General features: G+C 53.9%; 1 long non-coding RNA gene across 1 annotated transcript; it reads left to right on the plus strand.

Moving 5' to 3' along the window:
• The first annotated feature begins 16,857 nt into the window (after nt 1-16,857).
• LOC119101448 (uncharacterized) lies at nt 16,858-99,901 on the plus strand. Its single transcript, XR_005094563.1, has 3 exons — nt 16,858-17,259; nt 72,515-72,791; nt 99,538-99,901. It is a non-coding gene; the product is annotated as an uncharacterized LOC119101448 (long non-coding RNA).
• Nucleotides 99,902-124,540: the final 24,639 nt, after the last annotated feature.

Genomic DNA, 124,540 nt, shown 5'->3' on the forward strand with positions numbered 1-124,540 from the left:
GGGCATGGTTCGGTGGCACTTTGAACAGAACCACTTTTGCGGCTTGAGAAGGCAATAACTGGCCACACTGTGAGAGGTTTTTGAATTGTGTTATGTACAACTAACCAATGGAGGTTTGTAGACTGCTGTTTGGCGTTGAAGTCACCATACAAACGAAGTGAGATCACGTACGTGATAACGGATTCCCGACAACAGCGCTAATCGCATCGCGATGCTCTCATCGCGGGCCGGCTCACACCTGTCCGGTCGGCTCCCCGTTCCGGATCTCCCGAAACCGGGTGCAAGGCGGTCAGCGGTCCGGGACGCTCCACTTAAACATGGCCGGACCGCTCTTCCCACAAACCGATCTCTCGCGTCTGAGAGTCGGCGCGCCTCGAGCGCCTCCAAAGAGTCCGCGCGCCGTGAGCGCCGTTTGAGAGTACGCGCGCTGTGAACGCCGTTTGAAAGTCGGCGCGCCGTGAATGCCGTTTGGGAGCACGCGCGCTGTGAACGCCGTTTGAGAGTCGGCGCGCCGTGAACGCTGTTTGCGAGTACGCGCGCTGTGAACGCCGTTTGAGAATAGGCGCGCCATGAACGCCGTTTAACGCTTGATAGTGCGCACTCTTTCCCGCTTGATCCTGACAGGCAAGGAGGGCAGGGCCAGGCCCGGTCTCTGGCCCGATGCAGAGGTCCCAGTCCTGTGTCCGGCCCACTGCAGAGGTTCAGGTCCGAGTCTGGCTCGCTGCAGAGGTCCCGGTCCGGTTTCCGGGCCGCTGCAGGGGTCTCGGTCCGGTGTCTGGCACACTGCAGTGGCCCCCGCCCCACCACGATGAAAGCCAGCGGGCCGACAGCCGGGTGTGGTGTAACACTAAGTGGCGGGTATTCGGCGTCGACGGGGGTGTTGCGGGTGTTGGCCGGCAGACAGAGGTCAGGTGCTCCAGTCTCACCTCCATCAGCCTACCCGGTCACTCGGAAATAGCCCACGGGGATGGGCTCGTTCTGACCGGCCCTGGTTTGGAGATCGCGTAGGCCAACCGAGCGCCAGCAAGGAAGAAGCGAAACAACAGCTGCAAAGAAAATATGCAAAGGTATCATAGAGGAAAGTCATGGTTTCCTAATTCGGGCTTGCGTGGACAAAATTGGTGGCAGCGGGTGGTTTAGTGTACGGGTGGCAGCGGGTGGTTTAGTGTACGGGTGGCAGCGGGTGGTTTAGTGTACGGGTGGCAGCGGGTGGTTTAGTGTACGGGTGGCAGCGGGTGGTTTAGTGTACGGGTGGCAGCGGGTGGTTTAGTGTACGTGCAAATTAACGGGGACGCCGCAAGTCCACGCTATTTGAATGCATGTACATCATTCTAGGCAGACGGCGATGAAGGAAATGCACAGCAAATTTTAAGTGGACGGCATTGGACGACCCCATTGTTCGACTTCGTTTCCACTTCGACTTCGTTTCCATTGGACTTCGTTTGGCGTATATTTTGCGTCGCGCTGACTTTCGAGCCGGAGGCTTTGCCGGGGGAAGATTCCTTATCCACGCGCTCTATTGTAACGTCATTGAAATTTCTTGCTCTCACTTACGGCGTGACCGAGGAAGAAATGATTTAAAAGCATTGCTACACATTCTATCAGATTTTATGGACCCACATGTGGTCTAAGTAATCTTCTTTGATGGCGATGCGATAGTGGAGAGCATATGGGTTGGTCAAGTTCTCTCGGCTTGTGAGGAATATGACAAAGGTGAGATAGTGCAGCAACCATTAGCATTGGATAGAGTATGGTTTACGTTAGTTATTACGCTGCATTATTAACTTGTTCATCAACTGACGTCTGTAAGACATCAGACACCACAAATTATCACAAAACAGGAAAGATAAGAGGGGCCTTCAAAATATAATTATTACGATAACGACAGCAGATGTCAATCAAACGTCGGTCTGTCAGACTGATGGCATCGAACTAAGGCAGCAAGGACATCCTGACAGATCAAACAGCGATTGCTTTTTCAAGGTAGAACCTTGCGCACTGTTTGCCGGTTGGCCGATATGGAGGCTAAATATGACGTCTTAATATGGTAGGTACAGGACATGAAATGTGATATTGACCCCTAACAGGGTGATGGGGCACATTGTCCCGTTGCATGGGATTCGGCGAGGAATGAGAAGCAGGATGGCGGCTACATATAACATATCAATGAGGTAGATTAGGTTCGGTTAGGTTAGGTTAGGTTACCGACTGAGGGGAGCTGGCCGGCAACGCAATAGCTAGCATATGGCGGCCCAGGAGAATGCTTAAAAGCGAACGCAAAGACAGCCAATGTGTATATTCGCTAGTATTGCTCTACGCTTTCGGCTGTCTGCGCGAGAGCGTTCTTTAATGACGTTATCGATTTGTTTTCCGTCGGTGCCCCAACGCCGTATCATTCATTGCTTGCGAAGCGGCCACCGTGGGCATTTCTAGAGTTACTGGTGGCGATAAGAAATATTTGAGTAATTGACCGCTCCTCAGATGTTATTGACTGCTCACTAAAAATGTAAACCCATTATATGAACCTTGTATGACGTCATGTAACAGTGAACCTGATATGGTGAATCAGATTTGTATTGGAAGACTTAAATAAGTAATTCAGGCGTAAGCACAATTCTCAAGACATTTCTTGTAAAAAAACTGTATGGTGCAGCAATGGTGATTTAAATACTAATGTCGTCATTGTTATATTTGTGCATAACTTCGTTCTTGTCAGAGAGGCGCGGTTTGTCTTTAAAATGTGTTATTACAGAATTTATTACGTTAGCAGCTGGTAGGAGTAGGCAAATTTGAGTGTAACATTCGGTGGGTGAGAAGTACGACTAGAAGCTAGCTACCTACATATCTCGGTAGAGGCATGTAGATAGGGCATATCTAACTTTGCATAAGTGCCTGTCCAATAAAATGTGTAGGGTGTATGACCGTGAATGGGACATAGTATCGAAAATCTAGAGTGCGAACACTCATTTGAGACAGAAAACAAACAAGACAAGACAACACAGACAGACAACACAGACACTCATAACCGTTTCATTAGTATGTGAAAATGTTCATTTCACTGCATTTCACTGCTGATAAAAGGCTTTCAACATAAGGCCTCAGCATGGAAAGAGCATTACTGAGAACTTCATTTGACTCATTTTTGAAGAAGAAAAAAACACTGGAAATTGGTCAGATTTGATAACATCTTGTTGGGACTGCATTTGAGCCAAATTACATTATGGTACTGGCTCATGCAATTTTTGGGATAAAAGAGTACATTTGCTGACAGGTAGTGCCACTTATAAAGCAAAAGAGTGGTGCTTTGCGGGCAAGATCCAGGCTGGCTGGTACATCCCATTAACACCTTTGACTCTTTCTCCCCATGACGACGACCGTTGACATGCCATAATGGGCCCAATCATTGAACTAACCGCAAGGAAGCTAGTGCCGATCGTGAGATCTCGTTTAGACCAATCCGCTGGTGTTCTCTGCTAGGCTGCATCTTTAGTACTTTGGAAGCACCGGGAGGCGGATTTTACATCACCCCCCGCCAGTCATTACATCAGTCCGCGTCATGAAAAACGGCGAACCAGGGCGAGGGTTAGGGAGACAGATCAGACCATTTGTAGTTTGCGGGCTGTAAGCGTAAGCTTTTTTTACCTCCGTTTATACACTGCAAACAACTTAACTGGCACTTTGTCCTATGAGTGCACTTCCTTTTCACTTGGCGGAGGAAGGGCGGAGACTGGAGCTTTACCCCAGTCCATCCACTCTGAGACCACAGTGTGTCGAATCCGGGGATAGCCCCGTTTTGTAGCGTGTATTAGGGATAGCTCCAGCCTTTTCACACAAATTACTTGTGAGAGGCTACAAAACTCAAGGTCTGCTTGGTTCATAGCCTTCTAAGTTATGCTGTGAGGCATAAATGCTCCACAGCAATTTATGTTTGCAAACTGGTGGACATTTTCAAAACCTCATTTAAATAGCTTTTCTCGTCCGAAGCAGAAAAGGAGACGGGTTTCGGGAAGACTTGGGGGGGGGGGGGGAGGGGGGAATCTGAATTGGATGAATGGGAAAGCGTCTGAGCTTTAAAATGGGGCCATATGGAGACATCTTGACCACATGAGCTGGCTGACAAACCTGGCACGGATGCCAACGAAATGCTTGGGAACGGGGGAATCACATCCCAACTATCCCTGCCCCTTATCGTGTCTTTGCCCTAACAACCCAATAACTTAGGGAGGTACCCCTAATCAGAGTCTCGAAAATCAAGGGAGCCAGAACAGGCAGCGCCGTCCGCAGCTATCCGAAAATTTATCAATAGCCTTATAGGCATGAACTGGAAAGAAACATCACAACGGGTTCGGCGCTGACGCTGACCCCCTCCCCCGTCCCGTTTGGAATGACCTACAGCGGTGTCGCTAACCCTAAACATCGTTTTCACTGGACCTAGATTCATTTATTTCACAAGGTAGCTTGTGGTGCCCTTAGGTAGCACTTAGCCATTTCTGCCCTAAGCTTTTGCAGATGCTACGCCATGTTTGATCGTACGCTGCAATGCTGCCCCAACGCTATCTCGTCAAGGTCTGCCATATTTTACGTATCGGCATATTGGCAGGGACTGATCTGTATTAAAATCACTGCTAGACTTGAGTACTCACTTTAACCAACTGCAATGTTTTGAGGCCATTATTTCTTTGCACTACCATAGATATAGTGTTGAAGCTCCCAGCCAGTGAAATGCGCGAATCAGCTGTTTACATTCGAGTTGCATTGTCATTCTCCATGGCTCTAAGATTTGATTAGGCCGAAAACTGGTTTTATAAGAAGTACATGTTTAGCCTTGTTTGAAAATAAAATCCTTTTGCCCTGGAAAAGCCTTTAAGTGTTGCTTAGTGTTCAAGATGAAGCACATACAGAACATGGTTATCTCACTTTTCAATATCTAATACGACCATCAATCCTGTCAACCATCTCCTTGAGACCATGCACTGCAGAGCAACGCCGTGGCCAAGCGAACCCTTGTTGTCAAGGTATGCTGATGTTTGTTTATCTTAGTATACAGCTGTAAGTTTTTCCTTCTCATTATCTTATGTTCTCTCTTTCCTTCTCATTATCTTATGTTTTCCTTCCTATTATATTATGTTCTTCTACTCTTCGGAAGGCCATCATGTCTATCCAGCACGAAAACGGAATGACCAAGTCCATGGTCAATGTCGACACCACGTAGACAATACAATTCAGATTTTACATGACGTTTGATCAGGTGACGTGCGGTTGCCATGACGTTGATCAGATGACGGATGGTTTTTACCAGAAATATCATCTCTGTAGTAAGTAAGTAAAATTGTCGGGAACATAATTTGTAAATTTCTTTAATTTGTCAGCCTTTAAAACATGAAACATGGGGAGGACGACAAAAGTAATGAACGTGAAGAATTGCTGTGTCTGGCTACGGTTAAGTCTCCCGACGACAGGGGCGGGCGGCCCCTCTTCGAAGCTATTGACCACCCTTATTTCCCCACGTCCAAACACATCTTACCTTAGTGTTACAAAGTAAGTGTTAGGTGAAAAAACGTCTGATAAGCCTTGATATCACTGGCCTTTAGCCACTGGTTAAATTCCCCTGGTAAGGATATGTCTAAGGCATGCTTATTTGATCATAACACTTGTAACTGTGCCTTTATTCATGCAGACTGCTATTATTCCTGGTGTTTTGCCACGTGAAAGTAAATTGAAAGTGACTGAACATGAGCTTGATTTGTTTTTCAGAGCCGACTTTTGACGCACACCAAGCATTGAGAGATGACCTTCTAAAAGTATCTGGCGACCGGTAAACTGGCTTGGCAAAAATCTGGCCCTGTGGTGCAAGTTATGAACCGAAAAGAAAACAAACTTGGCCACATTTTGTCTAATATGGGTGCAGGTACTTCGGTGCACCGAGAGTACTACGGGCTCCAGGACGTTTTCGTACTATCAGTGTCGAGCTCGCGACAATATCACGCTTTTTATCAGCACAGAGGATCGGCTGCTGCGGTGATGTTGAACGGCGAGCTGGATGAAGATGTGGAAATGAGGCTGTTAGATGACACCTGATAATCTGCGCGAGGGACGTGTGACATGGCCGTGAGCTGTGGTGCGTGCACTGGTCAAAACACCTCACTCTTTACTTCACTACTGGAACTACCTGCCACGGAAAGAAGAAACCACTAAAAATGAGCAGGCTTATCGCGGTGTGAATCCCAAAGTTTTGTTCCCCAGGTAAGGGCACCGGGACAGGATTGCCAAGCAGAGCGTGATAGGTATACCGACGTCAGCGGCCCCACGTGCTCACTTGTTGCGGTGAGATGTGGTGGGTTTCCTTTGGAGATGCACCAGAGGGAAACAGGTCCGGCAGAAACCTTCACCTGTCATTACCTGCGTGATTCGCCAGCCAGAGTATTTAGCCTAACACTTGGCCCACTACTGCATTACCCACAGCTCCGATTGAAGCCCGATATTTGCATATGCATCCCCGTAAGAAAGAGATATGTAACACTTATAAATGAGGCCTTTGACAAACCTACAACCTAACGTTACAGGTCCACTCTTATGACTTTATGCACCCTTTAATATCCACCAAGTGTATTTTGCTACCTGTTTTCTGAACAAGGATGAGGTCGATCAACTGGCTCTGGACAAGAGGCCGACGGATATGTCATAGATGGCGTCCTCGTCTACCACCATGTCACGTTTCAACCCTGTAACGCTACTGGTTAGGGTGTTCATGTAAATCTAGAAAAGCAACCATGTCCACGTAAGTCGGAGTTTGGCGAATAAGTGATCTGTCCGTGGGTTTTCATCAATTAGAGCTCGTAAATTTTCCGGATCATATTAACCTACAAGTGAAACTTGCAAGGCCATTCTTGTAAGACCCACAAAAATATCATGTTCCCAATATTAGCGGCCGATCCGTCTTCATTGTCCCGCTCCCACAGCGGTGGCGGCACTATCCGATTTCATCCGGTGCCACCTCGAGGGCCGCACTTCATTACGGCGGCCGCTGGGGTCGATCGGACCGCGATCCATCAGACCGGGGCTGGAGGCTGCCCAGGCACCGTCGCCCGTGCTGGCGTCGGCCCTGCCGCCGGCGCCCACCGGCGTCCGCGCCACCGCCGCTCATCAAAGCTTATGTTCAGCTCCTCAGGCCCGGCAGCCTCGGTGGTAGAGCCTGAGGTTGCCGGCCAGCTCTATCAGCGCCTGGTCGCACGAGCGCTGGTCCTCCTGAGCACCCTCAGACGTGTCTACCACGGGGCAATCTGGTCAGGTCTTTCCTGAAGCGCTAACGTGCTCCTAACCTGGTGCGCCATGCCACGAAGTCTTGACCCATACTGTTAAGACTTCAGGTGACTGCGTGCAGAGGTCCACACCTCACGCCGCGTGCAGAGGTCCACACCTCACGCCGCGTGCAGAGGTCCACACCTCACGCCGCGTGCAGAGGTCCACACCTCACTCCGCGTGCAGAGGTCCACACCTCACGCCGCGTGCAGAGGTCCATACCTCACGCCGCGTGCAGAGGTCCATACCTCACGCCGCGTGCAGAGGTCCACACCCCACGCCGCGTGCAGAGGTCCACACCTCACGCCGCGTGCAGAGGTCCACACCTCACGCCGCGTGCAGAGGTCCATACCTCACGCCGCGTGCAGAGGTCCATACCTCACGCCGCGTGCAGAGGTCCACACCTCACGCCGCGTGCAGAGGTCCACACCTCACGCCGCGTGCAGAGGTCCACACCTCACGCCGCGTGCAGAGGTCCACACCTCACTCCGCGTGCAGAGGTCCACACCTCACGCCGCGTGCAGAGGTCCATACCTCACGCCGCGTGCAGAGGTCCACACCTCACGCCGTGTGCGGAGGTCCACACCTCACGCCGCGTGCAGAGGTCCACACCTCACGCCGCGTGCAGAGGTCCATAGCGTGCAGAGGTCCATACCTCACGCCGCGTGCAGAGGTCCATACCTCAGGCCAACATATTCGTGAGTACTTCGCGCGTCCATTCCTGCACACAGCACGTATATGTTCCTGTAGGTAAAACAACACCACTCGGGAAGAAAATATGCTTCAAATCTACCAAGTCAGAGAAGTTTTCTCGGTGGATTGCTCGGTCCGTGAAATACCCAACGTGAACAATATACGCCGCTGCGGATGCGACGAGGTGGCGGCGTGGGCGTGAGAGTTCCCAACGTCAGCTTGTAGATCAGAAGGCAACGATGCTGGGCCAGGTGAGCGATTTGCATCTAGTCAACCTTCACGCGCTTTCAAATGTGCGACTCTGGTCAGTTTATCAGTACAGGATCTCCGCAAACTTATTTTGTCTACACCGTTACCTAAAAACAGGAAACCAGGAGTATCCCGCCCTCTATCCCAGCGGTGCAATCAACCGTACGTTGACACCAGAAAACATAACATCAAGTCGTGGCACTCCTAGCTAAGAAGAGGAAACAAACGTAAAGAAGCAGGCGAAGAGGTGGTGCAGACCCGGCAGGAGTCGTGAAGCAGGCGAAGAGGTGGTGCAGACCCGGCAGGAGTCGTGAAGCAGCCGAAGAGGTGGTGCAGACCCGGCAGGAGTCGTGAAGCAGGCGAAGAGGTGGTGCAGATCCGGCAGGAGTCGTGAAGCAGGCGAAGAGGCGGTGCAGACCCGGCAGGAGTCGTGTCATGCAATCGGCAGGGACAAGTCATACGTGAGAGGGCCTGAAGAAGTCACAACCCAAAGTCAGCTAATGATAGCACGTGAGAACCACACCATAAATTACTACCACACATTCAAAACCCCAGCTAGGCGGAGCTTGTTGCTAAAAGCACTCCTGGGTACAAGTATACGAATATGGCTATATAGGAACGTGATTATGGAGCATAAAGGAGGTTATGCATTGTGTGAGTTACATACCTACAAGGCAAAGAATTGCAGTATCCTCAAATGTGTTTTGGTTACGATAACATGTGTTCACAAAATGTTTGGAGTTTGACGTAAAAGGCGTTTTCTCTGGACTATGAAGTCAACCATAGTGAGGGACGTTCTTGGCGATGGAGACAAAATAGCACGCATAGTGACTCCTAAATGACTCATTAAAAACAAAACTTGCACAGACTAGGGGTGTAGTTCACAAAATTAGTTGGGGAGAAGGGCTTAGCAGACAAAATAACCCCACTTATCCCAAAGTTATCTTAGCTCAGCTCCAGACTGCAGCCACCTGTGGCTGAGCAGGAAGGCGAGGTCGTGAGAAGTCCGTTGCGTTTGACGACTTCAGGCATGGTTTTCCGCGCGTTGTGTCTCACATGGCGAAGAACGGACGGGGGAGAGATGCCAGTGTATCCACCAGGGGGCTATATTTGCCCCTTGGTAAATACAAAGGGTTGGTTCCCTCTTACCCTCTGGTGGCGCTACCTATGGGCGCCTTCGTGGGGTTGGTATACGCATCTTCTTCACGACCCGGAATAAGAATTTTGCGAGCTCCAAAATGAGGAAGAAGTGAATCAAAACGGGCCCTTTCGGGTTAAATGAGTAATACGTTGCAATAGAATGAATTTAAAACAGAGCACTCTCCAGGTTCTATGTTTTCGTGTGGTGCGGCTTAAAAACCCGTGCCCGACTGCTTGGAGACATTTGTGACCTCTTAAAGATCTTACAGCGTTCCGCGAAAATGGAACGACACAACCCCCGCCAAATCTTCAGGACCTTTTCTTCAGAATTTCTTCCAAAAACCTGCGAATTTGGACCTAATTCCTGCGAAATCGCCCGGTGCCGAATGCAAACTTCCAAGCTCAGGGGATGTGCTCTCCTTTGTCCCATCCTTGGCTAGGTTTCAAAATTTCCTTGAATGGTTTTTCACGCAAATCTCACATCCAATGAGTCTGAGCGCCCTTTCAGCGCTTCGTTACGATCTCCCGCCTCCGCGCGGGGTGGCGCCGTCTGCGTCTGCCCGCTGGACAGGCGGGGTGGCGTCTGTCTGCGTTTGCCCGCTGGACAGGCGGGGTGGCGTCTGTCTGCGTGTGCTCGGTGGACAAGCGGGGTGGCGCCGTCTGCGTTTGCCCGCTGGACAGGCGGGGTGGCGTCTGTCTGCGTGTGCTCGGTGGACAAGCGGGGTGGCGTCTGTCTGCGTGTGCCCGCTGGACAGGCGGGGTGGCGTCTGTCTGCGTGTGCTCGGTGGACAAGCGGGGTGGCGTCTGTCTGCGTGTACCCGGTGGACAAACGGGGTGACTCCGTCTGCGTGTGCCCGGTGGGCAAGCGGGGTGGCGTCTGCCTCCGTTTGTTCAGTGAACAGGCGGGGTGGCCTCGGTCCGCTTACGTCCAGAAGGCAGAGGGGTGGCGGCGCCCGTCTGCGTGTCCAGTGAGCAGGCGGGGTGGCGGCAGTCGACGCTGCAGCCCCGGCGGCCAATTCCAGCGGTACATTCACTTTCGTTCGCGGCGGGCGGCCGCGCCGCCGGCGGCGTTCGGTGCGGCGGAGCTGCGCCACATTCCTCCCCACCGCCTGTGACGAATGCTGTGGCCGCGACGAACCGCGCCGATGGGTTTATTCGGCGCTCGGAGCGGTTTCCGCGGCGTGGCAGACGAGTTCGTCATCCGGCATAATCTTGAACACCTGCCTCTCAGCCTGCGGTGTCTGGGCGAGTCAGCGCCCGCTCGCCCTCACCCAACCGGTTTGGTGTCAGCCGGGGTGGACTTCTGTGTGTGCCCCATTCGTGGAGTGGGCTTCAGCCTGTATCTCTACTCTCCTGGTTTTTCTTCTCCGAGGAATAAGGCTAGTACTACTGCCTCATCAGTTTGCAATTACACTGGTGGCTGTACCTGCGTGTTACGGTGACCTGCGAGCGTCGCATGACGCGGGTGGCCATGCAGCGGTGGCCGCGGCTGGTAAGCGCCTTCGCGACTGCGCGTAGCTTAGCGTTTGCTGCGTATCTGACGCGGGCTGTATTGTAGGCATTGGCGTGCTTTGTGATTGCGTTTTGCACGCATGCATACGTATGTAGTTATACGAAAAATTCCCTATATAAAAGCTAAATAAAGAATTCCCTATATAAAAGCTAAATTTAGATCAAACATCGAAGCATTACACGCTGCTGGTGTTCGCGACAGCAGCCTCCAAACATGAACGAAGTGAAAAGCTGGCAATGACAGCTAATCACGGACAAATACCGAATGAAGCACATGGATAGATCGCAACCATCTCTAAAATCACAATGTTAAAATGGGAAGCTGAGTGTATAAATGAGTGAGGGTGCAAAACCCGGACCAAAAAAAACAAACATGCTGAATGCTCCTGGGTGCTGGGACGCTCATGAAAACGTCTTTAAGTGGTGAAAAGGACACCATGCGTCTGCAGATCTGATCATCGACTTCAAGGATCGGCGCCGCACATGGCCGCCGGTGAGCAGGGTGGCGCCCGCCCTGTCGTCAGCCGGCCCCCTGGCGCCGCTGCGCAGGGTGGCAGCCCGCCCTGTCGTCAGCCGGCCCCCTGGCGCCGCTGCGCAGGGTGGCAGCCCGCCCTGCCGTCAGCCGGCCCCCTGGCGCCGCTGCGCAGGGTGGCGCCCGCCCTGTCTTCAGCCGGCCCCCTGGCGCCGCTGCGCAGGGTGGCAGCCCGCCCTGTCATCAGCCCGCCCCCTGGCGCCGCTGCGCAGGGTGGCAGCCCGCCCTGTCGTCAGCCGGCCCGCTGGTGCCGACCACGACCGCGCCCCTTTCTGCTGCGTGAGAACGTGCACACGTCGCCTGAGGTGTGTGACGGGCCGCCGCGGCCGTCCCGACCCACTCCCGCACCCGCCCCCTTCCGAGTGACCAGTCGCCGACACCGCTGCGTCTCTCCCTGCCCCGACTCGGGTCACCGTGCCCTGGCCCCGGACAGAACAGTCCGTTCTGCACACCCATCGCTCAGCTGGAATCCGTCGCACGCCGTGCTGAGCGGTACCGTGCCGTAACAGGTAGTAAGAAACTGGGCAGCACCATGCGCAAGGAGGTAACAAGAGACTGGGCACTACCGTGTCGTAAGAGGACAGGTGGTAAGAGGCAGGGCAACACCGCGCCGTAGGAGATAGTAAGAGGCTGGGCAGCACCGTGCTTCAAGAGATAACACGAGGCTGGGCAGTACCGTGCCTCAAGGGATAACACGAGGCTGGGCAGCACCGTGCCTCAAGAGATAACACGAGGCTGGGCAGTACCGTGTCTCATGAGATAACACGAGGCTGGGCAGTACCGTGTCTCAAGAGATAACACGAGGCTGGGCAGTACCGTGCCTCAAGAGATAACACGAGGCTGGGCAGTACCGTGCCTCAAGAAATAACACGAGGCTGAGCAGTACCGTGTCGTAAGAGGACAGGTGGTAAGAGGCAGGGCAACACCGCGCCGTAGGAGATAGCAAGAGGCTGGGCAGCACCGTGCCTCAAGAGATAACACGAGGCTGGGCAGCACCGTGCCTCAAGAGATAACACGAGGCTGGGCAGTACCGTGTCTCAAGAGATAACACGAGGCTGGGCAGTACCGTGTCTCAAGAGATAACACGAGGCTGGGCAGTACCGTGCCTCAAGAGATAACACGAGGCTGGGCAGTACCGTGCCTCAAGAAATAACACGAGGCTGAGCAGTACCGTGTCGTAAGAGGACAGGTGGTAAGAGGCAGGGCAACACCGTTCCGTAGGAGATAGTAAGAGGCTGGGCAGCACCGTGCCTCAAGAGATAGCACGAGGCTGGGCAGCACCGTGCCTCAAGAGATAACACGAGGCTGAGCAGTACCGTGTCTCAAGAGATAACACGAGGCTGGGCAGTACCGTGCCTCAAGAGATAACACGAGGCTGAGCAGTACCGTGTCTCAAGAGATAACACGAGGCTGGGCAGTACCGTACCTCAAGAGATAACACGAGGCTGAGCAGTACCGTGCCTCAAGAGATAACACGAGGCTGAGCAGTACCGTGCCTCAAGAGATAACACGAGGCTGAGCAGTACCGTGCCTCAAGAGATAACACGAGGCTGAGCAGTACCGTGCCTCAAGAGATAACACGAGGCTGAGCAGTACCGTGCCTCAAGAGATAACACGAGGCTGAGCAGTACCGTGCCTCAAGAGATAACACGAGGCTGAGCAGTACCGTGCCTCAAGAGATAACACGAGGCTGAGCAGTACCGTGCGACGGCGGCCACGTACGTCAGCCGCGGGCGTCGCAGAATGGTTCGCTGAGGCCGGCGCTCTGCACCTGTGGTGGGATTGAACACCCGGCGCCCAGCTTATGGCCGATTCTCGCTGCCGTTCGCCGCATTGGCAAGGTGAGACATGAGCCACACGCCTATTACAGTCTCTGCTGCCCGACTGTGCTGATATGGTGGTTATTTTGTGTGCAAATTATGATCTTGTTATCGGAGTAGTAAATTTAAATCGCAGTGACTCCCGACGTGGTTCAGCGCGGGCCTATCCCAGCTCGCACAGGAAAAATGTAGGGCAGGCATGTCTGGAGGCAGCGGGACCTTGCTCTTATAATGACGGGTGCATTACGCAAGGAAACTCTATGCACAGCTCAAGTTTGCACAGCTTCGAGGGTCTACTCATTATGCGTGATTGGATTGCTTTGATAATAAGTGATAAGAAGCCTGAAAATTGCACGCAGCAAAGAGTAGGTGATTTGCACCGTATGACTAAGCTGAAAATATGACCAGTTATCGACGTCATCTGGTGAATACAAAGTAAGATCCCGGTAGGAGCAGAATGCCGGTTGGAACAGTACTGGTAAAGCAAACTAACATGGTCCTTACCTGAAACAGTACGGCATTTGGAACTGATCCATTCCGCCTGTATAAGGAAACAAAACCATGGGACAAACCTTTGTGATAACACTATCTATGCAAGATTCCACCTGTAAAGATTTCTGTTGGCGTCTTGTGGCTTCTAGCTGTCCTGCAAATTGGCCGAAGAAAAAATAAATTTGGAAGCAGTGTAGGATTGTGCAGCAGATGCATTAGTGGTTAAGGTGGAATTTAGGAAGGATCTCAGTTCAGACTACCTTTGAGGTTTTCACATTATATGTCCCGTGGATCCCGGCGGCCTTACCGCAGGTTGGCATCAATCCATCAAGCTGTCCCTGCTGCTGCAATGCACAACCGTGGTACTCTCGTGGATCCCTCGCGGCTGCTTCATGGCGAAATAGGAGCAGCTCAAAGGTTTGAGTTTAGCAAGGTTTGACCTTCCTGCAGGAACTGCTGCCGAACTTTACCGAAGCCCTCAGGTTCTGTACCGATGAACTGGGGCCGCCTGAGCGCAGTCGCCCATGTAACTGGCTCACACTCCTTTGGCTCAGAGTTCAAGGGTGGTATGCAGCTGGCTGAAGCGACCCCACAATCCAGCCGTCACGGGGACCTGTCTGCCGTTACCGCCGAGCTGCCTGCGCTGAGCCGACGGCGGCGTCTGCCCACATGTTGCCTGCAGTCTGCCCACACATTGACGGCGGCAAGGTCGCCCCGCCCTGCGCCCGGTGCGTGTGTCCCCACGCGCTGCCAGCGGACCGGGGTCTCGGCTCGAAGTGGGGATGGGGCTGACGGTGGACCGGGGTCCCGGTTCGGAGCCCGGAGGGGGACTGGAGACGGACTGGGGTCCCGGCTCAAGGCGGAGATGGGGCTGACATTGGATCGGGTCCCGGCTCAGAGCGGGAGGGACTGCCAGCGGACAGGGTTCCAGGCTCGGAGATGAGAGGGGACTGGCAACGGACCAGGGTCCTGGCTTGCAGCGTTGGGGGGGGGGGGGCTGACTGAGGACTGGCGGTGAGGGCTGCGGGAGCAGGAACGAAGGCGTCATTACTGATGCCCTTCAGCGCTATTGGTAGGAATCGGTACTTCCAGGACCTATGAAAAAACATATCGGCACGCGCCAATGCCGAATTGTTTGCGCCATGAAATTTTCTTTAAGTAAAACTGCAAGCTCTGCTTTCCTGCTATCGTGGCTTGAGACGCGGATGCAGAAATACGTATATATATATATATATATATATATATATATATATAATGATTCAGTGATAACTGAATATCCTTTGACATTCAGTTATCCGTTGCCGGTTATCTGGTTATCTGTGGTGGGATTGAACACCACATGTTGCCTGCAGCCTGCCCACACATTGACGGCGGCGAGGTCGCCCCGCCCTGCGCCCGGTGCGTGTGAGTTTGACTAACATGGTCCTGGGATTGATGCCAACTCTGCGTGTGAGTCGGGAGCCAAAACCAGCAAGTTTTGAGTAACACCAGACAAAATGCATATATATATATATATATATATATATATATATATATATATATATATCACATCAGTAAAATGCTAGAATTGTTTAAATTTATGCGTCATTAAAGGGAAAGTTCTGCATTTGAACGGGTTTTGAACCCCGCTAGCCATTTTGAAGATGACTCATTGCAGTTCACAGCTCTGCTCTTTTAGAGAATTAACACCCTCTGGGTTTTGAGGCTGCTACCCGCGAACTTGTGTTGATTATTTCGTGCTGACTATTTCATGGTCACCGAGGTATGCATAACGCTAAAGAAATGTGACCCAAGTACTGCATTGGCTATGTAGTGCCCAAGGCCGAAAAGAATGTTACCATCGAGTTTTTTTGTGTCTGGCGCACGTCAGCATGATTTCTGGTATCAAAAGACTTCATTTGACGCTCAATTAATTTCATACGTTCAGGGCAAGTTTTGAACACAATTTGCTATTTGTGCTACAGTAATTTGGCAGTGGTACGAGTTACGACGGAGATAAGGCCGAGAATCGAATAACTTAGAGAAGCACCGTAAACGAGTATGTAAATGCAAGAAAACAACAAAAATCAAAAGCAGTTATGCAAGAACATTACCAGAAAGAGCCAAAACACTTGCGCGTAACTGCATTCAGTTTCGCAAACACGCTCCAGCAAAGCGCCGCTTCCTTTCGGCATGCTGAAATACTACAAATGGGTCAGCTCGTCCGCTACGGCATGGCAATTCTGACACGGCCAGTGTGGTGGCGACTCTGACGCTGTAAAGACGTTCCATGACGTAATTAGACGATAACGTATTGAGCGGCATATTTGCGAAGTAGTGAAATGTTCTCTCGAGCAGTGTTGGAAACTTCAATGCAGACCAATAGTTACGTGAGTTTATTTCATCATATCTGATGCTTGCCTTAATATTTTCAAATGTGGAACATTCGTCTTAAGCGCTAGGGTGAGCCAAACTATCCTTTATAATCCATTGGTTTACGCCCCGCCAAAAAGTGGCGCCGCTGTTGTATAATCATTATGAAAAACTGAATGCTGCTGCATATGGCAGTGATGCACAAACGTTACACCGAAGCGAGGTGGTAAAATGCACGTGTACACTGCTCTACACTTACTCCGTATGCCGTCTCCAAACTAAAATCAGGCGCAACGTGCTACATATGTAAATTTGTGACTAAATTGCGGCCAAAATCTGCTTGTATGTGGTTAATTTCAACCATGCCTTTCAACTGTGCTTCCTTTATGGGTCGCCCTCTGCTGCGTTCCGCCCACCCACGGACGCACGAACCATTGAGACAGACAATGACAACTCGGCCAAGGGTTTGACCTCCTGTCGCAATCCCCACGCCCCGTGTGAGCAAATATGCATGTGTGCAAACAGGTGTGCAAATATCGATATCTCGTGTTGATGCTGCCGACCATTGCGCGCAGAGGAACGTCACGGACAATAGACGGACAGCCCGCGCGTGGCGAGCTCTAGGCTGCCTTGCCGGCGGCGCCCAGTAGTTTCTGAGCTGGCCGCCAGAGGTGGGCTAGCCGGCCACCGCTCCCCGTACGTGATGGGGCGCCACGGCCTGGGGATCAGTATGGCGGGAGTCAAGCGGCGTCTTTGATCGGAGGCTGGTGTAAACTGCGGGTCGGCTTTGATCGGAGGCTGGTGTAAACTGCGGGTCGGCTTAGCGCAAGTGCAGCGGCTGAATGGACCTTGCGTGACGCGCGCTGTCGTGGGATGGCGGCTCTGACGGAGAACGTCCATGGGCTGAGGCGCGTACGATAGTCGTCCCACACGACTGAACCGGTGAACGACGGACACCTGCTGCCACCGAGGACAGACCACAGGCCTCCGGCCGGTTCAGAGGAGTGACCACATGCCTCCGGCCGGTTCAGAGGACTGACCACAGGCCTGTAGACAGCTCAGAGAACTGACCACAGGTGCACCGGAGTTCTCGGTGGTGTGGGTCACTCGGCCGGGGGTGACCAGGTCTGGCCTCAGGACGCCCGTGTCGGGACCGACAGCTGACGTCAGGTAAGCCCCACTGGAGTGCCGTGACCAGCGACAGGTTAGGCCGGGAGCAGATTTGCTTTTGACTCTAGGTGCTGGCTCCTGGACTCCACTAAGCCTCCGTTGTCACTTCAATGCAAGCTTTTTAGGGCAACACATGACACCAATAGCGCAGCCAGGGCTTTCTGGCTGCACAGGACGGTGAGGGGGGGGGGGGGAGGGGCGAGCGGCGGGCGGAGCTCAGGAGAAATCATGACGCCTTTTTCAACGTTTTGCTAGAGACTGTTGTGAAAAGGGAGGATTGCGACCCTAAGTGCGGCCCCAAGTGACCCCGACCAAGCCGCGCCTGTGTAACAAATGCTACGGAAAAGATGCAAACCTAATCTTCCGTAGTGACAACCCCGTGCTTTTTCAACCAAAGGTGTAGGAACAGGCAGGGTGGCAGAGGGGCAGCTGCTCCCCCAAACGCTTAGGCTGAGAGAGCACGCCTTCGGACCAAAGAAGAGTAGGCATGTTTTACTATGTTACGAAGACCGCTGATGCTGTTATGCATTACCTGCACCGATGGGTGTGCCTTGCCATTTGCGCGAACGATGTTCTAAGCGAGAAATGGAAGCAGTCCACACAGTGAATCTCAAAATGAAAAAGGTTCTTTGCGGAGCATATCACAGTTCTTGCATAGTTTTGACTAAGTTTGGCGGACAAGATTTTGAACGAAAGGCCGATTGCTACCAGATTATTTGTATGATGTGGAGCATATCTCAGTGTTTTTTCCAAACGTTTGCGGTTATGTTAACTCATGACAATCGGTTTGTTCCTATGAATCAGATGCTGTGACAGGTGATGGCAGGGTTCTGGTTCGGTGTAAGGCATATGCACAAGGTTGTTTTCCAGCTAGACCGGCCGACCCCTGCGACCGCACGACAGGGCAGCACAGCGAGGGATGGGAGCTATGGAAGGATACATGGGTCCCAACTGCGGGCCACAAAGCTAATACATCTATGAACAAGCGCTCGGTGGGAGGCTCACATTGCCCCCCCCCCCCCCCGCCCCGAAGGTTCTTTTCGGAATTATTAGTGAAAGAAGAAGCCTGGCCTCGCCAACCTTTGCGCAGCCGTAGGCCATTAAATGTAGGATTTTTTGCATGCAAATTAAATGTATCTTGTAAGGAAGCTAACCTATGGCAGGTCAAAGTCAGGCCGTGCCATCAACAAAGGCATTGTCTAGGAAGTCCATAGGCAGATCCCGAGGGGGGGGCACGGGGCCATGGGCCCCCCCCCCCAAAAAAAAACTCTGAGAGTATGTTTTGGCCCCCAAACATTCCCAGAACTTCATAAAAGTTTTGTCCACTTACCGTCTGTTTTGACTTTGATAGTGCGGTATCAAACATTTTTTTCCGTTTCGGAAAAAAACTTCATGAAGAAAAGTTGGCAGCGATTTGAATATAAAAGCGCATGTTGACGCGGCTTAGTCATACTCGGCGCAAACATCGTGTTTGGTAAGTGCACTGGACCTCGGATCCCACACCAGCCAGCTGGCGACGAACGGCTGCCCCCCCCCTCCCCCTCCCCAATCTCCAGGCTAGATCTGCCCCTGAGGGAGTCGTTTAATCTGATGCGACGGCGGAGGGCTAGACGAAACCAGCATCTCTGTGATAGTTTGTTAAACAAAGCAATAGCCGAATTTAGGGTTACAAGTTCCACTCATCTTGGGTCAGGTATGAAGGTATGACTGAGGCTAAAACCAACCTGCGTTTACTGGAGAACTTGCTCTACAGGATTGTTATGATACCCATTTTGAGCTTCTTGATAACATGGACCGCAAATAATCTCCTATGGACTTCTTAACTCGCGCCCGGGTGCCGGTTGAACACCATTCGCTCGGGTGGGGGTCAATTTGAACCCTCTAAGATTTCAGAAACTAGGAAAGCTAGAAACACCAAGTTCACCGGGTGTATTGGCCTGTGCGTAAACTCACTTGTGTCAAAATTTGAGGTTCCTAGATTATGATCTTTGCGTCAAATGGGGTCAAACAAGGTCAAACTCCGGATTGGTGCCCGAAGTGCCTCCAGACCTTCTCGTGCAACCATCATGAACCTAGATAACTGTTCTAGGCAAAAGATCCTGGTGCTCATTTTACGTCAGCGATCTTATTTGAACTTCAGAAGATCGTGGTGACCAATATCATAAGGACTGTTGAGAATTTTGCATTTGAATAAGTGTCAAGGATTACGCTAGGCGGTATGATACTAGAAAAGAAATATCGACCTGGGTTATTTTAGATCACTGACCTATTCTGACCTTTAAGAAGTCCATGGAATATGTGTCATGCAGTTTCTATTATCAATAAATTCAAAATGAGCACCAAAAGCTTCTCCAAACAGCAAACTCTAAAGTAAACACAGGTTCAATTTGACCTTGGTTTGACCCACAAACCTGATCCTAGGCCAAAATAACTTGTTCATTGAAGTGTCGTGTTGACCAAGAAACTATCTCAAAGATGCATGGCTTTGTCTAACACTCCGTTGTTGCATCCGGTTGTACGACTCTCTAGAAACTGTCCTCACTAAATTAATGGCCTGATTTCGATCTGCTGTAGGTCAGGAACCTTACAGGTTCACCTCAGCTATTCATATCAAAACATTTGCTGTTCAATCGTTTACAACTATGAAAAATTCGGCGCTGCTGCGCCGCGCTGTTTGGAAATCATTCCGGAAAACCTTCGGGGGTTAAATTCATCCCCACCCCCACCCGAACGCGTGCTTCAGGTCAGAACAGGTCACTGACCTGAAATGACATATGTCAACATTTTGTTTTAGGAACATGCCGTCTAGCGTAATTCTTAACGCTTATGCAAATTCAAAAATTAAAACAATCTCGTGGCTTCTTGGTCACCATGACATTTTAAAGGTCAAACAAGGCCGCCGACCTAAAGAGAATATCAGTGACCTTTTGCCTAAAACAGGTATATACAGGTTCGAGGCGGTTGGATGAGGAGATTTGGAGGCACTTGGTTCATCACCGGACGCGTGTTAGCATGCTCCCTTGTTCTAGAAATGATTAGGTTGGAAAGTAGTTTTGTTGGGTTCCACCGTTTCACGACAGCTACAACACTAGTTTGACAGGACGGTAATAGGCCCTTCGTGTAGCAAATATGCACATAGTTTTAGGGAAGGAATGAGGCAAGTTACCAGTATCACGGATGGAGCATTGGTTCGGACTATCGTGCATGTCTGCTGTGTAATGTGGCAGGTACTCACGTTAAATTAATAATGGTTCGGACTATCGTGCGTATCTGCTGTGTAACGTGGCAGGTATCCGCGTTAAATTAATAACACACCAGGCGAGGACATAAGTATACGAACAGGTATTCCCTTCGTGAAATATGCATATCTCCCTTCATAGCACATATTCACATGGATATGCATACATAGCTATATGTCGCATGGTGCACATGTGGTATATATGTTGAACTATAGTACGCCATTTCCGGACGTCATTCCGAAAAAGTAACGCAGTAATGCTTGGTCTTAGGTAGTGCTGGTGTGTGACGCAGGAAGAGATGAACCCATGAACTGATGGCGAGGCATTGCAAATGCTACGGCCTTTCGGCTAGGGTAATGCACTTGGGTGAGTGATGTGTGTCTTCAGCTGTTGATGCACATTATGTAGTACCAGTTAGCTTGAAAGCTTTCAGCGTTATATGGGTACTTACATCGCCTTTCAGTCTATCAGAAGTACAAGGTTAGCATAAGATAATTGGTTTTACCGTCTTTCAGACTAATAAACCTACCCATTCCAAATATCTGTGTTATTTGACAACTTGCACGCATCGACACAAGCATTTGGAAAAATACAACTGAACACAATTATTGCCTCTTCCCAGATTTGCGTCCATCCGCCGTGTTCTTTGAAAAAGGCCCGCCGCTCAGGAGATTACATTTTCACTGACAAGTGGCCATACATTGGTGCTCCCCCCCCCCCCCCCCCCTCCTCCGACAGCAGCGTCAGCCCTCACTCGCACGGTCCCGCAGCACGCCGTATTCGTCACGGGTCGCCCATCGCCTTGGATCATCGATGTTCAGCCCAGAAATTTCGTCCTCATCCTTAGACAGCGTTTTTACCAGCCTAGCTAGTCTGCAGACGTTGACGTAGCATTCGGACGGCGTTGTGCCCGCCCAACTGGCCGTAGCGTGTTCAGTCCAGGCAGTGGCTTCACCGGCGGCCCCGGCAGCCGACATCTCGGCCTCCGCAGCGGCTTCACCAGCGGCTCCGGCAGCCGACATCTCGGCCTCCGCAGCGGCTTCACCGACGGCCCCGACAGCCGACATCTCGGCCTCCGCAGCGGCTTCACCGGCGGCCCCGGCAGCCGACATCTCGGCCTCCGCAGCGGCTTCACCGGCGGCCCCGGCAGCCGACATCTCGGCCTCCACACCGTCCCACGCTCGGCCCGTGTCATTACCGGCGGTTATTTCTCGGCCGGTAAACAGCCGCTCCCAGCCCCTCGGGCAACGGCGCCCGGGCTCTGCGGCGCTCCGTTCTGATCCCGCGCGACCACATCGTACCATGAAAAAACGCGAGACCGCGCCCGGCGCCGCACCCAACAAACTGGGTTGGGGGGGGGGGGGGGGGGGGGGGGCGGGCAGCAGAGCTGGCTATGACGTCAGCCGGCCGGTGATGACAGACAACTGGGGTCGCCTTGGGGCAAGACCGCGCTAGCTGACGAAGGCTGGGCCTGATCGATGGGCTAATTTGAATTGATATAAGACGAAGCGCCCTTCCCCTGAATATTTCGACGAGCTGAAGGTCACTCGAGTTTGGGGGCTTCCGTCCAGCCATGCTCTGGGGCGTGTTCGTGTTGCTTGTCATGAGCGTGGGAGCGCGCTGGAAGCGAGGATCAATATTGGAGATGTGTCAGAAGTGAACGTGATTTGCTGAGTAGTTTCTAACCATAACCAGAATATGCATGAAAGGGAAAGAATGTTCTGAATCGTGACTCTTCCGTGAACAAGCTTGTTTGGCCCGAACCACCCAGCACCACCTGCCACGTTCCCATTGGCGCTGACATCCGACTGGCATATTGAAGTATGACTATGTATGCTTATTAAGCTATAAGGTTGCTCGAAAATTCTATCCCTGCCCATTGTCTATGTCAAAATTGTAACGAACTCCTTTTCGTGGAGTCATGGGCGTAACCACAGGTGGGGGTTGCTCAGGACGGGGCTCCAGTAACTCTAAGGGAAAATTCGGCACTTTTGATGCTTGAACTGTGTTAAACAACGACAAAGCTGACTGAGCTCTAACAACCTTTACACGTTTGCTAAATTCAGGATTCAGGGGCTCCAAATAGCTCCTGAACTGTGGCTACGTTGCGCAACGCTGGTATCAGGATGGGAAATTTAGTCCTTTTTACCGGCGACAGAGTATGCAATTGCTCAGTGATCAGAGAGCAAAATCGTCTGCAAACATATGTCTGTATTTTTTGGAATGAATGTCTACACAGTGGATCTTGGGTGAAGTACAACATTCTCCATTGCCTTTTATGGCTCCACATTCCATTAGTGCTTTTTCTGCCAGGTAATTTGTACATCAGCCTGTTATTTTATATTTGAGTGGCAAAAAAAACGCTTACTGTATTTGGGACGCCATGCAGACTCTATCGGTATCTCAAAATAAGTGCTGTAAGTTTGGCTGTACATGCGGTGTTTGAAAAAAAGTGGCATAAGACTTATGAACTGAGCATGCAAATATGTCCGCGCGGTGCGCCTGCTCGGTTCACAAGCCCGTTCCCTACCTGCCAATATCATCCACCCCGAGCAAGCCAGGATAGGTAAAGAATGACACAGCCTTCACCTGATGTATTACACCACAGCACACCTGTCAGTGCTAACGGAGTGCCTTGAGTGAAGCAGGCACCGCACTTGCCGCAGCGTAGCGCGCATGCTATAGAATATTAAATTTGCATTCGTTCTAGTGAAGAGCCTGGCGTACAAATGCTCTAGGTGCGACATCTGCCATAAAACGGAGGTTGTCCCACACTGGTTGGCATCCTTCAGGAGCACTAGCAAGCTCTGAGGAACGAACCGAAGGAAGAACACACATCCAACACAGTCCCGTGTGGTTCTCGTTAAAAATTAAGGCACTTCGCTTTGTCCAACCTTGCATGGATGAAAACTCATGCTTTTTATAAGCAAAGGGGATCCCGAGGTGCTGTTTTTTTCGGCGTTATGAGATTGGGTTTTCAACACCGGCAATAATTGCTCCTCAGTATACCCGAAGGCAGGCACGTAGCCAAAATTGTTCTCAGAAGCAGGGAGGTAATGTCAAATGCTCTCCGAAACCCTGTGAACTTAGATCAGATTCCAGTGACGTCCATAATCAGAATCACATAGTGTAAGCCTCTTAGCTCTAGGAGGGGAGGGAGGCATGGCCCCCTGGCCCTTCCCCTTGCTACGTCCCTGCCAGGAGGTAACGTTTAGCCGACGTTGTCAAGCAAGCACTGATCGTTGCCTGTACCTAAGTGATCTTGTATGGTAGCTTGAGCATTGCACCACATGAATTCGCGCCGCTAGATGTGATCTTCCCTGATTCGTGGTTTTGTTACTTTGCGTATTATTGCATTTCTACCACACTGCGTTTTGCGATTCTACCATTGTAATCCCCCCCTCTATTTCTATGGAATGATTCGTAAGCATATCGCTAAAGGTACCGGTGCTGGTACTGAAAGGTAACTCGACAGCATCTTTTAACCCTGGTATATCCTACAACATTGTAAGTCGGCTGTTGTCATCGTAAGAACTCATGATGCTGAAATGCCATGTGCGCCATGCTGTCTTACGTTAGTAAAGTACTTATGCTATTATGACCCTTGTCAACGGCATCAATGTTTTCACCACGTTTCAGACCGTTTTATGTCGTATCCACGATCGCAGTATGGCTGTAATAGCTTCCCGATAGTGAGATGCTAGTGCAGTAAGTCGGTGTTAACGTGGCGTGTAAAACCTTTCGTAAACATAGGTCCTAATGACTTGCCCTTGTCACGTGCAGCATGACTAACGATAGCCGCGCGGGCCTCTTCGTTGCCCTTGAGGCGCTAATTTTGATCTTGTAAACACTATCAGAGCCCGAAAAAACCAGGGAGTCTAGGGTTCACAGTAATGGAGTGCGATGCTGACGCCTTGTCCGAGGCGACTCCACACGACCGACCTGTTGTTATGGAGAGGAAAGGGTGGAGATGAGATGCAATGGATCTCATCAGATGGATGATCATCTGATGATGATCATCAGGGATGGATGGATCAGAACTGGATCAGAAAACATTGGAGATGGCCTGACCTCGTGGTCGTGCGCCCACGCGCTAACACTATTCGGGCGATTCGGTACGAATTGTGCGTATTTTTTACAGACAGTTTACTTCGTCTTGCTGTGTATTTTGGGGCAGACGGGCAGAGCTGAAGACTATTGTAGTTACCACGGCAGCTTTCGGGAGAAGCCTGGCCCGGCGCACACAGCCGGGCGCGGCCGGCAGCGGGGTTGTTTGTCGGTGTGCGGTTGCATGGTATTAAACATGATTTGTTGGTGTGCGTTAGCATGCCTGTACACATGATATTAACGCTGCAGGCGGCGGCCTTTTCGGCCCAGCCAGCTGACTCAGCGTCAACGTATGGCACCACAACCTATTAGATGTAAAAGCCCAGCTCATATCTGGGCGTTTCACTTGCATCCGCTGAGTCGTTCAGTCTCCTTTTATAACAGAGGCGTCTCCCACTGACTAAACGCAGTGTGCGAAGCATGGTCACCGGTCGTGGTGGGTCCTTATTAATCATTGTCCTTTACCATCAAAACAGCTTTCACTTTTTGGTAGGGAAATAAGAGCATCAATCTTGGGATCAGCGGGACATTTGTGTAGAAAGCCACCACGGCCTCGGTCCTGGGAATGATGACATGCGTTCGGCAGGGCCCGCTGTACGGTCCCAGTTTGCGCGGCCGCCTATTGTTCCCAGGCATGCTGAGATTGTGACGTTCGTGATGTATTGAGACCTTCCTCTAAAGCTTATCAACGCGTTCTAATTAATAACTTGCTCAGTAATTTGAGCCGTTGGCCTTTTGGCAATGCAGTTATTCCCTCATGACATCTGGACGTAGACCATATTCTGAATCAATAGAATGATGCTTTTGATGACCGGAAATCGGTGACCGGTTTTCGATGACCGGATGTTTTTGTGTGTGCTGTTGTGCGTGAAGTTTATCATGGCATCTGTTCGTGCTACTTGGCACGTGTTTTAAGGTAAAGAAATGCTTTTAGCAGTGACATTACATCGATAGAACTCTTCGTTGTTCAACTTTTGTTGGGGCTGTTGCACTGAAACGCTGTGATTGTTTTCGTCCTGATTGCTTCAAGAATGTGGAATTTACACGATGTATGTCCAAAATATGAATTATATTATCAAGCCCTTATCGGCAAACAATCGAAACATTTCTTCTATATTTGCAAACACTGCTGCCGAAGCGCCATTTCATCTTTGTAAGGTACGGAATAAAAGGGAAGGTGAGACGCTCTTGTCATGCTTCACAAATCCCCCAGCACAAAGCCCGCATATCAGCACTGGCGCCGTCAGCAGGCGCCGGCGCGGCAGCGAGCCGTCCCAAGGTCGCGTCCGCGCGTAGCGGCAGGGCCGGGCCGGGACGCCAGCGGGCCCTCCCCATCTCCCCCATCCCCCGGGGGCAGCGCGTCGCCGGCCACGCCGCAGCCCGCCGGTTCGGGTCGCCACCGATGATATCTGTATCGTGGCCTCGCCCCGGCCCGGCAGGGCCCGCAGTCACAGCCGACGGCTCGAGTCGCCACCGACGATATTTGTATTGTGGCCTCGCCCCGGCCCGACAGGGCCCCGCAGCCGCAGCCGACGGTTCGGGTCGCCACTGATGATATCTTTCTCATGGCCTCGCCCGGCAGGGCCCGCAGCCGCAGCCGCCGGCTCGAGTCGCCACCGATGATATTTGCATTGTGGCCTCGCCTCGGCCCGGCAGGGCCCGCAGCCGCAGCTGACGGCTCGAGTCGCCACCGATGATATTTGTATTGTGGCCTCGCCTCGGCCGGCAGCGCCACGCAGTCACAGCCGACGGCTCGAGTCGCCACCGATGATATTTGTATTGTGGCCTCGCCTCGGCCTGGCAGGGCCCGCAGTCACAGCCGACGGCCGGACATACGATTAATTCATTCAAAGCCTGGGTGAGGCGGAATGGGGCTATTATGATCCTCAGCGACGCGAAGTGGGTTTTCATATCCTCCAGCAACTGACGCCAGTTGTATGGACGCTTCAAAGGAACAGAATGGCACTGGTGCGCCTGATGTTGTATAGATGCAAAGCTATCGCTGGTGGACGTGTATGCAGCTAAGCGCCTTTGATGATGTCTGATATCTAAGCAATCGCGTATGGTGTGTTGAGCTTCCTGTGAACGCCGTGAGCCAATTTCAGAGACTGGCTACCAAAAACTCAGTGTGAAACTTTGTACGGCATCAATCATGCAAGGTTTGCTGCTACCCTTAGTTGTTTGGGAGGACATTGGTCCTGTCAAATGTGGCAAAATCCTCTGGCCCTCGGAATTGGGATGTCACTCAGGTCCATAAAACGGCAGCGAGATCGGCTGAAGAAAATCTACGAAAAAAGCATCAAATTGTTAAAAGTAAGTAAAAAAGTACAGTATCACCATTTCATCGTCCTGCATCTGTGGCGCTGTAACGTACCTGTCAGAATCACATTTTATGTTGTCAAATATAAATTTAGTTGGGAAACGTTTTGTTGGGGCCGAACCCGTGAAGTACAGCGCCAAATTTGTGCACCGAAGTCCACGATATTGGTTGTTAACAATCGCAATAGCACACCACCGGCCGCCTCTGAAATTTGGGTGCGTGGTCCTTAAGGCCTCGACTTGCTTCCAAGATAGCGAATAACGGATCGCAACAGGTCGCCTTAAAAAAACGCTGCGATCTACGTCGGCGCCATTTGCCGGCTACGGATTCAGTGAAACAATGTCGGGAACACGATTGTCGTACGCTCAGACCTTGGCTCTATCATTCTTGTCACAGATTACAACGCACTACCTCGTGAACCGTAGAATGTCCCGGACATTCCCGCCCCCCCCCCCCCCCCCCTCCTCTCCCCTCCGGCTAGCGAGAATGCCTGCTAATGAACACTGGCGGCGTAGCTTTTACTAATGAACACTGGCGGCGTAGCTCTTACTTTCATTGTGCACCGGGGAGAGCGCGGCTGGTTCCCAAGGATTCCCGGGACGCACAGGCATCCCAGGAGCGGCGCGAGCGGTGATGCAACGCCAGCTGAATACTCCTCGGCGTGGCGGTGCAACCCCAGCTGTGTCGACCATCTGGACGTGGTGACGGTGCAACCCCAGCTGTGTCGACCATCTGGACGTGGTGACGGTGCAACCCCAGCTGTGTCGACCATCTGGACGTGGTGACGGTGCAACCCCAGCTGTGTCGACCATCTGGACGTGGTGACGGTGCAACCCCAGCTGTGTCGACCATCTGGACGTGGTGACGGTGCAACCCCAGCTGTGTCGACCATCTGGACGTGGTGACGGTGCAACCCCAGCTGTGTCGACCATCTGGACGTGGTGACGGTGCAACCCCAGCTGTGTCGACCATCTGGACGTGCTGATGGTGCAGCCATAGCCGTGCTGACGATCTGGATGTACTGACTGTGCAGCCCCAGCCGTGTCGACCATCTGGACGTGGTGACGGTGCAACCCCAGCTGTGTCGACCATCTGGACGTGCTGATGGTGCAGCCATAGCCGTGCTGACGATCTGGATGTACTGACTGTGCAGCCCCAGCCGTGTCGACCATTTGGACGTGCTGATGGTGCAACCCCAGCTGTGTCGACCATCTGGACGTGCTGATGGTGCAGCCATAGCCGTGCTGACGATCTGGATGTGCTGACTGTGCAGCCCCAGCCGTGTCGACGATCTTGATGTGCTGACTGTACAGCCCCAGTCGTGTCGACGATCTGGACGTGCTGATTGTGCAGCCCCAGCCGTGCTGATGATCTGGACGTGCTGACGGCGCAGCCCCAGCCGTTCTGAGGATCTGGACGTGCTGACGGTGCAGCCCAGCCGTGCTGACGCTCGGGACGCATCACTGGGGACAGTCGACGGTCGCGAGGCGTACGTCGTTGGGGCGCGCCCTGATACGCAACAAAACGGCTGATGGGAGGAAGGCTACTAGAAACGAGATGGCTTGAAGATCAGTCCCGGCGCTTGTCATAGTTTTTTACGTCGTATTTTCTTCGGACCAGTTTCAGACTTCTAACACTGGTCAGGTAAGGCAAAACTCGGATCCAGGATTCCCACCCACTCGGGATTCCCCCATACTCGTGGAATCGGATATGCTCTAGGTTGAAACAGCTGTATTGAAAAGTTAACCAGCATTCTATGTTGCGCCCATTATCCTGCAGTAAACAGGGCAGATGTATCGGACGAGCACCTGCCCCGTTGAGTTAGCCAGTAGCGTCAATGTTATGCTTTTCGTTCCCAAAAAAAGAATAACAACGTTGGTTTTGTGCCTGTTTGGGCCCTATGGTGCAGCCCTATGGCTCTTTCACATGCAGGGGCAAAGCTAAGACCTGCAAATACCAATCAGAAGGCTTCTTGCATTGGTACAGGCCCCGGGAATATTACACGGCCCCTGTGCTGCTCAGGGGCCCACAGTGCCAAACAGGGGACCCTGTGCCGGCAACGAGCACAAGTTGGCCATGGGCACATTTGCTGAACACAGGCGGGGACTGGAGCCCGAATGTTTCAGGGCCAGACCCACTGTTGAGTTGGTCTGGACTCACTCGACAATGCAAGGAGATGAGAAATGCCGATGTAAGGGTTAACATCCAATGTGAGACTGTGGAAATGTTCTGGGTTCATCGAAGGCCCCATTTTCGAAAGAGAGGCCCTCTGCACCATTTTAAGCAGGGGCCGACAAGCTGAATAGGTCTCGATGTCAATTAAGGCACCCCATGCGCTTGTAAGAGATTTTTTGCATCACTGAGGGACTCTGCCTTTTTCCCGCGCCAGATATTTCTGTCAGAGTGGCAGCGGCATCAGAAAGGTGACCGGTGCATAATACATATTCCTCTGAGGGCCTCCGCATCGACCAGGGGGTCCCTGCCCGCGTATCGCCGACGTGGCAGTTGCTGGGGCCTTCGGGCTGGGATGGTAGGTTACTCGGCTTCTGACCAGAACATTTACCTGTGCAGTTTTGAGGTTGATTTTCTGGGTGTCTGGGGTACGGTGTTGCTCTGCCGGTGTTTGGAGTACCGTGTTGCGCTTCTGGTGTTTGGGTTACGGCGTTGCTCTGCTGACGTGGCAGCGCTACCTGTGCCGCATTTCTGCACCCGTTGTGCTGTGCGTATCTGTCCGGCTACTATCGGTGAAAGTTACATGACATTGCACCGATGTTTGGCGCCAGAAGCCTTGTATACCCTGCTTGCAACGTCCGTCCCAGCAGCATTTGTTCGTTTGCATGGTTGCACGTTTTTTCTTCTCCTTTTGCACGTTCTCACGGTTGACACGCTTGTTATATATATGTATATATATATATATATATATATATATATGCATGTATGTATGTATTGCCATCTATTTGCCTGCCAAAAGACCTTGATTGACCTCGGCCGGTGTTCGTCACACGCCGTCCGATGCCGCATCACGTGACGGCCGCCCGATGACTGGGCAGTCAGCTGAAGCAAACAAGCCATTATGCCGTGGGATTTGTTAGACACGCGCACGTCCTGGCAGACCATGACCTTATCTGCTGTCGATCTGACGACCGAAGGGTCGAGCCGAACCGAATTCCCGAAAAGATGGTGCAGACGTTCGCAAGGCTATCTGGCGATCGGGCCGGACGGCGCTGGCGTGTCGGGGGAGGGGACTGACGAGCGTCTCGCATGGCGTCGTGTTTGTCTCGCACATCGAGCCGCGCGACCAGCACCGCCGGCCTGAAGCCGGCCACGTCGAGTGCAGGCCACGCGCCCGCCGGCAGCCGTGTGCGCCGGCGGTCGAGAGCAGAGATGGGCTGCCGTGAGCCGCGGCAGAGACCATCCGTGAGGGATGGAAGACTCATGTCAGTGTGCCGAGCGTGCTGACCGGTCTGTGAGGCCCGCCAACGAGTGTGACGGCACGAACCACGCGGCGCTGGGCGGCCTGACCTTTCTGCTCTTGACGGAATTGAAAAAGATGGCCTTACGCTTACCAACGGCGTGTTTTCCTGAGATCACGTCTTTGTTATCAGAGGCGAATCTTGCGAATCGATGATTTGAGCATTGGACGCTATTTAAGCATTTGAAATTAGATTGGCATTTCCCGAACAGTTATTTTCATTGTGTTTTCTGTGTGGCTGCCCAACAAAACCAATATGTACTTCGGGGTTGGACGTACCAATGTTTTATGTACCAAGTTGGACCAAAATAAAAACGCCACTATTATAACCTCCGTAATGTCTTGCACCATCTCCCAGAAATAAAGTGAAAAATGTATTTCTTTACAGGTTCCTTCGCTGGTCAGGCCACATCACACTTATAGACATTCAGGTTGCGACGAAGTCGCTTTACATGGCCTATATCTCCCTACCAGAGTCGCCATAAACGTGAAACATGTGCTCGAGAACAAAACAGGGACAGGCGATTGACGAAAACCCCCAACTTTAAAGGAAGTTCACGTTACGCCGATAGCATAGCATGGATCGAAACGTCTCAGACAGCCGTCTCGATGTCCTCGCCTTTGGACCGCGGCTGAGACTCATGAGCAACGTTACAGCGCCGACTACATGGGAACCTCTGGCTCTGTGCCAAGGCTGCTGAGCAGGTGTACGTAGTTCATCAACTCTTGGCGCGATTTGCAATGAAAACTTTCGGCACGCGTTCTGACATCGCTGATTGGAGGCTTACTCTGTTGCCTGGGTTCTGGTGGTTGACAAGCAAAGGAAACACGTTGTGGCTGGGGGTGCTGATAACTGACACACTGAATGAGAACTCCCTGTCGTTCGAGGAACTGGTGACTGACGCCGAGGTGGGGAGTTCACCATTGCTAAAACCACTGGCGGCTGTCACACTGCTTGGGAGCCCTGTGTCTTTTTAGTTCGCCAGGGCTCTAACACGCTGTTGGGGAGCTTTCTGTCGATGGGGGTGCCGATGTTAAACTCAATACCGAAAGCGTTTTTTCGCTGGTCGCACTGTTGACCGACTCACTGCCTGGAAGATCTTTGTTGCTGGGGTTAACGGTGACAGACTCACTGCTGGCGAGCTCTCTGTCGCTGGGTGTGCTGGTAACAGACTCACTCATGGGGAGCTTTTTGTCGCTGGGTGCGCTGGCGACACACTCACTGCTGGGAGCTCTCCGTCGCTGGGTGTGCTGGTGACAGACTCACTTCTGGGGAGCTCTCTGTCACTGGATGCGCTGGTGACAGACTCATCGCTGGGGAGCTCTATGTCACTGGATGCGCTGGTGACAGACTCACTGCTGGGGAGCTCTCTGTCACTGGATGCGTTGGTGACAGACTCACCGCTGGGGAGCTCTATGTCGCTGGGTGCGCTGGTGACAGACTCACCGCTGGGGAGCTCTATGTCGCTGGGTGCGCTGGTGACATACTCACTGCTGGGGAGCTCTCTGTCACTGGGTGTGCTGGTGACACACTCACTGCTGGGGAGCTCTCTGTCGCTGGGTGTGCTGGTGACAGACTCACTGCTGGGGAGTTCTCTGTCGCTGGGTGTGCTGGCGACAGACTCACTGGCGGCGATCTCAACAGTGCTGGACTTGAGGCTGGCCAACACATCGCTGTTATCGGAGACCAACACACCCAGGACGGTATCGGCGCTGCGAGCATCAGGAGACCCGTCCGCCAAGCCGCAGGCCGCCGAGCCCTCCGTCGGCTCTCCGCGAGGTCCCGGAGCTGGGGCCACCTCACCGCAGCGAGCCGGCTGAGCGGCGCTTCCGCGCCTCGTCGGTGGCGCTTCGCGCGAGGTGTCGGTCGCGCGCGGCGGGCGGTACCAGCGGCGCGCGACCGACCCCAGGTCGTGCCGGTACCGATGTGCAGAGCGAACCTCACCATACTGCACCATGTGATCAACCAGCGACGCGATGAATGCGTCGGCCCGAACAGTGGTGGTGTCGCAGACGACGACCAGCTGGCGGCGCGCGCGCGTCACCGCCACGTTAATGCGGCGCCGGTCGGCCAGGAAGCCGACCTCGCCGCGGCGGTTGGAGCGCACCAGCGACAGCAGCACGGCCTCCCTCTCGCGACCCTGGAATCCGTCCACCGAGCTGACCTCGACGGGAAGCCGGAGGTGGCGCAGGCGAGTGCCGATCAGCTCCACCTGGCGTGCGTACGGCGTGATGACGCCGATCCTGCCGGCCGACAGCCCGTCCCTCAGCAGGGCGACCACGCGCGCTGCCAAGATGCCCGCCTCGCCGTCGTTGCCGCGTGAGCCGGTCTTGGCATGTCGCGTCTCCTGCGGCCGGCAGCCGGCGGTGTCGATCAGCAGCAGGACGGGGCCGTCTCCACCGTGTCTCGAACACCCGACAGCTGCGACAGTCGGTGCCGGCGCACGGCCGGCGCCGCCTCCAGCAGGCCACCGTACATCGCTTCCGACGGCCAGCGCTGGATCAGCTCGTGCATGCGGTACTGGGTGTGCAGCATGCGCACGGCCGCGTCGCCGTGCAGCGCCACCTGGCGCTCCATCAGCGATAGTGCCAGGCCCTGGTGGGCAGCCTCCTTGCTCAGGATGGTTGCTGGCAGCTGGTGGTGGTCGCCGGTCAGCAGCAGCTTCGCCGCGTACGGTGCCACCACCCAGCAGGCTGCCTCCAGCGCCTGCGAGCACTCGTCTATCACTGTCAGGTCGAATGGATTGTTGCCGACCTCCCGCAGAAGATCGTTGTAGACGCCGGTAAGGGTGCCGAGCACTACAGTGGCGCTTCGCAATATGGTTTGCGATGTAACTTTTGGTTGGGAAGTCATGCAAACCCGTCTATCCAAGCAGAATCGGTGCAGAGACGGCCTGATACGTCCTGGGTGGCCCAGACGCAACAGGTCTGCAGAGGCACCGGCCTTCCACAGTCGCTCCAGCAGGTTGTCGACGGCCGTGTTGGACGGCGCGCAAACCAGCACGCGATGGCCCAACCGTCGATGCTGCAGGATGATCTCGACCAGGAAGGTGGTCTTGCCGGTGCCGGGCGGGCCGTGGATGACGGCCAGCCGCCGCTGGCGCAGCGCGAACTCCACCGTGTCCCGCTGGCCGTCGCCCAGCCGCCGGTCGATCAGCCGCAGCCGGCTGTCAGCGTCCGTCAGCTGCGGGGGCAGGCGTGGCGCCCGCTTCTCCAGCGGCTCCTCGGCGAACAGGGCGGCCCGCATGCGGCCGACATGACCGTCCGTCGTCGATGCCAGCCTCATCAGAGCCTTCTGCATCCAGTCGATGGTTGGATCACCGATCTTGGGCGTCACGGCTAGCACCTCTCCCGGGGCGATCCCTGGGTGACCCCTGATGACCAGCGTCAGCAGGTGGGAGGTGACGTCCGACACGACGGCGGGATATGTCGCGCCACCCGAGAGGCGTGCCACGTCGACCCGACCCCCCTTGTCGACGCAGAGCGCGGCCAGCGTGCGTCGGCTCCGTCGTCGGACCCGCTCTGGTACCTTCAGCGTCACCGTCACGCTGCACGGAGTCCTGCCGGTGTTGACGACCCTCGGCTCGGTCGGGCTGGCGTTCTTCAACCTCCGCTGCCGCTCGCGTCCCCGCTGCTCCTGGGCCTCCAGCTCCAGCAGGCGGAGGTGAAGCGTTACCAGCGTGGCGCAGGTCACCGGTTCTGGTGCGCCTCCCTGCCGTGACGCACCGTCCGTCATCCACTGTCATACCAGCAGCAGTCGTTTGACACTGTTGGAAACTAGCTACTGAATGAGTCAGATCAAAAGCCTGCATTCTAGGGTGATCCACAGCTTGCAATCTTAAATGTGGAACATTTTAAACTAATTGCAGATTGTGTGCATCATTTTCGTATGCCTAGTTGATACAAATACGTTTGTGTGGCATTAATGTATTGACTTACCGGTTCCTACCATTCATCTACCAATTTCACTTGTTTGTACTTCAAAGATGGTGGCGGAAATCGCCCGCAGATCTGCACAGAAATAAGTAAAATAAAGTCGTGCGCTGTGGTAGGATATTTTGAAGATAAACATCCATGGACTTTTGAAGCCGAGCAATGAAATTGGGCGTGTCCGTGGCCAGGCGGCTGCAATGGGTGCCTATGCATCCCCTAGAATCTGCTATGTAATCCTCCGCCCCCCCCCCCCTCCCCCAGCCTCGTTCCGTGCAACCCCTGTACTTAAGGTAAAGGGTGTCTTACAAAGATTGGATGGAGCCCTTCCTTTTGTTAGAGCCCTCAGTAACCGTGTCGAGAAGTGTTGTTGTCAGCGCTTGGCTCATGCCAGACTCTCCACCAATCTCAAACCCCGTGTTATTTGTCGAAAGTGTGTTTCGAGGGATACTTAACCTCTTGTGTTCATAGATTTCTTTTCATCTTAGATTTCCAAGTTTTCCAGCAACCAAGGGACATTCGATCGATTGCAGCAATCGCTTTCTAAGCGTTTTTTCATGCGCGTTCAATGACGACTGACTTTCACAAGCGCTTTTGAGTGTTTGTGGGTGCATGGTTGTGGTGCGAGCAGAAATGGCGACAAAGCCAGCCTTGACCTCGGCCTTGCGAAGCTGCAGCTTTTCTTTAACGATTTCGCTCTCGGCTTTGGGTCGTTTTTATGACTGGCCTTGATCTTGTGTCATTTTTATTGTTCGGTTAACCTTCGGCTTCAATTTTTTTGTTTCAAAATAACGCTTTTGATTTGATGCGAAAATGAATGCTTTGTCATGGTGACTTTTTCATCAGTGGTGACCTTATTATAAAGAAGCATACGCACCCGTCCTGTCACCCCAATAAGTAATGCATTACGTAACACTACGTGGTTGCGGCGCATGCATGGCTCAAAGACGTAAAACATCATCCCATCATTCTAATAAGTCCTGAACAGGCGTCAGGTGTCAATTACTTCAGAGTTTACATTCGGTTGGGGCTTCGACCTCGTGTTACTGATGACGGGTTGAACTTTGGCCTCGAGTTTGCTAAGTTGGGGGCTGCCGACTTCGGCTGCCGCCTGGGGGGTAGAAAGTTTGAATCCACTGGCTTCGAATTTGGCTCCCAGGGTTAAAATATGAAGCCACCGACTGAAATGATTGTGCATGAATCAGCTAAGGGCAAAATACATTCCAGCATAGAAGTGCACTGTTTGCCATTATGCGGAAAGGCAGTCGCGAAAGTTAATATTTACGTACTTTATTGCCCATCATCATTTGGTTTGTTGTTTTAGCGTGTCGTTCCTTTAATATGTCGACATCGGCGTGCACCATGCAGTTTTCGTAAGCCAAGAATGGACGCGCGTATCGGTCGGCCAGCGGATGTTGGCAGATAAATACCTTCTGAAGGAAGATTTCTCGAAAGATGTAATTGTACATAATGTATAGTTTCGTTTAGTCAGTCTTTCGCTCTTATTTAAATGGTGTTAGAGTGTCAGTCTGATTCGCCCCGAGCCTCTTCGTCGCATGACTGCCCCACAGAGCATAATAATTTGCAACGTTCGTAAATTCATTACAGGTTTTTAAACCCGGATAATATTTATAAAAAAACGGTCACTCGGACCGGAATAAAATGACAATGCATGCGTGCAAACCAAGATAACGAATCGTAGGCAGCGCGACAAACGGAACTAAGCTGGGATACAAAGGGGGCGGCGCGACGAAGGCGACAAGCAAATCTCATGTGGTGTTATCTTATCTCATATAGAGCACCGCCGTTTAGCGGTAAAGCCCCATATATTCATTCTTAGCCATTTTGAGTGCCTCATGCCATTTGACTTGTCTTCTCAAACTGAATTCAGTTATTTAAACCACTCGTCAAAATTTTCATTACCTTAAGCCCTTTCTTTAGCTAAAAACTTGCAAAAATTTCAACTACTGGTTTAAATAACCAAATTCAGTTTGAGAAGATCGATCAACTGACATCAAAAACGCAAAATGGCCAAACATAAGCATATGGGGTTTTGCCTTTAAACGGCAGAACAGGGGAAACCTTGCCATTGAATAATTCGAAAATTATCGATGGTAGACCCCAAAAATGTATATAACCTGAGCCAGTATGATGAGAGGACGGTTAATGTTGGTCCAGATGGGACCACCGTGCGAGGTGCGGCGGTGGCAAACTCTTCCCAATGTATTAGCATTGATTGGCTTAGCGTCATTTGAAACTTACGAAAGCAGCAAAGAATATCAGCCGCCGCGTGTTAATCAGTTCCACGTCTGCCGGTTGCGAACAGACGGATAAGATGAAAATCAGAATGTGACGATCAGTGAAACGCACAAAATGCAAATTGAGTGATAACTCCAAAAAGAGATCCCCATGTCACGGTTTCTCCATGATATCGCATAAATCACAACGTGACGAGCGCTTGCGCGCGTCTCACCATCCACGCATGCGCACTCAGCGGCGACAGCGCAGCAGGACAGCTGACCGACCAGCTCCTACACGATGGTAGCGGCCAAATCCAGAGCCAAGAGAGCCAAGTCAATATTCCCGCCGACAACAGCACATAATTTGTCGACAGCCTTTTGGCCAAGGACTTCCCGACCTGGAAGAACGATACCAAGACCGGACCTGGCTCAGTGAGCAGGTCATCCTGGCATTAAAAAAACTTCGCTGCTGATGACAAAAACCGTAAACGTATGGAGGACCAGCATGGAGAAACCAAGACCTGTAGGTCCGTGGACATTGACCCAGGCCCAGAGGAGGAGGCTATGGACATCCCATTGGGGCTTCTCAGCAACCTGGAGCCGCCATAACTACCATCACAAAACTTGGTGTTTAAGCAGGGCGCGCCCATCATGTTCCTACGAAACCTGGATACCCCAAGCTCTGCAATGGTCACCATTATGACAAACAAGGGCAGGGGAGCAAACGACTTCACCCCAAGAACCACCTCCATCCCATCTGACATGCTCTTCGAGTTCAAGCGGACACAGTTCAGTGCTAAGCAGACATTCACTGTGACTACGAACAGGGGCCACGGCTGTCGTCTGGACGTAATGGGCCTTAACCCGACCGGGTTAGTGTTTTCTCTCCAGAGTGAACGGCCGACCTGCTCGTCCTGTCGCTGGAAAGCATGGCCCATAATGTGGTGCACAGGAAACCTCTTCAACCGTACAATGCGTTGGTGCACGAAGTCAGCTGCAGCAGTATGGCTACGTCCACCGGTCTCCAGCCTGCCATCTGAGCTCTGCATAGTGCAGAGCTGTCATTTGAGTAGCCACTTTACTATTCCAGCCTGTCATTTGAGTTGCCACTTACACATTGACAAGCGTTTACCCACACTTACCCAACATGGCTTCGCGACCAGGTCGTCCTGGAACCGACAAACTTTGCTACTTGTAATATGAACTCCGAACTCCTGGATAGGCAGTGGGGAGAGACAAGATTCTGCCATTGGGTGGACATTACCCCAGGCCCAGGGGAGGCTGTGAACTACCCATTGGATTACTGGTACTGGTAGTGCACGTACAAGTACAAGGGTATCGCTAGTGTAGCTGCACATCTAGTAAACCAGAGGTACGGGGTTCGATTCCACGCGGTGCCAGCTCTTCCTGCTAAGGTGAGAGGCGAGCGACGTCAGATATCCTTAGCAGCTACATGACGTCTCGGCCGCCGGGCCGCGCGCGCCACACCCTCTCCGGGCGAGGCTTGACCCTTGGCTTGATGGTTCAACAACGATCCGGTGAAAAGGGGCAACCCGCTTCGTGTCAGAGAAATGGGTCGCCCCTTGCTGTATCTGTATTGCTCCGGCAAAAGATTTCCGACCGGCAATTTCATTGGCGCACATCTCACCACCAAACGCAAACGCAAATATGGGTTCCCACCACAAGCAAACTTATCGGACCAATTTTATGACAAAACCGAAAGCAATCATCTACAATGGTTTCTTCGAGGCATCTCTATATTAACCACCAAGACATCGCCAATCATCTCTGGGAGTCAATCAGATTTATCAAGTTTTTAATTAATGTTACTTGTCCTACCCCCGCAGCTTGTGAATCCTAACAGGCTAACGCACAGCCGAGCTTGGCATTTCCACCTTACCAGCTTCTGGTCGCATATCCTTTTCCTTAACCCTACCTTTCTCGCTTCCTTATCCTCGCCCTTGTCTTACCATCCCTTTCATCTTCCCACAAATGTACCCCACCGCGCCGGGTGCGTGACTCACAACCGAAATGTATGAAGGGACGGACTTGACAACCCGTTGCAAGCAATACAAGTTGAAATGGCGTTCAACACCATGCTGTTACGGTGCCTTTTGTAATGACTAAGTATCTTTCCTGTCGTGCCCTCTCAGCCAGCCCAGTATGCCTTACGCCCTAGAAAATATTTTAAAACGGCGCTGGACAAGCCTGAAATAAAGTTCCCACAGCTCGAAAAAAAGGATAGTATTTACAGCAAACGTGCGTTTTGGTTGGTTCGCCGGTACACACTACAGAAATTTAGGCTGGCTATAGGCATGATATTATGCATGTTCCATTCTCGTAAATGATGTAACACAAAGTCAGTCAACACAAAAATTAAGCACTTTCATTTCGTACCAGATCGTTTTCTGGCCGCCATGTACATCCAACAGCTTTAAGCACAGTCAGGGCCGAAAAAACATTTACATAGGCTTTCCCACTTCGTCTGAATAAAACATACGACGCACCCTGCGCACAAAATAGCATTTGGCCGCCGTGACGGTCCGCGCACACAAATTGGCCAATGTCTGGTGGGCGTATCACCTGTTGTTGCTCCTTAGCAGCCGTCGGAGTCACTGGTGGGCGCATCACCTGTTGTTGCTCCTTAGCAGCCGTCGGAGTCACTGGTGGGCGCATCACCTGTTGTTGCTCCTTAGCAGCCGTCGGAGTCACTGGTGGGCGCATCACCTGTTGTTGCTCCTTAGCAGCCGTCGGAGCCACTGGCGGCGACTGCTCGGCTGGAGCTGACCGTAGGCCACCAACTTGCTCCTGAGCGCCTGCTGACGTGGCCATTTTGGGTGGTGAACGCCGGCGCCGATTGCAGTCCTTCTGCCGATCGTGTTTCACATTGGTGACCCGCAGAGCAGCTTCCGGCGTCTGAGCACGCCGCCCCGCACGTCACTTGCGTCGCACTGTTCCAACTGGCCGATGCCCGCTGGCTGCGATTGGAGCCTGCAAAGTCGACACCCGGTCTCCAGGGGACAGGGAACACAACCGCCACGCGATACGCCGCGCCAGGGCAGAGCGTGCGCGCAATCGGATCTTCGCGAGGGGGCAGCGGCGGTCGGGGGCACGAACCATGCTAAAGCCATCAGAACCTCATCTGCTTCTTGCAAAACAGAGAAAAACACCCTGGCATGTGCTGTGGATGTTAAAACTAAGGATTATTATCAAACGGCAGGTATATATTAAAAGGGAAATAAAAAAGCATGTGGGTTAGTTTACGACACATTGCCGGCGGGAAGGTGCATTTCAACACGATACCCCCTTCAACTTTGGCAAGGATTTGTTGATGAGGCCATTTTACGACCATGACGTAATTCCGCATTTGTAGTTGCTCTGCTGAAAACCATTGGTGGAGTACAATGTTTGGGGAAAAGTGCATCAGGAACCTAGGTATCAATTTTTTTTCGGAAGCATTGGTTAATATAGCATGACGGTGAGGCGCATAGTGATCTCATTTTACATTTGGTGTCATTATCTGAGAACTTGGTACTTCGGTTTTGTTTTTTAACCTATGTTTATTTGTGCAATTGATGACCAATGTAATTGTCGTTCAGATTTGAAAAAAGTCAGTTGAACACTTTAATTAGTCAATAGTTCAAAAGCAACTGAAGTCCATCATAATGACTGATATAAATGCGCTCCAAATTAACTGAATTATGATGTGCTGTGGGGAAGGGAAAAGCTCTTGGGGTATGCCGAGCACTTATCCACTGACATGTAACAACTACTTAGTGGAGGATAAAACCGCTCCAAAACTTGTCATTTGCAATGCTATCTTAGTGTTCAATACACCCATTCGAAAGCTACTTTTGGTGTTTGTTTTCGTATTTAGTTGGGGTATTTGCCCATGTCTGTGTGCCACTTTTTATAATGTCCCACCCAACTTCTTGGCAAATGACGTTCTCGTCCGCCAACAAATACTGCAAATATGTCAGGACGATACTTTAAGAGTAGTTTAGATTGGCACCAAGCTGGAAAGGTATTTTTGGGACGTTTGCTGTGGCTTCTTCGTGCAGACTATTTCAAGGTCACCTAAGCATTTTTCAAGCATGACGTAGAAGCGTCAAGCGGATGCTGCCTTGTGACTGGTCATGTGTTCAAAACCAGTAAAAATATTACCACCGAGCTATTCGTGTCGGGCGTACGTCAGCACGATTTCTGGCAACATCAGACTTTAGCTGGCACTCGACCAATGTCATGCGTTCAGTGCGAGCTACTAACAAGAATTACGTGCTGTGCTATACCAGTCAGAAATTTGAGCGGGGTTTCGAGCCATCACGGAAACAAGACTGGGAATCGCTCAGCTTAGGAAAAGCGCGATTGTCGTTTACGTGGATCCAAGTAAACAATATGAAATCACAGACAAGTATGTTAGAACACCACGAGAAATGGGTAAAATACGTGCACATAACGATACTTGGGTCCTGCGAACAACGCACCGATGAGCACGACACCTCTAGACAAGCTGAAATACTACAGGTGAGTCAGCCCATCCGCTAAGGTTGCAATTTTGCACGGTCAGTTTGACAGCCACTCTGGCATCATAAGTCGTTTTATGACGCAATGGAACGATGATATATTGAGGTGCACTTTTCTAGAATAATATATTTTGATGTCCAGAGCAGTCCTATGTGTTTAAAAACATACCGGTAGTTACAAGTGAGCTTATTCCATCCTATCTAATGCATGCCTCAATATATTAAAATATGGCACATTCCTTAAATATAATATCACACTCAGGCCCAGAAATAATTATTACAAGAACGCTTTTGAAAGGCTGACCATGTTTATCCAATAACATGTAACTACTCTCTCAACACTTGAGGGGTTAACCGCTTTAAAAGGAATGAGCAAATAATGTTTTGCCACTAGTTAGGTTCATTTGAAAGTTTTTTGTTAGCTTTGTGCTCATTTCATTGGGAATTTTTTGTGTCTGTTGTCCTTGTCTCGAAATTTTTCGACATCTCAGGAATCGAGTCAACTTTTTGTCATTCCAGCATTTTTTGCAAGTTGGCTAATTTGCATGTAAATTTGGACAGGATAGTGTAGTGGGCTATGACCTTCGTGACTTAACAGTGCCCAGCCATTTTAAAAACTAATCCGTTCAAGTTGTATTCAATTAAAACACCTAGCTGTGTAGTCAGTTTATTTTTTTGCTTTCTTATCATGCTGCTTTAGTGTTAAGCAGAGATATAGTCACGGACGTTCTCTATTGAACAACGTAAAAGAAGAAATTGTTTAGTCCTTTCAGCTATGATGATCACAGGTCAATAATCATATGTTTGCATTGTAAGTGTACCAGTCATTCAGGTAACACCGGTTCTGCCGTTCATGTTATGGATCTCAGTGTTTTTTTAGCATGATGTACTCTCAGACCTTTAGCTCTTAAAGACCCTTAGAAGACGACACCAAACCGGTCCAATTGCGACGTGAAGTCGGCTGGCTCTCGCCATGCTTCCACCTGAACGCGCCTCTGCACAGCTAGCCGCAGTGTCATCGGGCGTGAGCACAGCGGCTAGGATGATGCATTGTTGGCGTGCTGATCTTTGCATGCGGCCGTTTGAAATGGAGACGCATCCTCAGATGTGGCTGGATGATCGATGGAGCGTTTGCTGGTGTGAGATTGAGCTTACAGGACTGTGTGTGTTCGTTGTTGCAACGCATAATCATATCATAATGCATAATGCAATCTGTTGGATGCTGATGGTGAATGATGTCAAAATGGTCATGGTTATATAAAACAGGGCACCAAGTGCGTGGCATTGGAAGGTTAGCATGCATATGGGGCAGGGGCGGGGGCGAGCTGACGCCTCATCCAGAGCTCGCGCTATTGTTGCCTCCCGCTCGGCTCTGACTGGCAGCGTTGCGTGACGGGGGCATGATGGGTAACCCGCAGGCTAGGAACTGGAATGTGTTTGGGCATTTAGGAAAAGTGTAGCGTGCTCACTATGCATGATGTTGTTTCTATGCCGGAACACTGGCAAGGGAACACGTCTCGATCTCTTTTAAGGACGAAAGTGTTTTAAACATCTCGGAGACTGGACGGCGCGTCTCTAGGGGACGGGGAAGGGGCTCGCAGTTTGTTGTAGCCGCGGGCACGATCAGGCCGTTAGGGGCGACGCTACCCTCCGAAGGACTGCCCCTCCCCCCGCGCCGTGTGCGCCATTTGGGGTGAAGGTCTCGAGACCAGCGCGAGCCGCAGCAGCTGAGGCTCCCCACAAGGACTGTGAGGTGAGCCCAATTAATACTGAGCGCCATCAGGGGACGCTAACGGCTAATGATTGTAAGTGGATTGGCCGAGTAATCGTTCTATTATGCGCGCCAGCATTGTTTGTCCAAATGGACTGTGGCACTACCTCCATTCTCTGGCTAATGAGCGTTTGTGCCACTGTCAGCAACGGCACGTCTCTGGTTCCTTCCGTGGAGTGACAAGGAAGCCAGAAGAACAAGTGACCGCTTCAGTTAACATCGTGGAAGTCGTAGTCCGTGGATAGAAGCGGAAGGAGACACTGTTGGAGCACGTGAAGAATGCTTTTAACCCCCGCCCTGACAGAGGGAGGGGGCGATTCGGCTCACCTCAGGTTTTTTTTAGGTGATCTATACGGTGTGCTGTGCAAACTCCGGGAATTCTCAGAAGCCTATGGGGCATCTATTGCGCGTGCTTTGACTCCAAAACGTGTTTCTGACTTTGGGTTTAAGAACAGAGGTGGCAGTTGACCCCCCCCTGCCGGAAGGTAGGGGGACAGAATACAGGAAAGAAAAAGTATGCTTTTGCCCCCCCCCCCATTTTTGGCGAGAACTTTTTCCCCAAACTAAAGACATTGAAGCTACCCGTACAGTAGCAAACTTTAGATCAAGAAGGCCCTCACAACTGAGCTAAAGCGGTGTAAATCGGACCCAGAAGACGTCAGAAGCCACGTCAAGAGACCTGTTTTTTGGATCATGAGGTCACCTTAATAAATAAGGTAGCCAATGCCCTAGATCATGAGGCTCAATGCTGTGAAGGAGGCCCTGTTCTGCATCAACAGGCACCCCTATATTCCGGAGGCCACATTTTTGAAAGGGGAGGCTTATTTTATGCATCAGATGACCCCGATTCCGGATCAGGGTGCCCTGTTTTTGGAAAAAGAGGCCCCTTTTGTAGATTCGGAGAACCCTTTGTGAAAAGGAACCATCCTGTTCTGAATTAGGGGGCCCCTCTAGGCATAGAGAGATTCTTTTCTTGAACAGGAGGCGATGTTCTAGGTTATCGAGACCCTGTTCTGGGTAATAAGAAGGCCTACGTTCTTGAATTTTTAATTGCTGACATTTATTTTCTTGGATATGATGCATGTAATGGTTTTATAAGGGGATACATTGTCTGTGTCCATCTCTTTGAATGCGACACTGCTCAGGAGGTCTCCCGTGAGGAGGCCCCATTTTTCAGAAGGCTCCTGGAAAATTCTGCTCTCCCCCCCCCCCCCGCGCCCACCGCGCCACCAATTCAAAGTCTATGACGCCGTCCCAGTGACAGAATGGCAATGTTTAGTAACGTAGATCGACATAAATAATGGGATCAGCGGGGCATGAAATGTGACACCCAGCCCAGCGAATGGAGGCTAGGAAACTGCGGCATGGTGAGAGACGTCTGAAATCAATCTGCACAGACGTAACCACCCGAGCAACCGCCTCCGAGCGTGGTAACCCGGCCTATTCCACGCCAGGTTGCATGAGGTCGCGTAGTTCTCGATTTGTCCGCTAGGCGGCTGGTCGCTCCCGCGCCCTCCTAAGTCACCAGCCGGCGGCCGGCGTGCGTACGCTGGACCGGGACGCTGGCGAGGTGCGCTGCTGACCGGCGAGTGCGAACCGCACGTCATGGACGTACTGACATGCGGAGTGCGATAAAACACGTGCCCCGACGGTAGTAAGAACAGGTTCCGGCCGGCTGGCTTGCCACGACCAAAGGTAGGCAGGCGGGACTGAAACGCTGCTCTGGACGGCACGCCGCATCATGGTGGTCAGGCCGGAGGTGTCGTGAGTGCCGTGCGAGCGTCGTTCCGTAAGATCCAGTGGCATTTTCCGTCTCCGTTATCCGGCCATTTCACGGCTCACCGGTGATCATCATTGGAGCTGTCAGCAGGCTTGTTCGCGGCAACGGAGTCAGCCCAAATTTGGCGAAGCCAGGTTGAGCCCAACTTGGTCAAAACTTTGTGAGGTCAGAGTAAGAGATAAGTGGATTATCACACTCAAAATCAGTATGACGATAACTTTAACTAGTGTAAAATACACACACACACACACACACACACACACACACACACACACACACACACACACACACACACACACACACACACACACACACACACACACACACACACACACACACACACACACACACACACACACACACACACACACACGCACGCACGCACACATACACACACATATATGTATATATATATATATATATATATATATATATATATATATATATATATATATACATATATATATATATATATCAGAAAAGTTAACCTCAAGCGGAGACTAACATCTTATTGTGCCTGATAAACAGCCAATGTAAGTTGTTCACTGCTTGCCTCCATTGAACTCGCTGGGACGTTTTGAAACGCTCGCCAAGCATGCTGTTGTAGCTCACTTAGGTGTATACCGGTTGGTTACTGGTGCCTAGCTGTAAGTAGTAACAAGTAACTCTCTTCACTTGTGTTCTGCAAAAGGTGAAAAGTTGCATATGCAAACAATTCCTATATATCACTCAGTCGTGAAATCGACTCCCGCTTGCAAAAGCCAGCTGATGATAGAGTCAGGGTCAACTCTGTGTACTATGGGTCAGAGTCGGGATCGACTCGACTCAACTGGAGTGGAGCACAGACTATGGCCGTTAGCGCTCTGGCCGGGCCACGGTGGCCGTGCGGCCCCACCCGGTCTGCGGCTCTATTGCTGAGAGCGAGTACCCGGCGCACTCTGCTCCCCCACCCCGTCCCTGCACGTGCAGCCTCATCGTGCAGTCGTAGCACGCGCTGCCTGCGCCTCGGGCCGACACACGGCGGCCGGCCGGCCGCGCGGGAGGGTGCAGTCGCCGCCGGCCGGTCTCGCGTGCGCCGGGCCGTATTTGGGCGGCGGAAGGGAACTGGTCGGGGTGCGGCAGGGGGGGGGGGGGAGGTGGACAGCTGAGCACGTCCATCGGCGGTCCGTCTATGGCGGGGAGGTGGTGCGGCGGGTTGGAGGTGGGCAGTTGAGCACGAGCATCGGCGGTCCGTCTGTGGCGGGGAGGTGGTGCAGCGGTGAGAGATGGGCAGTTGAGCACGACCATCGGCGGTCCGTCTGTGGCGGGGAGGTGATGTGGCGAAGAGGTGGGCAGTTGAGCGCGGCCATCGGCGGTCCGTCTGAGGCAGGGAGGTGGCGCAGGCGCCGTGCTGGCTGCCCGTGGCAGCTGCCAGGACGGAGGCGGTTCAGGCACCGGAGACGGGACACCGTTACCGAATGCCAATAGCTTCATGCAACAGTGCACGGGACGAGCAAAGATGCCCGCGATCCTCCCCGGCACCGTTGACGGTTACGGTTACACGGTTACGGTTACACGGTTACGGTTACACGGTGATGGCTGCATGGCTACAGTTACGCGGTTGCGGTTGCGTGGTTATGGTTACACGGTTACGGGTACGCGGTGACGGTTACGCGGTTACGGTTACACGATTATGGCTACACGGTTACACGAATATGGCTACACGGTTACGGCTAAGCGGTTCCGGTTACAGGGTTACGGTGTTCGTGATTACATGCTGTGCCAACAAAAAAGGCGGGATAAGGGAGGGGGGGGGGGGCGATAACTCAGATCGCATTCCTCCGCTGCAGAAGGTTCAAGCAAGTCTCTGCAATGCCGGCAACCGTGACTGCTCCGCGTGGTCCTTCCCCTTTCATCTAGACAGTTTACTGTGGCAATTCTGTCATTTCCCACAACCTTTGTCGGGATATCTCCTTCGTTTTTCCGTTATCCTTCCTCCCGAAGTGGACTCTTCGCACCACTGTTGACTCCTGTCCGTTGTCTGGTTTTGGTGTCCGCTGTATCACGGAGCCTGTAGGCATCTGCAACATGAATATTTGGACAAGAAACATCTGTTGTGAGCGTCTTTGCGATGCGGAGTGTGGGTCATGAATGGGCTTTTGATTTCACGACATGGTGCCAACTGTGGTGAGAGCATGAGTACATGCGAACATTTGCTCATTTAAACGTTTGAGACCGACTGTTTCGCCTAAGATGTGTATGACTCAGGCTTCCAGGCTTGTGCATTTTCCTCGGTTAATCTGTCCCCCCCCCCCCCTCTCGACTAGGAAGTTCATCCTGATCTTTCATCCGTTTCACTCGCAGGTTTTGTAGTTGACAGGTTATGGCGACGTGGCAACTATTGTGCAAAGTCGTCAACGCCCGCAAGCTCATAGTAGACGTGCCTAGCTGCACGAGTGTTGTCCTACACGGGCTGCGTGCACCTTTCTCAGCTTGAAAACTGCACAACGGCTTGCGCATCAGTTTACGCACTACCTCGCTTACGCACTACCTCACACACTACCCCACTCACGCACTACCTCACTCACGCGCTACCTCACTCATACACTATCTCACTCACGCACTACCTCATTCATGCACTACCTTCTCACGCACTACCTCACTCATGCACTACCTCACTCACGCACTACCTCACTCATACACTATCTCACTCACGCACTACCTCACTCATGCACTACCTCACTCACGCACTGCCTCACTCATACACTATCTCACTCACGCACTACCTCACACGCTACCCCACTCACGCACTACCTCACTCATGCACTACCTCACTCACGCAATACCTCACTCATACACAATCTCACTCACGCACTACCTCACTCATGCACTACCTTCTCACGCACTACCTCAATCATGCACTACCTCACTCATGCACTCCCTTCTCACGCACTACCTCAATCATGCACTACCTTCTCACGCACTGCCTCAATCATGCACTTCCTCACTCATGCACTACCTCCTCACGCACTACCTCAATCATGCACTACCTCACTCACGCGCAGTTGACTCCATCTAGTCCCGGATTTGGGATGCAAGTGTATTTGAGTCCTGTCGAGCGAAGCTTTCGCCGCTCCTCGTGCGATTTTCAGATTGGGGTGATTGGGAGAGACCCGTGGGTTGTGTTCACGACACTTCAGCTCTCCCAGAATGACCTATGTGTTGTGTCCACGACAGGCGAGCTCTCCCAGAATGGCCTATGTGTTGTATCCACGGCACGTGGGCTCTCCCAGAATGGCCTATGTGTTGCGTCCACGACACGCGAGCTCTCCTAGAATGACCTATGTGTTGTGTCCACGGCACGTGAGGTCTCCTAGAACGGCCTATGTGTTGTGTCCACGACACGTGAGCTCTCCCAGAATGGCTTATGTGTTGTGTCCACGACACGTGAGGTCTCCCAGAATGGCTTACGTGTTGTGTCCACGACACGTGAGCTCTCCCAGAATGGCTTGCGTTGTGTCCACGACACGTGGGGTCTCCCATAATGGCTTATGTGTTGTGTCCACGACACGTGAGCTCTCCCAGAATGGCTTATGTGTTGTGTCCACGGCATGTGAGCTCTCCCAAAATGGCCTATGTGTTGTGTCCACGGCACGTAGGGTCTCCCAGAATAGCCTATGTGTTGTGTCCACGGCACGTGAGGTCTCCCAGGATGAGAAAGCGGCAGCTGGCACCGTAGCTCGTACAACACTTGTTATGGGCCAGTTCCCCGCATGTAAAGCATTAAATGTTCTGCACTGACACAAAGAGTTTTGCATGCAGTGGCTTAGAGTGGTATTATGCACACTCCTCAATGGTACGCATCCGAAATATGAACGTGGCAAGCGATTGGTGAAAATGAAACAGAGACGTTAACGGTAAAACGAATGATTCCTGAACTAAAAGCAGATAGCACGTTTTTTTGCAACGGTTGGATACAACGTTGTCATAAAAAGACCCTAAACAAAGGGTTTCGATAGTACAGTGATCAAGCTGCGCGTTTGGGAAACGAGAGGTACGGGGTTCGATTCTCCGCGACTCCCGCCTTTCCAGCCGGGGCGAGAGGCAGGCGACGCTGTGTAGCCCGAGCAACTAAGTCTGTCGTAAAGCTCCAACGACAACAGGTTTTGAACAACACTGATTAGTGTTGTGACTATTCCCTCCCCACATAATGACCTTGTATTATAGGCTTTGGAAACCGCCTGCGCAGACGCTTTAACTACAGATCGACCATACCATGCTATCGACGTATGCACAGTTATTTTGTACGATCATTATTTACCCAGCTAAGAGGGATGAGGAAATTGCCTCATATCGTTGTAAGAAATTCATGGTTGCGATTCCCGGATCTCTGGATTTCCTGGTCATGCGAGAATAAAGCGAGTATCGTGTTAATGAACGGCTTAATGGGTTCTGCTTGCTGGCATTACCTCCCACCAATAATCACCAAAACGATCAGCTACATTCCACCCCGACAACTACCACCTACACACGACGCGTATATTTGAGCTCATGCATGTCGAGTAGTCTGTGTTGCGTCGGGCCGTCAGAGCGCCACACCTCCTGCGCCGCCAGACGGGCCGGGCGCGCCAAGCGTGCGTGCTCGCACTGTGCCGCTGACCCAGTACACGACCGTCGGCCGGACGATCGCCGCACCAGATCTCATGACGCCCTGACAGCCGGAACCCAAACATGGCAACACGACAGGCTCTCGTGATTACCTGCCGTCCCGCGGTCTCGGCCGCGACAGTGGGCGCCCATCGGCGGCGCGGGGCGCGCGCTCGGCCGCTCCCCGCAGCGGCGGCGGCGGCGCCGGCGCCTGTCGGCGCGCCATTAGCGCCCGGTGTCCCGCTCCGATGGCCTGTTTATGCTGATGCGCGGCGCGCCGCCGCCGCCCCGACCCGGCCGGCCAGTGTTACACAATCGGGCGGCCCACGCGCGCAGAACGGTCGCCGCTGCAAGCAGTGGTCACGGTATGAGGCGCTGGCGCCGAGCGTCGAGGAGCGCTTCGGCGAGTGAGTGTAAGCGGTCGGCGAAGGCAGCTGACACGGCGCCAGTGTTGGTGGGATGTGCTGCTAATACCAGGAGTGGCGTGCAATGTAACGAGCTGAATTGTCGGGTTAAGTGTTATGAGCCAAGCCAGGGATAGTTTGCATACGGTGTTGCCTCACCCAACGTCTATCCACGTTGCGCACGATCCAACAAGAAAAACTATTTGACACGCCTGCAATGGACGGCTAGTCCGGTTAGTTTTAGAAGAACTGCTCGAATTTAGGTATTTGCATGTGGATGCGGTTCAAGTTATGCATTGCATGATGTCAATACCAAGGCCTCCTATTTATATGAAGTTGGTTCTTAGCCTTCGAAGTGATAAATATTTTATGCTGTGCCCGCCAGTTCGTCTCACGTTTTATATGCTTTCCGTTTCATTCGTGGCTACCACCATAAACAGCCCCACTCTGACGCTGCAGCTTTTGCAGCCTAACATCTACCCGGCCCGGGGGGAGAACGTGCGTAGCGGTACACCGACGCATCTGGCCTAATTCTGGGATCGCTCTCCCCCACGTCACACGGCCGTGCATCGGCCGCCCACAGCCGTGTGAGGTCGTGGTCAGGCCTCCGGCGCGGCAGACGCTGGGGCCAGCACGTGTTGGACGAACGACGTAAGGCGCTGACCACAGCCGTGTGAGGTCGTGGTCAGGCCTCCGGCGCGGCAGACGCTGGGGCAGCACGTGTTGGACGAACGACGTGAGGCGCTGACCACTGCCGCCGCTGGCCCCGGGGCTTCAGCCACGTGAGGGCACGTGGCGCGCCAAGCAGATCTGGCGCGGTGATTGGGCTGCGCGTGCTCCGTCGCCGCCCCGGATCGGGAGGATCGGAGCGGGCGAGCTCGTGCCCGCCGCTCGAGCTCGTGCCTGGACGCCCGCGTGCCGGACGGCCAATGTAGCCGGCGCTGGCCGGCCGGCCAGCGGGTCTGGCCGTGTCGCCACCCGCCGAGGCTTGATACAGGATAGGACTGACGCGGAAGGAGAAGACGTGGACGACAGCTTTGCGAATTGTTATTCGTGAGTTCCTGGAGTGATCGTGCAGTGCTGGGACGGTGCGCAGCAAAGGTGGGCATGATGTTGTAGGATGACAACGACACGTTTGTCACCAGACGTGTACCTATGCAATGTGAATGCATATGTGTACTTTGCAAGTTTTGACCGGATCCGAAGACACCTGATATGAGAAGCAGTTGCGCTGAATTTACCAAATATATGTCATGCAGCCGTCCTGTTATGTTCAAACGAGGAGGATAGCTCGAGCGAACATCGACGTTATGCTTGTTCCTAACCTGTATTTCGCCCATGTTTAATGCGTTTCATATTTTGAAATTTCCATCCCAAGAATCGCCTGTGTCCGTTACTACCCGCGGTGGCCGCCAGCAAAGCGTACACGGACCTTCCCCCAATCCACTTATGTAAATGATATGCAGATTGTCCCGGGTCGCGATTCATGGTAAGCAGATCACGATCTTCTCGTTTACCGACCAAAGCTGAAGTGAACGCTGGAAAACTGTTCAGCTGACGCACGGCAAAGTGCTCCAGTAACCAGCAGCAAAGCCTAATTGCGGCGATTGGGCCTTATTCTGTGGATACGGGCGCCGCCGCCGCTGGGTCTGCTGCGAGCCTGACCCTGGCCGAGCTGACGCCGGCGACGGCCTGATTACCCGACCCGACCGTCCACGATCGGTATGCCCCGGCCAGGCGGCGCCCTGGGCCACGCGCTCCCGCAGAACACACGCTAATTGATACATAGCTGCTTTAACTGAGGATGGGGAGCAGGCGCCCTGGGCCACGCTCCCCCGCAGAACACACGCTAATTGATACATAGCCGCTTTAACTGAGGATGGGGAGCAGGCGCCCTGGGCCACGCTCCCCCGCAGAACACACGCTAATTGATACATAGCCGCTTTAACTGAGGATGGGGAGCAGGCGCCCTGGGCCACGCTCTCCCGCAGAACACACGCTAATTGATACATAGCCGCTTTAACTGAGGATGGGGAGCAGGCGCCCTGGGCCACGCTCCCCCGCAGAACACACGCTAATTGATGCATAGCCGCTTTAACTGAGGACGGGGAGCAGGAGATGGGCCCGTGAGCCATCGGTAGCCTAGTCCCAGCGTTCTCGACGCGCTGGTGTAGTGATGAGGTGCCGTCTAAAACAAAAGCTGGATGTGACATGATTGTAAAGCTCGTTTGAAACGTCCCCGAGAGGGATACGACTTTGCAGGAGTCAATTGGTGGTGTATAGGAGGCGGCAACTGTCAGCAGTCAGTTGCTCATCCTCCAGCAAACTCTAAACACGCGAAACATTACGGTCTTCACAATGTCTCCGGCTGTAACGCTGTTCACCATAACGTTGCCTAAAGAGAGCATTACCACGTGGTACTCGCCCTCCATCATGTTTGGTCCGCATTAAGCGGAATCTGGGATGTAAGCAGCTTACTGCCGGGTCCCAGCTGCTTTCTGCATCTTTTCTTCATTCATTCAACATTTTCTGAACTTCTCAACTGCATTCAATTTTCAACGACTCAGCACACCATTCAAACCAAAGCGGTTGGGAGCAACTACTGGGTGGAAAGTTGAGCACCGGTTAAATCTGGCGAATGGCTGAGGAGCAGAGCTGACTAGATGAACTTACGGGACTCATAGAGTATGGGTAAAGGTTTGGACCCGGGATAGGCTTTGGAGAAATCGTGGGTGCAGGTATGGGAATTTGTGAGATGCTTTGAAAAATATGGGGTACACGCTTCAACAAACAGTATAGGATGTTACTACCAAAAATATTGCCAGTGTTACAATGTTGCTGTTACTACTTGCGCTTATATTAGTCACAATTAGCTCCGTTCACCATACTTTTGCGATATGGAATGCAAAATGAATTCGCGTGTAAACTTCCTGCGATGCGAACGGCCGAGTAACAGATGTATGGATATGACTAAATTTAGACAGGTAGTTTGGGGGTTTTGCGTTGGGGGGGGGGGGCACGGGCCTAGCCCCATAGATAGTAGGTGGTTTGGGTGAGGGCAATTTACCCGTGAAGTCCTGTACCCACAGTTTCATCTCAGACCGGGCACGCCTCATTTTTTTGGTAGAAGGGACAGAACCGCTGCAGGTGCAGCGTGCCGTAAGCGTTGGGCGAGTAAATATCTCCGATCTCATTTAAGCTCTGTCTTGAAACACTTGGTATCAAGAACATGCCGCAGGGAAAGTATAACATTAGATGCTTGCCACCGACTCACTGCTACCAACTTCCTGTCCCCTGAACGGCGAGGATGCGCTTTCCCCGAACATTTGATATTTATCTCTGGACGCTGTTGTGATAGATCTAATACCGTGCGTACCAACAAACTATACGACGCTGCACGACTTCACCTGGGGGAATATCTACCTTTAAAAGTACATTTTAATCACCGAATTGCATCCTTTATTTCGATCAAATAGCACGCGTCCACGTATGCCGTCACACACAAACACACACACAAACACACACACACACACACACACACACACACACACACACACACACACACACACACACACACACACACACACACACACACACACACACACACCACACACACACACACACACACACACACACACACACACACACACACACACACACACACACACACACACACACACACACACACACACACACACACACACACACACACACACACACACACGCACACAAATACCCACGTACATCTTCGCAAACACGCACGACCAACACTCGCTGTCATTGGACCTTTCCAACTGCAAGGTCAAAGCAACTAGAATGTAATGCTTTTTCCTTGTTATACATTGCATTTGCAAGACACGTGCATTTGCGTTGTAAGACTTTGACACCAACAAGGGTAGAGAAGTTTTTGAGGCTCTCTATGGTTCATGGATTGCATGCATACCGGCCTAAAATCTTCACCATCGTTTATAAGATAACCAGGGAGCAGGAGTAACCCTTTGCTGGCGATTCCATACGCAAGATGTTTTTGAATTTCTGATGCACAAGAATTACGAACAAAGGCGTCATCCTCGTTGGCTTTAGAAATTAATGCAATTTCCTTATGACGTATGGCAAACATGTCAGCGTTGCTTACACCACGCGTCCCTCTCCACTCGTCCCAGTTATCTCTCCATGTGATTAACGAAGCTCGAACCCGTGCTGTATGCGTATACCATGCGATATCTAGAGCATGGTTTTAGTAACGATTTGATTTCTCGACAGTTTTAGTGCTCGGTTTGTTGGAAAAAGCGTACGATGCGGCTATCTTATTCTCTGCGCGATTTGTTCATCCTTCTCACCGGGTGATTTGTGTAGACGATAAACCCTTTCTTTGGCTATCTCTTCGACGGTCTCGCACGAATCGTCGTCATAATCATATACCATTGTGATGACCCACTTCACAAAATGCTCCTGTCGGAATGTGTCAGGCTATCAACATCCAAATCACCATTACACACGACAGCTGCGTTGTGTGCCACTCTCATATTCCGTGCACGCTAACAAGGCGAAGGTGAGGGCGTCTGACAAGGCGGAGGTTCGGTGTCTGATAAAGTGGGGTCTCTGACAAGGTGGGGTGTCTGACAAGGCGAGTGCCTGACAAGGTGGGTGTCTGAAAAGGTGAGGTGTCTGACAAGGTGAGGTGTCTGACAAGGTGAGTGCTTGACAAGATGCCATGTCTGACAAGGTGGGGTGTCTGACAAGGAGGGGTGTCTGACAAGGTGGGGTGTCTGAAAAAGTGGATATCTGACAAGGTGAGATGTCTGACAAGGTGGGGTGTCTGACAAGGTGGGGTGTCTGACAACGTGCGATGTCTGACAAGGTGCGATGTCTGACAAGGTGGGGTGTCTCACATGACCCCTCAGCTGGTCAGCCGAGGCGCATGGATTGTGAGCGAGCTCGAGATCGATGTAGATACCGGCCCACTGGCCTCTGCAAGGATGCATAGGTCTGATATATGTGGATGGAAAAGACAATCCTGAATCGTGATGGATCGTTCAAAAACATTGACTGATGTGCGTTAGATCCTAAAAGGTCCTTTACAAAATATGTGCAATCGATCTTGAAGGATCCTAAGACCTCCCTCGGTTGATATTTTGTATTTTGACCACATACGAGTCGGCAGTAACTTGAGTCATTTGTGGCAGTTCGCTGGAGCCTAATGTGATAAGATGATAAGAGGATAACGGGTGCCTTTAGTCAACCACTAGGTAGGGGATGCTCGTGACGTCGTTGCCAGAGAGGAGGCGCGGGAGAACCGCAGCCAGGTGTCATCATTGTTTAGCTTTGGCTTAGTCTCTGGCCCCAGCTTTATCTCGGTTGCACGGCAATTCAATAAACAGCCTATCACAGTAAATCCTGAAAGATTATGCCACCAGTTTGAAAACTTCGTACTGGATCCTGAGGATTTTTTATGTTCACAGTCGTCTTGGAACCTGAGTATCTCTCGCGCAAGAGTTGATATGCCGAATGTTATGAGGATTGGGATACAGGATGGAGATTCTGGAATTGGGCGCAGGCGTGTGAAGCACGTACAATACCACTCTATATTTGGAGCTTCACCACTCAATTGGTGTTAATCCAACACAAAATTTCTTTTCTGCATGCAACAGCGAACAACACCAACACCACCAACACCAACACCAACACCAACACCAACACCAACACCAACACCTTCACAGCGAACTGTGAGGACCGACCATGTTAAGCAGCGTGAGTAAATGCACTCTTTGGTGTCAAATGATACCCTGGTCGAGTTTTTTTGTTAGCGCTCATTTATTATTTGCGCTCATCATTTATTTTTATTACAGCGCTATTATTATAGCGCTCATCATTTATTGTTTTATTGTTCGCTGCAAACTCTGGACTTCTTCCTTGAGGGTGAAGGGCGTTATTTTTATCTATGTGTGTGTTTCTCCACCTTAAAGCTCTCGCTTAGATGTCATAAAATCACTATCGCGTATTCAGTGCTGGCAATGGGAACGTATGCAGCCACTGTTGCACCCACTCTAACGGGTCATACATGCGTTAGTCATAACTGTTGTCGGACGACAAAGTGAGCTACATGCAATGATCGGTCAGCCATCACCAAAGTGTCACTTATCAGGGAATGAGCGCTGGACTTACGTGCGCGGAGAAGCTGGAAACTAAGCATTTATTTTGCCCCGAAAGCCAATAAGGCGCCATTTCTTACCTTTCGCAGCCTTCTGGCCATCCTGCAGTAACTCTCCTTGTCATATATTTTACAGGCGTGAGCTCCAGCACGCCTTAGGCGAGGGCCTTGCTTTCAGAGGCATCAGTTGTATTGCCCCATGCGTGCCGGGAGTGGCGGGTTGTGTTCCTCGCCCCCCCCCCCCGCCCCTACCTGTCACGAGCGATGGCCCGTGCTCCCCTTGCCTGCCAAGAGGTCATGAGTCAAGAGTCAAAGCTCAAGAGCCAAGTCAAAACTTTTGAGTCAATGGTTCAAAAGAGCAGGTTGTGTTCCCGCCTCTTGTAGTCGGGCAAGGCACGGCAGCGCGGCTAGCTTCAGCTCCTCCCTCGCCCCGCCGCCCCAGGGCCGGGCCGTTGCGTGCGCCGGCGTCGTGTTATCCTCCAACGTCATAATGCAGTCACCACGTGACCGCCGCCCGGCGCGCCCGTCCGGGCCACACCGACCGGCGGGAGCACTGTCGAGAGGTCGCGCCCGTCCAGGCCACACCGACCGGCGGGAGCACTGTCGAGAGGTCGCGCCCGCCCAGGCCACACCGACCGGCGGGAGCACTGTCGAGAGGTCGCGCCCGTCCAGGCTACACCGACCGGCGGGAGCACTGTCGAGAGGTCGCGCCCGTCCAGGCCACACCGACCGGCGGGAGCACTGTCGAGAGGTCGCGCCCGTCCAGGCCACACCGACCGGCGGGAGCACTGTCGAGAGGTCGCGCCCGTCCAGGCCACACCGACCGGCGGGAGCACTGTCGAGAGGTCGCGCCCGCCCAGGCCACACCGACCGGCGGGAGCACTGTCGAGAGGTCGCGCCCGTCCAGGCCACACCGACCGGCGGGAGCACTGTCGAGAGGTCGCGCCCGTCCAGGCCACACCGACCGGCGGGAGCACTGTCGAGAGGTCGCGCCCGCCCAGGCCACACCGACCGGCGGGAGCACTGTCGAGAGGTCGCGCCCGTCCAGGCCACACCGACCGGCGGGAGCACTGTCGAGAGGTCAGGTCAGGGTACGGCTGTGGCCATTCTAACACGTGTTTGGTTCGGGACCCTGCTGCATGTCGTCGTCTGAACAATATCCCGGTTTAGTTTCCAGGCTAAACAGGCTCTAATGTTGGAATCGTGTTGAACTTTTCAGGCTAGTGTGGCTGTGTTCGCATTTATTTATCTCCAGTCAGTGAACGATAAGTACTTCCTGGGTGGTAACCGCTCCTTATTGACTGGTTCCGGGCTGTTATCATACTTGTCTTCATTTGTATCGACTTGTTAAGCACGTATCGCACAATCCCTTTGAACCAGAAGGTTTTTGTATAGTTTCTGACCTGGTTACGTGACAGTGAGAATAAAACCCCAGAATTGTGTTTCGGAATATGGGTGCCAATTTTAAGTATAGGTATGAACATGCGCGGAAAGGCCACTTGAGTGAAACTGACCTTTCGTAAACATCCTTATCGTTATTTCCAAGCATTGCACCAACAGTTAACAGGCATTAAACCTTGAAATTGGGTCAGACAAACTGAGACTGATCATATGTCTTGTTTTACACCCGCCGCTACGATGCGTACACACATCGTTGCCGCACAGCCAGCACTTTTTGTAGGTGCCGGGCCTTTCATTTCGAATGCGGCACGGAGCGGCGCTGACTCCAGTGACGACCTCCCGCCATCGCCGTTCAAGCTGCGCTGTTTTGCAGACCCCAGCCTCGTTCGCTCCGCGGTCGGGCCGGGGCAGAGCACACGGCGGCGGCCGGGCGGCGTCTGAGCGCTGGCTCCAGTGACGACCTCCCGCCATCGCCGTTCAGGCTGCGCTGTTTTGCAGACCCCAGCCTCGTTCGCTCCACGGTCGGGCGGGGCAGAGCACACGGCGGCGGCCGGGCGCCGTCTGAGCGCCGGCCAGCGGCGGCCCACCCTGTAATCAGCTGATCGGGCGGCCAGATCCATCAGCGCCGACTGTCGGCCGGTAGGCGCCGAGGGCCACTGTCCGGCGCAGGAGTGAGCTGGTCCATCTCACCGGCCGGGACAGCAGGTGGAGTCGCCGCAGCCCCGGCGAAGCAGCGAGCTTCTGTAGGCGAGAGACCGTCAGCTCGACACGAGCCGGCGGCCATGTTTCCGGCTTTTCTCTCGCACTCGGTGCGGCACGTGAGATGGCGGTGTTAATGACCGCAGTCACTCAGCGGGTCGTAAAGTGAGAAACACAAAAATAAAGACGGCAGATACAGCGACACGCCATCCTGTCGCACATCACCTGGTCCGCTGACGCATCAGTGCCATTTGGCGCTCGTGCCCGCCCGCTGGGCGCCCGGCCGTGTGTCTTTGGTGCCGTGTTGGCGGCGGCGCCGCGGCGGTCAAGGACCCAACGACGGAGACATATGGTGCAGCTGAGAGCCGCCGCACCGGCCAGCCGGTCCCGTTAGCCCGATGAGGCCTCGGGCACCGGCTCTGCCGCCGTGCCGCCACCGCCGGCGGTCCTGCGCCGCTGTGCCGTCGTAGCGGAGTGTCAGGGCGCCAGGCGTGGCCGGGAAGGCCGTCTCCGATGGCGTGTGCTCCCCGAGCGGTGGGCAACGCCACCGGGCCGGATCGGTGACGACATCACAGCTGCGTGTCGTGCCACTATGCGGCTTGAGAACGGTTTCATCCTCCAAATACGTGTTTTGCCTGGTGCCCCCCCCCCCCCCCCCACTCTTAACGCACCATGGTTTTGTTTTGTTTTCTGTTCCCTGCTGGTCCTCGTTCCGCTGTCCGTGTACTTGCCACTTCCTCCCCTCACCCCTACGTTCCGTGGTGCCCGATTGGACAACGGCTCTAATTAGAAATAGTCGCGTCCTCCCCACACCCACACCCCGTCTTTGTACGCGTCTCCCCGTCTCAGACGCCCACCCCTCCACCTCGCCATGCGGTCCCTCGTCGGGTGCCGCAGTGTTTGCTCAGTCGCTGGTCCCGGCTGTAATGCGCTTTTGACATGGCCGCGACCGTCGGAAACCGCCCCGGCCCAATCGGCCTTCGGGCGACGAGTGGTGCGGCCGGTGTGCGGGCAGTGATGACACGCTTTTGTGTCGGGCTCGCTGGGCGTCACAGTATCGGTACCACCCGCTTTACCTGACTAACCGCTTAAACAGTTCTCTGCACTGGCGGCCTAGCCAGGGATTCGCCCAGGAGGGAGCAAACCGGGTCATAGGGGGCCTTTCATCCAGGAGGCCCCTCGTTATCGCTTAGTGGCCATTTTTTACTTGAGGCATCCTGTTAGGTTCTGGATCACAGACGCAGCTTTTTACCAGATATCAGCGCGCAGCCCGGCCCGCCCCGGCCAGCTAGCGATCTGGTCCGCAAAAGCCCGCTGTGGCGCGATGCGGCCCCGGCCTGAGACCACAAGTACTTAGTTAATTGCAATCCGTATTTTGTCATTTCTCCTTAATTTGAGACTCAGACGTGAGGTGTGCATAACATTTCATGCCAATATCATTGGTGCACAACATTGCTTGGCTGTCACTAGTTGTGTTTCCTAGAGAGCAATGTCCAAAGTACCAAGACTATGGCATTTATATTGAAACAAGGTGGATCTCAAGCACTGTGGTTCCAGTTATCAACTACAAATGTGAAGAAAGGAGGCGAAAATGAAAATGGCCTGCTACCAACATATACTGGAGATGTAATCCCTCTACCTCAACTCCACAGACGACATTTCATGTGTTCTAAAATTGCATGAATCAAAAATTACTGCATTGGCAGAGTAAAACATGCTGGATGTTTCTAGTCATGGGAAACCTTCGTTCATTACACTGTATATAAAGACAAACACCTATCGTATGCGTCACAATCACTGCAATGTCATACCTCGTACTTTAAATCAGACGCAGGCTCTGATATGGTGTTCGCTATCGTCAGGTAGATACATCATGTAACAACACGGAATGGATACCACATGGCAGCTTTGAAGTTATCCACATTTCCCACCTACCGCTATCCATGCTCCATCCAACAGCCATTGCCGCGCCGTGCCTGTGATGCTGCGTGCAAGCAAGGTGAGCGATAGCATTTTGTCCAGGAATATTTGCTACTCTAGAGACATTATTGACATTCATCAACGCCGCAAAAACCGTACAATATTCTTCAATGCTGCATAAAAAAATGTATGCAAGGAAGAAATCTGAAATTCAGGGATAGGGCATACTTTCACATTTCAAAACGTGTTCGGCAGCTCACTCTGGTTTTTGAATAGCTTTACAAGTTCAGATAAAGCAAACAATGCATGATTTCACTTGTTAAATGTTTAGCCCGCAAAAGCCGGCCAGGCCTGGTTCACAGCCCAGCTCAAAGCACGCGGGTTCTTGCCGTTGGCAGCTGTTGGCGGGCCGAAACGTTATGTCTCTGCTGCGGGTGTCTTGAGCTGGCAAAACATATCGAGGATTTGGCCCCAGGTGGCTTCCAACACCAGAGGTCATGTTTCAGAACACCCTTTTTCCTTGGCTTCACCACTGGCTCTCTGCACCCAGCAGTATAATTTTCGGATGGGAATTTTGCTGGGGAATTATCCCCACGTATAGTAAGCAATGAATACTTAAAGGAGGTACTGACGGGAAAGACTTCATACTTTCCGGCAACGCCCAGCGCGACACATTACGAACCGAGCAGCCCCGAGCCATGACGTGGGAGCGGTGGGATGAGCAGCCCCGAGCCATGACGTGGGAGCGGTGGGATGAGCAGCTCCGAGCCATGACGTGGGAGCGGTGGAATGAGCAGCCCCGAGCCATGACGTGGGAGCGGTGGGATGAGCAGCCCCGAGCCATGACGTGGGAGCGGTGGGATGAGCAGCCCCGAGCCATGACGTGGGAGCGGTGGGATGAGCAGCCCCGAGCCATGACGTGGGAGCGGCGGGATGAACAGCCCCGAGCCATGACGTAGGAGCAGTGGGATGAGCAGTCCCGAGCCATGACGTGGGAGAGGTGGGATGAGCTGCCCCGAGCCGAGCAGCCGTGGATGCTGAGCTCCACCGTCGCTGATCTGCCCTCATCGGCAGCCTCTGTAGACCTCGCTGGCCTAGTGTCATTAGCTATCCTAATGTCAGCTGTCACCAGCGTCACCCACAGCCACGACCTTCACGTGGCCGCCATCAGCGCTCTGGCGAGGCCGACTGGGACACCATCCAATGGCTGGCCCGCAGGACACCGAACAATGACGGATGCGGTTGGCGCTGTCGACCTGTGACGTCACCTGGTCGGTCGGACCCGGGCAACAGTGACGGATTCCGTCTGCGGCGTGTCGGGGACGGAGAACGGCGCAGTGTGAGCTGTGCGCGCGGCTGTGTGGGCGCGGTGATGGAGCACCAAGGCTGATTGGCGAGATGGCTGTTTGTTTTGTCGTGCGGCGCTGGGAAGTGAGAAGCCTTGCGAGAAGATTTCTCGATCCGAGCCGGGACAAATTGAGCGTAATTTGCCGTTAAACCCCAAATCACGTGGGTCGTGATTACACGGCGCCGCGGCGGTGGTCTCTTTGTGAGACTTCAGTTCTGACTCCGGCGCGGAAGCGGCCGGCCAGTGCCGGTCCGCCAGCGTATGACTAATGGCGCGAGGTCCCCAGAGCGCCGGAACAGGGACCGTTCTGACCACTCGATTGGCGTTGGTCAGAAGCCAACAGACGTTGAACGCGGACGTGGTGGAGATGTGTCGGAGTCCGGTCGCGAGCCAGCGATGCTATTCTTAGTAGAGCCCGTGATCACGTACGTACTTCCGTGGGCCTGATGATGGGCCACGCAGTGGACCGCTGCCGTGCCGAGACTGTGAACCGGTCAGGTTCTGGCCGCTCCCGATACGATCAGGATATGGCAGCCGGGCTGAGTCAGCTGGCGGCGGCGGCGGCCACCGCTGCCACCGCCGCCAGCTGCTGCTCGCCAGCCGGTGGCACAGCATCGGTCAGTGGCCGGGCACCGGATGACCAGGCCGGCGGACAGGAGGGGTATGGGCGGCGGTCAGTGGCAGGTCGCCGGATGACCAGGCCGGTGCGGCGATCTGGATGGAACTGCAGCGAATAGACTTGCACTTCGCGGTTTGGCAATTACTCGCTCTGTGTTGGCTTGAATGAGGGGTGAGAGATGGTTTAGCAGGGATGTCGTCTGAAATGAATCGGACGCCACTGAGGTCTCAGCGTTAGGACACGGGTGTACAGAAGGTGCATTTGATCTCGGCATAACTGCTGCACGATACATGAATTCTTGGAACGATGTGATGGCTCGTTTCGCTTTACATCTCTCAGATACCCCGGGCTACGCACCTCGTTTCGTTTTACATCTCTCAGACACCCCGGGCCACGCACCTCCTTTCGTTTTACATTTCTCAGATGCCCCGGGCCACGCACCTCGTTTCGTTTTACATCTCTCAGATACCCCGGCCTACGCACCTCGCTTCGTTTTACATCTCTCAGACACCCCGGGCCACGCACCTCGTTTCGTTTTACGTCTCTCAGATGCCCCGGGTCGCGCACATCGTTTCGTTTTACAACTCTCAGATGCCCCGGGCCCGGCTAAGTGTGGCGTACATGCTGCATGCTACTCCTGTTTATATTTACTTAAACATAACGCATTGTGCGGCCGTGGAAGGCTAATGGGTTATCGCAATGACATGCGTCGGTTGTTACGCTATTGTGACATAGTGGTTTCGAGCGCACATGTCGCTGGCGTGGTCAGGCAGCCATCTAAAAGCCGGGTTTAAGACTGACCAGAGTTTTCATCGCTGACGACGCAACTCATGTTGTAAACCACGCCTGAACGGCGTTAAAGAATGCGCGTTCCTTCAGTTCCCTGACAGGCGTTAACATTTTTCGTTTTCGAAAAGCAGCTAAACACCGCTTAGAGCTTCGTCCAACTGAAGCTAACGACCATAGATCATTCAAAACGACGGCGATTTTCGGCTGTTCGGCCCAGCTGGGCGTACACCACGAAGAATAACGAGTGACTCGCGCATGGCACGGCCGGAAGTCGGCGCCGGCCTGCGCAGCCAGCGTCCCGCTATTCATCGCCCTCGACTATCTGCCGCTTCAAATGAGTGACACATGCTCAGAAAGTCTTATCCTCCAGTACGGGCAGGAGATTGTTTGCAAGTGATCTGTTCTTGTGTTAGGTATTTTGCGGTTGGTCGTTGATTGCTCTGTGATGCGAATAAGGCCCAGTTTGTCTGCCTCGCTGCTGGTCGCGTCGTGACGTCACATCTCACGACGTCCTTCAGTAAAGGAGCAAGTCATTCAAACGTCGCCCACGAACCGGTATTATTTATGGACCACACAAGAACGCGTCTTCAGATGGTCTTTGTCAAATGGTCAATCCGGCATATTCGCATCTGACAAGGTTATGCTAGCCATATAGAGCAATCTCTTTAGCGTGCTAGCAATATCTTTGGCATGTTAGAAATATCTTTGCCGTGACGTGTTACTTCATAGAATGATTTGTCCTATGTTGAAATGTGTAAATTCTTGTTAGCAATGCAGTCTTTTAACTAAATGCTGAGCCGGTGCATATTCAGCCTGAGTTTAAGCACGTCCAGTGGAGCACATCTGAGAATAAAGCGCAGTGGCGAGAGGGCGGTGGACCTGAATGGGCCTGAGTTAAAGCACGTCCAGTGGAGCACATCTGAGAATAAAGCGCAGTGGCGGCAGGGCGGTGGACCTGAACAGGCCTGAGTTTAAGCACGTCCAGCGGAGCACATCTGAGAATAAAGCGTAGTGGCGGCAGGGCGGTGGACCTGAACAGGCCTGAGTTTAAGCACGTCCAGTGGAGCACATCTGAGAATGAAGCGCAGTGGCGCCGGGGCGGTGGACCTGAACAGGCCTGAGTTTAAGCACGTCCAGTGGAGCACATCTGAGAATAAAGCGCAGTGGCGGCAGGGCGGTGGACCTGAACAGGCCTGAGTTTAAGCACGTCCAGTGGAGCACATCTGAGAATAAAGCGCAGTGGCGGCGGGGCGGTGGACCTGAACAGGCCTGAGTCAAAGCACGTCCAGTGGAGCACATCTGAGAATAAAGCGCAGTGGCGGCGGGGCGGTGGACCTGAACAGGCCTGAGTTAAAGCACGTCCAGTGGAGCACATCTGAGAATAAAGCGCAGTGGCGGCAGGGTGGTGGACCTGAACAGGCCTGAGTTTAAGCACGTCCAGTGGAGCACATCTGAGAATAAAGCGCAGTGGCGGCGGGGCGGTGGACCTGAACAGGCCTGAGTTTAAGCACGTCCAGTGGAGCACATCTGAGAATAAAGCGCAGTGGCGGCGGGGCGGTGGACCTGAACAGGCCTGAGTTTAAACACGTCCAGTGGAGCACATCTGAGAATAAAGCGCAGTGGCGGCGGGGCGGTGGACCTGAACAGGCCTGAGTTTAAGCACGTCCAGTGGAGCACAGCTGAGAATAAAGCGCAGTGGCGGCAGGGCGGTGGATCTGAATAGGCTCCCTACCATCACGAGAACCATTACTGAGTACAGTAACGAACCTTGCAGTGATTGTGGCCGGTGGGTATCACTGATATCTATGTTACGTAGCGAATTTGTTACGTTCGCCCACTATCTTCAAAGTCAAGTGAGGTCAACCGCACGAGGTTGCCAGCCTTGCTGCTGCTCGGCCTGCCATAGTATTTACGCGCTGCGAATATTTTGAGTGCAATGCAAGTAACTAAACTGCCACAAATTTTACTACAAGGTGCTGGCTATTCTGGACTAACATTGGCGTATGATAACTCGATCTGACCTGGCCCCATTGATCCAGTGCACTCTTGGAATTATAGCGTACAGCAATACGCATAAACGATCCCCATTGTTGTTTGGATGATATTCGTGCTGCAGATAAACTGGAAGCGCACTAGCACCATTTCTCACGCTATTATTCATATTACTTTGTTCAATTTGCTCTTCTGTAATTTTATAATTTTCCGACCGATTTGCCCTGAGTGCACTCACACAACACACTTTGGTTTTATTTGCAAGTAGACTCAGTTGTATGGGTTTGATCATGCGCTCTGGAGATATTCATGGCAGCCTGAGTTCCGATGCTGGGCCTTCCATAATAAGCCGCTGAAAGATCGCAGTCTGCTGCTCGCAAAGGCATCACACTCTAAGAAGTTGGATGTTAATGTTTTCTGTTTCCAGGCAGATTGATTTTGCACGAAATGTGCTACCTAGTGAAAGCAAATCAGAGTCCACCCATTGGACTGGGCGCTCGTGAAGTTCAAGCACTTACCGCACCTTCGGGCCCAGTGCTGGCCGCCACGTTTTCATTTGCGGTAATGATTGTCCTTGGCGCGGCCCTGGGCTTTACCCTCCGACCTGCCCCTATTTGCAGAAGCTCAACAGAAACTCTGCGGAAAACACCTGGTCACGACGTTGCGGCTTTAAGGCGAGAAACGCGACCATTGTGCCGCGGGGTTCGGGATAGGTGCGCTTTGGATGGTGCGATGCCAAGCGATGCAATGAGATAATCAAACATTGCCGGGCACAAACGTTGTTAAAATCGTTCAAGGAATCCCAATTTGTTACGTATAGTGATTGATTTCTAGTGGTGTCCCATTCGTATCCTGCTTGCATATGAGATCAAAGATTAAGATGATCCCAAATTGAGCTATCTGCGTGCGGTTGTAAGACAATCTCGTCCACTCGCTCATTTCCGGAGTGTGTGTGACGTGAGGTGACGGTATCTCTTGCGCATCGCATGCCTCCGCTAACGAGCATTAGTCTATGTTCTCATTGCATACTAAGACGGGTTGCCTGTTGACAACGCACGCGTCATTAGGAAGACGACCCTGCCTGGGACAGCTCAGCATGTCAGCGCCCAGCCAAGACAATGGGAGGAAGCTTGGGAAACCCCTTGAATTGCTGCTTAGTATGATTGCATCCACCGCGCGAAGAAGACCTGACTTGATGCACGCGCATTGTACCACGTAGGTTTCTCTCATAGTGGTCGAGAAATGACAAAATAGTCTCCATCGCCTGTTTAGATGGAGGAGGATCGCGTCGTAACCAAAGAGCACGCATCATGCGTGCAGAGCCAGCGCGTGCCGGTAAGACACCGAGAGGAGTCCGGAATCACAATGCCTCTGTGGTATTCGGTTCACGTATGGTTGAGGTTCAAATGTCGGGGTAAGGCTGACGCTGAGCTTTATCGAACGCTCCATAAGTGCGGCTCGTCTCTGCCGAGCCGAATTTTTCGGCGATGACCGACCGCGCTAAGCCGGGCGTACGCAGCGGGCGCTCTCCCAAACTGGCCAAACGTTGTGTCGCGCTTTGTAACTTTGGTATTGCATACTGTGTGTTGATAGAATTGTCATCGTATCTAAGCTGTTGAATACTGCTGGCGAGTTTTGACATCGTCGTACAGGCGGTTTAGATAAAACACTCGGCTAGGTAAAAGTTTAACATAGGATTTTGTGCGTCGGTTCGCCTGCGACGGTCGTCTGAATTCGCGTATATCACTAGCAAAGCATAGCACCCCTGTTGATATTAAACAAGCTGTTTACAGGCTTGCAACATTGTTTTGCACCCGCGCATGACTTGCCTGACATTTCTAGCTAGCGCAACTTTAGAGCAGCCAATCCCCGATGCGTTCCAGATGCCGGCCTTGTCCTCGCATGCGGCATGCGGATGTACATGCGTTCGCAGGCTGCTGAGAAGATGGCTCCCGTTTGCCACATGGTTATTTCTCTCCGTTCCCAAATGGATTTTGCATGTCACTGTGAAAAGATAGCCTTGTGTCTCTCACGAACTACGAATCTGATAGCCTGAGGTGTGGAGAACGTTTTACGCACTCGACATCAGGGGTGCCGTCAAGAGAGGAAGGATCCGGATGTCCGCCTTCGCCTCGAGGGCCGCCTTCGTTTCGCTTTCACCAAACAGGGATCCTGACAGAAAGCTACAAATCAGCGTGGATCTCACCCCTGGCTTTGCCCCTGTTTGGCATTAAAGAACCAGCCAACTGCATCACTGTCAGCATCACTATTTGTTTCCTCCGGCATATCTCTTCCTTTCAAGAACATTAAAAAATCGGCGTAGTATATCTATGAACAGAAATGAATCGCGCTTAACCAGTTGTTATAAAAGCTGACCAACATATACGGAACTCGTCTTTTCAGAGCGGTTTTAAAATTTCTGGAGTTGAAGATTCCCGGAAATAAATGCGGAAAATGTGGCTCAGAGTTTGGGCCACGTGGAACCTACGCTTTCTTAAACGTTATTTGGTGTAACATGTATGGCTAATTTTAATGGCGCTTTGATTGGCACAGGCAACTGTATTTTATGGCACAGGACGACTTTTACCCGCGTCAGACGCATGTGCATAGCGCCAGGCTATAAGAGCACGCATCTGCGCACGACTTACTTTTGCTAAATGTGTCATACTGACGTCAGCTATCGCTGGTGCACACCGGGTATGCCGGTATGCTGGGTATGCGGTATCCGGTGCGCGGTATGCCTTTTAGAGGCGAGAAGCCCGAGGAATGGCGCCTACATGCAAACTGCCCAGCACGCAACTTGGTGCAGACATATATGCCGACGATTAGTTGCGTCTCATCATGTGCTGCTTTTGTGCATGCCTGTACATTTAAGATAATTTAAACAAACGTTTGGGCTTTAGGCATCACTTACATTGTGACGATCGAGCCCCGCTGTGTCACAATTTGAGCACCGCCCGGTATGTATTACACGTCACACTTCTCGTGACTTCAGCTGCTTTTGACGTGCGTCCGACAAGCGTAAAAAGCGTCCACGTGAACGAACCACTGGGCTCCATACCGTGAAACCCACTCTAAAAAGCCGCTTACGGCAGCCGTGGGCTGTGGAGCGTCTATGGCAACTGTATGTGCTGCCATGGCTGAGGGGGCGTGTCAATGTATTGCGGCACCGCGGCGTACGGTTTTCCGCGAACCTCTGTTTATGGACACTAGGCAACTGTGCGTTGGTAGCGCGAATCTTTTACGGGTGTCTGGACTGTCTGGATACTCTCAAACCCCCACGTCATGAAAGATCGAGCGGCTGACAGGAGGTGTGGCTCGCCGGTCGCGAGCCGCCGACCGGGCCTCTCACGCTGCATATGTGGCCGCAGTCCAGCCGTCCTGCGAATGGGCGAGTCGCAAGTCGACCCGAGCCCGTCCCGTGACCTCGCGCCCGTTGACTGGACCCCGCAGCGCACTGCGTGGCCTCGGCACAAGAGTTACGACTTTATCTGTCACGCCTATAGAATGGCACTTTAAATCGTTATCTACGACTCGAACGATGAAGTCATGCCGGGCCGCGGCCAAGTTAAGATGCATGGCCGATTTGCATGTGGTATGGCGAGCTCCCGACCTCACGGATGGCCGCCGGAGGGCGGCTGACCCTATCAGCGGGGTGGATGGAACGTACCGATCCAATTAGGTGAGCCTCTGCGACCTCTGACCTAATGAGCGTGTTACTCCGCCGCTGATGAATAGCAGTATGGAGATGTGGTGCGGGCCTTTTTAAAATGAGGCGCGATCTGAGCACGGGGAAAAGCGCGTCCACGCGCTCCTATTATGGGCGCGTGAGATGTGGAGCAGCGCCGTTGATGGGCGCATTGTTCGCCGCTGGTCTGTCCGTCCGGCCGTCAGCGAGGCGATGGAGCACGCGCCGGCGGCCCCAATGCATCCCAAAGGCAGACGCGGACACCGAGCTGACACCGGGCTGACACCGGGCCGAAATCGAGACCGGGTCGAACCCGGACCGATACTGGGCTGACACTGGACCGACATCGCACTGACACCGGAATAAGGCTTGACGAACATTCGCTTGCCACAGGACTGACACAGGGCCGAGACCGAAAACGGGTCGGGAGCCGCCCAACACCGGACTGGCACGTGGCCGACATCGGGGCGACAACGAGCCAGCCAACACGGGACTGATGACCGCCGAACGGACACCAGAGTACCCTCAGACCGGTGGCACGGACCAGCTCCTGCTGTACCGAGCTGCGCCGCTGAACGGGCGCCAGAGTGACCTCAGACCGATGGCACGGACCAGCTCCTGCTGTATCGAACCGCGTCTCTGAACGGGCGCCAGAGAAACCCCAGACCGATGGCACGGACCAGCTCCTGCTGGACCGAGCTGCGTCGCTGAACGGGCGCCAGAGTGACCCCAGACCGGCGGCACGGACCAGCTCCTGCTGGACCGAGCTGCGTCGCTGAACGGGCGCCAGAGTGACCCCAGACCGGTGGCAAGGACCAGCTCCTGCTGCCCCGAGCCGTGCGACCGCCTCATCGGGCTGACACCAGACGATGGTGGACGACACTACGGGATTGTGACACTACGGCTGGTACGGGACTGACAGCGAACCGACACCGGACCCACACGGAGTCATGGACGACACTACGGGATTGTGACACTACGGCTGGTACGGGATTGACAGCGAGCCGACACCGGACCCACACGGAGTCCGGTGTCCACCGCATGACTGACAACTGGATACTGGCCTCAGACCAGATCATCACCGCGGCTGTTCATGGTTTTCCGTCTGGTCAGCGGTGTCAGCGCGATGGCCGCGTTCACACACGCACATGCACACACACACACACGTGCCGCAAGTCGGTTGCTTATGCCCCAGATGAATGGGGCCGCCGATCTGCCCGCATCAGTCGGAAGCGTTCGTTGCGGGCTGGTCTGACCTTTGCTGTTACGAACGGCGTGTTGGCTATTTCTTCCTATTGGAAGACATCTGACTGATAAACAGTGGTCGTCGACGTGAGCCAACCCGCCTCGTTAAATGAATTGGTGACGACATCGCTTTTTATCCATCGTCTGAAAGCCTCCGTGAGCCCATCGATTAACCATGTGTTGCAATGTTCTCCAAACATCCTTCAGCGTTGTTTACGAGATGCGTGTTTGTTAACCCATTCAGGAGAGAGCTGTGCGGAGCGCGACGGTTGGTGTTGACGGATCCTCTCTTCACAACACCGCCTCAGTCACAATGTGCTTGAAATCTGCATACGAATGTGCTTACCGCGGGATGCCCTACATGCGACCAGCATATAACAGATGGTTAGGTCTTATGACCGTGGAGCAAATTAACCGGGTGTGTGAACGACCCAGTGCAACTAACCAGAATTTGGTATGTTGGTCATATAGTTGTAATTTCCGCCGGACTGGGACTACATGCCCAGCGTGCTCGGAACACCCACGTCTTCTCCTCTGTGTGCTTTAATGTGCACTGACTGATAATATGATACACTGTCGAGATTGTCGTAGATCGATAACGATTGTCGTAGATCGATAACTACGTGATTACAGTGCGTTTAGCTCTCCCGCCAGGCCCATGAGACCCAGATGCGGGACAGTGAGAGGCGGCTGTGGCGTCCACCATAGCTACGGAACACGTGGAGCAGTCACGTGACGCCCTCTGAGCCGTCCACCACAGCCGTGGAACACATGGACCAGTCACGTGACGCCCTCTGAGCCGTCCACCACAGCTGTGGAACACATGGACCAGTCACGTGATGCTCGTCAGGCTCTGAAATAGTCTAGATCTGTCCACTACTGGGTCTGGTTAGGTCTGACCTGCATACTCCTGACATGCTCCGTTAAACGGATGCTGGCTGACGTTCAACAGAGAACACTGCACCACGCATCAGCGCAAGCGTGATGACATTACGGCCATCTGCGTCACGTTCACGTGGCGGTCGGCGGTCGTCTTGTATATTCGTCATGGCTTGGGTATTCAGATGTCCATCCCAGCCGCCTCAGAGCGTTATTATTCATTTGGAAACGACATATGTTGAGCGGGTTTAATGGCATATGTGTTCGCGTCGCTGGTATGTGAGTTTTTGGACGTGCGGACGGACCTGCGCAAAAAATCGGTATGCAGCACATTTTAGAGCTCTTCACGAAAAATCATGCATGGATTTGGATCCATTTCGCTCAGCATGATGGTTGCATGATCAACACGGCTATTCGGCGCGCGTCCGTCATCTCATGCATGAAAAGCTCGCGAGAGATTTCACGGAGCATCTGTCGGAACTGGCAGATCAGAACTCACACATTTTCCTTGTGCCCACCCGGCTCCGTCGCTGCAGGCATCACAAGCACGCAACCGCCATTCACGACGGCCCCAATTTCGCTTTCCTATTGTCCACGTGGGCAGAGAGGCGCGCCTCTGTTTAATCGTGACGCTCCGCCTGAGAGTCCGCGCTTTTCACTCCTGTCACGCGACCCCGGGCGTGTGAACGGGCCGGGATAAATCAGCCGGCCGTCATGTCTCGGCCGCCGGGCGTGGGTGCCTCGCGCCGCCGCGTCCGCCGCCGCCGGCTCATGCAGATTTCATGGGCGCACTTGTTCCCAGCGGGCGGCGATGTTCCGCCAACGAAAGCTCTGCGTCAGAGGACGCTGCGTGACCCTCAGAATCTGAAGCGCCTGTTCGGCGACTGTTTTCACAGGCGGCGCGGCGCGGCGGTGTGCCCGGTGTCGGTAGCTGTCGGCCGGCGGTGTGCCTGGTGTGGGCAGCTGTCGACCGGCGGTGTGCCTGGTGTGGGCAGCTGTCGACCGGTGGTGTGCCTGGTGTAGGTAGCTGTCGGCCGGCGGTGTGCCTGGTGTGGGCAGCTGTCGGCCGGCGGTGTGCCTGGTGTCGGTAGCTGTCGGCCGGCGGTGTGCCTGGTGTCGGTAGCTGTCGGCCGGCGGTGTGCCTGGTGTCGGTAGCTGTCGGCCGGCGGTGTGCCTGGTGTCGGTAGCTGTCGACCGGCGGTGTGCCTGGTGTCGGTAGCTGTCGACCGGCGGTGTGCCTGGTGTCGGTAGCTGTCGACCGGTGGTGTGCATGGTGTCGGTAGCTGTCGACGGACGGTGTGCCTGGTGTCGGTAGCTGTCGACGGACGGTGTGCCTGGTACGGGCAGCTGTCGGTCGGTGGTGTGCCTGGTGTCGGTAGCTGTCGACCAGTGGTGTGCATGGTGTCGGTAGCTGTCGACGGACGGTGTGCCCGGTGTCGGCCGCCGCTCCCCGTCGCACCGTTTTCAGTACTCCGCACCGCGGGCCGGCCGGCCGCCGCGCTGGTGGGTGCCGCCGGTGCCAGATAAGGTGTACCGGCGCGCCTCTGGTTACGGGGCGGCGGCATCTGCGGTTGCGCCACGCCGCCGCCCCCGCCATGCGGCGACCGCCGCGGCCTGACGGGTCAGACAGCTCGACCCGAACGGCCCTCCGCCGCGCTACTCTCACCCCGGAGCGGCAGTGGCGGTCTCGGCCGGGCGGGTCGACCCGGCGCTGACTGCCGCGCCGCCTGCGCTCGGTCGGCGTGCCACAGTCTGAACGGTGCTCAGCGGGATGCCAGGCCTCCCTCAGGCTATTCTGGAATGCAATTACTCAGTATGTGCCGCTGCAGCGCAGAGCTGTGCCTTACACCTTGAGTGCGCGTAATCGGCCACGGCGGGGCTGCGGCAAAGGCCTACGCCTTAGTGCAATGCTGCTATGCTATGTTGATGTGTTGCAAAATGCTAAGCATGCAGATTTTGTATCTCTCCTTCCACTTTCACGCCTTTGAGGATGATAATGTTTAAAAGCGACGTTAAGGGATCGAATTATTGATTCTGATGTCTGGCGGTAACTTGATGACGACTTTTGGTAGACGAACTACGATTTCTATTATACCGACTTTTTTGTTTCAGGTGCCAGGCATCTAGAATCCCGACGAAGACAGGAAGTTTGAAGAGTGTGCTGCCTTCAGCGCTTGCAATGTATGGACGGGCTTAATCTGTGATGCGCACAGACTGAGCTTATGAAAGAGCTCAAACTCCAAAATCCAGGCTCTCAAATGCAGACGTGAAGACCTCGGACTTTTTTCAGTGCTCTAGTGAATAAACGTGTTCGAACAGCTGGATCCAGTCTTGCAGAAAACAACAAGATTAGCCCACCTATCGCATACAGACGAATCTTCAAACAGAGGTAAGCAAGTACGGTGCGTTGCATCCTATTCTCGCATTTATTGAGGCTCGAGTCGACGCTGAAAACATTTCAAGAACTATTTAGTATGCAGCGATGATGTAATGGGATACACTATGTACTGTTACGGTGGGTTATGTACTGTTCAGTGTACTGTGTACTGTTCAGTTTGAGTTATGGTGGGAGTTATGTTAGAGTTTGAGTTATGGTCGAATAGCTTAAACCCGGATACCATTAGACTCATACTCCATTAAAAGTTTGAAAGAGCTTGTAGCGTATCACTTTTCATGATGAGACTTGATGTTGAGTTTGCTCAGCGAGATGCGGAAAAAATGGTCATATTGATATTGGATTATCATTACAGGGTACATCCCCTGTCCGTGTAGTCCTGTGCAAATGCAAACCTTACTACCTTCGTGTGTGTTGCTTGGGTTGGATATTATGTGAGATTATTTCCGTGCCCAATATTCGCCGATTACTGTTTGTTGAAATGCCGGGGCTCAAACGCTGACCCGGGATCGTCCCATCCCAGCGAGCTAATGATCGCTACAATCGAATACATCGAGCGCCTCTGTAAGAGTTGGGCCGGGCAGATAGTCTGTCCAGCTGATGACTATGTTACGTGGCCCCTTGCGATTGGAACAATCCATTACTGCCGGTGAGTCGCTGAATCAATTACTGGTGGCCGGTGATGGCTGGCGGCGCCCCAGCCCCGGCCTCGGCTCGGTGACAGTGCGGATGACGGGCCGGCCGAGTCGGAACAGCATTCTGCGACCCCTGACGACCCGGGGCGCGGAGGAATGGTACCCGTCGGCATGTAGGTCGAAGGGTCGGTCCTTCGGAACCGTCTGTTATCCCTTCAGCTTGTCCCGAAAACAGCAGATATCGCCCTTCTGTGGAATGGTCATCATCGATCACACATCTAAACCGCGGGGTTCCAGCTGGCTTTCTTGACACGCTACGCCCGCACGCAGCCGAATCACGCACGTTTGTCGGTCTCTGCTAGAGTTGGGCATTTGGGTTGGTTAGATTCGAATAGGCTCAGATGGGTTCAAATCTTGCAAATACTCAAACCCCAAAAAGGATATTTCGAACTCTGAAAATCTGCATTGGAATTCTAAAATCGCACTGAATCCTGGAAGCCATCATCGACATATACCATTAAAAGCATTCAGTAATACCTAGTTTTATATCTCCTTCAGATGAACTAAATTACAGCACGCGCACATCTGTCGGCTCTACACTGAACGGACTCATCTGTTCTCTTTTCGTAAGCTGTAACATTTCGAGATTTTGATCCAAAAATTATCCAAACATATTCAACTTTTGGCTCCAGAACCGACTCGAAATCCGAGTTTCCTTTCCTCGAGATTATAACCGGAAAACGTTGCGTGTCGTCAGGTCCAATTAAGACCCTCGCCTCGCAGGTCACCTGTGCCGGGCCATTCCATGCAGTGCAGCGCTCGAATCGCCTTCATCACGCAGATCCCGGGCGCCGAGGCTGGTGTCAGTGGTAGTCGCTGCAACCAATTCGAAGGGTACGCTGGCCATGCTGAGGCGACATTGACCTTGCCGCCAGGTCAGGGGGAAACGAGACTCCGGCCACCGCGGCGTCTCGACCCCTGAACTCCTGGGATGCTTCGCGGGGCTATTTACGCGACTGCGGAGCGACTCACGCGCAGTTTTGTTCCGCCGGTTATAGGTGCTAATTACAGTGCTACTGATGGTCCCGCCTGTTTGATGCCGGGTGCAATCGAAACCCGGGTTCCTCAGATGAGCGTATGGACGTTGGCGGCGGATATTGGGACCTGTAGCGTATCGCCCCTCCAAAGGTTATCTAATGAGTCAATGTTCTAGAAAATCCGTGTTCTGCTATACAGCGCCAAAAGCTTCAGGGCTGATATAAGCTCGGGTTGCATTGCTAGGCAAGCATTTGAGCAGCAATAGCTCTGGTTCAACGAACGTATTGCTACGTCAACAGTTTTGTCTTTGCTTTGACGCGTCATTACTTGACATACCACAATGGCTTGGGCAGGGTCGGATGGGCCATGTTCTCCCATTTGTCTGCCCGATTGCTGGAAGAACGGGCCGAAGGCTCTCAGGTAATCGAGCGTCCGGTACCCGTAATGACTAGTCTGCTCCACCCTCTGTTTGTCGGGGATAATTGGTTATCCGGTTAGCAAATTTGGCAGGCACGCTGTGTGCGCCAGTACCTCTCAAACGACAGTGAAAACGTCAAACCTCGGTATTAGTAACCAAACTTGGGGTCACGTTAGAATTCGGTTAGGCCTCGAGCAATGAGTTTTGTGCGAGGCTTTCGTGCGAACTTACTCACACGCTAACATGCGCTGAAAGCTCGGCTCAAGAAGATAAGACTCGCAATAGCTCTTTATGCCTGTATTTTAATCCAAGTGAGGCTGGAGGGAATAGCTCGACTCACTAATGGTACGATTCTGTTGTTGTGTCGCCCACAGGCGCCTTGATGGCCCAGGGTCGGATATGAATGATGCGTCCTTTTGCGAAATGAACGCCTGATTGCGACTGATTTAATGACGAATTCATTACCTCGTATCGGCCTGCGCGGTTACCAACGGAGCAAAGGCCATTGATCGGGTAATCGAAGGCATTCCGGACCTGGAAGCACTCCTTCACACAAACGTTCGTGCTCGTCCTCAGAACGACAAACCATTCATTATCAGCTCAGAGCTGAGTTTGATGTGGGGGGCCTCACACAGAGCCCGTGCATGGGCTCACCCATGGGGCATTATCTGCGGCATTGGGCGTCGGGCTCGGCTGGAACGCTGCGGCTGTCTGTACGGGTGACATCTCGCTCTGGGGAGGGGAGGCGCTCCACGCTGATTGGCCGTCACGCGGGACATGTCACGCGACACCGGGACCGGGCGTGTGTCGCACCACCCCGGTCCGGAGGACGGGAGGGGCTCGCCGGACACTTGAGCCCGCCCCTCTGGACGCTGCACCCTGACCGGTCCGCTGATCGATGTGCTGTCCATCCGGCTGGACAGTGTTTGCTGGCATCGGGTCACCCCAGCCCGGCGTCTGCCGGACGTCGGACCAGCACAGCCCCCGTCTCTCACGCGTCGGGCCAACAGACGCCACAGTCAGTACGGCCGTGTCAGGGCAACCTGGCCTGGTGGCTGGTGGGGAGTCCGCATGGTGGCTGGTTAGTCACTAGACGTTGTTCCGGCTGGTCTGTCGTATGGCTAGCTCAGGTTGGCCCATTCGTGCACAGCAACCTTTTAGATGTAGGTGCATACCTCGCAGTCACAGCGCTCAGTAAACGTCTCAGTCACAGCGCTATGCATACTCGGCAGTCGCAGCGCTCTGCATGTTCAGCAGCCACAGCGCTCTGCATACTCAGCAGTCACAGCGCTATGCATGCTCAGTAGTCACAGCGCTCTATATAGCAGCCACAACGTTCTGCATACTCAGCACTCACAGCGCTATGCATACTCAGCAGTCACAGCGCTATGCATACTCAGCAGTCACAGCGCTATGCATACTCAGCAGTCACAGCGCTCCACATGGCAGCCACAGCATTCTGTGTGCTCAGCAAGCAGCCACGGCGCTCTGCATACTCAGCAGTCACTGCGCTCTGTATACTCAGCAGCCACAGCGTTCTGTTTATGCCGACCAGCCACTGCAGGAGGTCTGGCCGGCTCCGGCGTAGTCCAGATAGTCAGACCAGGGGCCCCGACCTGAGCCGATGTGTCAAGATAATGTCGTAGGTGCGTGCGGTAACACCGCTAACGAGACTGAGTCGTGCGTCGCGGTATCATCTTAAACCGACATCCCACCTGACACATGTCAACCGGGTGTAAAGGTCATCGTCTGTTGGACAAATCGGACGTCTTCCGTCAGACACACCGGCATCGTCTGTCAGAAGTGACACGCCGCGCACGTGTGGCGACGTTCGGTCAGATGGCTGGGCCGGTGGACGGCGGCGTGCACTGTTCCACATCGTCGATGAACGGCGGCGTGCACTGTTCCACATCGTCGGTGGACAGCGGCGTGCACTGTTCCACATCGTCGGTGGACAGCGGCGTGCACTGTTCCAAATCGTCGGTTGACAGCGGCGTGCCTTGTTCCAAATCGTCGGTGGACAGCGTCGTGCCTTGTTCCAAATTGTCGGTGGACGGCGGCGTGCACTGTTCCACATCGTCGGTGGACGGCGGCGTGCACTGTTTCACATCGTTGATGGACGGCGGCGTGCACTGTTCCACATCGTTGATGGACGGCGGCGTGCACTGTTCCATATCGTTGATGGACGGCGGCGTGCACTGTTCCACATCGTCGGTGGACGGCGGCGTGCACTGTTTCACATCGCCGTACCCGCCACTCAGCATTGCTACGTCTGACCAGCGCAGCCGGCTTCACTCACGTGGGTCTCGAATAACGCAGTGCGAACTAACGAGAACTGAGCTGCTAGAGGCTGGGCAGACAAGGTGGACGCTCCATTGATGGCGTCTTTTTCGCAGAGACGGTATTGGGAGTTCAGTTGAGAGAAGTCGACACTGATACACTGAATTTCCTCTGTTTAATTCATGCATGCTCGCTCTCGGGATGATCTAGAAACCACTGATCACACCAAGGGCAGGAAAACAGATTTTAAACAATTCGTAGAACGGTTACTAACGACACTGATGTTCAGTGAACCGGTACGACGATCTAAATATGATCTAAATCACTCTTCGCTCTGTTATCTGGGCTTAGCGGCCGGTGGCTTTGAACATTTTAATGAGGTTGAAGATACGTGCCATTATGGTTAAAACTTGCTGTGTATTTAGAGGAGCCGCTCCCCTCCCCCTCCCCCCCCCCCAACCATAGTGTTCCCTGGCCTTAGCACTGGATCTTTAAAAGCTGGGTAGAAGTGCTTCACATGACATGACAAAGTGCTCTTCTCCAGACCCTGTTTAACAGTTCCACTGGTGGCTGCTGCTCATCGTACCATGGCTTAGCTGGACGACCTACTGCTGCCTTATGACAGGGCTGACTACTGTTATGTTGTTTGAGGGCGTCATTTGGCTCACTCTCAAATTTTCACTTTCAAGGGTTGGCGAGACTCGAGCTCACTGTTATTTGTTCTGCCCTGGTCCTTTTGGGTGGCGAAGATTTGTTACGCGCTGCATGTGATACCCACTCAAAATTTTGCATAGCCAGTGCTTTGTTTTGAGCTTCACTCAAACCGCACTGGCCTCCGCACCAGCTGCTTACAACCCTGTGCGTGTGTGGTTTGTTTGTGCGCCAGAGGTGGCGGCGACGGGACCGGATGGCCGGAGGGCCGGCGACGCCGCCCGACCGTGACCCTCACCAGGCTATCTCCATAAGCGTCCCTCCTCCTCATCTATCACAGGATGATCACGTTCGCGGAAATCACCGAATCGGAGGGTGGGGCCCGGCATCTCCGTTAACTACCGTGACATGCGTGTCGAGCGGCGGAGCTCCTCGGTCCTGTCCGGGAGCGACGCCCGAGGCCGACGCCGGGGACATTGTCCGCCCGGTCCTGTCCGGGGGCGACGCCCGAGGCCGACGCCGGGGACACTGTCCGCCCGGTCCTGTCCGGGAGCGACGCCCAGGGCCGACGCCGGGAACACTGTCCGCCCGGTCCTGTCCGGGAGCGACGCCCGAGGCCGACGCCGGGGACATTGTCCGCCCGGTCCTGTCCGGGGGCGACGCCCGAGGCCGACGCCGGGGACACTGTCCGCCCGGTCCTGTCCGGGGGCGATGCCCGAGGCCGACGCCGGGGACACTGTCCGCCCGGTCCTGTCCGGGGGCGACGCCCGAGGCCGACGCCGGGGACACTGTCCACCCGGTCCTGTCCGGGGGCGACGCCCGAGGCCGACGCCGGGGACACTGTCCGTCCGGTCCTGTCCGGGGGCGACGCCCGGGACTGACGCCGGGGACACTGTCCGCCCGGTCCTGTCCGGGGGCGACGCCCGAGGCCGACGCCGGGGACACTGTCCGCCCGGTCCTGTCCGGGGGCGACGCCCGGGACTGACGCCGGGGACACTGTCCGCCCGGTCCTGTCCGGGGGCGACGCCCGAGGCCGACGCCGGGGACACTGTCCACCCGGTCCTGTCCGGGGGCGACGCCCGAGGCCGACGCCGGGGACACTGTCCGCCCGGTCCTGTCCGGGGGCGACGTCCGGGACTGACGCCGGGGACACTGTCCGCCCGGTCCTGTCCGGGGGCGACGCCCGAGGCCGACGCCGGGGACACTGTCCGCCCGGTCCTGTCCGGGGGCGACGCCCGGGACTGACGCCGGGGACACTGTCCGTCCGGTCCTGTCCGGGGGCGACGCCCGAGGCCGACGCCGCGGGACACTGTCCGCCCGGTCCTGTCCGGGGGCGACGCCCGAGGCCGACGCCGGGGACACTGTCCGCCCGGTCCTGTCCGGGGGCGACGCCCGGGACTGACGCCGGGGACACTGTCCGTCCGGTCCTGTCCGGGGGCGACGCTCGGGACCAACGCTGAGGGACAATGTCTGCCGATGGAGGTGACCGTCGACGAAGCGGAAGGGGCCGCTGACAACAGACGGAGGGATTACGGGTGGAACAAAGAGGACTACTGACGATGCGGAGAGGACTAGTGACGGGACGGTGGGTCTGTGGTTGAACAAAGAGGACTAGTGACGGGACGGAGGGTCTGGTGACCGGACGGAGGGTCTGCGGGTGGAACAAAGAGGACCAGTGACGGGACCGACGGAGCTGGTGACCGTACGATGGGTTGGTGACGTGATGGTGAGGGATGCTGATGGCTTGGTGGGGATGGCTGCCTATTGCACGGCGGAGGCTGTTTCTAATTAAATGGCCAACATCATTAGCGCCATGACGGTGACACCGGACGGGGATGTGCGAACCACAAACGAGGCTGTGGGAACCGCTGACAGGGCATATTTGATGGTAACTGGATTGAATGCTGATGGCACATAACTTTGCACACATCGGTAAGTGAAACGTTGAGGAAACATTATGTCATTCTTGTAGGCAATTAAATAATCGGTGAGTGGTTAATTACCATATCGCACTCAGTTCCTTGCGATGTAAACAAGTTGTGCGTGACTGTGTTTAATCCCTCTGAGTGCGTTTCTGGAAAATGCCATTGGCGATGTTCTCGCTACGTTAATGGAAAATGTCGCTACTCGTCGTTCTTAGACAGTTTTCCGCATTCACCTTACTATATCAGCCTGTCAATATCAAGGCCTCCATGCTCCACTTTGAATCCATGTACCACTCTGAACAGGACAGAATCCATCACGATAGCGCCGCCGTGACGGCGCTCTGACGCCCTCATCCCCAAACCTTTCATCTCCGTGTCGCAAGCGAGGCGCGCGCCCGCCGTCGCCGCCCCCTGCCCCTCCCCTTTGTGCCGGCTCTGGCAGCCAGCTGCCTTGCCGCAGGCGACGCCGGTTCCCGCCGCCGTCCGCAGATGGCGTTGCACTCGCCGTCACAGACCTGCCAGTCTGGTGTGAGGCCCGCCGTGGACAGGGCGGGAGGGTCCCGCCGACGCGGTGCTGATCGGTGTTGGGGCCGGACGTGGGTCCAGCGGCTCTCAGGCGGGTGATCAGGTGATCCCGGAACTGGTGTTCGCATGTGAGCGGGTATAGCGGTCTGGGGCGTCACGTGACCCATCCGAACATTGCTGGATCAACGATCACGACACGAAAGGTAAGCATTACAAGGCTTCAAAGGCGCAGGCGTCGTCACAACAGCACTTAGCATTTTAGGCTTGAAGCCGAACTCTGGCGGGAATGTGCTGCAAGGTGCCGCAGACGTCACCGGACGGCGGCGCACCGGACACCGGACGGCGGCGCACTCCTCCATCTGAACGCCGTCTTGTTTCCGCGCGTCTGCCTGCGATGGTGCGGCCCCTCACCCGTGCCGTTCACTGGAGCTCTTGGACAGGATGCCTGCGGCTCTCTGCGCGGGGGAATCTGACATGCGACTTTGAGTCGTCGTGTTCGCGCATCCCTGGCCCGTGGGACACGCCCCAGAGCACGCGCTGGGCTACTCTGGAACACGCCCGGACGGTGGGGACGCACCGTTGCCTGCCGCATATGTGTGAGATCGACCTGTGACAAGACCGGAATCAAGCATACGCGTCGCGGGTCGGGTGGGATTGACTCCGAGCAACGGGGTGGGGGGGGGGGGGGGGAGGGTTGGCTGCTCATTCAGGCAGGATATCCTACGAGGAACTGAAGGCCGCTGCTTGGCCATCGAGACGACCGGACGGCGCCTCGTAAAATAATTTGCAACTATGTCATGCATCACGTACGACTGAACAATATCCGTTCTTTTTTCCCAACGCTGCTGTGGGGCTTCAGCCACGGGGAGCCTGTACCTCAGAACTGTTACGGAGAGCTCCCTTAGTTTGGTCTTCATATATCTCATCGTTAACGGTTCTTACTTGATTTCGTGGAAGAGCTTGCTGATTTTAAGTTAACCACTTGGCGTTCACCATTGACGCTAGCCTCTTTTAAGACCACACAGCTTTTCATTGAAGGGAGTGATCCACATTCGAAGATATTGAAGCACGCTTCGTGTATGATGCGATCATTTCACCTTTAACTATTGGTGTATTTTTAAGTGGAAAAGACTGTCCTAGACAACAAAATATCTGCATTGTAAATGTGCCCCGCAACGCGTCATTGTTTGATGACGTCATGAAACCTTTGTGTGACGTTAAGGACGCCAAACTAGCTGTGTGAAATTGTCATTTACCTGTAGAACTTCGAACTCGTCGAGTGGTGGCAGCACTGGCTGGAAGTATTCGCTGAGTCAATATCGCTATGTGCTCGTATTTGGCTTTCTCGTGATGTTCTTACACATTTTTTCCGTTAGTTTAGGGTGTTTACTTGTATTTACATAATCGGCTATGACATTATTTTTAAGCTTTTCAGCTATATGTCTTATTTCCGTAATGATTAGCAAGTGGAGAAAATATGTACAACGTCTTATATTGAGTAGAACCAAGCGTGTTTCGTGACTGAAGCTCGCACAGCTTGCTCAACGCTCAGAGCCAATGGACGTCATCCGTAATGAACGCGCTCACGGACGCCAGATCTGAACGGCTGGACGATAATATTCTTTCTGGTCTGGAACGCCGCCTGGCCTGTTGTAGGGTGACAGGATTTGAATTGCGCTGTTATGGCGTCGTGCATGCCAGAGTATTATTGAAATAGCCTGCATGACATAGTCTGCACATCTTAGCGGACGTGTAGTTCAGAAACTAGATAGCTTAAAGTCTAGGGAGGAAAGTGCTGTGAACTGCACCGAATGATCCTCCAAATGGTTATTTGAGTTGAAAACCCCATGTCGTAGTGAACATTCCGTCTAGTATTTGATTATCGTTTGGCGACCAGGCCATGGCATTGTCATGTTTCTAAGCTCAGCTACATGCATCCTGGCGGGAAGCTTGAAAGCAGAATGAGTTAACACAGTGTCCGTTTACACGAATACTGGAGCGGGCATCAGTGGCAGCTTACGGTCTATTCCGCAGACAAGTCTTTCTTTGGGGAGTTGTCAGTTGTTTTATGCGTGTGAATAGTGTCAAAGTGGCGATGGCGGATCCAGAGATATGTGGGTCTGGCCATTGCTCGGTGACTGAAATCTGTTGGCAATGCTGGTAAGGCTGCAAGCAAAGTGCATTGTCATATTCTGATCGAACCTTTTTTTCAAAAATGCATGCGTGTCGTAATCATCGCGCTTGAGGGCTAATTAGATAACTTCGCGCGTGAAGCTATGGACCTTAACTTTGGAATATATAGGTATATATATATATATATATATATATATATATATGCATGTGTGTGTATACAGAAGTTCACTATCGTACCATCATATCATCGTGTCTGTACCACTATCATATTTCAGACAACAAATCTGTGTTTTGTCCAACAGCATCTCAAACAGGTTTGTTTTCCATGTTTGAAGATATGTTCTTGCGAGTGGTAATGATGTTGACTGTTACTTGCCTTGTTTTGGGGCATTCTGACATCGCCGCTCGCCGTGATTTTGGAAGGTGTCGCTTCATTTCCGTAGTTGGGCCAAGGTGCCTGTTTGTTCGCGCTCGCTTGCATGGTACTCAACTGGTGATACCTTTAAGACACCAATGAAATGGGAGACGCGTCAACACATATACGTGGCACCTAAAGTTAGAGGCCAAATTATGGGCTAAAAATTAGAGGCAAAATGGTTTAAAGGAAATGTTTTCACAATGACATCAGATTTTCAATTACGATAGCTGTCTTGTAGTTTGGTTTGGTCCTGAACCCGCGGCACTGGCGTTCGCTGGCTGTGGGCGACACCTCAGGTTGATACTGTCCCAGCCCCGTGCGGGCCCACGCTTCTGAGGTCGGAGCCTGGTGATGGTGATCGCGACCACACGACATCGCCCCCCCCCCCCCCCCGTCCTCTGTCCGTTACCGACGTGCCAAGACTGGGCAGATGGCCTGGTGACCCGGCTGGCAGCTGGACACGCCGCAGCCGGTCAGCGGCCGCCGGTCAGCCGTGTGCCAGCCGGGTCATCCGGCACCGTTACCGCCCGCGTCATGCAACACTGCCTCTCCGGTCAGCGACGGCCTGTCGGGTCGCGGAATAAACACCCGCTGCCGATGATGACACGCCTGACCGACGCTCGCCGGATCGCCCTGGCCCGGAGCCGACACGGGGCCTGCCCGGGGCCGACACGGGCTCTGCCCGGGGCCGACACGGGGTCTGCCCGGGGTTGACACGGGGCCTGCCCGGGGCCGACACGGATCCTGCCCGGGGCCGACACGGGACCTTTCCGGGGCCGACACGGGGCCTGCCCGGGGTCGACCCGGGCTCTGGTTTAGGGTCGACACGAGGCTCGTGGCGGGATCCGAGGAGTGAGCTAGGGATGAATCCGGATTTGCGCGGCTCCACGACTGGATCAATGGCTGGACACAAGAAAAGACCGGCCCGACTCGCTCGTGCGCTCTGTGGCTAAAACGAAGAGTGGGGCGTCGACATTTTTTGCACCGTGTCGCGGTTTTGCGTGGTTGGTATGGAAACACACACAACCAGCACCCAATAACTTTTGCATCAAGGCTGTTCGCTTGGTCGAAGCGCAAGTTTCGACTTTTCTAATGCTTCACGCTTCTCTAATCGCATTCTTTGTTCTAGGCACGCTGCCATTGAGGCGTGACATTCGATCCCAACGAACGCGAGCGGTGGGGTCCGACCGTGAGGAACACTATTCTGCTGATCTAACGCGGAAACGGCTGAAGCAGGAAGGGTTTGGTCAGCAGAGGAGTCTCAGTCAGGAGTCAGCAGCAGTCTCCTCTCACCTGGTAGAATTCAACTAGCTTTCATGGAGAGGAACGTGGCGAATGTCGCGTCGTCCCGTATTTGCGTAGCAGTGGTGGCGCTATGGGCTTTGAGTTGGGGGGCAGGACTTCCCAGCGGGCATTTCGAACAAATTGGCGCATTCTTACAAGGGGCCTCCCGTGTATGGTCGTATTCAAGGGAGATGTGCACCGAGAGTATGAACCCCTTATCAAGCTGTTATGTGTTTTATATAAAGTAATGAAATATGGACGCTAAAAACCTAGAATCGGTACGTTCACATTATTCAGCAAAGGGTCTCACTAACGTAAAATAGGATCTACTGTTCCAGAAAAGAGTGTCCTAATGCATAGAGGGGCCAGAGGGGCCTTACACAGGCCAGGATGCTTCCGATTTACGACGGGGCCTCCAAATCTAGCCAAGGAGCCTCGCTTTCTCAGTGTAGTACATCAGGGTGCTCCTAAACCAGAGCAGGGGCTTCCTAGCTTGTAACGGGGCATCCCGAGCCAGCAGAGGCGGACTGGGGACCACGTGCCACCGCTCGGTCGCAGTCGCAGTCCGCCTCCTTAACACACAAAAATGGGTTTGCCATGGCATTGAGCACTGGCTGTCCGCTTTATGAAGGTGGCCCCCGCAACCAAGAAATCAAAGCTCTTGATGTAGCAAGGGGTCTTGGAGGGTCTCTTATTAGTTTTTAGCTCAGTCATGGGGCCTCCTTGATCTGAATTTTCGTACTCTATGTGTGGATGCAAGGGCTTTAGTTGGGGAAAGGGCCCCCGAAAGGGGAAGGGGGCAAAAATATAATCTTGCTCATTGCCTGCCAGCAGGGGGGCAACTGCCCCTGCCCTCCCGTGCCCCCCCCCCCTTCTCTCCCTTGCCGCTTCGCCCCTGCCTCATAGAATCTCAGCGCCCTGTATTTATGCAGCCTTCCAGTTTACTGGTGCCATTCAGCCCGATGTGGCCTTTGCAGTATCGACATCATGGAAAATCACTTTCCGTTCGCGGTATGGTGTGCCCAAAGCCGCCGATACTGACGGGAGCTGTTACACAACTCGGCCCCTGCCGCCGATGCGGAGCGCCACGGGTCCGCCATGGCGAGTCTGTTCGACCTCCTCCAGGTCGTGTCCAGAACATATTGGACTGCAGGTCAACACGCACCAGCCTCACGACCCGCGGACGGCGCGCGCTCACAGCGCACGATAATTCGGTTTGCCGCCGCGACTCCGTTCAGTGCCGGCGCCCGCCGCTGATGGCGCGCCTTACCGTGCGGCGTTGGCAGCGGCCGCAGGCACCCGATATGCGCTCCCCTCTGCAGCCCCGCTCCCGGCGACGCATCGGCCCGTCTGCGACCGAGCGATGGCGCGTGGTCCCCAGTCCGCCTGCACGCTGGCCGGTGAGCGCCGCCAGCGCTGCGCCTGCACGCGTGCACGGCGCCGGCGGCGGCGGCGGCGGGCGCTGGTGGTCCTTGGCCGCCCTGTCCAGTGTGAGCCGTTTGTGCGCCATGTTTCGGATCGCTGGGCGCGGCAGAGGGCTCGCGTTGTGGTGGCCGCTTGTCGGCGTGGACGTCGTTGACATATTAACGCGTCATCTGCGGACTTTGTAAAGCAATTGATGACGTTAAGCTTATAGTCAGTGGTAAATATGGACAGCAGCTCTTAAGTATCAGATTGGGGCTTGGGCAGGTGCGCGTACTGGCGCTGCCTCTAGCGAACATTGCTTTTGACGCTAGAAGCAGCTTAGCCGTTTACAATTCCAATAAATGTCCCAGAATCAAAATATCTTAGTTGACCACATCTGGATCTATGTAGACATGTAGAAACTTGCAATCATGGTGCGTGATTGCAGCACCTTGCTGTATACCTGTGTGCGTCATTTCTTGCTGTACCTTTCCCACGTCCCCGTCCTTTTTCCTACACCAAACTCGCACTGATAGCGTGTCATAGTTTTGATCATGTTCCTGTCTTGAGCAGCAATCCCATGAATCCGATCTGCTTCGCCTGGGGATCTCAGGGCACCACATCGCGAGGTGACCTAGTGGCCCTCTCCTCACATGCTTCTTGCTCCCGGGGCGAGGGGCGACCGATCGCAGCCCGATTTTATCGCCGGAAAATACGGACGTAACTCATGGGGACGCCCGGGCCGTCGCATTACCATAGCCGACTCATATCTCCGGTCGTCTCTGTCATTTGTACGATATCTCCCGCGCGCGGGACAAATCTGGCGCGCGTCTCCGGGCGCGCTGCGGTGGCCGGCCGGCCCGCCGTAAATCGGGCCCGGCGCGCGGAGGGCGGGGCGCCGGCCGGGAGCGCGGCGGGCGGCGGGGCCGGCCGCGGTGTCGGACCGGCCGCCCGCTGACACGACCGGCCGCCGATCGCCGCACCGGCCGCCGGCCCCGACGACGGCCGCGGTGTCGGACCGGCTGCCCGCTGACACGACCGGCCGCCGATCGCCGCACCGGTCGCCGGCCCCGACGACGGCCGCGGTGTCGGACCGGCTGCCCGCTGACACGACCGGCCGCCGATCGCCGCACCGGTCGCCGGCCCCGACGACGGCCGCGGTGTCGGACCGGCTGCCCGCTGACACGACCGGCCGCCGGCCCCGACGACGGCCGCGGTGTCGGACCGGCCGCCTGCCGACACGACCGCCTGCCGATCGCCGCACCGGCCGCGGACCCCGACGACGAGAGCCATGCCGGCGGCGACAGGGGAGCAGTCCGACGACGGCTGGTGCTGCCGTTTCGGTCCTTGTCTGCTCGGCTGTCGTCGGGGGAGGATAGGCGGAGACCACTGGCACAGAACCTGGGGCGGCGGCTCCCGAGACCGCCCTTTCTACGCAGGCGGGCTGTTTGTCCGGCGCTGGCCGCAGTGACGTAACATCGGGCTGGGCCGGCCGCCGCCCGCCATCACCGCCGGCTCGGCCGCCCAGAGGTCACCGGGTCACGGATCAGCTGACCCCGGGTCGCCGGCTGTCCGCGCTGGCATTGGGCCCAAGTCAGATTCCAAAGGCTGAATGGGAGGGAGGACAGCACAATGTGGCTGAGTGCAGTCAATGTGACCCAAATGATTGACCTGGTTTCTGGATTCATGTAATTCTTTGGTCCGTCAGTGTCGTTCTGCCCAGCCCAAAACAAGGCGATAATGATGTCGTACCAGCGCGTTTCAAAACTGAGCAGAGACCATATGCCTTGCCTATCAGCAATGCCATCAGCACCTTGAGACGTTCAAAATTGCATCACAGACCCTCCTGCCAGCTACTATATGCTGGGCTTCTTGTTGCTCTTGCGCATAAGGATTTTTACGAGAAAAGGAGCGAAAGCAGGAAACGGCCTTGTGAGGAAAAATGCGATAGCATCGACCGTTTTCAGCAGAGTCATGTGCTGCATACATTTATTAAACCTAAACGGTAATCGCTCTCACACGCTGGTGAAACCTGAGCGAAGAAGTGACAAACAGAGGCAAAGGTATGATAAATTCAGATGCCAGTGAATGTAACTGACGTAACCATACCCTTCCTTACTTTCTCTTTAAGCAAGTGCCCATGACAGTAGGCCTCGGAAAGATAGCCTGTAATCTGCCCGACTACTTTGCCAGTTGCTGCCAGCCCACAAGAAGTATTTCTGTGAAAGTGTGCCCCACACGCCTCCCGGTACGAATGCTGGACCCGAACAAGCCTAGCACGAGGTTTATGGTTTCCACGGTATAGCCGCAGACTTGGCAGGCTCATCTATATATATATATATATATATATATATATATATATATATATATATATGTATATATATATATATATATATATATCTACAATGCAGTTGTGCCCGCGTGAACGTGATAGCAGACAGGTGCCTGGATCTGAAGCGCAGATCCCCTAGTTTATAGGCACCTCAGCAGCAGCGATCGGGTTCTAGATCCTGGAAGCTGGTCCACTATCCCAGGCGTCGCTCCACGATCGTGAGTCGGACTTCAGTCGGGTTCCGGTGCTGGTGTGCCAGCATCTCTCATCTCCAGCCAAGACACCGCCGACCCCAGCGGTGGCTGGGCCACGCTCTCACATAAGCGAGTGAATGGGCTGGCTTCAAACAGGCCTCAACTCTTAATTAACCTGTCACTGGCTGTCTGCATGTCCTCGCTGTCCAAAACAGAGAGAAAAAGGATGACAGTAGATATCGTTTCTGACACGCTTTCGGTTCCTCTTTGAATGAACAGTTCCATGGGTGCAAATTCGGATGAAATGTATGCAGGCAAGCGAATGTTGTAAAGGTTATTGCTGCAGCGATAGCCCATACTTTGTCTCGCCCTCAACTCTGAAAAGCAGTTTGTACGCCCGTCCTTGCCGGTGCATCCGTGCCACTTCCAAAACATGTTTTTTATCTGCTTATTAGCAGACGTGCATTTCAGTACTGAAACTGCTGAGGCTTGGGAGAATTGAGGCTGCCAAGATGGCCGCAAACCGTATAATGATAGGACAAGATCGAGTATGGCCCGGCAGCTCATGTCTGAAAGTCTGTTGTTTCAATTCTCAGTTCCTTGAGGATCTGGGCCTGTATTTGGCATTGCCCTTCACAAATTGCATCGGCATCGTTTACTAAAGATTATTTCCCAAGCCCACTTTCGGCGCTTGCAGAAGTTCAACAATGCGTCGTCTATCTCTTACGAGAAAATCGACGTCAATTTCTCCATGAATTTGATAATGTGCCTCCCGTCGAACGTAATCGCCCCGAAACAGGCCATCACCAGGGATTCAGCTTTAAACATCCGTAAGTATATGTGGCTGCTTCGGTGAAAGCTGGAGGACGCCCGCGAAGCTAGGCAATCAACGATGGAAGCTGTAGTCAGTGGCCGCGTACCTGCTGGGTAGGAGGTCCGGACTCCGTTTCACCGTTCTGGGGTGATCTCTTGGCCTCAGGGCCACACATTTCAGTCCGTGGCTCTTAAGGCTGGCAGCTGCGGTCAGCGTCCGACGGTATTCCAGTCTGCTGCGGTTCGGCTCCTTTACAGCCCGCCTGTGGAGGCTTTCGTTTTTGCTTTTAACACAGGGCAACCGTCTGTAGAGGCCAGCGTATTGTGTTCACTCTGGGGCATCCCCATATCGTCTCCCAGTCCTAAGACCTTTTTCTTGAATCTTGGTGCCGAACTTTGTGCAAATAGACATCCGTCGCCGATATCCCTGCACATGGTCGCTCAAGCTTTGTCCGTCCTGATTTGTTCCGAAAGGAGCCCCGGTCGATTTAGACCTTTCATCCATGGAGCCTCTCTGGGCTGGGCTACCTTCCTTCCGGAGATGTTCACGAGCCTCTCTCGGGCTGGGCCACCTTCCGTCCGGAGATGCCGCGGGCCTCTGTGGGGCCGGGCTGCCTTCTGCCCGGTAATGTTCCGGAGGTGATTATCTGGAGGCGCGGCTCCAGATGGGAAGCCAACGGTGACGCTCATCTTCGAAGCACATCCCGCTGGGTATTTACGGGCTTATAATTGGTATATTCGGTCTTCATCGGATCAAGAGTTGATTTATAACGGTATCTGGTATCTACGCCGCCAGGTCGGAGCGCTGCCAACTAATTAAAATCACTAGGTTCCCACGTGTGTTCACATTTTTGGACCAGATCGTGTCTGTTAAAGTTCGTGATGCTCGATAACGGCTGATGAAAGTCAGGTCGCCATTCCAGCGCACATGCTGCATGCCCTTATCCAAGCTGCCCCAGATGTTGTCGGCGCCCGGCTAAGACCGCACCAGCTGTCCCGTGTGGCCACGGGACGACTGCAGACTGCCCGGTGGACCCGGACGTCCCGGCGGCACAACAGATGAGTTGGATCCCAGCCCATGTCACAGCGAGTCCGTGACAGTTATTAAGGCCTGTTGGTCCGCCGCGGCCGACCGGCTTCCCTTGCGACACGATCGTGAACGATCACAAACGTATGGCGCAATGGCATGAACGATGAGACATCTCGTGTGTAATCAAGGAGGAGCCATTTCCAGATCGCTATTCACGGGGAGAATGTCGCTCCATTACGGCTGCGTTCAGCTTCAGGGCTGTGTGGGTAGTCCCGGGAGTGCCGAGTCCGTACCGCATCGCAGTCTTAAGGGCAGACCGGCGCCCAGCGGTCACGCGGGTTGAGCGCGTAACTGTTCTTTTGAAGGCGTGTAGCCGCCCGGTGAGCCAGCAGCGAAGCGTGGCAAAGATGACTGGTGCGCGTCACGTTATCCCATGGCATGCCGTGAGGGTACCACACCAGAGGAGCCCCTGTAAGAAAGTGTGCCACGCAGAGCCCACATGGCTTGGCGTGCGCCCTCTGAACACAGTGTTCTCACGCAGTGGCTGGAGAAACGGCGTCTGACACATACCGCGCAGAATCCAGTGCAACATTTCTCGACCAACAGAACGACTCCGCCAACGAATGACGGTCGGGTTCCCACTCATCTGAACTGACCGCGCCTTGAAACGAGGCCGCGCCTCGGCCTCAGCCGGCGCCGCTGCTGGTGGGGGGTGCTTGCCGCCTCTGAGGTTCTACCAGCGCCGCGTCGCTCCACGTCAGCCGTGCTCGGGTGCCGCGCGTCCGAGTCGGACGGCGCGGCGGCGTACCACGCGCCAGAGTCGGACGCGCTGCCGCCGGCGCGGTCCTGGCCGCTACCCACGGTCAGGGAGCTGGCGACTGACTGGGAGCATGTGCTCAGACGCGCAGCCGGGGTTGTGGACAGCTGTTCTCCGTCGCTCGCCGAGGGAGGCAGTGCCGCGGAGGTCCGTTAGAGCTGTTACCGCCGAGCTATTCAATAGCCCCGCGCGGTAATGGTCGTAAGCACGGCCTCGTCTGGCGACCATTACCGGCGGTCGCCTGATCAGGATTGAACGGGCTCTGCTTGGTGTGACCTTGGGACCGGGCTATCGGCGAAGCCATTGCTTGAACACCAAACACCCTTGTTTGTAAATAGTCCACTAAAGACCGACATGCTGATTCGCGTTTGGGTAAGTCATGCCGTGTGGACAGATGATTTGCAGTTATCCCGAAAGGTTGAGGCAACTGACGCAGGCTGCTGCCGGAGGGCTTTTCTCTCTCTCTCTCTCTCTCTCTCTCTCTCTCTCTCTCTCTCTCTCTCTCTCTCTCTCTCTCTCTCTCTCTCTCTCTCTCTCTCTCTCTCTCTCTCTCTCTCTCTCTCTCTCTCTCCTCTCTCTCTCTCTCTCTCTCTCTCTCTCTCTCTCTCTCCTCTCTCTCTCTCTCTCTCTCTCTCTCTCTCTCTCTCTCTCTCTCTCTCTCTCTCTCTCTCTCTCTCTCTCTCTCTCTCTCTCTCTCTCTCTCTCTCTCTCTCTCTCTCTCTCTCTCTCTCTCTCTCTCTCTCTCTCTCTCTCTCTCTCTCTCTTCTCTCTCTCTCTCTCTCTCTCTCTCTCTCTCTCTCTCTCTCTCTCTCTCTCTCTCTCTCTCTCTCTCTCCTCTCTCTCTCTCTCTCTCTCTCTCTCTCTCTCTCTCTCTCTCTCTCTCTCTCCTCTCTCTCTCTCTCTCTCTCTCTCTCTCTCTCTCTCTCTCTCTCTCTCTCTCCTCTCTCTCTCTCTCTCTCTCTCTCTCTCTCTCTCTCTCTCTCTCCTCTCTCTCTCTCTCTCTCTATATCTATCTCTCTCTCTCTCTCTCTCTCTCTCTCTCGCTCTCTCTTCCGTCAGTTAGCGGCATTTGCAGATGTCTGTGCAGATGCATTATCCGCATTCCCCACGACAAAATGGTTGTTTCTTCATTTGGAACTCACGACTAAGGCCTCCGAATCCTCTTTCAACGGGCTTAATGGTTGGAGGCGTTGGAGAGGATAACTTTGAATAGACATAAGCCGTCTGATTCTTCGAAACACCATGCGTCTTACGGACAGGCAACAAGGCATGTCGATAAGTGATGGCAACCTGTTTACTCTTTACCCACTATACCAAGGAGGCGTCCAGCGCTCCCTTGCCTCCATAGATCAGGTATAGAGATAAAGCACGGGGCAGTGGTTTTCTAGGGCCATCTGACATTGCCGTGGCAAGGCAAGACCCCAGATCTGATCCGCTTGCCGCTGGTGTTTATGTGAGAAGTAGGAAGGTAAGCTGACACACCGAATCTCAGCGCTGATGGCTGATGTTCTTCATCACTCATCCGCCCGCCGTGCCTCGGTGCCATAAGGACGTCCTTCCCGGAGATGTGACGACCGTCACGTGTCTTGCGCATGGTGTCGGCCGGAACGGACCTTGGCTCGACAGTGAAGGAACGGGACTTTCCACCCGCCGCGCATGCGGAAGACACCCAGACACGGGACGCGCTATTAATCGTGTAGTTTTCCCACCGTTGGCGGTGACCTCGGGTCACGGGACTGAAATCGAAAGCGGCGCCAGCGCGCGGCAACCACGCAGACGCACGTGAGTGGCGCGTCTGCTCCCCGGTGCGTCAGGGCGCAACGGGTGAAGACATGCGCGGCTCGCCGCATTTCAGGCTAGCGCGGCGTAGTTGTCTGCGGGGGCACTCCGCGTCAAACGTTTCGGTGAAGACATGCGCGGCTCGCCGCATTTCAGGCTAGCGCGGCGCAGTTGTCTGCGGGCGCACTCCGCGGCAAGCGTTTTTAAGGTGTGGTGTCGTTTTTAGACCAGCTGATAAATTGGGACGGACGCTGTCACGAGCCGACGGTCGGGTTGTCTTGAGGTTTTGCAGGCCTAAACGCGCTGTCAAAATGTACCTTGTAACGGCTCGTTAGACCATCGACACCGGTCGTTGTGTCCCAGTTACATGGTGCCTCTCCTACCTCATCCTCACACTTCATTTGACACCGAATGGTCTTGTCCCTATGTCCCTTTTCCATGCGGTCAATTTTGTGCGAGTTATGCTCAGCAGCGGTGGAGGGGTGATCTTGACTCTCTGAGGTTTCGGTTTCTTTCGGGCCGATTTTGACGTTCTCAGGCTTGAGCTAAATGGTAAGACGCTAACTATCTTTCGATAAAGAACAGCTTTAAAGCGTTCGTCCATGGCGCACGTTCGAGGAAAAATGGCGGAGCAAAAATATATTTTTGAAACGCTCGTGTTTAGTTTCTCAGTTCCACTTTATATTCATATTTGGCTATCAAGGTGTTGACTTGAATTGGAACCGCAATCGAGGAAAAAGACGAGTTAAAGTATGGAGCCGAGAGTGGCAAACACCACGAAGATGAATACAAAATCGTAGTTCGTGTAGTACAAGTATACCGATATATACGATAGCATGACACATACGAAAACTGCTGGATTAAGATATAAAACGCTCTGAATGCATGAACGCATGCAAGAGATGGTGATGTAGCCAAGATGGAACAGCATTGGATACTGAGCATTGCGCGGTAAGCGCCTGCGCTCGCGTCCCCTGCAACCGCGCTCATGTGGCCTGTGTGACGAAAGATTGGAAATTGGCGAAAACAGTCAGGCTGAAGCGCCACCGGCCGTGTTGTGGCATTCCATGGCATGGTTAAACTTTGCCAACAATTGAAAATTGAGCTGGAACCGTCCTCCCAGGGTACTAGGGTTAAGGCACTTGCCACAGGCCACTCTTAGCAAGGAATTTCGTCCGAAGACAACACTGCAAACCATCCGATTAAATGCCCTTTTTGGATGATCTTACTGGGTGTCTCATGCATTGCGTTCCCTGTGTGTACGTGAATTTGCTGCCAGGCACCGGCACTAAGCGATGCCTATCCTGCTCAAAGCGCTCACGTCTATCGGCCGACGCTCCCGCTCGCCGTAAGGTCAAGCTGGGGTCAGTTGGGTCAAGTGGAGGTGAATTACAGCGTCGGGAAAGTGGAAGATCTCCTCAAGACGTTGATACGAGTAATGTTCGTGCAGATAGCCGAGTGGGAGATGCTGACACATTCTTCCGGTGCTCCTGGCGGGTTTTCGAGTGTTTGTGCTCTGCACTGTCCAAGGCCAGGCGATGAAGGTGGCTTGCTCGCATATCACGCCTTTTTTGTGTCCTCGACACCCTTGAGTAACTTGTTGCTAACAAGACCTCACACGTGCCGATAACTCATAGCTTTTAGAACCTTCCGTTAGAGCGTCTCGTGGGAATAATTGTCGTGCCGGGGTCGCCCGCCGCCCGTGGCACGATAGACCAGCCTCCCATCATCCGCCGAACATCAGACGGATCCGCCCGCCTCCCGGCCGATTTTTCTTCTTTCTTTGCTCCCAGCCATGAGGCTCAGCGCCTGTTTTGTGCCTGGAATATTAATTTCCAAATATTTGCCAGCATCCGCTCCCGGGTCATGCAGCTTAAGTACTTGCAAAACCGCACAGTGCACAACGATCTCCCCTCGCACGCGTGCATTGTGCATGCCAAACGCGCAGTTAGACATTGCGAATGGCATTTGTTTACAAACAACCAATGTGTGGGCACTTCCAGCAGTGCATAACGCCTAACACTCAACCAAGTCCTTGGCACAATGTCGTTTGCAATGTCTGTGATCACAAAGTACAAGTGAAGTGCGTGCGATTTTGCACATCTCGTTGACTGTTAGAATTATGAACGTTGGATAAAGATGGACCACAGCATCATATCACTGACATTCGCGGGTGAACCAATCCCAATCCTCGCAACCCTGGTGCCCCAATCCAATGTTCTGTATGGTCATTGATAGTGGAGCATAAGCAACATTTACAGAACCAGAAGGACACCCCCTAAGGGGCATTCATGTTTTGCATTACGCTCGTGTGTGCATGCGTGCATGCGTGCGTGCGTGCGTGCGTGCGTACGTGTGTGCGTGTGTGCGTGTGTGTGTATGTGCGTGTGTGCGTGTCATTGGGGCTTTGAGACGTGGTGTTGAGGCTATATGACGTTACCTGCTCATCAGCTTCGCGGAAAGAGCGGACATTGGGCGATGCCTGCGGAGGAATTTGGTGCAACGTATGGTTACGCTCAGATGCGATTTTAAATCATGTTGAAGTATTTCTAAAACGTGTTTGAAGCGTTACCAGGGGAGAAGGATTCTCGGCCATCGCAACCGGTGTGTTACCGGTGGGGGGGCGTTGAAAATGGTCAACAATGCGTAACATCATTTATGGACGATATGCCCCAGCAGGAAAGTCTGGTAATGTGGTTTGTCATAGCAGTACAACACCCTGAAGTGAAGGAACCGTCCACCGCCCGTTCCAAAACCCGGGCGTCCGGTGGTGCGTTCGGTAGGAGATGATGCGGCTCCTGAACAGGGACTGGATTGAGCACGGCCTCCCCATGCTGCCCATACACTCCAAATCAACACCCGGTGATCAAGACCCTCGCAGGAAATGATATAAATAAAAGTTGAGATAGGCCTCCTATGTACTGAAAAGAAATGGCCTGTTATGGGGCGTGGCGACCGTGTATACGTGGATGAAGCCGCCCCGGGTGATGGGGTTTGAGCTGTCGGAGAGCGCAGCCTGTGGGCGCCTGCGAGAGGAACCAGACTGCTCGGCGGCCGATTTTCATCTGTTGCGGAGTGGATGGCGGCCATTTTAGTTTCATTGTCGACTCGGCCTAGTGTAAATTTACGAGGCTAGGTGTGCGGCGGACGTCTTCGGCAGCAATAGATCACTAGGATCAGGCTACGCGCAGTTTTAAAAATAGTAAGTACGCGTTGTCAGTTTACGTCAAAATAGGAAAAAACTTCATTCACGCGCAGCATTTTACGTACAGTACTAGCTTCCAGGGCGTAAGTTGCTATTGTGATCGTGAAAAGATTTGTGGTCTCCCGACACTTTCGTCTACTTCAGACCTGGTGGTTGAAAACAGCGCACCACTTGTCACCGCCTTCGCACATAACAGTAGACCTGTGGGCGGATAGATTGCACATACGGTTCAGAGTCACCCGAAAACATCGGACACACGGTGTGACATCGCTCAAGCTTACCATGCGTGCAAACCTGTGTTATGTCCACTCTAGGACGACGGCTGGCACGACTTCACACCAGGAGCTAGTCTGCTCTTGCTGCTGCCCGAAAGTAAGTTATGAGATTATGTCAAAAGTTATGTCAAAGCATTTGCCCGATTCCCAAAACGCATTGCCGGGTAAAATGTATATCCGGGACGGGGAAGAGCCAAGGAACCAATCCGGAATCAGGCCAAGGGATTTAGCAAGAATCAGGATCCAGTCTCATATTAAGTCGAAAGATCCAGTAAGGGCCAAGATCCAGCCTAGCATGGTGTCGAAAGATCCAGCAAGAACTAAGATCCAGCCTAAAGCATGTGGAGATCCAGCAAGAACTAAGACACAGCTCAGAATTAAGCTGAGATCCAGCAAAAACTAATATCTTGGAGCATCTTATCGAAGACCCCTGTCAGCCTTGATTTTCAAGGTTCAAGGCGCAACTCAGGGGCTTAATCTTTCAAAAGAGTTTGAAAGGTTGAACAAGGAAAATGGCGAAACCTATCCCCAATTTTTGGTCTCAGAGTTTGGAGGGCTGAGGTGACTTAACAATATGAAACTGCATCCCTGATGTTCCTAAAGTTGATAAACAAAGACAAACTTTTGCAACTCCGGCAGCTGCATCTCTGGCAGCCTTTTAGGGAGACCCTGATGGTTGGATAGCTGGAATTCTAACAATGTTTCTAGTACCTTGAAATCTAGTGGGATATTGCAAGACGCTAAGGTGGTTGCTTAGTGCACCATTCATATTAGGCCCCCGTACCATTCTGTTATGATGAGCACATGCTTTCAGGTGTCAGGGACCCATTTATAAATGTAAGGCGATCATCTTCAGCTAACAGGAAAGTTTTATTAGTTTTAATGGTGGTATCAGAACATGCTGACCGTTTGCCATGACTGTGGTGTGTGACATTAATTGATGTAAACGCCAACATATGTGGGTCGTCCCGCGCAAATCGCGTAACTTGCCAACAGCACCAGCGAAACCAGGATCCAGGGATTGGTTTTGATAAAGAAACCTGTGGGAACCAGACACATGTCGCTCTCGGCACAATTGAATAAGGACATAAATAATTGCGCTAAGGATGTCAGCTGCATATTCGACATCGGGCACGTTGTATCTGTCGAATAGCTAAACAGCAAGCATACGTCTCGTAAGGTGATTGTTGCCTCGACAAGCAAGGGGTTTTCCGTGAGAAGTGGCGTTTGAAGGGACCGTCAAACGCTCATGGCATCGGCGCGTCCCGCGCCTGCCTGACCGCTGCAATGTCCTCGCGTCGTCTTCCCAGAAGTGATTTTCCCAGCCGTTGCACACGTTCCAGCCATTAGCCGGGCCTGGCCGGAGCGGCCGGACGGGGGCGCCGGTAGCCGACCGTCGCCGGGCCGGTAGCGCCGCGACGCGGGACTAACTGCCGGCAGCACGTCACTTCGCGGCCGCATTGAGGGCAGCGCCGCAGCGACGCCTCCACCAGAGCGAGCGCGGAGCCACCGAGCCAGCCAGCAGCTCCCCGCCGTCGCCATCTCGGCGTCGGGACGGCACAGGCTCGGCGTCAGGCTGCGCTCAGCGAGGCACGGTCTCTCGGTACCGTGGCCCGGTCGCGAGTTTGAATTATTCAGCCGCTGCGCCTCACGCACGTTTCGGACTGGCTCGGCGTGGCACGGCTGTTCTGCTCAGCAGCGGCGGTCGCACGGATGGTCTGCGATCCAGGTCGGCTGTTGGAGGTGGCGCTGGAAGAGTCGCTCGCTCAGAGGTGCCATCGCGTCCTAGAAGAGCACATTTCCGGGTGGAGCGCTCTGTGAGATGTGGACGAGCTCATGCTTGTGGAAGTGGTCGTGGTGTGGGGCTGGGTTGCTGGACTCTGTGACCGATTGGTGCGTGTGAATCCAATGATCGCTGTGTGCTGGCCAATAGATCCACATGATCGTCATGGATGCAAACCGTTCTCATCAGCGAACAAAGATAAAACGCGTTCGTGTGCTGAGCATTATGTATTTGGGGCAATCCCAAAGCCCACATTTGTCAAAAGCACGTTCATTACTTTCACAGAGTCCCCTTACTTTTACCCTTACCTTTCCCATGCCGCCGCAGCATTACAAGGCAATTCATTGATGCCCGGAGGAGCAGCTCTTGTAGAGTTCGCGTTCTTTCCACCGCGCATGCTGCTGCTTACCGCAGAGGTTCCTGTGGTCTCCTCTATGTGCAAACGAACCAACAGCAGGCGGCGCGGCTGTTGCGCGTGTAGCTGCTGTCGGCGATAGCGTCTTGAGTGATGGAGCGGGACAAAAACGGGCCGGCGCGGCGCAGCAACCGGCGCCGGTCGGCGGAAGTGTCCGCCACGTGGCGCGCCGCGCCGGCCAAGCGGCGGCATCTGTGGCGGCGGTGTGACTCATTACGGGGCGGGACACTCATCGCTCCCGCCGGCGCTGGCAGGTGCATGTCTTCTGCCCGGCCGCCGCCAGCCATCCTGGCGTGTTGATTGTGTGTGTGTGTGTGTGTGTGTGTGTGTGTGTGTGTGTGTGTGTGTGTGTGTGTGTGTGTGTGTGTGTGTGTGTGTGTGTGTGTGTGTGTGTGTGTGTGTGTTATGTGTGTGTGTGTTATGTGTGTGTGTGTGTGTGTGTGTGTGTGTGTGTGTGTGTGTGTGTGTGTGTGCGTGTGCGTGCGTGCGTGCGTGCGTGCGTGCGTGCGTGCGCGCGTGCGTGCGTGCGTGTGTGCGTGCGTGCGTGTGTGTGTGCGTCATTTGACTGCTGTCTGGGCGGCTTGTGGTCCGGGTGAAGCACACGAGGAACGCGAGAAACCAAGACACTCCATGTATCTCCGTTGAACTCCGACTAACACTTAAAACTGAGCACGCTTCGTAGAGCTCTGCCAGCTGTCAGCGGAACCTGTCCGTCGGTCGTTCCTGACCTCGGGACAGGAATTCAGCTGGACCACTCCCGGAGCGGAGCCAGACATTACGTGGCGGATGCCAAAACGCGGCGTCCGTCTCGGGAATCAATTAGCTCGGACCGTTGGTGAGCGAAGCGCTCTCCCGGTTCGCCGGGCGCTGTCGCTAACCACAGCCTGCACTGCTCCGGACCGGCGGCTCAGGAATGCGGGAACTACGGCATGTCTGTGGATCAGCCACTTATCTGGGCATCTCTCACACAGCCGGTGTCGAAACGCTCGTGCCGGCCGCAAACGACTCCGCGAGGAGACGGCCGCCGGTGTTAGCTGATAGTGATACTGAGACCGGGAGACGATTTATGGATCGGAATAAATTGCTTAGGGACTTCTGTATATGTCAAACACTTGGCCGTCTCATTTTCACTGCCACATGCCTTGAGCAAAACGCGATCTGCTTAATCCGGGCATGACGTTTACAAGGACATAAAAAATCCTCGCTCCAAGAGCCAATCTGCGTTATTAGCTGTTCGTCACCAAATACGGAATGCGGCGCTGGTGCTACCCTAACGCATCAGACTCATTGGAAACCTGGGCACGCAGCGGCGCCAAGGCCGCGCCGCATCCGTGCTGTGCTCACTGCCGGGTGTGTGTGTGTGTGACGCGTCCCATCTGTTCCCAGGTGCCCGAACTCAGAGCAGCGGCGGCTACTCCAGCCAGAACCCGTCCCAGCGACGCCGTGCGGCGCTATGTTGTCGAGTCTGCCGCCGCCGCGTCACCGCAGCGCCGGCGCCCGCCGTCGCCCGCGTGTCTGCTGACCGCCCGCCATGGCCAAGATCCTGAAGCAGCTGTCGACGATGCACGGCCGGCTGTTCGCGGCCGACCCGCCCGAGAAGTCGCGGCCGCCCGAGCTCTTCATCGACGCCGACGCGCTGGACGTGTACGCGCTGCGCCGCTGCCACTCGGAGCTGAGTCCGCTCTACCTGACGCGGCTATCGCTCTCGACGGATGATCTGGACGCGGCCACGCTGCCGCCGGCGCGCAGCCTGCTGGACGCGCTGCAGGAGGTGCGCGTGCGCGGCCGCGGCGTGATGCGCCGCGTGCGCCACCACGTGGAGCGCGAGCGCGCGAGCGCCGTGTCCCGCAGCGACAGCTTCAAGTTCCAGTCGGCTGGCGAACGAGGCGATCACAACATCGTGCCGCCGCGACGCCGCGGCCGCAGGAAGGGCGCCGGCCCGCCTTCCATGCCACAGGTAGGTTCTGCGGCCCGTCTGCCGGCCAGGGGCTGCTGCTGAGGTCGTCTGAGGCTCGTGTGGAGGGCGGGAGGCTGCTGCTGAGGTCGTCTGAGGCTCGTGTGGAGGGCGAGGGGCTACTGCTGAGGTCGTCTGAGGCTCGTGTGGAGGGCACGCTTGGACCTTACGGCCACCGGAAAGCGTTGTGGTAGTTGAGGACCCTTCGATCTTTACATAACACAGAGGTGTCTGATCATCCATTCGATGAGCTAAGTGGGTCGTAAGAGGGCTGAACTTAGGTAAGACAGAAGTAATAGCCACATTCCTTGTAAAAAAAAAACCAGGAGAATGTGACGATAGATGCCTTGAGACTGTGGCAATATGCCTTTATCAAAACAAATAATAGCAGCACATTCAAGATTTCCTACCGATCCTACTCGATTTTTCAGGGTTTTTTGGGACAGGGAGCCACAGTTTTTACGGGCTATCAACATTTGGCAATTCAACAGCAGTGCAAGAGCAATCGCTAATCATTACTACGATAACCATTAACCATACGATAACTATTAACCATTACTACGATACAGTGCGTATCTAACTAAGCATTCGAATGCTATTAGGATGATGACTAGAATTAGTATTCTAGATTTTAGTCAGATATGCACTGTATTGTAGTAATGGCCAGCATTTGAGCTTTGTTCAATCCGCTGAATGTTGGTGACCTGTAAAAACTGTGGTTCGCTGTTAAAAAAAACTTAAAAATCGAGTAGGGTCAGCAGGCAATCTTGAATTTACTATTTTTCTTGGTTTTGATGCTGACGTGTTGCGGAAACATCTGGGCATCTATCTCTTCATTTTCCTGGATTTTCTACGAGGAATAAGATTATTACTTCCGTCTTATCTACATGCATGATGTTCCTCACAAATGCACGTAACAACGTACGAAGGGGCTGAGCTACATAAGACTTTGCTATAAGTTATCTTAAAGGTATATGTTTTTGCTACAAAAGGTAAAGGGAGGAAGCTCCGAAGGAGAAATCAAGATAATTTTAATGAAGAAGCTCCATTTGGTTCCGAAAATATTTCGCTCAGTATATTTGACCGCAAGTGATCGTGTTATTCCGTGCTGTAATGGTGCTGCCAGTTAACCTCCTAGTTTGCTTCAAAGCGGCGAAATTGTGAAGAAATGAGACAGCTTGTATGTTGGACGATTCAGTTCTGAAATTATGAACTCCACATATGTTGTGGGAAAGGGTGCTGAGTGATTTACATGATGCAATTGGCAATGTCAGAGGTGTAAAAATTAATTACGTTGACCTGGCTTGCGTCGTAAGCAGGGTCAGCGTTTGCACACTCGAATGGCGTTCGCAGACGAGTCAATATCTGTTCCCTCTGCGATGGCCTGCCGGTGAATCAGCGGGCCACTGCAGTATCCTTGTCGGGAGCTCCTTGACCCGAAACTTGGGCGCCGCCGGCTTCACTGCGTGTTGCCCGACGGCCGGCCACACTCGCCACACTCGAGCCGCGGCCTCACCATCTCGGCCGGCGCTGAAGGACAAGGTCGGTGACGGCATCACAGCGTGTATTGACGGCACACAGCAGATCCAACCGGCGCTCCGGCCCGACCGCCGGTTCCCGGTCACTCAAACAAAGCGGCCCGCCATCCGAAGGCCGTTGGACCGCGGCGTCTGTCGGGCCGCCGCAGGACCGCGGCGTCCGTCGGGCCGTCGCTGGACCGCAGCGTTTGGGCCGCCGCTGGGCCGCGGCGTCTGTCGGGCCGTCGCTGGTTCGTGGCGTCCGTCGGGCCGCCGCTGGGCCGTGGCGTCTGTCGGGCCGCCGCTGGGCCGTGGCGTCTGTCGGACCGCCGCTGGGCCGTGGCGTCCGTCGGGCCGCCGCTGGGCCGTGGCGTCTGTCGGACCGCCGCTGGGCCGCGGCGTCTGTTGGGCCGCCGCTGGACCGCGGCGTCTGTTGGGCCGCCGCTGGGCCGTGGCGTCTGTTGGGCCACCGCTGGGCCGTGGCGTCTGTTGGGCCGCCGCTGCGGAGGGCAGTGACGGTGGCGTGTGTCGCCGCTGCGGAGCGGCACGCGCCCGGCCGGCTCGCCGCTGCCCAGCGGTGAAAGTGCCGCCGCGCCAGTCCGATCCCGGCCCGACCACTTTGACTGCGGCCGCCGCGCTGGCCGTGTGTCACCCAGTGGCCGCGGCGCCCTGTCACCGGTCAGGCTACCGGTATGGAGTGTTGGGCACTCGAGCGGTGGGGGACCAGCAGCGCGGTGCGTCAAAAAACCTCTCACGACCGGGTTATGGGCCGTGCGATGAAAGCTTAGCTGTGGCAGGCACCACATCCGCCGGCCGGAGAGGGGGAGGGGCGAGGTGACGAAGCCGGTTAGGGGCTGGCGAGCATCAATCGGAGGGCCCTCATTCATTCGTGAGGTCCTCGACCGGCATACAATAGCAACATGTAAAACGTCCATTCGATACCGCGTCGTCCTGTGAGGAGCAGGTGATGGGGGAAGGTTCTCTGAACTGTGTGTATAATGGAATGTCAACAGTCTTCTTTGCGTCAGAGTTCCATACGGGTTTCAGCTGTCCCGATAATAAGGCTCCTTTGCGTTGATAAAGGATGTAATTTTTACCAGTGTTCCTTGTGTCGACGGTACCATTGGCATCGTCTGTGCTTACGTCGTCCTTACCAGCCCAGACGCCTTTGCTGCTTTCATGCGTCGGAACAACGAACCTGCTTAATTTCTGTTGAATCAAAGTCCGGAACCCAGAAGTTAACACTGCTCACTTTCATCGGGCAGTTGCCGTGTTCGCGTCTGCACGCTAACAATGTGTTCAGTGCAAATCCCGACCTATTTAATCACAGCGCAACGCGTTCGTCCGTTTCCGATTCGTGTAACGCGTTCGTCCGTTTCCCATTCGCGCGCGTCACCACTAAAGGCCGGCTGAGAAGCTGTCTTTCCACGCCGGCCCAGACCGTCATCCGTATCGGAGTATTGCGCAGAACAGCTCCGGCTATCCCCGGCTCCGGATCGCCACCGACGCGATTCCCCGAGCCGATCGGTGACCGTGGCTCTCTCCACCTCACTGACCACCGACGCGATCCCCCGAGCCGATCGGTGACCGTGGCTCTCTCCACCTCACTGACCACCGACGCGATCCCCCGAGCCGATCGGTGACCGTGGCTCTCTCCACCTCACAGACCACCGACGCCATTCCCCGAGCCGATCTGTGACCGTGGCTCTCTCCACCTCACAGACCACCGACGCGATCCCCCGAGCCGATCGGTGATCGCGGCTCTCTCCACCTTGCTGACCACCGACGCGATCCCCCGAGCCGATCGGTGACCGTGGCTCTCCACCTCACTGACCACCGACGCGATCCCCCGAGCCGATCGGTGACCGTGGCTCTCTCCACCTCACAGACCACCGACGCGATCCCCCGAGCCGATCGGTGACCGTGGCTCTCTCCACCTCACTGACCACCGACGCGATCCCCCGAGCCGATCGGTGATCGCGGCTCTCTCCACCTTGCTGACCACCGACGCGATTCCCCGAGCCGATCGGTGAGACCTAGGACTCTCCATCTTGCTGGCTGCCCTGCTGAAATCCTTGACTGGGCTGTTCGGCAGGGAACTGAGAGAAGCCCATAGAAGGCTGTTATCTAGCCAGGCGCAAAGTGCGCTGTGCTCCTGTTGGGGGAAGTTCGTTCCCTCAAGTGCGTTGCGCTCTTGTTGGGGAATGTTCGTTCTCTCGAGTGCGCTATGCTCCTGTGGAAGATTCTGCTCCACATACCTGCTCAGTGTGCCCTCCCCCCCCCCCTCCAAAAAGGGATGTGAACACAGGTTATGTCACATACGTGGTTGGTTTTAAGAGTGAAAGGGTTTGCGGAACAGAGCATGTCACCGCCAGCCTCTCATGAGACGTTTGGCGCGTTAGACCGGAGGGCTGATGGTTACAGATGCCTATCGCGGCCGTCCCGTAGTGAAGTCACGCATTGGTGAGGCTGCACGTCAGACGACACCACATTTGGACGTGCCGCGATGGCCCAGCATCCATCACTACCTTACGCGGCGCTTTTTACGCAACAGATGGCCGATCATAGTCAGGGTAGTTCCGCTCATCATCAATAACGTGCAGGCGGTCAGACAGGACCCGTGAGACCGAGGGCCTTGGTGCATAAGAAGACAGGACCCGTGAGACCGAGGACCTTGGTGCATAAAAAGACAGTACCCTTGAGACTGAAGGCCCTGGTGCATAAGAAGACAGTACCCGTGAGACCGAGGACCTTGGTGCATAAGAAGACAGTACCCTTGAGACCGAAGGCCCTGGTGCATAAGAAGACAGAACCCTTGAGACCGAAGGCCCTGGTGCATAAGAAGACAGTATCTGTGAGACCGAGGGCCTTGGTGCATAAGAAGCGAGCCCCTGCATCTGCCCAGCCGCTTAACGCAAGGCCTGGCTGGCGGCGCTGGTGCTCGCTGGTGGCCGGCGCCGTGGAATGAAATGAAGCTGAGGTCTGAGGCTAGGATCTTGTATCGGTTCACCCGGCACAAGGTCTTGACGCCACACATGCTGGTGGCGGGATCTCTGCACTTGATTGCCTTTGTGAAAAAGATGCCTGCCAGGGGATCATGGCCGCCGTAATAGGGAGGGCGGGAAAGCTGCTGACATCTGCAAACTCCACGCGGTGTGGAGACTTGGACATCGCTGATTCATTTGACCTCGTGAGTACAACTGTCATCGTATACTTTGTGTTAATGTACCACCTTCATTACGCCTGGGAAGAATTTCGGTAACGCCCGTGAGATCAGCTGAGTGCCTTGACCTCATTGCATCGTCGTTTGCATTTGCACGCTGCTAGCATAGGCAGAGGAACAGGGGACATGAGTGCCATGCTGCTTCCTCCCCCCCCCCCGCCACTTTCCGAGAATGCTGAGATTTAAGCCTACGGTGATGCATTGACAGAATCGACTCCAAACTGGTTTTGGTACCCCCACTTTCTGAAAACTTCATCCGCTTATGTAGCTGCTAGTATTACCAGGCCGATGGCGAGCCGCTATGCTTATCTTGCTGTTCTTTTGTCATGCATAATAAAGCCATAATAGTTCACATGGCTAGACAACGTTAGAAGATGCTTCTGCATTTTAGAGCCTTGCGTAGTACATAGCTTCTCCACCAACATGACGTTTATCTCCGCATCTTCCAGGCGGGTTAGGAATTCGAAAACTACTCGCAACAAAACCGTCTCATTCGGTGCACCATTCTGTACCAAAGTTGGTGCCACTCCGTTAATATGTACGGTGAGCGTTCGTTTCGATTCGACTTCCACAAGGCGAAGCGACAGCCCTGACATCTGTGCGGAGGAGCAGCCCTGTTGTGCGCCATGTTTGGAGGAGGGCGGCGCACTTACGTGCATCTCGATACCGCCAGACAGCTCGAAGGTCTGAAGCAGATCTTGTTAACAGCTGGTGTCACGTGGTCCAGACAGCCAGCGGGATACGGTGCTGCCTCTGGGCGGTATCTGAGTGAAAAATTTGACTGTATGTGCCGTCCAAAAGAGGAAAGACGAAGTCGCCTTACGAAAAAGGTAGAAGCATTTTCACTTAGATTTGCTTATTCTTCATACCTTATTCAGAGGAATAATGGCGCATTTTGTGATGCATAGTTTTAGGTGATTTGCGATATTTGTCCGCGCACAGTACACGGAATGGAAACACGTGGGCAACGAAGCTCTTCTTTGGTTTGCTTACACTTGGTTTGAATTAAAACGAGCGTAACTACTATGGAAGTGCTGATTTGAACGGAAGTGACGGGAATCTTTCGTTTGGTTGAGCTAACATGTGTTTATTTTTCTCCTTTGCGTTTTTACTTATGGTGTATTCATACATCGGCTAAGATAAAACAGCGCGTTGGAATGCATCCTCTGGTCGGGTGGGCCTACATATGCCGTTCAAATACGAGTAGATGCCAACATACAACGCATCTGGTCCGAGTTGCTACACTTATTGTGGCTTAGAAAGCCCGCACATGAACAGGCTCTTTTCTATCTGCTGCGAAGACTTACTTCAGAAACAAGCCGAGCGGAAACAGCGTGCCGCTGCACGTGCGCGTGTAACTCATCAAATATTGGACGCATTTCGCTCTGCATCCGTGAGGCGCAGGTGTGGGGTGTCTTGTTTTTTCATGTGCGTTAACAGAATTCTGCAAGCGTCTTCAGCCACATGTTTAACTAGGCGCACACTGCAAGCGTCTTCAGCCACATGTTTGACTAGGCGCACACTGCAAGCGTCTTCAGCCACGTGTTTAACTAGGCGCACACTGTAAGCGTCTTCAGCCACATGTTTGACCAGGCGCACACTGCAAGCGTCTTCAGCCACATGTTTGACTAGGCGCACACTGCAAGCGTCTTCAGCCACATGTTTAACTAGGCGCACACTGCAAGCGTCTTCAGTCGCATGTTTAACTAGGCGCACACTGCAAGCGTTTTCAGCCATACGTTGCACTACGCGAACGCCTTTTCAGCTTTCTTTACACACGGGGGACCTCCGACTTATGACAGAAATGAACATTAACCCTATTGCTGCGTGGTAAAAGGTGGATTCTGGAGTCGTTAATCACTGCTCCAGCTCACGGTTGGTCCGTGTGTCGCTCGCACAGCCTGCTACCCCTTCAGACACGCTCGGCGTATCCTATCGGCCGGGGCCACGCGGAACTCGATGACAAGCGCACGTAAGCTTAGGAAGGGTGCCTGTCGTAGTAGTGCCTCGCATCCAAATGGAATGTCCTTAATACGTGCACTGGAAGCCCTCAGCAATTAACTCGACCTGGAAGGGAGCGGCAGATCACGCCCCATCCTAGTATTTTAGTGATCCTAGTCGTTTCTTCTTTATATCCTGCTTACATCTTTCCTCAAATGTTTACGGCCCGTCATCCTTAATCTTCAGGTGTGCAGTAACGAAACTCACAGCGTAGGTTGGGACTATGACGAACTGTGCTGTGTAAATTAACTGATTGGCAAAGAATTGGTCAATATCTTCAGAGCCAAATCACTCATGCCGCCTCGGTTGACTGGCAGAGCTGGCGATCTGACGTTACATTGAATATGTCAGGAGCAGTTTGAGCACCGAGGCCCACAATTCAGACAGGTACTGTGAGAGTAAGAGCAACAAAGCTAATAGTGCAAGCGGGTACTGTTGGGAACTATGTCTGTGAAAGGAATGAAGCTATTTATGAAGGAACTATGGTTTCGTTGGTGGAATCGTTTATTAGTCGAAAAGGCATATTTCCGAATGTCAGTTTGTCGAAATGACCTTTAGTCGATTGTTTAATACCGGAGGGTTCTTAGGTCAAATAGTAGCTTGCCGAAATGTCAATTAGTCGAACGCTCATTTTACGAAATGCTCCTTAGTCGAATGCTGATCGGCGAAATATTCTTAAGTCCAATCCTTTATGAGTTCAAATTAACCCCCTTAGCCCTGTGGGCGATTTTTTTCACCTTCGCCCTAGGAGGCAAAACATGAGCACTTCCAGCAGTATCCTTAAGATCTCGGAAACCAAATACGCTAGAGTTACGTAAAAAACAGCGTTGAAAAGCTCCAGCTAACCTGGATTAGAAAGGCGTGACTGAACAATGGCGAGTGTGGCTTTCAGGTCCACCTCAGAAGAATGTGACAGGTCCACCCTCATGTTACCGCAAAACACTAAGTGTGTGACACAGCAATCCGGAAAACAATGTGGATAACAAAACTTATAAAAAAACTCTTGTCGCATGGCCTCTAGTGGACATCGACAGACGTAACCTGTGATGTGTCATGCCAGGTCAAAGGGTGAAGGCTTTTGGTCCGTTGGTCCGTACTGATGAATCAACAAGTAATCAAGCCAAACTAAACCGAATTACTCCGCGTCTTTAGCACTGTCTATCACGCGCCACTAACTAGCATTGCCTAACACAATTCATGGCTTATGGTCTGCGGGTGTTATTACTTCAAAGGATTTTGCCCCGCCCAATTCACGTTTCGACTAAACGAAGCGGAAAAATTGACCATTGAACTACTTTCGTGTCATTGTGTCGAATTCGCGTTTCGACGGAAGTTGATTCTGTTAATTACGGTTTTCCGATTTTCCATTATGGAATTGCCGTTCGTCAAATTCGCATTTTGACAAAGTGTCATTTGGTTAATTGATCGCACGGTGATTTTTCATTCATCTACAGTCACCTTAATCCTATTTTTTCTTATTGACATTCGGCGAAATAACTTTTTGGCTGATTGGTTTTGACTAATTAACATTTTGACTCATTTGTATTGTGACAGCTTGTGCGTCGTCAAAAACACATGTCGCTCATACGTTTTTGCATTTAAGCCGTTCACCTTTTGGAAATGGCGGCAGAGCATTCGGGTTTCCCACTTCCGCTGAAACAGTATTCCGATGAGCGTCATTCGGCAGTTTGTCCTGGAGCCGTGAGAACGAAACTCTCTGGGCTTACGCGGTTTCTGTGGGAAACTATGTTCTGGAAAATGTCCAGAGCCATTTGGCAATATCTTCAAGGTCAACTGAGGACAAGCGTTTAACCCCCTGCTGGCCGTGCAGGTAGAGGAGCGGCTGGGCGCCATGTACACCGACTATTTCGGGAGTCGTGCAAGATTAAATAACGAAACTCACGCGGTAGATGGATTCTGCCGGGAAATATATCCCGCAAAAATTTAATGATCATAGGATAATCGTCTCCAGGCCGAGTGAGGTCGCTTATTTCGTCCCGTCTTGCGGGTCAAGCGACTTAGAGGCCCAGCACTGGCTACTTTTTTGCTTGGCCGGCCTGCAATTTAAAAAAGATCCAGCCGATTGTCGTTTCCGTTGCTTTAGACGATGAGCTCGTGGTTGATTTGCAGGTGGACAAAGGATTATGCGGATGACAATGTCCGGCGCGAGCCCATTGTTCGACGCCGGCCTGATGTTCATTGCGGGCGTGATGTCTGGCGCGGCTTGACGTCTGACGCGGCTTGATGTCTGGCGCGGCTTGACGTCTGACGCGGCTTGACGTCTGACGTGGTTTTACGTCTGACGTGGCTTGATGTCTGACGTGGCTTGATGTCTGACGCGGCTTGACGTCTGACGCGGCTTGGCTTCTGGCGTAACTTGATGTCTGACGCCGCTTGGCGTCTGGCGCGGCTTGATGCCTGGCGCGGGCTCACGTCTGGCGCGGCTTGATGCTTGGCGCGGGTTCGTTGTTCGACGCAGGCCTGCGCTTGTCCGTCTTTTGGCCGTCGAGATTACCTATCGCTATCGCTACTTACCTTACGCTATCGCGCTTCTCGGGTCTCTTCTTGGTGAAGACTCGCGGAGCAGCCTGCCAAAGCTGGAGGGGATGTGAGTGGGTGATGCCGAACACATTTTCGGCACGCTTTTTTACCATAAACCACCGTAGACATGATGCTTTTTATCTCGAGTCAGAGTACCTTACCATGCCAGTACCATGCTGTACCTTACCGAAGTTAAAGCCAGCAGGGCCACTGCTCATCTCACCAGTTCCACTTTGGTCAGCCTGCAGCTTTACTTAACTGGTTGAGGAGCGCAGGAGCTCCAGTATAATCAAACATACCCACCAAGCCACATTTTCCTCGGCTCTCCCTGTTTGCTATTTTAAATTTGGCGCGTAGGCTTGGAAATTTGGGCGACATGTTGGGGATAGACTTTCTCGGGGGACTACGCTTCTGTGGGGATTGACTGCTCAGGAGACTACGCTTCCGAGGGGATGGGTCGCTGCGTGTTAGGGCCCAAAAGTACAAGATCACTGCATGCAGCCTACAAGGGCATTCGACGGCCGTAAGCACCAGTGGCGTCCCTGGCGTCTGGACTCCTGTACCGTCCCTGGTCTCTGGACTCCTGTACCAGTGGCGTCCCTGGCGTCTGGACTCCTGTGCCGTCCGAGTTGATTTTTTCACTCTTTAAAACGGCATCAATGAATATTGAACCCCAGTACGCTTGCCTCATGACCACTCGGGGCCTCGGCCTTTCGCTGGCAGCGGCTGATGCCTTGCGATCGTGCTGCCACCTATATTCCTTTTACAACTCTAATACTACCGTTCTGGCTGCTAGGGCGCAGCGTGATAGCGAAAACTTGGCTGCTTGCTCCGATAGCACGGCCAAATCGCCCGTGCATGTGTTCGAGTTGTATCAGATATGATTCACCTTTGACCAAACTCACAGTGATTGTGTGGGAGAGAGAAGCGAGAGCGGGGAGAGCGGAGAGAGACGAGAGAGAGGAGGAGAGAGAGAGAGAGAGACGAGGAGGGAGCGGAGAGAGAGGGAGAGAGGAGGAGAGAGGGAGAGAAGAGAGGAGAGAGAGAGGAGAGGAGAGCGAGAGAGAGAGAGGATGAGAGAGAGGGTGGGAGAGGGGGCGAGAGAGAGAGAGAGAGAGAGAATCCACATATTTTGTTTAGGTGTGGACAGGCTCGGTGAATATTGCAGAAGTGTTTCATGTGTCATGTGTGCGTTTACTGGTTTTGTGATGTATGGTGTGATGTGGCGATGTGTCCTGACGATCGCCGGTGCGCCTCGCCCATGACGGTGCTGTGTCCTGACGATCGCCGGTGCGCCTCGCCCATGACGGTGCTGTGTCCTGACGATCGCCGGTGCGCCTCGCCCATGACGGTGCTGTGTCCTGACGATCGCCGATGCGCCTTGCGTGGCTGGCTCCCCGCCCCGAGCCTCCTCACCCGTTTATTCGAATCGTGAGAGCCTTTTCACAGTCACTGTTCTTGCCCAAGGACGCGGCCCAACTGGGGATTACGGACCGGTTGTTGGGAGTTCAGGTCGGCCTCGGCTCAGATCCCTTCGCTAACAAGATCAGCTCAGAGGACGCTGAGCACACTCGGAGCTCTGGAAAGCGCGCCAATGCAATCTTGAGGTTTGGAAGCCGTTTTACGTTGAATCTGGGCTCAGCGATTGCTTCGGTTTCGAGACAAAGCGCTTTCTAGTCCGACAAACTGAATGATGTGCGCATTGGCGCGACCCCTGCGTCTCTGCTTCGCGGCATGGGAGGTCGGATTGCCGTGCGCCGGTCTGGGGTCGGTGCACTGTTCAAGCATCACACAGGGGTCGCTTGATGCTTATCGTGCTGCTTTGTTTCAGTCCCATGAAAGGCATTGTCAGTCCCAATCAGTTCCAGTCCCAGTAACTCTGGTCTTATAAGATGGCAGTGTCACAATTTGTATCTTTTTAATATTTTGGGACATTGGGAAATGTGCTCTAAGAGGTCGGGCTGGATGGCATGGATTTTTTCTCTCAAGTTCGCTGCAATCGAAGGAGTCTGTCACACACGCGGCCCAGCCTGATCACCTTGATCAATAAATTTAATGGCTCCGTATTGTTTGGTCACTCACCATCAGTGCGTAGTCAGCAGTGGAACCCTGAGTTGTTAGGTAATGTTTCTGAAACTTGTGTTCGGGCCGGTAGAAAAAAAACTGTTTACTTGTGAAAGTATGTGGGAGGAATTCGGACGTATGACTGGATGTATAATGCATGCATGAACATGTGGAGGTATGTGTGCCTGTGTTTTGTTTGTTTGCAAGTGATGCACGTAGGGGTTTCACTGGGTTGTCAGCACAAGTTGTGGTTTCAGAAAGGGCGCTCCATTATCAACTCATGTAATTGTATTTGTGACTTTGGGCATATCCTTATATGCATTCCGTCAATCGACAACATCAGTTTGATGTTTTCTTTTCACCAGGTTTGAATTCTGAGCGTAACAGTTTTGCCCTGTCGGAGGATGAGCGAGCATTTTCGTGGAATACGAAAATACTGTTCACCCTTACGAAAATACTCTGACGAAATGTGAATACTTTTCCCTTGTGTGAGACCGTGACGCCGATTTGCCTGCATGGGTATCCAAGAAGGTCTCTTGTGTATTTCGCTGGTACGATTGTGGGCAGGGGCGACGCCAGGGATTTTCAGTGAAGGGAAACTTTTCCAGGGGCCCCCCGGGCAAAACGAGGCCTCGTAACAAGTAGGGCTTCTGTGCAGAATCGTATTCGGGAGGAGGGGGAGACGCCGGGAGGCGCGTTGCCTTGTGCAGATTATATGATATGCATCAATGTATATGTATCATATGTATCAATGCCTACGTACCATATGTATCAATGCCGATGTCACTAGCTGTAACAATTTAGAGAATCCCGAACAGGGGCCTTCTCATTAATGCAGGAGAATCCCCCATCAAGCACTGGGTCTCCTCATCGTAAGACAAGGCTCTCTAGGCTTTCTGTTACAGAGCAGGGCTTTTGATGCTTAGAGGAGCCTCCTAATCTAAAGCGGGAGGATTCTTTCGATTCAAAAAGGGGCCTCCAAGTCCGTCAAAGGGCCTCAATATCCCAAACAAAGGCATACTGATCTGGAGCAGCGGCCTTCTGGCGTATGAGACAGGCGTCTCGGTCCACGATGGGGGCCTCTCGAAAAGTGGAGGATGTTTCATTTGCTAGAACAGGGGACTTCTGCTGTTCATAACGGGACTCCTGAGCCACTAAAGTCCCTCTTAAGCACAAAATAGGGCCTTCTTGGTCCAGAAAAGGTTTGTCGATACCGCAAGGGGTTTGCTGAGCCTGATTTGTACTCTTTAACTCGGTTATGGGCGTTTCCGTGGTCGAATTCTGCTAAGATATGTGCAGCTATAAAAGCTTCGGCTTGCACAGAGCCCTCCCAAAATTGTGAGAGGGTAAAACACACTCTTGGCCCTTTACCTACCGGCAGCTCCCCCCTCCCCCCCCCCCCCCCCCCTCTCCCTGCTTTGCCCGTGGGGACTTTCTCGGCTGGCACGGTGCGCGGTGCGGATGTTTTGGCTGCTCTGCTGGGCTGGTCACTGCGGCGCGGCCGTCTGTCGCTGCCGGTCGGGCGTCGGCTGTCGGTCACGGGGCTCGGAGCCGGCGTGACTCACCGTCCGCCGCTATCGGCCGTGGGGCGGATCAATCAGCGCCAGGGGTGGCAGCGCGACTTGCTCCGTCTGCAGCAGCACACGCACCCACCGGCCATACAGATCAGAATGGCCGGCGGAAGGCCAGCACTGCCAGACGACCCAACCACGCCGGCCGTCTCTGCCGCTGCCCTGGCCCGCCCCGCTCTGTGACCGCTGTCCCGTCCCTCCCCGTGAACGCTGGCCCGTTCCTCCCCGTGACCGCTGGCCGGTTCCTCCCCGTGACCGCTGGCCCGCCCCTCCCTGTGACCGCTGACCCGGCGCGGCACCGCGGCCGCGCGCACGTCGGCGCGCGTGCACCAGAGGCGTGCGAAGTGAAGCGTGAGTCGGCGGGCGGCCGGCGGCTGCAGCGGCTGGGGCCGAGAGCGGCACCGTATACGGCAGTCGGCGGCCCGGCCGGCCGCCCAGGCAGGCAGGTGCCGGCCGCTCAAACCGGCTGGCGACGGCCGGCCTGCCGCAGCCGCCGCCGGTGCGGGCGGTTTTTCTCGCTCGGACCCGGTCCATGTGACTCACGGCTTGGCGTGGCGAACGGTAGCCACTTGGCTGCCCTGTGCTGGCTGGCTGGCTTGGTTGCGTTGTTCATGCCGCTCTACGACACGGTCGTCGTGTCGCTGGCGCCCGCTCACTGCTATCTTGCCATCTCGTTCGGGTCGATTTCGTAATTGTCCCGCTCTCTGCGCCTCTCATCATCCGTTGATCACCTGGCAGCCTCTTCCTCCCGCCCTTCTCCATCTCGCCGATCCTCGACGGCAGACATCCGAGATTCGCCTCACTGTGCCGATCACACCATCGTGCTCTCTCCATCACGCGCTGTCGATACCGGACGTCGGGCCTGTAGGGTTCGGGTGGGCCTCCAGATTGTGTTTTTGTATCTACCGGCGAAAGACGGACGCCGCCGTGCAGGCAGCGGCAACGCCAGGCAACGGCCGCGGCGAGTCTCCCACAGCCAAAGCCCGCCACTCGTCCGTTGGAGGAGTGGCTGCTATGCTGGGAACACCACGGGCGGGCGCCATTGAATGAATGAATGCAGATGAGTTGGCTCAAGGACCCGCGTCAAGGCGGCGGCACCGTCGCAAAGGACGGTTCTGCACACGAAAATCGCCCGTCCCAGGTCGTCCCGGCGGCTGACGCCCGCGCCAGGTGTGCGGGACGCCCCGTCACGCTGCGTGACGGGGGCGTGAGTAAGCGTGTGGCGTGCGTGTCGGCTGCGTCAGCGGCGTCTGTTGCCACGCACGTGCCGGTGGCGGGCGCCAGGTGCGGGGGGCGGGGGCGCCCGGCGGGCCGACGGCCGCGCGGCCGGCCGTCCGGCCGCGGGAAGGACGATCCTGCTATGAGTCAGCGCCGGAGTGTGACAGTGCCAGGGGCGGTGGCAGGGTTGCCGGTTTTGGGGGCGCCGCTGGTGGGCGCGGTACGGACTGCCAACGCCGGACAGTAGGACGCCCAGCCGTCCTGCGGACCCCAGATTCGTTGCACCTGAACGCGCCCCTGTTTAAAGGTCGTGCAGGGGCGGCCGCGGCGCCGCGGCAGACGGCTTGAGCGGCGCGGCGGCGGCTGGGAGCGTGGCCTCGGCAGAGCAGCGCTGCGCTTGCCCGCGCGCCCGGCGGCGCTGGCCACTGGTGTGCAATGATCGTCCGTTGTGTGCCGCCCGTCCGATACGCGGTGCGGCGTTAGGTGAACGCTCGGCCGACGCGGTGGACGGACAGTGGAAGCAGTCCGAGGCCGGCGGACAACGCTGGCGTCCCACCGGCCGCCTGTTGGCAAAGGTGAGCCCACGGCGGCACGGGTGACGTGGAGCAGCCATAGTCCGTCTCCCCCTCTCCGCGCCGTGGTCATGTATCACATGAGCGGTGCGATGCTCAAGCCAAAGTACGAGGACGTGTGCAAACGGTCCTTAAAGAAACTATGGGAGAATTTTCCCATTTCGCTGTTGCTTATTCAAACTACCCACAAAGAAGAAACAAAGGTGTATACATGCCAACAACTATTTGAGTTCCTTCCCACGCTGTGATTTAGCTTTGACATGAAGGGCAGACCGACCGTAAAAAGCATAGTATAGCGGTAGCTGTTCAACGTTTATTGTAGACAACAATTAACATCCATATATACGTAAATATATGAATGTTTACTGTAATTATAACGTCTGAGTGTCACAGTGTATGACAGTATATTTATGACCATATGGCTGTATAACTTAACTGGGGGTGATAAAATATGGCAGTATGACTAAATCTATATTGCAATTTATATATATATATATATATATATGTATATATATTGGGTTGTGTGTGTGTGTTCACCACAGAAAACGATTGCGTGCTGTGTCCTTTCTTAAAGCTGACCGTACGCTTCTTTGCTCTAAACCAGCATTGTGCGCCAGCATGCCCACATCAGAACAGAAAATGAAGACGATGAAAAATGTTTGCTGGTATGCATGTGCTTTAAGATTTGTAGGTGCCTAGAACGTACGGTTTGTTGCAAAAAAAAATTATTATTTTGACATCACTTGAGTTATGTTTTGTGCCCACTGCGCCATTTTTGCCATTTGGCTCAGCAAAACTCGAACGATGCAATTTTGGTACCAAGTGGAAAACGTCGGACCAGCTGGAAGGAACCTTTAGCCACTTTAACATCTTCCTTCTCAGAGTTTGTCAATGTTGTGCGGAGAATGTTTTATTCAACATGGGAAACAGAAATTGCAGGAATGGCGAGTGACGTCACATGCAGTTACTATTACATTCGACATCCCTTACAGCCGAACCGGACGTCTTATTTTCCCTGAAAGCATCTGATGCATTCCAATCTAGTCATATGAATAACATAATATTTTTCATGTTTGTGTGCACTAAATGTATAATTGAAACATAATTAAGAATACCGTGATCTTAGCATCATTCGATCGCATGGAGCTGTCTCTAGTTCCAAAGCGCGGTGATTGGTCCCAACTGCGTGTCTTGGATGACATGACACTGCACGTCCCCCGACGAGTCTAGTACGTCTTTTTTGTCAGGATGTGTTCACAAACTCGGTCTGTACGAAGCCGTCATTTCCTGTTGACGATGGCGCTTGGTTACGTAAATTACAGCCTGCTTTTACCACGGCCTGCACTAACTACGACTTGCACCAACTACGGTCTGTGCTAACCGCGACCTGTACTAACCACACTCTGTGCTAACCACGGCCTGTACTAACCACGGCCTATGCTAACCCCAACGTGTCCTTACCTTGGTGTGTACTAACCACGACCTGTACTAAACACGGCCTACGCTAACTACGACCTGTACTTACCTTGGTCTGTCTAACCACGATCTGTAGCAACCACGGCCTACGCTAACCACCTGTACTAACCACGGCCTATGCTAACCACGACCTGTACTTACCACAGCCCATGCTAACCACAACCTGTACTTACCATGGTCTGCACTAACCACGACCTTTACTCACCACGGCCTATGCTAACCACGACCTGTACTAACCACAGGCTGTACTAACCACGACCTGCACTAACGACGACCTGTACTTACCACGGCCTATGCTAACCACAACCTGTACATACCATGGTCTGCACTAACCACGACCTTTACTCACCACGGCCTATGCCAACCACGACCTGTACTAACCACAGGCTGTACTGACCACGACCTGCTCTTACTACGGCCTATACCAGCCACGACCTGTACTTACCATGGTCTGTGCTAACCACGACCTGTATTAACCACGACCTGCACTTACCACGACCTGTGCTTACCACGACCTGTACTAATCACAGCCTGTACTTACCACGACCTGTACTTACCCCGGCCTGTGCTGAGCCGATCATCCACTGCAGCTGATCAGCTAGCTTATTGACCTAGACTGCTGGAAGTCGTTTTCGGTGGCGAAGCGTGGGGGCTGCCGTAAGCGAATGTTGTCGCCTCGGCCTTGACCATGCCATGGGCAACCGTGGCAGGCGAGTTACCCGTGTTTGGGGACGGTGCACGCCTTGATGGTGATCGATCAAGGCATAGATTAAAGTCGTGAACTTATCCGAGTGTGATGATTATGAGGGTGCCAACTGTTTCATTCAGGGCGTGCTTCCACGTCTAGGATTTGGAAGCGTGAGGCGGGGTTGTCACTTTATGTACTTTTGAGGAGAACAAGGCCTCTGTGATAAAATTTTGTGCATATTTGTTTGCACTGATCGGGGACGGAATCACACCAAACTTACAACACTGGTGGTGGATCACCAACATTTGCGGAAAGCATGTTCTTAGCTTAAAACATCCATCCGCCCAGATAGGGCGGCCCTATCCTTAAATGCCTGCTGTGGGCTCATAACGCCCTCGTCTTCCCCGTACCGGCGTGCGGTAGCATACTTAGCTGGCCGCACCTAAGCGACGCCGAATGGTCAGCCACACTTCTGCTTATCATTGCAGACCACGAAATAACTGGGGTTGGAAAAGCCGTCTTCCATTGTCGACGGGTGACGACTTTTTGCAGGTCATTGGTAGGGAAGGTTTGTGTCATGTCGAAATTCAAGTCACGCGAGGCGTTCACCAAAGCTCTGGTGGGATGATGAGCGAAGCGAAGCGTCGTTTTGTAGACCCTGTCAGAGAAGATTCCGTGGAGCTAGCGCTTCCGTCGGCCGAGGGGCGCGTCCGAGCTGACGACCTGCCCCATCCGATCAGACGGGTCTCTCGGACGAGGCTCTGCAGCTACCTCCCGCCACTAGTCGATCACTGGCCGCCCTGCCCCCGCCCCGCCCCGTCGCCCCTCCGCCCCGCCGCCGCCCCGCCGCACGTGTGCGTTACGACCTCGGCTGCCCCTGCACTTGGGCGCTATTGAGCGGGACGCCTGGCCATCGGACGGCGCCGCATGGTGCAGGGTGAGATCATCCGGGATGGGCCTCGGTCGGCGGCGGCAGGGGGCGCCGGCTCCTCACTAGCTCGGCGGGGGTAGAGGGCACCGACCCTCACCAGTTCGGCGGCGGCAGAGGCTGTCGGCTCCTCACCAGCTCAGACCTCAGTCGGCAGCGGTAGAGGGTGCCGGCTCCTCACCAGCCCAGACCTCGGTCGGCAGCGGTAGAGGGCGCCGGCTCCTCACCAGCTCGGCGGGGGTAGAGGGCGCCGGCTCCTCACCAGCTCAGACCTCAGTCGGCGGCGGCAGAGGGCGCCGGCTCCTGTCCAGCTCGGCGGGGGTAGAGGGCGCCAGCTCCTCACCAGCTCGGCAGCGGTAGAGGGCGCCGGCTCCTGATCAGCTCGGCGGGGGTAGAGGCCGCCGGCTCCTGACCAGCTCGGCAGCGGTAGAGGGCGCCGGCTCCTGACCAGCTCGGCGGGGGTAGAGGCCGCCGGCTCCTGATCAGCTCGGCGGGGGTAGAGGCCGCCGGCTCCTGACCAGCTCGGCAGCGGTAGAGGGCGCCGGCTCCTGATCAGCTCGGCGGGGGTAGAGGCCGCCGGCTCCTGACCAGCTCGGCAGCGGTAGAGGGCGCCGGCTCCTGACCAGCTCGGCGGGGGTAGAGGCCGCCGGCTCCTGATCAGCTCGGCAGCGGTAGAGGGCGCCGGCTCCTGACCAGCTCGGCGGGGGTAGAGGCCGCCGGCTCCTGATCAGCTCGGCGGGGTGGAGAGCGCCGGGTCCTCACCAGCTCGGCGGGGGTAGAGGGCGTCGGCTCCCCACCAGCCCGGAGGCGGTAGAAGGCGCCGGCTCCTCACCAGCCCGGAGGCGGTAGAAGGCGCCGGCTCCTCACCAGTCCAGACCTCAGTCGGCGGCGGCAGAGGGCGCCAGCTCGTGGCCAGCTCGGCGAGGGTAGAGGGCATCGTCTCCTCACCAGCCCGGCGGCGGCAGAGGCTGCCGGCTCCTCACCAGTCCAGACCTCAGCCGGCGGCGGCAGAGGGCGCCGGCTCCTCACCAGCCCAGCCCGATGCCAGCTGCCCCGAGCCGGTGGGAGAAGCTGACGCCTCATTCGCGTTGTGGCCAAGCTCCGCTTAGTCCGATCCTAGTGTTCGGGGTAAGCCTAGCGTTGGCAGTCTCTGGCTTAGGCGACTCTGAGGCAGGGCGTGGACTCCGGTGACATCGGGACCGGATTAAATCGAACGACAAAAACAAAGGGGATTGGTTTTGTTTCGCACGCAACTAAATTTGATAATATTCAGCAACCAGTATCGTGCGTTACGCGCACATAGGTGGATGTGCGAAGATGTGGGGATAACTTCGCCTGTTGAAGCCGCAGTGGGTCCACTTTTAGTACGTAGTTACAAAGTATCTAATCCGTTACGTGTTAGGTGGTATCTGGGAGCAACCTTCCATGTTTACATAATACAGTACTTTCAGCCTCATTCCTCGTTGAATAACGAGGAGAAAGGAAAGAAAAACGTATTGATTATTTTGCCCCATAATTTTGATGGGACGGCCTCCCAGTTTTTAATGGGAATCTTTTAGTCCCTATCGGGCCTTCTTGTTTGTAATGGGAGTACCGCCCGGTTCATAACGGTGTCTCATAGTTAATAACGTGAGTATGTTAGTTTATAACGAGGCCTCCTAGTTCAAAATGTGGACCTCCTAGTTTATCAAGGAGCCTTCTAATCCGGAACGGAGGGCTCCCGAGCCGTCAAAGGGCCTCCCTAACACAAAGTTATGCTTTCTGATCTGGAGGATGGACTACCTCACTGATAGATTCGGTCCCATGATCAAGAAAAGGATCCTCTTGATGCAGAAAAAGTCCTCTAAGCCCAATTTATTACCGTCAAGCCCTGCGATGGGACCTCGTTTATTTGAATTTTTATAATCCTTACGTAAAAATAATAAAGTTTGGTCAATTATGGTCCGTCTAGTAGCTGAGTGTCCGTCCCGGTGTTTCAGCTGGTTAGAGCGCCTGCCTTCAAGCCTCCTCACCCGAAGCGGAGTTGGTTCGGGTCGCTTAGGGCGCTCGCTATTTGCCATCGACGGGTATGACCTGCGGCCTGATGGCAAAGCTCACGCTGAAGGTCAGGTGACGCTAGAGGGCAAGACAGACCGTGCCGAGCATCGCGGCACGTTAAACTTTCGCCACCAAATTCTGCTGTTGACCTGAAATGGCACGATCGGCTGATACGGATTAAACCTCACACAAGCACTGCTGAGCGTGGGCTGACACCAGCGATCCATCCATTCAAAAGGGTCGGATTAAATCTGTAGGAAAAATTCATGTGAGCTAGCCTTTGCTTGGTTAAAAGAGGCCTCTCAAATCTGTTTGGAGCAAAAGCATGTTCTTCTCCCCTACCTGTCGGCAGGAGAGGCAACTTTGCGCTCTGCCTCCGTCGCCTCCTGCTGTACCCCCCCCCCCCCTTCCCTGGACTGTGGCCAATGAGACACCTGCTGAACCAGTCATGGAGTGCTCTACGCGACACAAGCTGTCTTGTGTGCCCGGTGTACCCAGACCCGGTGTGAGACCCCGAGTTGCCTGGTCGCCTCAGTGTTTACCAAGGATGGGTTGCTGGTCAAACTGTCGGGTCTGGTGTGGAAAGTGTGAACTACCACTCAGTACGGTAGAAACGCTTGGACGAGATCGATCCTGATGCGGGTGACACCATCAGCACTGAATCCCTCCACGGCAGAATAGCACCTCGCCCCAGCCAGGCGCAGTCACCGAGGCCGTCTGATACCCATCCGTGGCTGATGCCCATCCGTGGCTGAGCCGCCCGCCCCTCCTCTGTGCCGTCTCGTTCTGAGCGCCACATGCTGGGACGGCGGGGCGCCGGCCTCAGTCCCGCCCGTGTCGCTTCCTCCCGTCGCTCGCGCGGCTTCCGTCTCGGTTGTCGGCGCGTCCGCGGCCCCGTCGCCTGCTATTGATCAGCGGCGTGGGTGCGCGCGCGCGCCGCGAATGCCGCCGCTCGGCCGCCGACTCCTCGCAGTCTCCGCCGGCCGGCCGCACCGCAGCCGGCGACGGCGGCTGACCCTGTGACCCCGCATCACGTGACGAGTGCCCCGGGGCGGCGCGTGGCGTGCTCCGCGCCGCGCCGCGACGGCGTAGTGGAGCGGACCGCTGACGGCCGCCGCGGTACGTCGGGTTCCCGGAGGCTGTAGGGAGAAAGCCGATATTTCATAGGATAGCTGATGGTCATCTTTCTGTGACTTGGCTGAATGCCCTGCCGTTGTGCCGCTGGCTTTCGACGTTTTCTTACTGCATTTGTGTTGTAACGAACCTGTCACACGACATGATGTGAGTTGCTAGTGGGGGCCACTTTGCATGACACAGATGTGACCATCCTGATAGGTCTCTGGCTTCACACATATGTTTGTTCTTACCATATTCACATGTAATTAACATAATGTTATTAGGTAATGTGCCCGCCCGCGCTCCTCGTCCTATGCCGGCCGCGGACGTGTACCGCCGTTAGTAGTGAACGAGCAGTGCCTGTGAAGGTCGATTTGTTTCGTCAGTCGTCAATCGTTTTGCCTTCAGCCATCTTGTCTCAGGGAGTTCTCGGTTGGCTGCCTAGGACTTCCTGTACTGATGAATGCTTGCGTTAACAAAACCTGCCAGGTGTGACCACGGGCGTTGCTGCTGAAGGGAACGATTGTGAGAGGTCATCGACCTACTGACACTTAACCGCGCTGACAACGCCGTTTTTCCGTGGGCTCCAGAATATATATATATATATATATATATATATATATATATATATATATATATATGTGTGTGTGTGTGTGTGTGTGTGTGTGTGTGTGTGTGTGTGTGTGTGTGTGTGTGTGTGTGTGTGTGTGTGTGTGTGTGTGTGCGTGTGCGTGTGCGTGCGTGCGTGCGTGCGTGCGTGCGTGCGTGTATGTGTATTACCATACTACGTGTGATGATGCGGTCGTTTGCGACGCGATGAGGTCAGCTAATTGAGAGGCGTTTTGCTGAGAGGTTTGCATCTTCGGCTCCCACGTGGTCGGCCCGGGTTCGAATCCCGGTTACGGCATGGCCATTGCGGTCGCTACCACTCTATGAAACGATGCGCGAAAACGTGCGTCGGGTTCCCTTTGAGGTCAGTCCATTGGAGATAAAAACAGGGGCAAGAGCGCTAAATAATAAAATCATTTTCGAAATACCTTTTGATTTTGTTCGACCTGGTCTGGATGATTCATCTGCCCTATTATCACGTGCACGGGTAGCCGGCTGAATGGGACGCGCTGGGATGCGAGGATCAGTTTGACCCCTAATATCTTACGGGTAAGAGCCATATACATCAAATGCAAAGGGTAGGTAGGGCTCCACATGAACTTAGCTGTCAAATTTGTTGGTTCTTAGGTCAGAACCTTTGGGTCATATAAGGTCAGATAAGGTGGAATTCGGGATGGGTGGGTGTCCGAAGGGCCCGTAGATATTTGCTCTTAACCAGCTTTAGTAGAGATGATCTTTTTTAAATGATCGGTACCCTGTGTACCTCTTACGTCAGTTACTTTGTTTCATCTCGAGAAATATAAGGTGATGAATACTCGTCTTCGACTATTTTGGTGTCTGAAATTATAATCATCGTTCAGAACTACCATAGGCAGAATGAGCAAAAGGTTTACTATTCAAATCATTTTAGGTTAGTGATCTCCCCTGACGTTCTTGAAGCTTAAGTTGAAAAGATATGTCGACCTTATGACCCACGAATCCGAAATAAGCATCAAAAGTTACCTGCAAAGCAAGTTTTCCAGCAAAAACGCGGTTTGCTTTTCTTGATCTGACCTTCATGCTTGACCCAAGGTCAATTAAATCAGCCAGAAGCTGAAGTCCAAATGTGTAAGTGTCTAAAAATATCTAAAAAATGATGGCCACGTGTAACATGCCGTTGTCACATCCACTTTAAAGGTCTCTGATGAATTGTCTGTGCCAACAACTTTGACTTGACTTTGGTCTGCGCTGTCAGCTACCGTATGAGGTGCATCTGTCTATGTATCAAAAGATGGCCTATGCAACTGTCTATAGCTACAACATACTCCATGTGGCTACGTCGTATTGTTTGGAATTTGTTTCGGAGAAACCTTAGAGGGTTAAAGTTACCCACCGACCTTCACCCAAGCACGTCTTAAACCATCTGAGTTTTGAAAATTTATCATCTCTGCGGTTTGAAAAGGTTATCCAGTGTTGTACGTGTCATTGCAGTGCATGTTGCGTTTCGGGAATAACGCACGGGGTCGGCACCGCGCGCTCAAGGCTCGATGCCATGACCCGTATGGCCTAGTTTGACATTAACTGGTCGCTCCCTCCGAAACGTCACCACTGATACACGACTCAGTATCCCTAGAGCTATACGATGCCGCTTTCCTCTCCGCCGCAGCTTGCATAGTTCCCAAGCCATGGGCGTCAGAGCCTGCTTTGTCTCCGAGGAAGCGGGGTGGAAGGGAGAGCCCCTTCGTATAGCGAAAATGGGAAAACCGGTGAGCCGGTGAAGCCTATTGTGACCACGGCAGTTGATTCCGCCGACCACCGTCTCCGTAAAATTGTGTTCAGAGCTGCTTTTCGGCGTTTAAGACCGTCTTGGGCGTCGTCGAAGATGTCGCTGTTTTCTATTTGCCTGCCTTTCTGGAGGGAGCCTTGACTGCATACGTGATCAGGGTCCGAAACGACAAAACATGCCACCTTCAGAACGGAAAGCCGCAGTTCCGGCGCCGAAAATGCACCCTTGTGAGAATATAACGTACATTTCCGGCCGAAACTGCATCCTTGTGAGAATATAACGTACATTTCCGGTCGAAACTGCACCCTTGTGAGAAAATAACGTACATTTCCGGCCGAAACTGCATCCTTGTGAGAATATAACGTGCATTTCCGGCCGAAACTGCATCCTTGTGAAAATATAACGTACATCTCCGGTCGAAACTGCACCCTTGTGAGAAAATAACGTACATTTCCGGCCGAAACTGCATCCTTGTGAGAATATAACGTACATTTCCGGTCGAAACTGCACCCTTGTGAGAATATAACGTACATTTCCGGCCGAAACTGCACCCTCGTGAGAATATAACGTACGTTTCCGGCCAAAACTGCACCCTCGTGAGAATATAACGTACATTGCCGGCCGAAACTGCACCCTTGTGAGAATATAACGTACATTTCCGGCCGAAACTGCACCCTTGTGAAAATATAACGTACATTTCCGGCCGAAACTGCATCCTTATGGGAATATGACGTACATTTCCGGCCGAAACTGCACCCTTGTGAGAATATAACGTACATTTCCGAATTTTTGACGATTTGAAAAATTACGCTGTTGAAAAATGTACAATTGGAATTACTTGCCGACTCCAAAAAAATGTTGGCAAAACCACCGCGTGGTAACGTGGTCCGACCAAACTTATATGTGATGGCGTGCCCATGCTACGGGATAAGACCACATTGAAGCGAAACCCGCTTATGGGTTCGACAACTGCACTTGGCACACCATGCAATTTCCATCGGTGGTGTTTACGACCCTGTCAGCCTGTACCAACCAGCGACACCAGGCGCGTATCAGCCCGCTGTGCGTTAATGTGTGCGTCACAGAAGCGGGGCGCCAGCGTGGCGATC

This window comes from Pollicipes pollicipes, unplaced genomic scaffold (genome assembly GCF_011947565.3).
Source record: "Pollicipes pollicipes isolate AB1234 unplaced genomic scaffold, Ppol_2.1 Scaffold_4881;HRSCAF=5763_pilon_pilon_pilon, whole genome shotgun sequence".
In the NCBI taxonomy this organism is placed as follows: domain Eukaryota; kingdom Metazoa; phylum Arthropoda; class Thecostraca; order Pollicipedomorpha; family Pollicipedidae; genus Pollicipes; species Pollicipes pollicipes.